General features: G+C 25.3%; 3 protein-coding genes and 1 long non-coding RNA gene across 5 annotated transcripts; all 4 read left to right on the forward strand.

The window, feature by feature from the left end:
- The first annotated feature begins 12,818 nt into the window (after positions 1 to 12,818).
- Positions 12,819 to 14,807, forward strand: LOC122510330 (protein psiN-like). Its single transcript, XM_043624893.1, has 8 exons — positions 12,819 to 12,935; positions 13,341 to 13,430; positions 13,517 to 13,609; positions 13,716 to 13,811; positions 14,025 to 14,123; positions 14,279 to 14,359; positions 14,438 to 14,521; positions 14,670 to 14,807. The coding sequence occupies exons 2-8, from the start codon at positions 13,341 to 13,343 to the stop codon at positions 14,757 to 14,759; spliced, it is 633 nt and encodes a 210-aa protein (XP_043480828.1). The 5' UTR covers positions 12,819 to 12,935; the 3' UTR covers positions 14,760 to 14,807.
- Positions 14,808 to 15,104: 297 nt separating this feature from the next.
- On the forward strand, positions 15,105 to 16,656 carry LOC122510336 (protein psiQ-like). Its single transcript, XM_043624903.1, has 7 exons — positions 15,105 to 15,139; positions 15,403 to 15,486; positions 15,677 to 15,772; positions 15,918 to 16,016; positions 16,124 to 16,204; positions 16,306 to 16,389; positions 16,559 to 16,656. The coding sequence occupies exons 2-7, from the start codon at positions 15,403 to 15,405 to the stop codon at positions 16,631 to 16,633; spliced, it is 519 nt and encodes a 172-aa protein (XP_043480838.1). The 5' UTR covers positions 15,105 to 15,139; the 3' UTR covers positions 16,634 to 16,656.
- A 757-nt stretch (positions 16,657 to 17,413) lies between these two features.
- Positions 17,414 to 108,202, forward strand: LOC122510312 (protein delta homolog 2-like). 2 transcript variants are annotated; one of them, XM_043624867.1, is made up of 9 exons: positions 17,414 to 17,486; positions 17,583 to 17,666; positions 18,048 to 18,137; positions 19,830 to 19,922; positions 20,197 to 20,289; positions 79,728 to 79,820; positions 80,168 to 80,263; positions 80,399 to 80,482; positions 108,165 to 108,202. In XM_043624867.1, exons 2-9 carry the CDS (start codon positions 17,583 to 17,585, stop codon positions 108,183 to 108,185), a joined length of 654 nt encoding a protein of 217 aa, XP_043480802.1. In that variant the 5' UTR covers positions 17,414 to 17,486; the 3' UTR covers positions 108,186 to 108,202. The 2 variants fall into 2 exon arrangements, with proteins under 2 accessions (XP_043480802.1, XP_043480792.1); XM_043624857.1 differs by lacking the exon at positions 108,165 to 108,202 and adding an exon at positions 80,873 to 81,353.
- LOC122510345 lies at positions 34,464 to 36,232 on the forward strand. The gene is made up of 5 exons (XR_006302432.1): positions 34,464 to 34,562; positions 34,884 to 34,980; positions 35,303 to 35,404; positions 35,743 to 35,839; positions 36,112 to 36,232. It is a non-coding gene; the product is annotated as an uncharacterized LOC122510345 (long non-coding RNA).
- Positions 108,203 to 144,179: the final 35,977 nt, after the last annotated feature.

Genomic DNA, 144,179 nt, shown 5'->3' on the forward strand with positions numbered 1-144,179 from the left:
AAATAGCCTTTTTGTGTATTTTTATTCTTTTGGAATAAAAAAAATTGAGTTTTAATTCCTTTATTAAATTTTTTTGATCATCAACATCTATTGTCAAATTGATTCTCAAAATTCAATTTTTTATTCACAACTGTATAAAATATTTTCCTCCAACTGGTTGATGGGAAAAAATCCAACCAATTTGTTGGAAAAAATTCTAGCTATGAAAAAGTATTCAATATTGTCGAATTGAGAAGGGAAAATAATTAAAAAAAAATACCAGTTCGTAAAATCTGAAGTGAATAAGAGGTTGTGAACTATTATTAGATGGGGAAAAGAGGTTTTGGTTGATGCGATAAAAAGGCAAGTAGATCTTGCGAGGGTCTGGATTTTGAGACGAAATCCTCCAGGAATAGCTACGATGAATGACGTTATCTACCATTTAACTGACGCAAAATCAGATATACTATATTATGTACAGATTGTGTGAAAGCAATTGCTTACAATATTCAAGTTACAAGGAATAAATATTCAATAAGATTTTACTTTATTCAAGTAATCGGAATTACTTGATTAATTATCGAGTCGATTGAATTTATTTCAAGTCATTTGAATTTGTTTCAAGTCCTTTGAATTTGTTTCAAGTCCTTTGAATTTGTTTCAAGTCTTTTGAATTTTTTCAAATTCAATTAAATTTATTCCAAGTAAACTGAATTTATTCCAAGTCTACTAATTTTTTCCAATTTAATTGAATTTTATAGGTCAATTTAATTTAAATATTTACTTGCATCGAATAATTTTTTATTCACGGAAAAAACGAACAAGCAATTGATACCGCCCCAAATAAAATGATTTAAAATTAAAATAGTTACTAATAATAATAATGAAAGTAATTAAAATTACAATAATAATAATTAAATTAATTAAAATTACAAAAATTATAATTTTGATACGAAGGAAATAATTATAATTCTTTAATATAATTCTTCCACCTCTAATATTTTAATTTCAGTTACTGCATAATTAAAGGGCATCTCAAAGTAGTTTCGATGATTAAAAAATGGAGTTTCAGTAAGAAAACTGCCACAACTTTGCCACGCCCTTAAGCAAGACCTTTTAAGTAAGATTTGAACTTTAATAATTAATAATCTTTAGAAGTTTCTTTACTTTAAGAAAATTTTATTAAAAAAATTATTACTAGAAAATTTAAATTAAAAAAAATTTTTTAACATCAATATTCCACAAATTATATATTTTAATTATAAATTATCTATTTTTGTGCGTATTATGTATTTCTTTGTGCGATTTTAATATTATTTGTTTTGTAAAAAAAACTTTCAGTGATGTTAACGAGCATTTCGAGATTTGGCATTTGGCTCTCGATGCAAAAAGGATTTAACTTGTTGGTAGTCATGTTATTCTCTCCTTGTTTTCCTGCAACTGTTTTTCTCCTTTTCATCTTCCGTTTTTATCCACTTGCATACCTTTTAACCAAAAGAGAAGGAGAGTGAGAGACCAGTTTCGTCTCGGCTGTTTCCTGTCACATTTTCCGCCGGAATAACTTCACTGGCGCGATAGTCGAACGCATTTCTCACGGGTCCACGCTTCAAGAGTGACAACTATACCCTCTCTAATTAAACCAATGGAGACCTTGACTATATAGTTTGATCGTTTGCAAATCTCCTTAGACCGAGCTTCACATTAATTCATTTCACTGAACATGAATAACGTGGTGTTTAAAATATAGACAAAATAATACGATGATATAGTAGAAAACAAATACAACAAAAATAATTTTAAAAAAGCAAAAACAATACAATAATAATAAATATTACGAAAAAATATTACGAAAATAATAAAATAGTTCAAAAATAAGACAATTGTACAAAAATATTGCAAAAATAATAAAATAGTGCAAAAGCAATACAATTAATTTAAAAATAATACAAAAATTTTACATAAATAATAAAATGGTGCAAAAATAATACAAAAATAATAAGATAGTGTACAAATAAAATAACTGTATAAAGATAATACGAAAATATAGCAAAAATAATAAAATAGTACAAAAACAATAGGTATAAAAATATTAAACATAATAAAATAGTGCAAAAATATAACAATCGTACAAATATAATACTACCTATAACATTCCGAAAACAATGCATAAATATTCCAATAAAAAATAAAATACATAAAAAACAATAGGTACAAATAATTCAAAAATATAACAAAAATTTTTCATAAATAATACAATGGTGCAAAAATAATACAATAATGTTATGAAAATAATGCAAAAATATTACAAAAATAAAATATAGCAAAAACAATACAAATAATTAAAAAAAAAATATTAAAATCTTCCATAAATAATAAAATAGTGTAAAAATAATACAATGGAGCAAAAATAATACAATAATGTTATAAAAATAATGCAAAATTATTACAAAAATAAAATGTAGAAAAAAATACAAATAATTAAAAAAAATATGAAAATTTTCCATAAATAATAAAATAGTGTGAAAATAATACAGTGGTACAAAAATAATACAAAAATTTTACATAAACAATAAAATATTTAAAAATAATACAATACTCCAAAAATAATACAAAAATACTACATAAGAAATAAAATAGTGTAGGTACCTACAAATAAAATAACTGTACAAAAATATTGCAAAAATAATAAAATATTGCAAAAACAATACAATTAATTTACAAATAATACAAAAATTTTACATAAATAATAAAATAGTGCAAAAATAATACAATAGTCCAAAAATAATACAAAAATATTACATAAATAATAAAATAGTGTACAAATAAAATAACTGTACAAAAATAATACAAAAATATTTCAAAAATAATAAAAAATAAAGCAAAAATATTAAAATAGTACAAAAATAATATAAAAATATTAAACATAATAAAATAGTGTAAAAATAAAACAATTGTACAAATATAATACAAAAAATTTTCCATAAATAATAAAATAGTGCAAAAATAATAAAATTCGTTGCAATAATTCAATTATTTTCAAAAATTTTTAAATAATTCTGCAAAAGAATTCAATTATCTTGATAAACAACAAAGTTTTCCACTTAAAATCAATTATTTTAATGATTTCAAGGAATTTTAATAAAATTCTTTTCCAAAATTCAATTATTTCGATAAATCTCAAAATTCATAATAAGAATTCAATTCTTTTGAAAACTAATAAAATACTTTCCGAAAATTAAATTATTTTCAAAATTTTTTAAAAATTAAATTACCTTTTTTAAAAATATATAGCGAAAATCTTCTCAATAATTAAATTAATGGCAGAAATTTCAACAATATTTTTAGAAAAATTTCAATTATTTAAACGAAATTTATTCAAAATTCTTCGCATAAATTCAATTATTGTATTCATAAATTATTATTTAAATTTCTCGGGAATTGAATTATTTTAAAAAATTTTAATAAAATTCATCAAAAAAGATCCTAAAGTTCTGAACGTTCAAATGAACGAAATTTATTTATTTCTTCTACAAATAAAATTTTTATTGCAATTATTTTGCGTTACTATCCAAAAAATTAATTACTGAGTTTTTAAACGTAAATATTTCAGTTTCTAAATTTGTTTGTGATTAGTAATTTATTAAAATACCTCCAATACAAAATTTTTCGTTCATTTGAACGTTCAAAACTTGGGGATCATCATCAAAAATTGTTATAAAATTCTTTAATATGATAAATTTTAGTAAAATTTTAATTAAATTTTTTAAAAGAAATTAATTATTTTCCAAAGTTGTTAATAAAATTTTTTGTAAAAATTAAATTCCAAGAAACATTCAATTATTGAATAAATTATTTATTTTTTTATTTAAATAATTGAATTATCGTAAAATTTTATCTTTTTTTTTCTTTAATTTTATTCATGTTTTTATAATAATATTCTTATAAGTTTGTTGAATTTCAAAAAAGTTTTAAATTTGAAATTTTTGAAAGTCTTTACTCCTATGGAAAAATTACAATGATTAAATATTTATTTAAAAAAGAAGTTGTTAATGTTTTCGAATAATTTTACAATTAAAGAAATTTGTAAATAAATGTATAATACAGAACATTTTTTTGTGTATCTAATTATTTTGTGAGTGAATTAGAATATTGTTTAGAGTCAGGGAAAAAAGGTCAAAGTTTTGTCTGGAAAGCAGGGAGTTATTTAAATTTGGTAAAATATAAATGTAGTTTTATTTTTTTTTTTTTTACCTGGAAAAACTGGAAAAGTCAGGGAATTTGAAATGAGCAAAAAGCGTGGCAAGCCTGATTTTTTCTTCGTAATAATAGAAATTACAGCACTTTTTCAAAATTTTTGCCAATTCACATATCTATATATACGTCTGAAAACTGATATCGCCAGACGGAAAGATCGTAAAAGATGAAAAATTGAATGGCTATTGAAGCAACTGGGATCATTTGATCGTTATAGAAAAACGAGTCGCGAGTCGATACATAACGTAGGTGGAAGTAGGTGTATATATATAGTTGTAGGAGGATATGAGTAAAAGTTGAAGAATGCGGGCATAAATTCGCGAGGGAATATATACATGGACACAGACACAGACACAAATGGGTTAAGGAACGAGCAACCCCCTTGTGACTCTCTCGTGACTCTACGCCATCCAACAGAGGGAGCATTGCGAATATGAAAGAGTATAAATTATACCCGGCCGGAACGAATCGCCGAAAAAGGTTTTGCTGACTCCCGCTCGAAAACGAAACGGATTTTAATATTATTCCAGTCGCGGGAAAATTAGTTTTCCTGCCACTTTTATTCCCCTGACGTATCACCCTCGTCCTTTTCGAAAAACTATTAAACCGACTTGTCGTTTGCCTCCTTTTTTTTCCCTCTGTTTTCCGACAAACAAGCGTTTCATTTATATCTTTTTTTTATTTATTTATTTTATTTATTTTTACGAAAAATTATTTATTATTATAATAATATTATATTATTACTTATAACTTCTCAATTAGTAATGTTAATAGTAGTAATAAATGTTTATTATATTGAAATTATATATATTCCCCCCCTTATATTTCTATAAGAGGGCCTCGATAAAAATTATTATTACAGGGTCCAACCTTGACAACATTTCTTTTCCCACAAATGTTTATAACTTTTTTAATTTCAAACCAATAATTTATTACAATCTGCAGCAAAAGTGATCCTATTTTTGTGGATCTTTTCAACAATATAGCTCAATTGCCTAGATTTATTTTTTAAAAATGTTACAAAAAAATTCAAAAGGTGGTCCAACCCTGACTATGTTCCCCTCTTAATAGTAATTGTAAATTCCATTCTAATATTTTTTATTGTTATATTTTTATTCATTATTTAATTGAATTAAATAAAAATCTCACAATATAATAAATAAATTTAAAAAATTATTTATCATTACAAGAAAAATTAAAAATTTCGAAAACTTTTATTCATTTTCTAAAAATTTAGTTTTTTGAAAGATTTTAATTTTGTTATTTAAAAATAATAGAATTTTTGAAAACAGTTATTGAACAGTTTTGAAATAATTGAAGTTTTATACAAGTCCATTTAAAACAATTAAAGTTTAAAAAAAAATTTATTGGAATTTTTGAAATAATTGAAGTTTTAGAGAATTATTGAAAAAATATTTTGTTTGAAATAATTGAAATTTCCTAAAATTCTTTTAAAAATAACAAAAATTTTAAATAATTTTGTTTTTTATATAATATAAATATTAAATAGTGATTTTGTATGTAGAAATTTTTTATTTGCAAATAATAACTCTGTCAGTATAAAAAAAATCTTTTTATATAAATAAAGAATTGTCTCAGTAAAAAGATATTTAAAAATAATTACCCAATTATTGATAATCTCTCAAGTAAAGATATTTAAATTTATAATTTAAAAAGAAAAAATTTCTGACTTTTTAATTACTTAACAAGGAAAATTCAATTTTCAATAGACAGTTTAATCAGAGAATTACAGGGCTGGTAGAATATTGAATAAATAAATAAAATTTTCATTTTGACAAAATGGAGTTACGTAAATATTTATGTAAGCTTTCAGAAAATTAAAATTATGGATTATTATCTTTTCCATATGAAAATAGTCGTTTTATTTTTGTTTTCTGATTAAACAAAATTTATTTAATTTGCTTCCAAGTAATCTATTTGGTTTAATTGAAAACTTCGATTTTTTTTAAATATCGTATAGTATAAATAACGAATTTTAAATATTTTATGAATTTTTTTTCGTATTATGATTGTATTATTTTTATAGTATTATTTATGCACTATTTTATTATTATCGTGTTATTTAATTATTTTTGCTGTATTTATATTTCTAAAAATCCACGCTTTCAATATTCAATTATAATCTAAAATTGTAATACATTTTTTAATTAATATTTATTAGAAAATTCTACGATAATTCAATTACTTAAATCCAAAAATAAATATTTTATTATACTGAATGTTTCTTAAAATTAAATTTTCATTAAGAATTTTTATCAACAAATTTTTAAATAATTGAATTCTCTTGTCAAATTTTAATAAAATTTTTAAGAATAATTTGATGAAAATTGTATTCAAAATAATTGAAATTATGCTAAGAATTTTATTAAAATTTTTAAAAATAATTGAATTACGGAGAAAACTTTTATTATTTATAAAGATAATTGAAATTTTCCCGAACACTTTTTAGCCTAGATTCAAACCATAGGGTGGAGACAAGTGTCATTCAGATAATGATTAATGATTAAGCAAAAAAAGACACCAATTTGTCAATTTTTTCACAACATCTCTCCATGAGGGATAAGAAACACGAAATAAAATTATTTTTTCCCATTTCATGTATTTATAAACGAGATGATGTTTACTTATACTGATATTACTGATATTGTAACAAACTCCGCACATGTTTGTTTTGTGTCGAGTAAACTTTTTTTTCCTAAAGATATAAATTAAGAATAAGGAAAAATCCACAAAAAATATCTTTTTGATTATGACCTGAATAGTACTGTCAGGGTTACCAAAAAAATTTAATTTTCTTTTTCCCTGATTTCCAGACAAAATTTTAACTTTTTCCCTGACCCTAAAAAATATTTTTGTTCACAATTCAACATTACGAATTTTTGTATTATTCGGAAATTCTTCAATTAAATATAAAGATATTAGAAAACGAAAACTGGAAATAATTTTCAATAAAAATTCAATTAAACTTTTTCACAAAAATTAATTCTACAGAATTGTTAGTTAAAAGTAGGAAAAATTAAAATTGCCAGAAATTTTAATTTAAAGCCTTTTCAAAATTCAATTATTTCTAAAATTCACGCAATAATGCTTTTAATATTCAATTATTATCTAAAATTTTAACAGAAATTCATTTTAAAATAGATTTTTTTAGGGAATTCTGCGGGAATTCAATTATTTAAATACAAAAATAAATAATTGAAATAAATAAATATTGAATACCTATAGTTGAATGTTTCTTACAATGGAAATTTTAAGAAGAATTTTATTAACAAGTGTTGAAAATAATTAATTTCTTTTAAAAAATTTAATTAGAATTTTACCAAAATTTATTGAATTAAAGAATTTTATCACAATTTTTGAAAATGATTGAAAATTTTTGCAGAATTTTATTAGAATTTTTAAAAATAATTGAATTCATGAGCAGAATTTAAATAATAATATTTATAAAAATAATTGCATTCATGAGAAGAATTTTATTAAATTTCGTTTAAATAATTAAAATTTTGACAAGAATTTTATTAAAATTTTTGAAAATAATTTATTTCTTGAGAAGAATTTCGTTACCTATTTATAAAAACAACTTAATTCTTGAAGAGAATTCTTTAAAAATTTTGAAAATATTTTAATTTATGCAAAGTGTTTTATTACTTTTCAAAAGGATTAAATTCTTGCGATTATTTCTGATATTTATCTAAATAATTGATATTTAAAAAAGAATTTTATCAAAATTTCTAAAAATTATTGAATTTTAGTGAATTTTATTAAATTTTTTAAAAATAATTTAATTCCTTTGGAAAATTTTTGAAAATAATTGAAATTTTGACAATTTTTTTATTACTTTTGAAAATAATTGAATTTTTGCAATAATAGTTTGTAACTTTTCCAAAATTAAATTTTTTTTTCGTGTTTTTAATTAAACATCTTCTATAAATCCATTTTTTAAAAATAATTTTTGAAAAATTTCTTTAAGAACTTTCAAATTCATTGGTTTTACAATTCAATTTTACAAAATTTCAAGTATTCGTAAATTCTTCAATTAAATATATATTAGAAAATAAAAACTAAATAATTTTAAAAATAATCCGCAATTAAACTTTCTCAAAAAAAAAATTCAATCCACAGAATTGTTAGTGAAAAAATGAAAAATTCACATTTTCAAAGATTTTAGTCTGAAACCTTTTCAAAATTCAATTATTTCTAAAAATTTAGATTTTAATGCTTTTTAATATTCAATTATTATCTAAAATTTTAACTAAAATTAATTTTTAAATAAATTTTAATCAGAAAATTCTATGAAAATTCAATTATTTAAATACAAAAAAAAATTAATTGAATAATTGAATGTTTCTTAAAATTGAATTCTCATAAATAATTAATCAGTAAATTTTTAAATAATTGAATTCTTTTGACGAATTTTAATTTAAAATATTTAAGAATTTTTTCCAGGAATTCGAATAAAATTGTATTAAAAATAATTGAAATTCTGAAATGAGTTTTATTATTTATGAAAATAATTGAATTCATAAAAAGAATTTTATTACTTTTGAAAATAATTGAATTCTTGTGATGAATGTTATTATTTATGAAAATTCTGCTTATGAATTCAATTATTTTTAAAAATTCTAATAAAATTCTGCAAAAGTTTTCAATCATTTTCAAAAATTGTGATAAAATTCTTTAATTCAATAAATTTTGGTAAAATTCTAATTAAATGTTTTAAAAGAAATTAATTATTTTCAAAACTTGTTAATTGAATTTTAGTGAAGAATTTTGTTATTTATGAAGATAATTGCTTTTAAAAACTTTTGAAATAATTAAATAATATTAAAAAAAATTCATTCTTTTCGGAAATAGAAAAAAATTGAAAGTTTTGTATTATAGTTTGTGGTAACTTTATAGTTGATATGAGGCAAACAAAAAAGACCGAAAAATTCAGAATTTTCTTATAAATTCTAAAAATTTTAATTTTCCCTGATTTCCCTGATCAATTCTACTTTCCCTGACTATTCCCTGAATTCCCTGATTTCCCTAATCTGTGGAAACTCTGTCTGTCTTCTTGGCACCCTTTTGAGTGGATACTGTTGTATCTAAATTTTTCTCTAAAAAAAAAAACTAGTCATTTTTTTTATTATTGTATTTACTTGTTTATTCATTAATGTACTTATTTGTGTATTTATTTATGTATTTATTTATGTATTTATTTATTTATGTATTTATTTATTTATTGCTACATTTATTTATGCACTCGTCTATTTATGCATTCACTTATTTAGGACTTGAAAATCAGTAATGATTTATAAGCATTAAATTCAGTCGGAAGTTAATATAATATTCAAAAGCAAGAATCAAAATTCCTAGAGTGTGAAGCTAATTAGGGATTAAGGAGAGTACTTGAGGGCTATATATATATATATATATATATATATATATATATATATATATATATATATATTTATTCATAAATAAACTTTTCAACAATGAATATCTCTTGGGGAGAAATAATAGACGGTTTTGTTAAATTTGCGTTTGGTAGACTTGTTTATTAGCTATCGTGAGAAATGCGGGTATTTAGTTTACGGGAACAAAGTCTGACAGCAAAATACCTACTTGTGGACGGTTCTTACAAGAGAAAAGGGGAATTTAAACATACACGTAAACATATGAAGGGGGTTGTGTACCCCCAAAGACAATGAGATGGAGTGATGCTGTGAGTGCAATTTTAGATTGAGGTCACTGGTTTTCATCAGTGGGTTTGATGTCGGATTCGGTTATGTATGCGCGAATGCCTCAGTTAATCCATTGCTTTGTGCGTGCAACGGCTTCTCTCTTCCATTCTCCTCAAAAGCCATCTCTATATACACGCACCCAGCGATAATCAATTAATCAGAATCCAAGTGCCTTTGCCACGCTGGAATCTGAAAATCTTTTTATTTCTCAATCTTTTTTCTTTTTCTTTCCAATTCTTTTTTTTTTTTTTGTATTTTGATTAGATTTTCGAATTAATTTATTCGGTTCGTACTTCGTATACTTTATTTAGATACTCGTTCTCTTAATTTCTCTCTCTCGCTTTCTTCTCCTTCTGCATAAAGCTGGATTCGAGGTTCTAAATACAGTAAATTTCTTTACTCTATTCGCTTTTAATTAACTAAAATTCTTCTTTAAATCGATTATTTTTTGTAATTTTCGAAAAAGTTCTTTAACAAATTTCAAATTCATTTGTTTACATTTTACAATATTCAATTTTACGAAATTTCAATTATTCGTAAATTCTTCAATTGAATAAATATTAGAAAATAAAATCTTGAAATAATATTAAAAAAATTCAATTAAAGTTTTCAAAAAAATTAATTTCAAAATTCAATTATTTTCAAAAATTCACGCTACATTGATTTAATATTTAATTATCTAAAATTTTAACAGAAATTAATTTTTTAATCAATTTTTATTAGAAAATTCTATTAGAATTCAATTATTAAAATACAAAAATAAATAATTTATTGAACAATTTAATGTTTCTCAAAATTGAATTTTCATAAAGAATTATTTTATCAACAAATTTTTAAATAATTGAATTCTATCGACGAATTTTAATAAAATTTTTAAGAATTTTTTTAAGGAATTCGACTAAAATTGTTTTAAAAATAATTGAAATTCTACCAAGAATTTTATTAAAATTTTAGAAAATAATTGAATTTCAGAGAAAAATTTTATTATTTATAAAGATAATTGAAATTTTGACGAGAATTTTTGTAAATTTTTTAACATAATTCAAATTAATTAAATTTCTATGAAGAATTTTATTAAAATTATTTTGATAAAAATTGACTTGTCACAAAGAGTTTCATTAAAATTTTTAAAAATAATTTAATTTTTTGAAGAAATTTAATTTAAACTGTATTGAAAGTAATACTTTAATTCTAATAAATAAATTGTAGCAAAGGTTTTTAAAATAATTGAATTTCTTTGATAGATTTTAATAAAATTTACTCTTAAAAATAATTAAATTTCTTCAATAATTTGTAACTTTTCCAAAATTAAATTATTTTTTTCGTGTTTTTAACTAAACATTTTCTAAATATTCATTCTTTTTAAAAATTTTTGAAAAATTTTTTTTTTTAAAATTTCAAGTATTTGTAAATTTTTCAATTAAATATATATTAGAAAATAAAAACTAAATAATTTCAAAAAATAATCCGCAATTAAACTTTCTCAAAAAAAATTAATTTTACAGAATTGTTCGTTAAAAATATTAAAAATTTAAATTTTCAAAGATTTTAATCTGAAACCTTTTCAAAATTCAATTATTTCTACAAATTTACGTTTTAATGCTTTTTAATATTAAATTATTATCTAAAATTTTAACTGAAATTAATTTTTAAATAAATTTTTATCCGAAAATTCTATAAGAATTCAATTATTTAAATACAAAAAAAAAATAATTGACTAATTGAATGTTTCTTAAAATTGAATTCTCATAAAGAATTGTATCAATAAATTTTTAAATAACTGAATATTCTTTTGACGAATTTTAATTTAAAATGTTCAAGAATTTTTTTGGGGAATTCGATTAAAATTGTATTAAAAATAATTGAAATTCTGCAATGAGTTTTATTATTTATAAAAATAATTGAATGATTGCAGAGAAATTTATAAAAAAAATTTAAATAATGAAATTCCTGTGAAATTTTTATTATTTCTTTAAAATAATTAAAGGTTTGTGTAGAATTTTATTAAACTTTTGAAAATGATTGAATCCTTTTAGAAAATTTTGAAAATAATTGAAATTTTGCCAAGAATTTTATTAAAATTTTCGAAAATAATTGATTTTCGGAGAAGAATTTAATTATTTCTAAAGATAATGGAAATTTTGACTAGGATTTTTAAAAACTGTTGAACATAATTGAATTTCTGCGAAGAATTTTATTACTTTTGAAAATAAATTAAAAATTGGAAGGGAGAAATAACAATTTTAGAATTTTTCCAAAATTTTAACATCTCGAAAAGTACTGAATATTTTGATGTAATATTTGGGAAAAAAAATTTCTTTTTCTATATTAAAATTCTAGAATTGGAATTTGAATCAATTAAATTACAACAAATTAGTTTACTTATTCCAAAACATCAGAAATTTAACTTGTAGTCGCACTAATATACAATTAATATCTATAAAAACTGAATCTGGAAATTTATTTAAGAAATTTTCATAAACAATATAATATTATAAATACCTATAATTAAGGGAATATTGTTTCGGTAATTTTGCGAGAATTTTTTCCCATTGGAATTTTAGAGTAAAAAATGTCGTGGTTTTCAAAAAGGTTTTTGGAAAATACAATAATAAATTATGGCACACGCCTAAAAAAGTAAACAAGGACAAAAATTAAAAAACAAACGATTACAAATGAAAGAGTAAATATTGAATCATTTAGCATTCGAAGATACATAATTACAAAAAAAATACGAATGCGGAAAAAAATTAGGAAAAATATTTTATTTTTTTGATAGGACAATTATTCTTATCTAGACAGTAATAAAAGAAATGATTATTAAAAAAAAGAAGAAGAATGAAATTGAGCTAATTTCCTGTGTGACTATATAAATTGGGATGAATTTTTGATGGGCATCATTTTTGAGTTCGATTCTAAAGAAGATCAACGGACTTTAATAATTATTAAAAAAAGGTAAAATTTGCCAAAAAATTCTAAAAAAAAATTTCTAAAATATTAAAATATAAATATAAATAATATGGATTTTTATTTAAATTTCCCCAGAATTAATCACGAAACAATTGTCCCCCATTTTTTCATAGTTTTAATTTATTTAATGTATTTTTTTGTTAATAATTGTACACCTACATTATTATACATTTTATTGTATTTATTATTATTCTGTTATTATTATTTTTATTATTTTATTTTCAATATTTTTTTTTAATATTTTATTTCTGTATTATTATTATTTTATATTATTTATTTTATATTTTATTATTTTATTATTATATGTTTTAGTATATTATTACATACCTAAACGACTTATTTTTTTAATATTACTTATAAATTAATAAATACAAATTCTTTCTTTTTCAGATGAAAACTGAAATTTTTTTTGTAGTTTTTTGTGCTGGATTCTTTTTCTTGGACGTTAATGGTCAGCAATGTGTAAACGAAAATGGACAGGTGGGTTATTAATTATTAAAAAATATCAAACTGAAAAGTTTAAATGAAATATAACAAAAAAAAAAAAATTAATTTCAAATTTTTAGTGTCGTAACGATACTCAATGCTGTCAGAATTTAAGATGCAATCGGGAGAGATGTGAAAGAAGAGAAGCTGAATGTGTACGAGAGGGTCAAACAGTAAGTGCATAATAAATTCATTATTAAAAATTAAATAAATAGTAAAAATTAAATTTAAACAAACAAAATTAACTAAAAGTAACTAATTAATAAAAATTATTTCTAGTGTCGCAATGATAGAGAATGCTGTCAAAATCTTCAATGCAATAGGGATAGATGTGAAAGAAGAGACGGTGAAGATTGTCGCCAAGTGGGGCAAAGAGTAATAAAAATTGATTAATTAAATTTACTTGATAAATTAAATTATACGTTTCTAAAGAATATTTTTAAATTCGTTAATTTGATTTTTTTAATTATTCATTATTATCATTTTTATTCCGTTAAGGAGATTTTTAATTAAATTTTTATTAAAATCTATTAAATTTCTATTTCTATTAAATTATTTTGTGAATAAAATTCTTTTTTCTAATTTTAGTGTCAAGAGAGTCGCGATTGCTGTACAGGTCTTCAATGCAACGAAAGAGACAGAGTTTGCGAAAGACGCAGAGAAGATTGTGGAAGAGAAGGTCAACAAGTACGTAACTTTATTATTCTAATTATTTATTAAAAATTTACAACAAATATTATTCTATTTATTATTTTTTTTTAATTTTTAATTTTAATTTCCAATTAATTTAATTAAAATTTCTAATTAAGTTAACAATTTTTTTTTTAATTTCTATTTTCTAGTGTCGAGGAGACGGAGAATGTTGTGAAAATCTTCGATGTAATAGAGAAAGATGTACAGATTGTCAAGGAGAAGGAGACAGTGTAAGTTGACAAAAACAAACTTTAAACAAAATATTATGTTTGTAATAAAAATTAAAATTTATCCATTTTTTAATACAGTGCAGAAATAGAAATTGTTGCAATGGCTTAAGATGCCAAAATGATCGTTGCTCTCGTGAAAGATGCCGCGGAGTAGGTCAAAGGGTATGAATTTTTTAAAATACTAAATTATTCAGAAGAGTATATTTATATTTTCTACGAAAATTATTATTTTCATTTACACTTGAAATAAAAGAACTAAAATTATTTTCTCAAATGAAGCTGACGAACTAAATTTTTTTTCTCTTTTCAGTGCGAAGAGAACAGACAGTGTTGTGTTTTCTTAAGATGCGATCGTCGCCAAGGAACATGTAATTTTAGTCTTTTTGGAACAAATAACTAATTAATATTCCTTACTTAATTGAATTATTTGAAAATTTTTTGAATAAAATAAATTCAATAAAGACAAACGCATTTTATTATTCCTTCTGACAAAAACCTTCTAAAAATAAGAAAATCTAAATGTCAACAAATAAACAAAAATAGAAAAATAATTTTCAAAAAGAAAAATTTATTTACACATCTGGAGAGGAAAAAAATACTTAAAAAAATATTCCATTTAAAAACAGAACAGTCATTGCCTAAACAATAAAAAAAATATATAATTTGAAAATATAAAAAGAAATTATCAATATTGTTCGAGTATATAAGTTGAAAAAAAATTTTCACTCAATAACACAGTTTTCTTTCTAAAGAGAAAAACAGAAGTGCCGATAAGAAAAGGTAAAATTTGATTTCAATTATTTAAAAAATTTTAATAGAAAAAGTGATAATATTAATGCGAATAAAATAAAAATACTGATAAAAAATAAAATTAAAAATTAATAAAAACGAAAATTACTAAAATTAATTACAAAAAATTAATAAAAAGAATACAAGAAAATAAAACGAATAAAAAAACTCAATAAATATATAGAAAAAAAATACTGATAAAAAATAAAATAGAATGTTTTGAATTTAAATTAAATAAATTATTTTCCAATTAGATGAAATATTCTATTCTATTCTTTTGTGCTGGACTTTGCGTCTTAGCCGTTAATGGTCAACTATGTATGAACGTAAATAGAGAGGTGAGTTACTAATTTTTATAAATTATCAAAAAAATTTTTTCATTCTCTTAAATATTTTATTTAAATTTAATTTTTTACCTCTAGTAATAAAGAAAAATATTTTCTACCATAAAATGACGAACTATTTTCTACAATAATTTTTCTTTCTAAAACTATCGAATAAAAAAAAAATTTTATTTCTAATTTCAAGTGTCGCAACAGTGCAGAATGCTGTGTGAATCTTGTATGCAATAACGAAAAGTGTGTAAGAAGTGCCCCTCCAAATTGTCGGCAAATGGGAGAACAAGTAATTATAATTCATTAATTGAATAGTTAATTATTATAATAATATTATAATTTATCATAAAAAAAAAATTATAAAAAAATAAATGTAGTTATGGAATATTTTTCAAATATTTTTCAAAAGGGAAATTTTTTAATTTAATTTTTAGTGTTTAGAGAACCGTAATTGCTGTATGAATTTAAGATGCCACGAGAGAGACCGTGTTTGTGAGAGACGACGAGACGACTGTCGAAGAGAAAATCAAGAAGTACGTGAATAATAATTAATTATTATTATTATTATTATAAACAAAATTAATTAATTATCTAAACAATTAAACTTTTTTTTATGGTTAAAAAAAAATTTTATTTCCAGTGTGCCGCCGATGGAGAATGTTGCGATAGTCTTCGATGTAGTAGAGAAAGATGTACAGATTGTCAAGGAGAGGGAGACGATGTAAGTTTGATAGTTATAAAAACGAATATTAAATGAAAAAAAAAAATATTTACCAAACAGAATTAAATTATCAAAAAAAAAAATTAACTTTTCTTTTACAGTGCAGAAATAGAAATTGCTGTAGTGGTTTAAGATGCCAAAATGAACGTTGCAATCGTGAAAATTGTCGCAATATTGGACAAAGAGTGAGTAGTTCTGAAAATTAAAATATAATTCCTGATAACTAGTTTAAAAATAATAATAATAATTTACTACTTAAATTAATAATATTAATAATAATAATTGAATTAAAGAATAAAAATGATTTATCAAATTAAAAATAATAAACGAAAAAATATTTTTTACGTGTTTCAGTGTTCAGAGAACAGTCAATGCTGTTTCTTATTAAGATGCGATCGTCGCCAGGGTACATGTCAATTAAATATTTAATAAAATTTTAAATCAAACCTAATTTGAAAATAGTTACAAAAAGTAAATTGTAATTTTTGACTAATTTTCAAATAAATAATTACAATGAATTGTCAATTGTATGAATAAATGTTACAAAAAAGAAGAAAAATGTTTACTTATATTTTCACACTCCTTTCTTCTATAAATGTTAATTATATTTTAATTATAATAAGCCAATGAAAATTAAAAAGTAAAATTGATTTGATTATCTTATTTATTTTATTAATTATTTAGAAGAAAGCAGTACTTACAATTTATGAATTAATTATAATTAAAATAATATATAATTATTAATTAAAAAAATATTTTCTAAATTTATTTATAGAAAGTATCAGAAAATTAAAAATTTAAAAATGGTCAAAAATAAAAATTCATAACTTGGAAATTTTTTGACCAAAATTCTTTGTCTTGGTCAGAAATTAAAGAGGAATTCCTGAATTTTTAATAGCCTGCATTCTAACAAAAATAATTCTTAAAAATATCAATTTTTTTTTAATAAAGTCTTTAAAGAAAAAATAAATAAACACTAGTCAACAAATATAAATAAGGAGGAAAAGAATTTTTAAAAAATTAAGAGAAAAAATAAATATAATTTATTTTTCCATCTGAAGCCGCATTAAAAACAACAAAGAGGAAAAAAAATTGTAAAAATATTCGACATTAAAACAGAATAATTGTTTACTTAAATAGCAAGAAAACTGATAAAAAATAAATAAATAAACAATAATTATCATTTTTTATGAGTGTATAAATTGTGAGAAAATTTTTTTCCACCAACAAATTAAGTTTACGTTCTGAAGAAGATAGCCGAACTGAGTAATAATTTAGAAAGGTAATTTATTTAATTTTAATAAGAAATTTGAATAAATAAAAAATGTTTATTATTTTAATTCAGTAAAAAGTAAAAAATTAATTTTTCTTTCAATAGATGAAATTTTGTATTTTATTTTATTTTGCTGGACTGTTCGTCTTGGTGGTGAATGGTCAACAATGTGTTGTCGAAAATGGACAGGTAGGTTATTAAGTATTAACAATTTAATTTATAAATTTAGATAATTAATTTGAATAATTAATTTAATTACTTAACTATTCTTTTAACTATTTAATTGATTAATTTTTCAATATTGATTTATAAAATTATTGAAATAATTACTTTTTAAAATTAAAATTCTGTTTTTTAATTCAATTAAATAATTTCATTCTACTAATTAATATTTTAATTGATTAATCTTTTTATTCAGTTTATTAATTCAATATTATTAAATTGATAATATAACTATATAATTCATTTTTTTACTTTAAATATTTAATACAAGTATTCAATTAATAATTAATTAATTACTATCATTATGAATTATGTCAATTAATTTTTTGGCATTTTTCTAATTTTTAGTGTCGCAGCGATAGAGAATGTTGTCAAAATCTTGATTGCAATAGGGATCGTTGTGAAAAACGACCCGAGTGTCAACGCGAGACGCAACAAGTAAGTTAATTTATTTCTTAATTAATTATACAAATAACAATTTTTTTTTCTATATCCAAAATTAGTCAACATTTTAATTATTTAACGATATTTACAAATAAAATTGTTATTTGTAAACAATTTCTTCATTTTTTTGAAGCTTAATAAATACAGAGAACATTTTAATGTTTTAAAATTATTTATAAATTTATTTAAACTGTATTTGCTTGAAATAAAAATTATATTTAGTAGGGGAACATAGTCTAGGTCGGCCACCTTTTTGACTTTTGTTTATAACTTTTTTTTAAAAATGAATTTGGACAATTGAAGTATATGGTTGGAAAGTCCTGTTTAATAGGAACATTTTTTCTGTACAAAGTAAATTGACAGGTTTAAAAATGAAAAAGTTATAAAGATTTAAAAAAAAAAAAATTTGTAGTCCAGGTTGGCCATTACAGTCAAGGTCGGCCATGTTTAAAATTCAAAGGGCATTAATCGTTAAAAAATAAAATAACATGTTTGGAGTTACGGAAAATTGATTCTTTATTGTTTACAGTTTGTAACTTAATGAAATAACAAAATAATAACAATAAACAATATAAAAAAATAAATATAAATAAAAAAAAGTTTTGCACTAAAATATTAATAAAATTAAATAAAAATATTAATAAGATGATCAATTATATTATGAGTTATACAGAATTGCAGTTTTTGCAAATGAAGTAGCTCGTCCTCAACTTTGCGCATTTTAAACACATAGTGGCCGACCTTGACAGTAAGTAACATTACCGAATTGTTGTAAACAAAAAGAAATACGTTTCGGGATTCGATTTTTTACTTTGTTTTCCTTTCAACCATGAGTCCCACAAATTTTCTGCATACTTGCCTTGACGATTCAATTTGTTTTTTATCTTTTATTAATGGTTTTTCACATTATGCACAAAACTTTTTTTGAGCTTTTTTTGTACCGACGTCACAGAAAACACAATTTTCGATTTTCCGAAAATGTAATTGAACAAAAAGTTAGGTTTCACTAAGACAAGCTTCGACAAAAATGCGCGTAGGTGGCGCTAGTGAACTTGACAAAAAAACGCGAGTGGCCTACCTAGACAGTAGGCCAACCTTGACTACATTCCCCTACCAAGAAACTGTATTTCGTACAAATAAAATTTTATTTTAATCGCATGTAAAACTTTATTTGAATCAAATTTTCCTGAACCAAGTAAACTTTTATTCAAACCAAATAAAATTTATTTGCACCAAGTAAAATTTATGTGAACAAGTAAAATTTTACTTGAACCAAGTAAAATTTTTTTTGAACCAAGTAAAATTTCATTCGAATCAAATGAAATTTCATTCGAATCAAATGAAATTTATTTGAATCCAATGAAATTCATTTGAATCCAATGAAATTTATTTGAACCAAGTAAAATTTTGTGGAACCAAATGAAATTTATTTGAACCAAGTAAAATTTTATTCGAATCAAATGAAATTTATTTAAACCAAGTAAAATTTTATGGAACCAAATAAAATATATTTGAAACAAATAAATAATTTTCTATTCTCAGATAGAAGTACATCACTTTTCATATTGCAACGACAAAAAAAGATTACATATTTATTTAAACAAACCTAATTTTTCTATCGTTCAGAAACTTTCAAAATTAAAAAATTTTTAATTCAACTTTAAATTTCACCTTTTTACTTTCAAGTGTCGAAATGATGCAGAATGTTGTCCGAATTTACGATGCAATAGGGATCGATGTGAGAAAAGAGAACCTGAATGTGTAAGAGAGGGACAACAGGTAATAAAGTTTTTTTAATTAATTAATTATTGAAGCATAACTTTTTTCATCTTTTTTACCTTTTCATTATATTTTCAAAGTTTTCTCTAATTTTTGTCTCACAGTTCATTCAATATTTTCCATGAAAAAAAAGCAATTTAATATTGCAGTCATTGAAAAATTATAATTTTTAGAATTAAAAAAATTAAAATTAAAGTTTTAGAAGTTAGAATTTTAAGAACATAATTTTTTTTCAAGTTTTTTTTTTGTTTAAATTTCATTTTTAAATTTCCAGTGTCGCAATAATAGTGAATGCTGTCAGAATTTACAATGCAATAGAGATCGATGTGAAAGAAGAACTACTGAATGTGTACGAGAGGGACAACAGGTAATAAAAAGTTTTTTTTTTAAGTAATGAATCAATGAATTAATTAAACAAATATCAACGTCTTTTTTACATCACTTTCTTTCACTTATGAGAAGGTACCATTTTGACACAAAAAAAAATTTTTTTTGTAAAAAAAAATTTTTTTCTTATAAAAAAAAATTTTTTTTTTGAAAAGAAAAAATTTTTTTTTTGTAGAAAAAAAATTTTTTTTTTTGTAATTTTTTTTTTGTAATTTTTTTTTTGTCAAAAAATAAAAATAAATTATTTAAACTTTTTTATATTGTCTTAAAAAATCTTGAAATAATTGAAATGATTTCTTTTAAACTTTACAAATTTTCACTGAGAAATGAATATAATATGTGATTCAATGCAATAAGTTTAATTTAATAATTAAATAATTTTATTTTAAACATATTTTTTGGTAGGCTTCTTTTGAAAAAATTTGTTTCTCATTGTTGTATAGCTCTCGGCTTAGATGTTCTTTAAAAATGTTCCTTTTAATGAAATTTAAGGGCATCCGGAAAAAAATAATTGTTTCGTGATAGACGTTTCATTTAAAAGAAAAAAATATTTTGAGTCGGGATTTTTTGGTAAATATAGAGAAATGCTATGGGACCAGCGGTCCTCTCGGAATTTAGAAAAATTATAATTATTGAAAAAAATTGTTTAACCCTTTGAGGGGCGGTGGGACGTATATGTGGGACGTATACGTCCCACCTTTTAAAACCTCAATATTCTTGATTAAAATTAATATTTTTGAGTCAAATTTAGTGCGTTCTCTTCAGGAAGAATAGGGCTTTAAAAATATGTAACCTAGATCATATTAAAAAAATTCCTATTGTTTAAAAAAATCCATAAATTTTTGTTAAAAATCACGAATTTCTTAAACATTTTAAAATCGAATAAAAATTACACAAGCCTGCAAAAAAATAAAAATCGCCGTTGTCAGAGATCGAGAAGTGATTTCCCGCAGTATTTGATGCGCTGAATCCGAATCTGGCAACGAAAATCTCCCATCACGTCAGAATTTTGAGAAAAGTGGGGGAAAATTTCGAAAAATCATGTTTTTCGCTGTTTTTGAAAATTTCTACCGGGTAAATCCGACGTGTTAGAGACTTGTCATAGGAGTTAAATTAAAGCCTGTACCCTGTACTTTAAGACAAACAAACAAACAAACTAAATTAGCCGTCAAAAACAATTTTTGTAACAGTTGGCAAGCATAAAAAATTGACTCACATTGTCCGTGAATACAACTGTTTTAAAAAATGATTGGATTCGCTTAGAATATATCGCTTTGGGGTTTTCGGGGTCGTTGATTACAAATATGATGTAAAAATAAAAAATCTGTAGTTAGATTCATAATAAACGACCCCAAAAACCCCCGAGTAACAAGTTTTAAGTGAATTTGGTCAATTTTGAAAAATAAGTCCGCCATATTGGATCCGACATTTTGAATTTTTAAAATCTGACAACATATTCGTAATCAGCGACCCCAAAAACCCCTAAGTAACAACTTTTAAGCAAATCCAATCATTTTTCAAAATAGTTTAATTTACAGACAGTGTCAATCAATTTTTATGCTTGACAACTGTTTAAAAAAATCATTTTTTACGGCTAATTTAGAGCCTGTTTACACCGCGTCGCATAAATGTATTCCTCCGCACGCATAAACGTATATTCCTCCAGGAGAATAAACTCGCGTCTGCGCAAAGTGCTTCCCAGCTGTGTTGTGAAGAGTTTGAAACCGCTGGGAAGCACTTTGCGCAGACGCGAGTTTTTCTCCTGGAGGAATATACGTTTATGCGCGCGTAGGAATACATTTATGCGACGCGGTGTAAACAGGCTCTTAGTTTGTTGTCAGCAATATCGCTTTATTTTCTTAAAGTACAGCGTTCAGGCTTTAATTTGACTCCTATGACAAGTCTCTAGCACGTCGGATTGACCCGGTAGAAATGTTCGAAAACGGCAAAAAACATGATTTTTGGAAATTTACCCCCAATTTTCTCAAAATCCTGACGTGATGGGAGATTTTCGTTGCCAGATTCGGATTCAGCGCATCAAATACTGGCGGACCCAATATGGCGCACGATTTTTTAAAACTTGTTTAGTTTTACCTAAAATTTGTCACTCGGGAGTTTTAGGGAACTATAATTACGAAGATGACATCAGTTTTTATAAATTCAAAATGGCGGATCCAATATGGCGGAAATTTTTTTTTAAATTGTCTAGATTTATCAGAAACTTTTCACTCGGGGGTTTTTGGGATCGGTGATGATGAATCTGATCTTAGTTTTTAAAAATTCGAAATTGCGGATCCAATATGACAACTGACAAATGTAAAAATGTTTTAGATTGTCACGAAACTTGTTACTCAAAGGTTGTTGTAGTCTCTGATTACAAATCTTTAGTTTATTTTTAAATTTAGAATGTGGATTGATAATTAGCAAAGAAATTTTTAAAATTAATAAACTGGAATCTGTTTATTATAAAATTCCTGCCAATTTTACAACGAAAAATTATAATTAGTTGGCAACTCAGTTTTTACAAGTATCAATTGGATCATCGATTTCTAAAAAGCATTAATTCTTGAAAGTAAGTATGAATCAAAGCATTTTGAATTTAAAAAAAATATCACGAAATTTGTAATCAATGACCGGGGTTCACCCGAGAACCAACATTTAGGTCAATTGGATCAATTTTGTAATAAGTAATCCGCCATATTGGATCCGCCATTTTGAATGTTAATAAGTTTATCTCTTCTAATTTACTATTTACTATAGTATATCCCTTTCTATATATATATACTCATAAAGTTATACGCGCATGTGTCGATCTTCCCAGCTGTTATGTGTCATGGCGTCGGGTCAGTACATCAGAAAGCGTGTGTTATGCTCTGCGCGATTTTACGTTTTTGTTTGAGTTTAACATTCATATTTTTAACCAATAAATGCTTATCAATAATAGACAACCAAAATTAGGTTTAAACTCACACAGCACCGAAACTTTTCTAAAAATATATTAAAGATTTACTTGCAAATTTTTTATAGTTAATCGTAATGAATTATAGAACAACACGATTAAGAAACTTAATTAACAACAATAGAGAAAGTTTTTAATTGAAATTAATCGATTTCTTTTATAAGAGATATCTCCTTTTTTACTTTCCTTTGGATTAGAAAGGATGTGAAAATGGATAGAGGAAGACAGAAATGTATGAATAGAAAGAGATTGAAAAGTTCTATCTTCTTTAATTCACCACTTTGCATCCCCATTTTTTTATCTCTTTCTATATATTTTTTCTATATATTTCTATATCTGAAACTGTATATAAAGAGATTAGAAGGGATAAAAAGAGATACAGTAGAATTCCAATTATCCGGATTCCAATTATCCGGACATCCGATTAACCGGATTGTAGATTTAAAGAAAAACAGTTCTGCGGTTTTGAAATTTGCTTCTGATTTGGAATGTACAGATAGAAACCCGTCTAGAAAAGTTATGAAAACTTCTCAAAATAAAGAACTTGAGGCGTCAATGTTTAAATGGTTTTTGCAGCAGCGTTTTAAATAGCAGATTGAAATCTTATTACTCAAAATATATAAATCTTATGCTCATTTTGATTATCCGGATTTTCGCTTATCCGGATCGGGTCTGGTCCCAATTGATCCGGATAATTGGAATTCTACTGTATAAATATAAGGTTATAGAAAGAGATAAACAATTTGTATCTCTTTTAAGTATCCATTTTGCATATCTAAACTATTATATCTTTTAATCTTTTTTTATCCCCTTTTTTAATCTCTTTGTATTTCTTTACTTCCAGCAGGCCTACTTAAAATTTATATTTGTGTAATATAAATAATTGTGGCAACATTTGTATAAAAATTTTTAATTAAATGAAAATACAACTAGTATTTAATTTTTTTTTAAACAAAGAATTTATTAAATTAAACACAAGATTTTTGTTATTATAATTATTTTTGGTAAATGACATTACTCTGATGATGAAGAATCTTCAAGACATCTTTGATATTGATTATCCTCATCTGTTATAATAATTAAATTTATATATTAGCCAAGTTGTAAATATTAATAATTTTGAAAATGAAGGCAATATTGCATTGAATATTTGTAAAATGACAGTAAAATATAATAAAAAATGGGGGTATACTATTAGGGGAGTGTTGTTAGAGTTGGGCATAGTTTTGACTTTTTTACATAACTTCCCCTGTAGAACGAATTTCGCGATTTTGTGCATATTGTTGGAAAAATCAACTCAAATGCAATGTTTTTCATGCTCATTGTAAAAAAATTTGATCAAAAGGTTCACAGTTATAAGCAATTTAAAAAAAATGTTGTCAAAGTTGAGCATGGTTTCCAGAGTTGGGCCACTGTAGAAAATCAATGAAATATTTAGGCAAATGATTAAAAATGACATATCTACACATGATATTGTTTTAAAATTATTTGTCGGGATTTATATTTGTCGGAAAATTGCTTTCGGGAAAAACGTTTGTCGGAAATATAGTTGTCGGGAAAACAGCTGTCGGGAAACTGCAGTTGGGAAAACTACCGGTAATCTCAAATGATAGAATGACACTTGAAAATTAGGAAAGGAACCATGAAATTAAAATAAAACCCCATATTATGCATTTTCATATAACTTTAGATAATTTATTCCTCATGAACGAAATTCAAAATTTAAAAATATAAAAAGGTTATAAAAAGGTTATAAGATAGATAGACTTTAAAAAATTTTCAGAAAAAATTTTTTAAGTATGGAACAATCATTACTATAACTCAAAAGTATTTGCAAAATTTTGCAAATGAGATACGGTATATGTATATTATTTTTTTTCCTATCTTAAAATAAGAATTAAATTTTATATATTTTACTTGTAATCAATATTGAAAAATAATTGTCAGAATAAATCTTTAAACATCTACAACCAAATAGAATATAATCTCACAGTAAGCTTGCGGCAAGATTCAAATGTCTTACCCATAGGAAGTTTGCCATGTAAGTTTGCTACAATTTGGTTTAGTAAGCTTTTGGTAAGATTGCCACGAAAGCTTGTTATTTTGTTCTATCTGAACAATGTTATTTCTTTAGAAAAAGCGCGAGATATAACTATTAGAAATCTTTACTTACAGGTAAGTTTATTTAATTATTTAATTTTTCAATGTAAATTAATTTTAAGAACTATTTTAGACTGCTATTCGGCTATCTATACGTTGTTTTAAAGCAATTTACCTGCAAAACCCATTGCAAGCTGCTTCGTTTTCAATAAAATCGCTTCTTGTGGAGAATACATTCTTTCATTTGGAATATGTAAATCTATTTCCTTCCATGTTTCATACAATTTAGCAATCGGTTCTGTAAAACATTCATTCGTTTCTAAAATTTCATAAATTTTTGCTTCACTTGGAGGATGCATATTTTTCAGGCAAAATTCTTGAATTTTATAAAATAAATTTCGCGACAGTACTAAAATATCAAAAAGGCAATTGTAATGATTCAGTTCAGCCCAAATAATGCTTAGTTTTTCTTTCATCGTGCTTCGTAAACCTGTAAAATAATATTTTTAATATTACAAAAAGACATAAAATAGATTGAGAACATACTCAGTATTGAGATTTAAAAATTAAAAAACAAATGTTTTAACCCATAAATTTTAAAAATCTTTTTATTTCTTTTTGTACAGTTTTTTAAGATAAATTTTATGATCTATTAGTAAACATTTTAGTTTTATTTTATTCAGAGTTATTTATATTTTACAAATTAAAATTTTTTTAAAAAAACTCACTTTTTGTATTTTTTGTTTAACACTCTTAATGATTTTTGTAAAAATAACATAACCAACAAAAAATATTTAAAAATGCATTGATTATTATTTTTCACTTATAATTTACTATTATTTGTGAACGTTTTTTTAATAACTGTTGAAGAAAAAATATTATTTATGTACTACTCTCTATATATATGAATAGGTGAAAATTCACTTATAATATATCAAAAAAATGTTTGAAAATCAAGTTTTGAGCTTATCCAAGTCGGTTAGATTCGGTATTTCTTGAAAAAACGGTTTAGAAAATAAAACCGGTATTTCTTGAAAAACCAGTTTAAAAAATAAAACCGGTAACAAATAACAAAATATTTAAAAAAAAAAATTCCAGGACGTATTGGCTCGTTTACTCTTCTATGAAAAACTTATTATATTTGAAATGTTAATAGAATAATCTTGTCAACTTTAATTTATTGTAAATTATATATTAATAAGTACCAATGATAACACTTTATAAAAAAATGAAGAATAGATTGTTTTAAATAAGTTTAGTTTGTATTTCACTCTAACTGTTCAAAATTTGATAATTCCACGCAAATCTTTAAAGTTTAAATTAAATATGTTCCATTTTCAATATTCTTTATTATAAATTTACAGTAAAAACCAAAATTTTTTAATATATTAATAGAGGAGAGTGGGGCAAACTATCCAGGTGTCAATATCTCCGAAATGGCGAAATTGTCAAAAGTGTTATTTGAAACTTTGAAACAACCATATGTAGTTACCTTATTTTTTCAATTTGACATTTTTTACTTTTGTTTGAACGCTGGGAGCAAAAAATTTTTTTTTAGTTTTTTTAATACTTTTACAAATTTGTTCTTAACCTCTTTACGGTTTGGTTAGTCCCAAGTTAACTCGAGGTAAATTGACTGTACCAAAACGGTTAATCCCGTGTATACTAGGGGTAACTACATATTTTATAACTCGTCAACAATACATCGGAATTACATAATCTAAAGTGAAAATTAAAGATAATGCTATAAACTTTTCAAAAATATTTGTTAGTAATGTTAAAAAAATTTTTTTATTAAAGTTACGTACCTTTAATAGTATATTGTGCAACAAGTACAGAAAGAAACTGTTTTCCGACGAGTGCAAAGTTTGATGCTCCGAGCGAAGCGAGGGCAGTAATTTGCACGAAGTTGGAAAATCTTCTTTCGTACGTGTTGCACACAGTACTTTGTGCAACACCTGTTTACCGAAAAAAGTTCTTTTTATACATTTCTAATCAATAAATATAGTTTTATGTTGATTATAGCGTATATTATACTGTTTACAAAAATGTGTGCAGGAAAGTATACTTTCCTGCACACTTTATCAAAAGTGTGCGGGAAAGTACAATTTCCTGCACACTTTTAAATGTGCAGAAATTGACCACTTTCTGCTGCATTCATGTTAAAGGAAAGTAGCTCTTTTCCAGCAGGGGTTGCACAAATGATAATTAAACAAGCAAGTTTTTTAATAAGTGGATAATTTTGTTGATTAAACATAAAATTAAAAAAAAAAATTTCGCCATATTGGATCTGCCATTTTTAATTTTCGAAAATGGACACCGGATTTGTAATCCAAAAAATATTGAAGCATGTTGAGGTATAAAATTTTGTATGCAGGGTAAATTGAACCATTTTATTACCGATTTCTGCAATTTACTTATAAACCGTAGGAGGGTTAAGGGAATTCTGAGGAAATCGTGTAATATTTCCAAATATTAGGTCTTAGGTTTTGAAGGTACATACCTCAGGAATATTAACCACTCAAAACTTTGATGAATTTGCCAAGCGTTTTTAATTAGAATGTTTTTTTCATTAAAATATTTACTTTTAATGAAAAATAATTATCTTTCAATAAAAATTAGACCCTTTAATATTGCTTCCCTGAAAATTTCAAAAACATTTTTGTTTTGTTTAAAAAAAATTATTTATTGAATTAAAATTCAATCTTTTATTATTATTTGCATTATTACAACCATTGTTCACATGATTAAAGAAAGTTATTATTGCACATTATACAAATGCAATATTATAGATAAAAAAACCCAACTGGATGGTTTACCCCAGGGGGTGGGGCAAACCGGCCAGTTTAAAAAATTTTTTAAGTTAACACTGCAACTAAACAATAAAAAATAATGTATTGGTCTCTGGGAAAAATTTGCGCAATTAAATGATCTTTTAAACAAGCCATCGAAAAATAAAATCGGTTGATTCGTTTAGTCACAAGAGTCAAAAAACCGTTAGTATAAACGGTTTAGCAAACTCTTCCCTAATATTTTATGTTCTAAATTATAATTTCATTTCTGATTCAATACGCTCCGGGTCGTAAGTTCTGGAAAAAGAGGAGTGATATTAAGACGTATTTTTTTAATTGAAAGCTGAGATGTTGGAGTAAGTTTTCCATGTGATAAAGTTTTAATTAATGCAAGATTGACGAAGTAAAACAACAAAAAGTGAAAAATGAACCATTACGCCTCGATCTCCCATACTATGAATAGGTTGGTGGAAAATTTAAAAGATATTAAAGTTAAAAGGAAGAGAGTACACTGAGAGAAATGGATAGTCAGATTTTGATGTTAAATAGGTGATGTTACACGATACTATCATTATGCTACTGCCAACCATCACAGATGCTAAAAAAATATAGTTATGCTACCCCGTACTACCAAGATGCTACTCCTGGTGATATTGATGGTAACGGTGACTATCTGAATAGCTGTCCGTATTTGTAGCATTAAAGATCGTCACCCTAACCACAATTATGTTACCCACTACTATAAATTTCTCTCCGTGTATTTATTCTCATTATTCGTTCCCTTTTTATTTACCATTAGAGATTCTGCAGGGACATGTATCATTATACACCAATTTCTTGAAGAAATAATTCATTGAATTAGTTTTTTTCGCACATAATTGATCTACAATAAAGACGTTTTTTAATTATTAATTACATAATAATATAATTTTTGTATTATACAATAATTTTTAAAAATAAAAATACCCTGAGCTGCTGCACATAATTCATTCGCTTCATCAAATATTTCTTCGAAGGAATCGTTTCCCCAAGAATTATTCGTTTTTACTAAAAATTTTAATAAAGGAGTAACGAAATAATTAAAAATGAAATTACATATTATTTGAAAGTTTGAGGCGCATGAAAAGTGTCCAATTTTTATTTTCCGAATATTATTTTATCGAAATTTTTTTCAACTAATAAGAATTAATTATAATTTCTTATAATCAAAAAAATAATTGCCGGAAGCATAATGTTTTTGAATTACCGATAGTCAGAATGTTTATTAAAACGAAAAAATATTTTTTATAATCTTCAAATCACAGAATTATCAGTTCTAAAAATTATTATTTTTTATATTTATTATTTACATTAATATTTTTATTTTCGAATTGTCAATTTTGATCAATATTATTTTATAGATTTGTTAATAATTATAGGGAGACCGATGTGAGTTGTAACAAAGTCGATTTCTCGAAAGCTATGAGCTTTTTAAAATTTTGAAAAGCGTATATTTATTACATTCTTGATTCACTATTTTTGATGCAAATTTACTTGACCACCTTAGAAAAGTTTTTGAAATGTATTTAATATGTGTGCAAAAAATTGCTAAAAGTAAGTTCTCGGCCGAAATTTTGATACTTTATTATTCGACACATATATGTGGACATCCACATGAAAAGGGCCCATTTTGGCACAATTGGAGTTATCTATATGGGCGTATTCCTGGCAAAATTTGGAAAATTTTGAGTGGTCTTATAACTTTTTTGGTTGAAAATTCGCTGAGTTACGGAATTCCAAAGTTTAGAACGCCACAAACCTCATTTCGAGAAAAACGGAATTAAAGATTGCGATACCAACTATAATTGTTGTATCTCTGGTTCTTCTTGGAATTTATTCAGATAAGCATTGTTTCCAGTTCAGGGCACCTTGAAGACAAAAAACCAACAGGTTTTAAATTTTTAAAACCATCCCCCCTCTTAAGGAGGATGGTGACTGTTTTTTCGGGACAGGCGGCGAGAGGGGAATTCACATGCTTTTATATGGGATTAAAACTGCAAATACCAACTGTTTTAATATATATTTTATAAGTGAAATATGCAATACTTAATATATTAGACATAAAAAATAGTATTTTTAATAATTCCAATTCATTATTCTTAAAAAATATTTTAAAAAATAATTATTTAATAACGTAAAAAAAATTTTGTAAAAAAATTTTATGAGCATGGAGATCGTGACAACAGCGCATTCCATATGCATGCTAGAAACAGTGTTGGTAAAACTGTATAAGATTTCATTCGTATATGACTACATTGCGACGTTGCCACGTTTCTGTGTATTATGTTAGAGAGGTTAGAAAATCTGTAATTTTACGTCAGTTTTAATGTTATTTCTAAAAATCAGGACAGTCGGTTTACTCAATTATTTTTTTAAATTATTCCAAAAGTATTAAACTTTAAAAGAGTATGATTTTTATAAAAAGTTTAACTTTTTTACACAAGTTATTATCAAAATAGTGCACTTCACATAACACTCCCCATAAGAGCCCATATAAAAACATGCAATTTCAACAATTAAATTCTCAAAAACAGGACAGTAAAAAATTAAAAAAAAATTGTTCTATAATTTAGACATTCTTAACAAAGAGTTTTTCCAAAATTTCAAAAAATTCTTAACATCTTTAATTTGAATCACCATCCTCCTTAATTTTCATAAAATATGAAAAACCGACAATATGGGCCCTTTTCTAAAAAGGACAGTTTTTCTATTAAAAAACCATTTTTTTACAACATTAATGATTAGGTACAATTTTATTGTGTCATTTGAAGAAAAAGAATAGATATTACATTTATTGAAAATTTTTTGACAGTCTCTATTATGAAAAAATTGACGCAATGTCCAAATTTTCATTTCGAAAATTAAAAAAAAAGATTCTAACATCAATATCTCTGGTTCTTCTTGGAATTTATTCAGATAAGAATTATTGTTTACAGTCCAGGACACCTTAGAGATGAAAAATCAAGAGGTTTTACATTTTTCCACTTTTCATTCTTCTAAAGAAGTTAAATTATCGATAATTTAATGAAAACCGCATGATTATACTTGTCAAAACATGCAGATTGATAATAAAAAATAAAAAAGATTAAGAATTTGCTCAAAAATTACTCAATTGCGATTATCTTGAAAACTGGAACCGACAATATGGACCACTTCATGTGGACGTCCACATATTATGTTAATGGCTTTAAAAGTATTTAGAATTTTACAAATTTTCGAGTAAAACAATTTCATATTTTCCAAAGAAAAAAAATTATTCATAAAAACATTTTTCGAGTTGCTCTTTCATATACAAAAGTCAAAAATAATTTCAACTTATAGGTTTTTTGTTGTTATTGAGCTTATTATTGCTCATTTTTAGGGTTTCGTGGCCAAGAGCCAAAACCCTATAGCAAAACTTCGGTGTCCGTCCGTTGTTCTTACGTCTTAAGTTTTAAGTCTTAAGACAACATAACAACCGTTGTTATGTTAATGGTTGACATAACAACCGTTGCTCTGTTAATGGTTGCCATAATAATCGTTGTCATGGCAACTGTTACAATGGCAAAAAAAATTTCAATCTTAAGTACAAAAAAAATTTCTAAATAAATTATTATTTATTTTTTTTGGCATTTTAGGCCACGAAATCTTATGATGTTACTCTAATTACTCTAATTACTCCTTAATTATTTAAAAATTCACAGACGAAACTTTATTATTTTTAAATTTTTATAAAATATGTTATGCTATTATAAAGCTCAAATTTAACTAATTAAATTTACTTTACTAACTGAACTAAGCATTAAAAATTAATTTTTTCATTAAATTATAACATTAATTTGATTAAATTTAAATAATTTAAAAGAGTATCAAAAGCGTCTGATCCTACGCGCTGTGTCATTACTGCACGTTAGTTTCTGCGGAAAAAATAACATGTATTGAGATGTCGTTTTTCCCGCAACAACTAAAGCACATGCATTTCCAGGGTGTCTAACAAGGATTGAGAAAAAAATTCCCTGACTTTTCTTGACTTTTTCCCTGACTTTTTTCTAATTTTATTTTTGCTTTCTTAGGCCAAAAATATGGTAACTGACATATTTAACAATAAATTAGTATCTAATGATAGAGATAAATGGTAATAAAAATTTTTGAAGTTTTGTTAAATTAAAAAAATGTTTAATTATTAAAAAATTTTAATTTTTTTATAAATTTATAGAAAATTCCCTGACCTTGAATGGAATTCTCTAACATTCCCTGACTTTTCCCTGACCAAAAAAATTCCCTGACTTTTCCATGACTTACCTGACTTCCCTGACCGTTAGATTCTGCGGTAAGCAGAATTTTTTATAATTATTTATAATTTTATTTTATTCGAATAATTATTTTGCATAACTTTTTTGTTACCGAAATTATATTTTAAATAATTCTTTATTACTAGAATTTTTATTTTTTCTAATATTTTTTTTTGAATCGTTATTTGACAGAATCAAAATTGCACAAAATTTTCTGAAAAAAAGTTTTATAACAAATGATATTTCCATAAAATAAAAGTTAGAAATCTTAGAATTTAGAAAATTGTGTACATTATAAGAAAATATAATTAGGAACAATAAATATAAATATAATTATTAACAAATATATAAAATAATATTTATCAAAATTGACATTTCTAAAATGAAAATATTAATGTAAATAATAAATATAAAAAATGATAATTTTCAGAACTGATAATTCGGTGATTTGAAGATTATAAAAAATATTTTTTCGCGTTAATAAACATTCTGACTATCGGTAATTCACATATATAATGTTTCATAATTTTATTCTAGACTTTTCATGCGCCTCGAAAGAAAATTGATAACTATTTTGTAAATAAAGAAATATTGAAACATTAAAAAAAGAATACTAACCTCGAAACATTTTAATTATTTTCTTATAGATATTGATGATCCTTATTTTACTAATATATATTTATAATTATCAATAAATGAAAAGATTTAATTATTATTTAAATATTCTTTTATATTCAACACACTGTCAATTAAACAAATTAACCTTAAATGAAAAAGTGTTACTTGGCAAATGAACTTCGTACATTTAATTGTTATTAAAATCTGCTTTCTCTTTTCTTTACATTTTCTGACAAATTGATCTGACAAATTGGTCACAAATCTCATTAAGTGATATTAAAATAATTATAAATGACTTCTGCGAGGTCTTATTCTTTTCAAAATTTTATCGTCTTTTAAAATATAAACCAAAAAAAATTTGAGTTTTCATAAATTGTATGTTAAAAAATTTTTTTCATTCCTTCAGAAATAGGTGGACTGAGAATTTTGGCCGGTACTGTAAATAAATTAATAGTTTCAAATAAATTACTTATTATTGTTTCAATACGTAATTTATTCGATCCAAATATTTTTTTTATTAAATACTTTATTTATTAGCATTAAATAATGGATTAATTGCATTTAATAATTTACTTTACTTGAAGCCATAAAATTAATTGAGTGTAATAAATGAATTAATTGTTTCAAATAACTCATTATTTTGGGTTTAATAAGTTATTTATTTGATCCAAATATTTTTTATTTGCTTCTATTAAATAATATACATGAATTGAATTAAATAATTTAGTTTATTTAAAGCGATAAAATAAATTAATTGTGTCAAATAATGTTTATTTATATCAAATATCTAATTAATTGAATGAAATAAATTACTTTATTGTTTCAAATAACTCATTATTTGTATTAAATAAATTCATTTATTAGAGCTAATTAAATATTTAATTGACACAATTAAGATTTATTTGATTTAAATAAATGTTATTCAAATTATTTGAATCAAATAAATATTTATTAGATCCAAATAAAAATTATTTGCATCAAATATATATTTTTCAAATAATATTAATTAATTGAATCCAATATTTTTTTAGTGTATTATAACAATTTCAATAAACTGTAATTACTTAAAATAATTGTCAAATAATAATAATTAAATTTTAATTAATTAATTAATTTATTTAATTTTAATTTTTTTTTCATTTTTATTTATTTTTTTAATTAATTTTTGAAATTCATTAATTTTATTTTTTAAAATTATATTTAATTTTTATTAAATTTATTTAATAGGTAATTGTCAAAATAGATTATTTTCACGTTTTTCGGATTTCGATTGTTTTAACCTGACGACGCTTCACAACATTGTTTGTTATTATCTGTCAGTTGAATCATGCACGTGCATATTTTTTCTTCGAAATGATCAAAGTGAGTATTGTAACTAAATTAAATATTTAATGGCAATAATATCGCAATTTGGATTTGATTTCAACACGGTCGGCGAGGAACAAAAATTTCGAGATTGAAATTAATTATTTTGGTAAGAAATTCCGTCTTATTGATTTTTACTTTTCAATTTTCATTACAAATATTTTTATCTTTCATGATAATTTCTTTAAATTTATTTATTAAAAATTAATTGAAAATTTATTATAAATATTTAATTTAAATTATTTTTATGATAATTTAAAGGTAATTGTAAAATATTATTGAGTAATTGTTTTAATTATTAACAATTTGAGAAAGTAATTTTTTATTTATTTAATAATAATTAATTAGGTATTTTTTTAGTATTATTTAATAATTATAGTTAATTATTTAATTGTAATATTATTAGGAATTAAAAAGAATTTTTTTTTAGAACATTGAAGCAATCGAGGTTTTTCCTTTATTCGCAATTTGGCAATGGTTTCAACACGGTGAGGGACAATAAGATCGAGATTAAAATTATTATTTTGGTAAGAAATTTCTTTTTATTGATCTTTACTTTATTTTCATTACAAATATTTTTTTGTTTCTGATAATTTCTTTCAATTTATTTATTAAACATTAATTGAAAATTTATTATTAATATTTAATTTAATTTATTCTTATGATAATTTAAAGGTAATTGTAAAATATTATTGAGTAATTGTTTTAATTATTAAAAAATTGAGAAAGTAATTTTATATTTATTTAATAATAATTAATTAGGTATTTTTTTTAGTATTATTTAATAATTATAGTTACCTAATTATTTAATTTTAATATTATTAGGAATTAAAAATAATTTTTTTTTAGAATATTGAAGCATACGCGGATTTTCCTGTTATCGCAATTTGAAATTGATTTCAACACGGTCGGTGAGGAACAAAAATTTCGAGATTGAAATTAATTATTTTGGTAAGAAATTCCTTTTTATTGATATTTACTTTTTTATTTTCATTACAAATATTTTTATGTTTCTGATAATTTCTTTAAATTTATTTATTAAAAATTAATTGAAAATTTATTATCAATATTTAATTTAATTTATCTTTATGATAATTTAAATGTAATTGTAAAATATTATTGAGTAATTGTTTTAATTATTAAAAAATTGAGAAAGTAATTTTATATTTATTTAATAATAATTAATTAGGTATTTTTTTAGTATTATTTAATAATTATTATTTAATAATTATAGTTACCTATTTATTTAATTTTAATATTATTAGGAATTAAAAAGAATTTTTTTTTAGAACATTGAAGCAATCGAGGTTTTTCCTTTATTCGCAATTTGGCAATGGTTTCAACACGGTGAGGGACAATAAGATCGAAATTGAAATTATTATTTTGGTAAGAAATTTCTTTTATTGATCTTTAGTTTATTTTCATTACAAATATTTTTTTGTTTCATGATAATTTCTAGAAAATAATTTATTGATAATTTATTATTATTATTATTATTTATTTATTTTAATTTATAGAAAATTGTAAAATGTTATTAAGAAATTGTTTTAATTATTAACTAATTATATTAATTAAATATTTATTTTTTTAGTATTATTTAATAATTATAGTTAATTTTTATTATTTATACTATTGGGTAATAAATATAATTTTTTTAGAATATTGAAGCAATTACGGTTTTTCCTGTGTTAGCAGTGGTAAGGAGATAGTAACAGGTATACATCGTGAAAGTAAAATTAAATATCCCGGTAAGAATTACTCTTTTATTGATTTTCAGTATATAATATTAATAATCAATGACAAATATTTTTTAATTTAAATTTCTTTATATTTATTAAATGTAATATAATTTTTAAACTAATTATATAACACTATTTATATATTATAATTATTCGTTATATCACTACAATTTTAAAATTGATTCAAATAAACTATTTAATTATATAGTTATTATTTGATAAAATCATATTTAATGAGGTAAAAATATTAGATTTGGTGTAATTTTTTTTCAAACGCCATCATATCCCTGAAGTTGATGTCGAAAAATTTTCTGTTAGATTTTTCGAAATAAATATTTCACTAATATCAACCTTTTAATTACTCAGGAAGTTAGAAAAATTTGCAGATAACTTTTTATCCTAAAAACTTTACAAAAATTGTTTTATGGTTTTCAATTTCTCAATAAAAATATTTTGAATACAGACACACATGCTCATCTCTAAAAATTTTCCTAATAATAAAAAAAAATTGCCCGTATAGAAAATTACAATAGTGTCAAAATGGAAAATGTAAATCTTGTAAAAAAATCGTCAATTTTCGTGTTGATTCCGTGTTTGTCCTTGCTTCTTGTGACTATTAACTTTACTAGATTATTAAACAATATCTTAATATTTCAAAGGATAATAATCAATTATATGTAAAATTAGTTAATTAAACATTTAATTAACAAATTAATTAAGTAAAAATTAAATCAAATAATTTTTATTTTATAAAACAATGTAAGAGAGATTAATATTTAATTAATTAATTAATAATTGAAATTTCAAAATAGTATACTGTAAAAAAAGAGAGTTAAATTTTAACTCCCCCGGGGGGTCTATAAAAGTCGCACCCATTGGAGAGTTAATGCCAGGGGAATTAAATAAAGAGAGTTAAAATTTAACACCCAAATGCTAACTCCCCATGGAAAAAATAAGTCGCGCGGGTGTTGAATGAAGGGAGTTTGAAATTAACTCTCTTTTGGAGTTGATTTTTAACTCGAAAAATATAACTCCCAACTCCCGAGTCCGTTAACTCCCTAATTTTTTTACAGTGTATACACAAAAAACAATAGTTAAATAATGTATATCCAACTTATCGAAATCTGGAGCGTTATTTATTCAATTGTATATCTAAATTACTTTTATGATAGATAAGGTTAACATATTCAGTTAAATGCATTATCAAATAATTAGGCGCATTTAGTATTAATTAATAAAACTTGTACTCGACCACTAATTGTTATACGAAGCAGAGACACCCATCGCAATCGATGAGACTCACACTTCTATATCAATTTTGGTGTCGAGTACAAAGATGACGGTTTTTGATGGATTGAACAGAATTTGATAATTATCTTCTAAATGATTTAATTTAATGAAACTTGTACTCGACCACTAATTGTTATATGAAGCAGAGACACCCATCGCAAACGATGAGACTCACACTTCTATATCAATTTTGGTGTCGAGTACAAAGACGATTGTTCTTGATGGATTGATCAGAATTTGAAAATGACATTGGAGTCCTGGTTATACGGACAACTTCGGTGTGACCGTATTATTCAAATAGGTCCCCTTGACGAAAAAGTATTAATATACAGGTCAGTACGATGATTCTATTTCCCTGCGTTGAAATACAGAAGTCTGCTAATTTTTCTTTAAATCTTTTGAATTTATTTATATTGTGTGAAAATAATTATGTGCTTTATTAAATTACATTTTAAAACAAATAAAGTAATTAATCAATAGTGTTTGATAGTTTACTAAAAATGTTAATGTTAGGTTATAACAACGGAAAAAAGAATCCAGTATAAAGTACGTTTCTGACATTAAAGAGTCAAGCCCGACCCTACACTTCACCCCTCATCATGTTTCAGTTCCGTAACATGGCCTATAACCAATTTCCGTATAACCGTAAGACTCCAGTGTATCATCTAAAAAGATTTTAATGAAACTTGTACTCGACCAATAATCGTTATTTGAAGCAGAGACACCCATCGCAAACGATGAGACTCACACTTCTATATCAATTTCGGAGTCGAGTACAAAGATGACGGTTTTTGGTGTACTGAACAGAATTTGATAATTATCTTCTAAATGATTTTAATGAAACTTGTACTCGACCACTAATTGTTACATGAAGCAGAGACACCCATCGCAAACGATGAGACTCACACTTCTATATCAATTTTGGTGTCGAGTACAAAGATGACGGTTTTTGATGGATTGAACAGAATTTGATAATTATCTTCTAAATGATTTTAATAAAACTTGTACTCGACCACTAATTGTTCTATGAAGCAGAGACACCCATCGCAAACGATGAGACTCACACTTCTATATCAATTTTGGTGTCGAGTACAGAGATGACGGTTTTTGATGGATTGAACAGAATTTGATAATTATCTTCTAAATGATTTTAATGAAACTTGTACTCGACCACTAATTGTTCTATGAAGCAGAGACACCCATCGCAAACGATGAGACTCACACTTCTATATCAATTTTGGTGTCGAGTACAAAGATGACGGTTTTTGGTGTACTGAACAGAATTTGATAATTATCTTCTAAATGATTTTAATGAAACTTGTACTCGACCACTAATTGTTATATGAAGCAGAGACACCCATCGCAAACGATGAGACTCACACTTCTATATCAATTTTGGTGTCGAGTACAAAGATGACGGTTTTTGATGGATTGAACAGAATTTGATAATTATCTTCTAAATGATTTTAATAAAACTTGTACTCGACCACTAATTGTTATATGAAGCAGAGACACCCATCGCAAACGATGAGACTCACACTTCTATATCAATTTCGGAGTCGAGTACAAAGATGACGGTTTTTGGTGTACTGAACAGAATTTGATAATTATCTTCTAAATGATTTTAATGAAACTTGTACTCGACCACTAATTGTTATATGAAGCAGAGACACCCATCGCAAACGATGAGACTCACACTTCTATATCAATTTCGGAGTCGAGTACAAAGATGACGGTTTTTGGTGTACTGAACAGAATTTGATAATTATCTTCTAAATGATTTTAATGAAACTTGTACTCGACCACTAATTGTTCTATGAAGCAGAGACACCCATCGCAAACGATGAGACTCACACTTCTATATCAATTTCGGAGTCGAGTACAGAGATGACGGTTTTTGATGGATTGAACAGAATTTGATAATTATCTTCTAAATGATTTTAATGAAACTTGTACTCGACCACTAATTGTTCTATGAAGCAGAGACACCCATCGCAAACGATGAGACTCACACTTCTATATCAATTTTGGTGTCGAGTACAGAGATGACGGTTTTTGATGGATTGAACAGAATTTGATAATTATCTTCTAAATGATTTTAATGAAACTTGTACTCGACCACTAATTGTTCTATGAAGCAGAGACACCCATCGCAAACGATGAGACTCACACTTCTATATCAATTTTGGTGTCGAGTACAAAGATGACGGTTTTTGGTGTACTGAACAGAATTTGATAATTATCTTCTAAATGATTTTAATGAAACTTGTACTCGACCACTAATTGTTATATGAAGCAGAGACACCCATCGCAAACGATGAGACTCACACTTCTATATCAATTTTGGTGTCGAGTACAAAGATGACGGTTTTTGGTGTACTGAACAGAATTTGATAATTATCTTCTAAATGATTTTAATGAAACTTGTACTCGACCACTAATTGTTCTATGAAGCAGAGACACCCATCGCAAACGATGAGACTCACACTTCTATATCAATTTTGGTGTCGAGTACAAAGATGACGGTTTTTGGTGTACTGAACAGAATTTGATAATTATCTTCTAAATGATTTTAATGAAACTTGTACTCGACCACTAATTGTTATATGAAGCAGAGACACCCATCGCAAACGATGAGACTCACACTTCTATATCAATTTTGGTGTCGAGTACAAAGATGACGGTTTTTGATGGATTGAACAGAATTTGATAATTATCTTCTAAATGATTTTAATAAAACTTGTACTCGACCACTAATTGTTATATGAAGCAGAGACACCCATCGCAAACGATGAGACTCACACTTCTATATCAATTTCGGAGTCGAGTACAAAGATGACGGTTTTTGGTGTACTGAACAGAATTTGATAATTATCTTCTAAATGATTTTAATGAAACTTGTACTCGACCACTAATTGTTACATGAAGCAGAGACACCCATCGCAAACGATGAGACTCACACTTCTATATCAATTTCGGAGTCGAGTACAAAGATGACGGTTTTTGGTGTACTGAACAGAATTTGATAATTATCTTCTAAATGATTTTAATGAAACTTGTACTCGACCACTAATTGTTATATGAAGCAGAGACACCCATCGCAAACGATGAGACTCACACTTCTATATCAATTTTGGTGTCGAGTACAAAGATGACGGTTTTTGGTGTACTGAACAGAATTTGATAATTATCTTCTAAATGATTTTAATGAAACTTGTACTCGACCACTAATTGTTACATGAAGCAGAGACACCCATCGCAAACGATGAGACTCACACTTCTATATCAATTTCGGAGTCGAGTACAAAGATGACGGTTTTTGGTGTACTGAACAGAATTTGATAATTATCTTCTAAATGATTTTAATGAAACTTGTACTCGACCACTAATTGTTATATGAAGCAGAGACACCCATCGCAAACGATGAGACTCACACTTCTATATCAATTTTGGTGTCGAGTACAAAGATGACGGTTTTTGATGGATTGAACAGAATTTGATAATTATCTTCTAAATGATTTTAATAAAACTTGTACTCGACCACTAATTGTTATATGAAGCAGAGACACCCATCGCAAACGATGAGACTCACACTTCTATATCAATTTCGGAGTCGAGTACAAAGATGACGGTTTTTGGTGTACTGAACAGAATTTGATAATTATCTTCTAAATGATTTTAATGAAACTTGTACTCGACCACTAATTGTTATATGAAGCAGAGACACCCATCGCAAACGATGAGACTCACACTTCTATATCAATTTTGGTGTCGAGTACAAAGATGACGGTTTTTGGTGTACTGAACAGAATTTGATAATTATCTTCTAAATGATTTTAATGAAACTTGTACTCGACCACTAATTGTTATATGAAGCAGAGACACCCATCGCAAACGATGAGACTCACACTTCTATATCAATTTTGGTGTCGAGTACAAAGATGACGGTTTTTGATGGATTGAACAGAATTTGATAATTATCTTCTAAATGATTTTAATAAAACTTGTACTCGACCACTAATTGTTATATGAAGCAGAGACACCCATCGCAAACGATGAGACTCACACTTCTATATCAATTTTGGTGTCGAGTACAAAGATGACGGTTTTTGATGGATTGAACAGAATTTGATAATTATCTTCTAAATGATTTTAATGAAACTTGTACTCGACCACTAATTGTTCTATGAAGCAGAGACACCCATCGCAAACGATGAGACTCACACTTCTATATCAATTTTGGTGTCGAGTACAAAGATGACGGTTTTTGGTGTACTGAACAGAATTTGATAATTATCTTCTAAATGATTTTAATGAAACTTGTACTCGACCACTAATTGTTATATGAAGCAGAGACACCCATCGCAAACGATGAGACTCACACTTCTATATCAATTTTGGTGTCGAGTACAAAGATGACGGTTTTTGGTGTACTGAACAGAATTTGATAATTATCTTCTAAATGATTTTAATGAAACTTGTACTCGACCACTAATTGTTATATGAAGCAGAGACACCCATCGCAAACGATGAGACTCACACTTCTATATCAATTTTGGTGTCGAGTACAAAGATGACGGTTTTTGATGGATTGAACAGAATTTGATAATTATCTTCTAAATGATTTTAATAAAACTTGTACTCGACCACTAATTGTTATATGAAGCAGAGACACCCATCGCAAACGATGAGACTCACACTTCTATATCAATTTTGGTGTCGAGTACAAAGATGACGGTTTTTGGTGTACTGAACAGAATTTGATAATTATCTTCTAAATGATTTTAATGAAACTTGTACTCGACCACTAATTGTTACATGAAGCAGAGACACCCATCGCAAACGATGAGACTCACACTTCTATATCAATTTCGGAGTCGAGTACAAAGATGACGGTTTTTGGTGTACTGAACAGAATTTGATAATTATCTTCTAAATGATTTTAATGAAACTTGTACTCGACCACTAATTGTTATATGAAGCAGAGACACCCATCGCAAACGATGAGACTCACACTTCTATATCAATTTCGGAGTCGAGTACAGAGATGACGGTTTTTGATGGATTGAACAGAATTTGATAATTATCTTCTAAATGATTTTAATGAAACTTGTACTCGACCACTAATTGTTCTATGAAGCAGAGACACCCATCGCAAACGATGAGACTCACACTTCTATATCAATTTTGGTGTCGAGTACAGAGATGACGGTTTTTGATGGATTGAACAGAATTTGATAATTATCTTCTAAATGATTTTAATGAAACTTGTACTCGACCACTAATTGTTCTATGAAGCAGAGACACCCATCGCAAACGATGAGACTCACACTTCTATATCAATTTCGGAGTCGAGTACAAAGATGACGGTTTTTGGTGTACTGAACAGAATTTGATAATTATCTTCTAAATGATTTTAATAAAACTTGTACTCGACCACTAATTGTTCTATGAAGCAGAGACACCCATCGCAAACGATGAGACTCACACTTCTATATCAATTTCGGAGTCGAGTACAAAGATGACGGTTTTTGATGGATTGAACAGAATTTGATAATTATCTTCTAAATGATTTTAATGAAACTTGTACTCGACCACTAATTGTTCTATGAAGCAGAGACACCCATCGCAAACGATGAGACTCACACTTCTATATCAATTTCGGAGTCGAGTACAAAGATGACGGTTTTTGGTGTACTGAACAGAATTTGATAATTATCTTCTAAATGATTTTAATGAAACTTGTACTCGACCACTAATTGTTACATGAAGCAGAGACACCCATCGCAAACGATGAGACTCACACTTCTATATCAATTTTGGTGTCGAGTACAAAGATGACGGTTTTTGATGGATTGAACAGAATTTGATAATTATCTTCTAAATGATTTTAATGAAACTTGTACTCGACCACTAATTGTTCTATGAAGCAGAGACACCCATCGCAAACGATGAGACTCACACTTCTATATCAATTTTGGTGTCGAGTACAAAGATGACGGTTTTTGGTGGATTGAACAGAATTTGATAATTATCTACTAAATGATTTAATTTAATGAAACTTGTACTCGACCAAATTACTCTTTATACGTTATGACAACTATTCTTAGAATGATAAGACTTAATTATATTTGAAATAATTTTAATGACTTTTTTTACATAAAAAGTATAGAAAAATATTTTAACTTTCTGTATTTTTCACTTCAACTTTCTTTAAGCGTAAGGCTTTGTGTCCCTCCCAATCTTTGGCATTATGGGAAGCAAAGACAACCATCGCAAATGATGAAATGTTCGTTTTTTAAAATAAAAAAATGTGTTCTTACATTTGTTTTAAATTAAAAAAATATTTTGAGTTTATAATTATTTTGAAAAATTTATTATTTTTAAATAAATATATTATTTGTTTCAAAATTTTAATAAAAGTGCCTTGTATAATATAACAATATATTGTATATAATTTAATAGCAATATAATTTGTTTTAAAATTTCAATTATAATAGCGTGCTAAGTGAAATTGATACATTTTTTAAATGTGAATATGTAGTTTAATATTTTTAGTTTTACAGAAAATGCCGTTGTACTTGAATGGTTATAAATATAATAGAGATCACAGGTGTAAGAAGACAGAAATTTACAGGTTATAACTAAATTTATCTAAACATGCTAAAATCTTAAGTTTTAATTATATTTAATTTTGCTTCCTATCAAAGAAAGCGTCATAGTTATGTGGATTTTCGAATTTTTTAAAATTAATAATTTTTCAAATTTTTAATTGTAATATATTTTTTTGTCAAGAGAAACTAATGTTTAGAAGTATTTGTTTGCGTATGTATGTTACCGATTCTTGTAGACAAATTATCTCTTACATGTTTTGACGGATTTTGATGAAATTTAGTAGTTATATTACGGTCACGAATACCTAAAATCGGGCAGAAGAATTTTCAAGAATATCTAAAAATAAAATATTTTTATTATTTTTTTAATTTTTGAAAAAAATCGATTTTTGTTTTTTTTAAATAACTTTTTTCTTTATTAAAATTGTTATTGATTCTTGTCAAATTTATATTCCTGGCATAAAAACGAATCAATTCATGTATATAAATTATACATTTTATCTTAATTTATTGAGATAATTGTTCTTTAATATAAATATTATTTATTATTCTTTAATATAATTAAAAATGAAAAATATTTATTCATTCTTTAAATTTTTATAACTGAAGGTGCTGTTTTAGAACAACAGATCCTTTCTTTTGTAAAGGACAAGTTGAGATGGTAGACGGAAAATATGAACCAACTACACCTCACTGTTGTTTCTTATTAGACAACAGAGAAGTAAATGATTATGCAAAAAGAAAAATGATTGATTATTGTGCAGATATGAGCATGTCCTGTAAGGAAATTTTTGATAAGGTTTTGCGAGAGTAAGTTGCTTGAAGGATTAAGTACCTAAATAATTTTATAACTTAACAGTATCGATATTATAAATTAATTTTTTTATTATAACGTATAATATGAGCTCTTATTGCAGTTTTATATTATAACTGAAAAAAAATTTGTATTGTTATTTTTTAAATTAATTTAGTTTTTTCAAAAATTCTCGAGACAGAGGGTAATAGTAATATTAATAATAATCGTATTTCATTGCAGTAAGTTCAGAAACGGTCACAAAAATTAGAATAAGTTTCCCGAGTCGAAATTTAGACCCTACTTAGCTTCTGAAAATGTAGGGCTTATTCAGGTTTAGCAGTCGTAAAGTAGGGTCTGATGTCAATACAATTTTTAAAAACTAGACCCTCCTTTGACTCCCAAAACAGGCTGAAATTTGCCAATTTTCCATTTGGAGAAGCAAAGGAGGGTCTACTTCTAAGAAACCTATACCGTACTTTTATGCCTCATATACCCTACTTTCATACTCCTAGACACTACAATTAGAAAAAGAAAAAATTGAAGATTTGCTCAGATTCAATTGGAGCACTTGGGATGAGTAAAAGTGGAATTTTATGTGTAAACACATCAGTATTTATGAATTTGAAGTATTTTTTGCATTTGCAGTGTTTCAAGTAATGCATTAAAAAATAATTCAAAATTTTCTTTTAGAATGTAGGGTTTAGGAGTATGAAAGTAGGGTCTACGAAGTTTAAAAGTACGGTATAGGTTTCTTAGAAGTAGACCCTCCTTTGCTTCTCCAAATGGAAGATTGGCAAATTTCCGCCTATTTTGGGAGTCAAAGTAGGGTCTAATTGTATTGGAATTAGACCCTACTTTACTACTCCTAACACTCAATAGACCCTGGAAATTCAGGGTGAAAGTAGGGCTTAAATTTCGACTCGGGTTTCTTCTTTTGCTTATTTCTTTAAAAAAATGTTTGAACAATAATGTCATGATATAAAGCAACATTTTAAAGCAAAAAGTAAAACATGGATTTATATCAAATCCTTGACAAAAATTACCCTTAAATAGATTAATAACAATAATAAAAATATTTATTTTTTATAAAAATAAAATTTTAAAAAATTATTTCTTCAGATGCGATACTGAAGGAAAAAAAGTTACACTACAATGGCGTAATATTAAAAGAACTCTTCTCAGAAAAAGAAAACAGATGGGTTTTTCACACCCCAGTAGCTTAAAAGAAATGGGTGCTAAAATAATAGCATTACTATGTTTTGCTAATTTCTTTCAAGGAATTGTAGAATGTGAAGGTGAAACCGCAATGATTTTTTCCACGCCAAAATTAATTAATTATTTAAATGATTACGCAACAGAATTGTTTATGGATGGCACCTTCGATGTAAATACTGCATACTAAATTTTAATATACATACAGTAGAATCTCGGTTATCCGAGCCCCGACTATCCGAGACTCCGGATTATCTAAGGCACTAAACATACTCGGATAATACGGAATAACTCGGATAAAACGGATCGAGCGACTAAATCAGGAAAAAATTTTTACAGAACCACTAGGGGAGGAGCGGGGCCGATTTCGACAAAATGAAAGAAAACAATACTAAAATAACAACTGTATTTGTTTTTATTTATGAAATATTTGGTGTAGAATTTTATGTACTTTTTGAATTTATTTATACTTTTGAACAATTTTTCATAGTTTTCAATAAAAATGTGATTTTTTGCAGCGCGGCGATGCGTTCCAACGACTTTTGCTGCGGGGCGGGTTGTGCCGACGCTGGGGCAAATTGTGCCGCATAGAGTTTTACCTTGTTTATATTACAGCAAATAATATTTTATTTATTATAAACATTCGAATACACAGTAAATCAACACCAGAATAGATTAAAATAGTCTGCAACGTTTTAATCCAAATTTTTGAGTTACGAATTTTCAAAATTTTTCGTTTTTTGAATGTTTTCTTTGACCTACTTTTTAATATCAGATAACTCGAAAAATATTGTTTCTTTCTAATTTTTGACAAGAAAAGAATAGTTTTGATTTATTCTCTACTATTGAATAATATATTAACAAAAAATTTTTCCCATTTTATACTAAAAAAATTACAATTTTTTATAAACAAATAAAGTTTTTTTTAACTTAAGATATTTGATAAAAAAATTTTTTTGTTTAAAATGTATCTTAAAATACTAAGAAATTTTTACAAAATATTCTAGAGTGAATCTGATAAGTTTCATGGATTTGAAAAAATAGTTAATCTCCGTGTGCAGGTCGCTCGCACGCGGCATATTGTGCACCTAGGTCAAAAAGCAGATATTAAATGCTATTTTTTACCTTTTTTAATTTATTACATTTGATACAACTAATAACTATGTTTCACGTGGAATTTCCCATACAAAATGTATGTTCTCATTCTAAAAAATTGCCACTGACTGCGGCACAATTAGCCCTGAGCGAAAGGCACAATCAGCCCTATTGCACAGTTTTTCACTTTTTATCGAATATGAAAAAACCAATTGATTAAACTGTTAAGTATAATATACTATTTGATTCCCAATTAAATATGAATCATTTTAGTGAAAAAAGCGCATTGATAACTTCAACCATTTAAAAAATAAACCAAAAGTTGCACACCTGGAAATTTATACTTACATAGCGTCAAAGCACCAAAATACTAACAACTGTTTATTTCGCGTAGTAAATGAAGTTAAAATTGCTGACAAAGGTGCGCAGGCGTAAAATAATACATCTCTCATTTCAATTTTTAAAAATCTTTTTTTGTTTTCGAGATATAAGCAACGGCACAACCTACCCCTAGCACTTTCAACCCCGCTCTCCCCTATATGTGACTGTCCACGAGAAAACAGGGCTTAGCTCCCAAACGTGAATTTCACAGGGCGAGCGATTGAAGTACTACGATTGAAGTTAACTACGCTTGACATACCCATCTTTAAAACGATATATTGTCGAAAGTAGTTGATATTTTTAACTTTTGACTTTTGCATCTGAAAAAGCAACATAAAATCTGTCGATTACCATAAAAAACTCAAATTGATTTTTTCGACCTAAGCCGTGTTTTCTCGTGGACAGTCGACGATTGAAGTTAACTACGCTTGACATACCCAGCTTTAAAACGATATATTGTCGAAAATAATTGATATTTTTAACTTTTGACACTTTAAATACATGGAAAATAATTAAAAATTTTGAAATTTTTATTTGTTCCGTGTTATCCGAGTTTTCGATTATCCGAGGCACCTCTTCCCCACATTACCTCGGATAATCGAGATTCTACTGTAAAAGGAAACCGAACAAAATGTACAGAAATTGATTCCCGGTAAAATTGACTGATACTCGGATATATTATTGTTCTGAAAAAATGATCCTTGCATCAAAATGCAAAAAGAATTACTTTTAATGTTATCCTCCATAAAAGGTTGGGAACTCGTGCAGTATGATTTATACGAAAATGTATAATTAGAATGATATGAATGAATGGATTGATTAATGCATGTATGATTGGACTTATTGGTGGATGAAAGGTTTAATGGATGGATGGATTTATTTTCATTAGGAAAACCCACTTCTGTTAATTTTGTATTTTGTTGACGTAGAAGACACTATACTTTTTATTAATATTCCCCAAAAGTTTTTGGAAAAAAATTTTCCTATAATAAATTGTTGAATATTCCCTAATATCTTTTAGGAAAAATTTTTTCCAAAAATGTTTTTGAATATTCCCAAAAGTTTTAGAGAAATTTTTTTCCAGAAATTTGTTAAATATTTCCTAAACGCTTCGGAAAAATTTTTTCCTATAATTTGTTGAATTTTCCCCGAAAGTTTTGAGAAAATATTTTAATATTCTCTAAACTTTTGGAAAAAAATATTCCTAATAATTTGGGAATTTTTTTCTTCTTTGTGGATTTTACAATTAATGATGAATATTTACCAAGATTGAAGAAAATAATTGAAATTAAAACTGTGAAAATGAACTATTTAAGAATTTCTTACGGCCATAATCTTTTAATATATTACTTTTGAGACCCCAAATGACCATTCAAAGCTAAAAAAAATTGATTTTTTTAAAATCCTAGAGTGTCATAACCTTTTAAGCTTGGATTCTTTAACATTTATCCAACCATTTTTTCTTCCATTTATTCATCTATTAATCTATCAGTTCACCCAACTCTCTATCTTTTCAACCTTCTATCTAATCATGCTTTCATCAATCCATAAATTCAATTATACATGCATTCATCAATCCAATCATCCAATTCTTTCATTCATCTATCCATCCATTCGTCTATCTATTCATACATCCGTATATTCATTTATCAACCCATCCATACCATCATTCATTCACCGACTCATCTATCCATCTATCCATGCAACCGTAATAGCATTTAAAACTTCTTCTATCTATTATTATCATTCTTATTATACATTTTTTTATAAATATTTTCCGGGAATCAATTTCTGTACATTTTGTGCTGTGTCCTTTTATATAAGTTTATAAGCCTAATAATATAAATGGTATATTTCACATCGCACCAGGTTTGTCCAAATGTCTATAAAATTTGCCAGCTATATACAATATTAATGCGTGTCATGGATAAGGTATACATAATAATTTTTCTTTTCATTTCTTCATAATACACTCATCTTACACATTATTATATACATATAGGAGTCACAAATTATACTCTGAGAAAATAATTATTAACCTTTTTAATTAAAGATTGCATCAATATGTTGATTGCTTTCTTCTGTTATTTTGTAAGATTTTTTGTTTTATAATTTTTTACTACTTAATCAAATTATTGAGAAAGTCTCATTTTCCATAGTTGACAACTCATTACATATTTGGTAGAGGTGTGCAAAAAGCCCGAAACCCGACCGGGTAATTTCGGGCTTTTCACTTTTCGGGTCGGGTCGGGCTTAGTCAGTTCGGGTTCGGGTCGAGCTTGTTTACATACCCGAAATCTTTCGGGTACCCACACTAGAAAAAATTTGGTGTGACTTTTGTTGCGTGTTAAATTAACCAATGTTAAACGACATAGAATGTGGCGCCACCTATAACGGTTAAATTTGTTGCGTGTTATTTTAACACCAAATTCGGTGTTAAAATAACACTTTTTATTTTCTGTGCGACTACATTCGGGTTCTCGAAATTTTCGGGTACTCGACTACATTCCGGTTCTCGAAATCGCTTAAGCATGAGTTAGCCAAGATCAAATCAAGATTATTCATTTTTGTAGTGAACACAAAAATAGGATGCCAAACTTGATCGCATAGTTCTTTAAGAATTTAATTATAGTTAATGGTAACCCGAAATTTTCGGGTGACCCGATTGCATTCGGGTTCTCGAGAATTTTTCGGGTACCCGAATTTTTCGAGAACCCGAATGGATTCGGGTACCCGAAAATTTCGGGTACCCGATACATCGAGAAAGCTCGAGCCCGGCCCGACCCGACTCGAAAAAAGTTTGGCCCGACCCGACCCGACGTTTCGGGCTTTTTGCACACCTCTAATATTTGGATACAACAAACAATTAATTTTGGAATTAATTTAAATTTTAGCTTTCTAATTTTTAAAATTACAAAATAAAAATCAATCTATCAAATTTTATAAATTACTTTTCTTTATAAATAAAATTTAATACTCATTCTCTCTCCATGCTTAAGATTCCTGAATAATTTTTGTAGTAATTATATCGACGCCTCCAGTTCATATAATGCTTATTAAACAGTCAATCTACTAGTTCTTATTCATGATTTTCTACAATAGCATTCCTATCTAAAGTTTTGTGCATTAGGTAAACCTAATAACCTAATATTAACCTTTTATTGTTTAAATTGTAATGTGATAAAATTCTGACTCGAAGCAGTTTTTAACTGTTTTTCCTATATTTTAATAAGAAGAATATTGCACTGAAAGAGCAAGACTTATAATACACATAACTGTAGATAGGAATTTCATTGCAGAAAATAAAAAATGAGAACTATATTACATTAACTATCCAATATTATATACACGGAGAAAAAAATAAAGTTATACCAACCGGAGACCCCGGTTAAAACTACTTGACCGACACAGGCGTTAACATAACCTCTGATTCCCAAGTCAGCACAATTTGACAGCCAGGCAGTTTTGGCCTGGCTGCCTCAAGTAGTGTCAATGGCTGGATCGATATCAGTAGTAAATTGCCTGACGAAAACTAAAGACTCAACTGGAGAGCCAAGTCAAAACGGCCTGGCTCTCCGGTTATCATTACTTGACTTCATAAAATTAGCACGACGACTCGAAAGAAAGCAGTTAAACTTTTTTTTTCTCTCCGTGTATGAACCAAAAGCGTCGACATAATATCTATCCACTGGTACATTTACAAGGACTAGGTCATTTATCTGAATTATAAAATTAAATTAAAAATTTGACAGGGTGTAGGAACCATTTTTATATTAATGACTGGTAGAAAACATGGACTATACAACAAAATTTTTGAGTTTCTTTTTAACCTATGTCCAAATCTGAAAAGAAATATAAAAGACATTATGGCAGACTTTGAAGGAGCGCTAAAAAAGAGTGTGAAACAGAAATTTCTTAACGCAAAACAACATGGATGTTGGTTTCACTACGGAAAGGTGAATAATAAACAAATTTCGTACGAGTTGTGAATGATATTTTTTTTGTCAATTTTTTTTATTATGAAATATATGATTAAAACTTTATATACAATTCGTACGAAATTAATATGGATCCTTATCAGAATTCTGTACAAAACTTGTACGAATTGTATGGTCCAGTCCCTTGTCAGCGTTAAAACGGAAAACATTTAGCCACACTGAAAGATATTATTCGTGATTACTATGAGAATTCTGGCTAATACAACCATATTGTATTGTTGGTTTTGTTACTGTGATACGACATCACTATTTTAGCCATTCTATTTTTTGCCAAAAAAGATTCGATCAAATATCTTTTCGAGCAAATGTCCATTCGATCAAATGACTTTTCGATCAAATGTCTATTCGATCAAATGACTTATCGAGCAAATGTCTTTTCGAGCAATTGTCCATTCGATCAAATGACTTTATCGATCAAATGTCTTTTCGAGCAAATGTCTTTTCGAGCAATTGTCCATTCGATCAAATGGCTTATCGATCAAATGTCTTTTCGAGCAAATGTCCATTCGATCAAATGTCTTTTCGAACAAATGTCCATTCGATCAAATGTCTATTCGATCAAATGTCTATTCGATCAAATGACTTTTCGATCAAATGTCGATTCGATCGAATGTCGTTTCGATCAAATGCCTATTCGATCAAATGCCTATTCGATCAAATGTCTATTCGAGCAAATGTCCATTCGATCAAATGTCTATTCGATCAAATGAATTTTCGATCAAATGTCTTTTCGAGAAATTGTCCATTCGAGCAAATGTCTATTCGAGCAAATGTCCATTCGATCAAATGTCTATTCGAGCAAATGTCTATTCGAGCAAATGTCTATTCGAGCAAATGTCCATTCGATCAAATGTCTATTCGATCAAATGAATTTTCGATCAAATGTCTTTTCGAGCAATTGTCCATTCGATCAAATGTCTATTCGAGCAAATGTCCATTCGATCAAATGACTTTTCGATCAAATGTCGATTCGATCGAATGTCGTTTCGATCAAATGCCTATTCGATCAAATGTCTATTCGAGCAAATGTCCATTCGATCAAATGTCTATTCGATCAAATGAATTTTCGATCAAATGTCTTTTCGAGAAATTGTCCATTCGAGCAAATGTCTATTCGAGCAAATGTCCATTCGATCAAATGTCTATTCGAGCAAATGTCTATTCGAGCAAATGTCTATTCGAGCAAATGTCCATTCGATCAAATGTCTATTCGATCAAATGAATTTTCGATCAAATGTCTATTCGAGCAAATGTCTATTCGAGCAAATGTCCATTCGATCAAATGTCTATTCGATCAAATGAATTTTCGATCAAATGTCTTTTCGAGCAATTGTCCATTCGATCAAATGTCTATTCGATCAAATGAATTTTCGAGCAAATGTCTATTCGAGCAAATGTCCATTCGATCAAATGTCTATTCGAGCGAATGTCCATTCGATCAAATAACTTTTCGATCAAATGTCGATTCGATCGAATGTCGTTTCGATCAAATGCCTATTCGATCAAATGTCTATTCGAGCAAATGTCCATTCGATCAAATGTCTATTCGATCAAATGAATTTTCGATCAAATGTCTTTTCGAGAAATTGTCCATTCGAGCAAATGTCTATTCGAGCAAATGTCCATTCGATCAAATGACTTTTCGATCAAATGTCTGTTTGATCGAATGTCGTTTCGATCAAATGTCTTTTGGGAAGAATTACTGTGCCTCTAAAATAGATAAAATAAATGTTTCCTCTGAATAACTTTGTCAGACAAAGTAGTACTTGTGTTTTTCAAAATTGTGTTTATTGATATTATGATGCATTTGGCTGAAATAAAAGAACCTTATTTCCAAGTTAGTAAGAATTTCCTAACCAAACTTTTATTATTGGTAATGCCAAAGAATTTCTTTCAGTGCAGTGATGATTTAATGGAAATCATTCTAAAAGAACTTTCTTATTGGTTAAACATTTACCGTTTCCCGTTGATATGAGACTAATATTTGATATTATGATATTTTTTTATTATGGGACATTGATATTTGTACCAACCAAACAATATGACGGAGAAATTTCATTAAATTTATACAATTTTATATTTCGAGTTAATTAAATTAATTATTACCCATATAACCAGCGTACTAGTACTGTACCAGCCATGTACCTTCGCACTGTAGCAGGTACTGTACTGATATATCGTACAGATAATGGCGGAAAAGCATTGTAAATTGATAACCTAAAATCCCTAATATTTCGGCGTACTGGTATTGTACTTAGTGTTATACACGTACGGAGTACTTTGGCAATTTCATAATTCTATCCGTATGACATACTGTTACTACAATAGTATCGTATACTGGTATTTACATACCTTATTATTTCGTGTTATTGCAATATGAGTACGATACCAATACGCTGTACTAAAAAATAATTATTCGTACGCTTGGCTATCTGGGTATGTTTAATTTAATTTTTTAATTATTATGTTTGAATTAATTGTATAAATAAATTAGTAAACTTATTTTAAGGCATGCAAAAAAAAATGGAAGGAATTTGGCCTGAAAAAAGCTGATAAGAAAATTTTAAGCATGTCAATTAATATGGCTCTGCTTCCATCAAATAAGTTTGAAACTTGCGTTAAATTAATGAAAGATGAAGTGAAAAAATATGATGAAAAATACAAGGAAGGATTAGTTAAATATTTAAATTATATAAAGCGATTCTGGCTACCTAAAAAGGAACAAGTATCAGTTTTTAAATTGCCTCATCGCACAAATAATTTATGTGAATCTTTAAATAGCAGACTTAAAACAAAACTGGGAGGAAAACATCCAAGAGTTTGGAAATTCACAAGTATTAATTTAATTTAATTTAAGACATATGAATAAAATATATGTGTGTCGTCCACATAAAAAGAGACCACTTTGTCACTATTAAGCTTATCTATATGAGTATATATTGATTAAATTTTGAAAAGTTGAGCGGTCTTAGAATCCTCTAAATGTAAAATTTGTAAAATTATTGAGAATCAAAATTAAGAAAAATTTGATTAATAAAAACCTATTTTAGAGAAAAAAGAGTTTAAAATTCAAATCTACCATTAGTTTCCATGTAATTTAAAAATTAAAAATATGATAATTGGTGGTTTTAATTACGATGAAGTCATCGTAAACCCAAAATTTAACGTTAAAAACCTTCAAGTTTGATTTTCAATTATATATAAAAAAAATTCAAAACAACTGTTAGAAAAGTGGGATTATCTCCTAAAATAAAATCGACAAAGTGGTCCCTTTTCATACGGACGTTACTGTTGGAGTTTATTTCAAATATATTTAAATATTAGTTTACAAAGTTTGATAAAATATAAATATTACACGGATAACCGTCACATTTAATACTAAAATACAAGATATTGTTTCACGCCGTAGCGTCCTTTTCTCAGAGCGAAGCTCACATACCAATCCATTTAACCGGAACTCCATCTCTCTCTCCCAAATACTTCTCTCATCCACCCAACATTCAATGCGCTTCACACTTCCGGCATTTAAACTTAAACTTATATTCAATATTACACATATTTAAGCAGTCATTTTAAAATTTATAAAGTTGAATTACATACACTGAGAGAAGACCGAGACGTAATAGTTCCCGCTAGACGTCGCTATGAGCTACTCTGCTTGTCGTGTTTGAGTTGTTCCGAATCGGGTGCTGAGACTCCCCGATCCAGTCAAACATTGTTCTCGCATGTGAGAAAGCAACTGGTGGCAAAAACTGAAAGTTCTGCGTAATCTCGCTTCAGGACGTTCCACGTTTCGCATCGGGGCTTGAGACATCCCGATTCGAGGGTTCACATAAAAACATTCAAAAGTACAACTCAAGGCTCGCACGGGACGTATTAGTTCCCGGACTTCTCTCAGTGTATAAATATAAAAAAAATATTTTAGAATTCGACTTAAGGGCATGTGAGAGAAAAAGTAATTTCATAAATTACTTCTCATATAAAAATAAAATATTTTAGGTCGGGATTTTTTGGAAATTAATATAAATTATTTCTTGTTTATATTTGGTGGAATGATGCAGGAAGATTCACCAATTGATGTTCTCCTTTTTACAATAATTTGACGTGCAAATTATTTTATTACAGATTTGAAGTGAACTTTTTGTAGGGGTTTTTCCCACATGTCCTTAATATTCATAAACTCTTAAATTGATTTGACAATATTAAAAATGAATGCTTGTATTAAAAATAATTTTTTGCATAAATAAATCTATATTCCTCAGTTCTACTAAAACAATTAATGAAAGACGAAGAGATTCGTCTACAACAATTGAATGACGGTTTGTTAGTTGGAACACCCATGACCCCTGATGATATGAGACGTGATAAAATTATAGCAAAGGCTCAAGAAGAATTAGAGTGGGGAGGGTTTGAAATAAATTTTTATTATTTCTCAATTTTTCCAAAATTGAGGGAAAGACTAGTGAAACTTTAACCCATAGAAATTTATGTTTTTCTTTATGATTGTCAATTTATTTTCTAACATTATTGTAAATATAATGATGTGCTTTATTACAAAATGTTAAAGAAAACTGTATTACTTAAGAAATTTTTTATTAAAACAGTAAATTTTGTAGACATTAAAATTTAAACTTTCTTCTGCAACTTCAAATTCATGTTTCATCAGTAATTTTTTAAAATTTTTATTCATGGTCCTGAAGGTCATGAAAGTCTTTAAGATTAAAAAAAAATCAATTTTCACAACAAATAAAATATATAAAAAGTAATTTTTATTACCTATAATTGAGAGTCCCTATCAAAGAACCGGTTATAACTTTTTTAAGCTCAAAATCATTGCTCTGTAAGTTAATAATTAGAATGTTTTCAATCCCAATTCTTCGACAAACATTTTGACAATCAAAAATCCTTTTTTTATTTAGAGGTCGAGAATTTATAGCTTTATAAAGTTATAACCGGTTCTTTGATAGGGACCCTCAATTTCGAAATCTAATTAGTGACATTTTTCAAAACTTGTCAATAAAAAATACAGAAAAAATAACGTTTGACAACAGAGTAAATTTTAAAGGGTTAATATCTCACTAATCTGCTTCCTTAAAGAATTAATTGTAAAATTTTTAATTAATTGAACATAAATTAATATCTAGATATGTATCGACATTCTTGGAGACAGTAGAAGACGCATAGTGAAATATTGAAATAAAATTCATTGATATAATCTTTTTTTTCTAATTGAAAAAATTTATCATCTCGCCGCTGAAAAGAAGACACATTTGTTGATATACTATATATTTTTATACTGTTTAAAGTGTGTTTAACGTTTTTAAAATTAATTTTTCATTCTCTTATGTTCACATAATTTATGTATTTTAGCATTATTATTTATACTTGTTTCCTTAATAATATTCTTCGTTTGCTGATATTATTTTTCTAAAAAAAAAGTTTAAGTAAATAAAAGTGTTAAAGTGTTTTTAAGTGTTTTATTAAAGTGTACACATTAAATTATTTAATAAATAAACTATTATTTTTATTTATTTACACTGTAAAAAATTTAGGAAGTTAAAGGTCTCGAGAGTTTGGAGTGAAATTTTTCGAGTTAAAAATCAACTCCAAAAGAGAGTTAATTTTCTAACTCCCTTCATTAACACCCGCGCGAGTTATTTATTCCATGGGGAGTTAGCATTTGAGTGTGAAGTTTTAACTCTCTTTATTCAACTCCCCTGGCATTAACTCCCCAATGGGTGCGACTTTTATAGAATCCCCTGGGGAGTTAAAAATAAAATACGTTTTAAACATTGGTATCAAAACAGTTTTATTCAAGTGTCATTTTGAGGTTTTCTTGATTTAAAAAGATAATATACGAAATATAATTTTTACTATTACAACAAAAATGAACGATCCATGGTGTCCATTAACCATTTTGGTACTCTTGTACTTATCTATATGAGAATATTTTCGATTCAATTTTGAAGAATTTGAGCGATACGGATATTAAGACAAAATTCATCCCTTATACTGCACAAAAAGTAATTTTTACACAGAAAATTTTTACTCATTTTATGGCATCTCAAAATGAGTCTATATTAAATAACATATATCGTAATGCTACCTCTACCTGACTCATTTTTATGCGTATCAATTTAAGTCACATTTTTACTAAATTTTGAAAAAACATTTTTTTTATGTTAGGTATAACTATTTTAATCTATAAATTATTCACACAGTCCCGAAAATTTTTTTAAATTTGTCAGCAAACAAAATAATTATAACCAGATGAACATTGAATAGGAAATTGACACAATACTGCCTAAACAATGAGCGTCAATTATAATGTATAAAAATTGACTGAAATTTCCAACGTTTCTAGCAATGTCCTACAATTATCAGAAAATTCTCGGTTCTATATGAACAACAGCGATATATATTTATATAATGTACATTATAAATATTTATTTCATAGCTAATTCCAAAAATGTCAAAAATGGGACCAAAAGAGTTTTTTACAAAATTGAAGGAGAAAGACTATTTTCTTAAGCTCATTGATAAAGGAGTAGCGCTACTTAAATTTCTTGAACCTACAGAAAATGTTGATACTTTATATGTCACTAATTCTTTTAAGGTTTTCATGAATTTTTATTTTAATAATATTAAACTAAATTTTGTTTTCAAAATATAATTTAAAAATTTTGATCTTCTACTATTTTTTAAATATTATAATATAGTAACGAGTGCATTTTGTTTACTAATCATTTATTAATATTTCTATATTTAAGATTAAACAAGCTGATTTCGATTTAGACTGCATGGTATTTATCATCGAAGAAAATGGCGAAGTATGTTATTAATAATATGAAAACATTAAATTTATAAATCAAATTAAAAAATACTAAAATAGTAATACACACGAAAATGTAAATTGATTAAAAAAAAAAGATTTTAAATTACCTAGATAGATTTTAATAATTTTTCTAAACATGTTTTAAAAAATTTTTTTATTAAAAGAAATTTTTTTAAATATTTCATTAATTCAAATTATTTTGAAAGTAAACATAGCATCTTGAGTAGAAAACAAAGTGTGAATAAAAAGTATTTAATTATCAAGATTTACTAAATTCACTTTTATTGAAATTTTTAAATATTCTTCAATAACTTTTGCAATTTCTGAATACATATGTGAGCAGAAAAGAGAGATAAATTATTGCTACATGCATAGAAAGGGTTTACTGTGGCAGCAAACATTTTGCTGCCACAGCAAACCTTGTTCGTTGAAATAGGGACAGCGAAAAAGTTCGCTATGACAGCAAACTCGACTAAATTTTTACTAATGTTTGCTGTCACAGCTAACATGTTCGCTGCCACTGCAAACTTCTTAGCTGTGGTAGCTAATTTTCAGAGATTTTACAGCAAACATCTGTTTACTGCTGCAGCTAATTTCTTTTTTTCCGTGTATTAAAATTGAACGATAAAATTTATTTATACGTTGCCAATTTATTAAATAGAGGCCATAAATGTTGCTTCTTTTCATCTTTAACTATTGATCATATTACATTTTCTTCATGAAATAAAACAGTCTTATTATAACCGAACCCTCATAACTACTTATGATTAATAGACTCGAATTGCTTACATGGGAATAAGTTCTTTACCAGAAGATACAAAAACAAAAATTGTAGAAACTCTCAAAACAGAAAGTAAGATGAACAACGTAAAAACTATTATTGGACCATTCGATGATGAAATTTTCATGGCATTCAAAACTACATACATTGATTCATCCTACTCGTCAAATTGGCATCAATTTCGACAAGTATACATTTAAGTTACATATTTTAGAATAACATATACAGTTAACTCTCGATGAGATAAACTCCAAAGGAGTCCGAAGAATCTTTGAGTTATCAAATGTTATGTTAATAATGCTTATAGGGAATAAACGGGACCCAAAAATGACTTTAATTTACCCAAAAATTGGATTTATCACGCTTTGTCTTATCAAGAGTTGACTGTAATATAATTTATAAAGTTAAACCAAATATTTAGATGTTCTCTCTTTGTACCTTTAACCTTTAAATCAAAATCATTTATATCAAAACGACACATTACTTCTAGGTTAAAAAATAGGTCAAATTTAACCTTAATTTTGATTTATTGTATCGAACGATTACCCTCAGGTCAAAAATATGTCTAGGTTGATTATCTTTTGAAGAATAGTTTTTTTCCCTTAAGGGGATCATCTCGAACATTATGTTGTTTTCCCTCTAACCTATGCCTTTTGACCTAATTTTGGGATTATGTTTGCCCTCTGACCTATGCCTAATTTTTAGATTATGTTCGCTCTCTAACATTTGACCTTATTTTAGTTATGTTTTCCATCAACGACGGTGGTGTCAAAATGATTTTATATTATGGGAATAGATGGGTGATTTTTTATATACTATGATTTCTCAGCTTCTATTTATTAGACTTTTGAATATAATATATAGGAGAGTGTTGTTACAGTTGGGCATAGTTTTGACTTTTCTTAATAACTTTCCCTGTAGAACGAATTTCGCGATTTTGCGCATATTGCTGGAAAGAACAACTCAAATACAATGTTTTTGCTGAACATTATAAAAAAAATTTGACCAAACGATGCACAATTATAAGAAATTAAAAAAAAGTGTTGTCAGCATTGAACATGGTTGCCAGAGTTGAGCCACTGCAGAAAATCAGATCCATAAATTAAAAATTAGTTAAAAATTGACATATTACGAACAGGGGCTATGTTATCTTGGTAACTATAGGGTGCCTTAGAATTTGTCCTGTAGGTTAGAAATAGGTAAAAATTGACCTATATTTTGACCTGGAGTTAAATATACTATAGGGTGCCCTTAGTATTTGACCTGTAGGTTAAAAAAATTGGTCAAAATTGACCTATATACAAATATAATATAGTGGGCCCCAGAGCCGTTTCTAGGGGGGCCAAGGGGGCGCCTGCCCCGGGCGCTACGATTTTGGGGCACTGAATTTGTAAATACAATATGTTTTTAGCGTTTTTTCTGTGTGAGTATATGGGCAAATCCATAAAACTTTTGACTTTTAAGAAAAAAAATTTTTTTTATTAATTTGTATGAACATAGATGTCACTTTGCATACGTGTTCAAGAATGTTTTAGCACCACAAATTCGTAAGCGTGATTCATTTTTAACCCATGCCCCCAATGTTTAACACTTATTATTAACCCCTTCCGGAACTGAAATATTATAAAGTGAACAAAAAATGTGTAAGACCTTCCCATCATTTAAATCAGTTGAAACTTTTTACTCTGAGGTTTTTGGGGTCGCCGCTGAACAATCTGAAGTCGGTTTTTCAAAATTCCAAATGGCGGCTCCATTATGACGGATGACAAATTTAAATAGTTGGATTTTATTGAAACTCGTTACTCGGGGGTCTTTGGGGTCGCTGATTACGAATTTAATGTTTAAATTTAAATTTAAAATGAGTAATTGAACTTTTTGTTTTTAAGAATTCAACTTCTGAAATTTTAAGCATATTCTTAACTTAATAAAATTGATAGTTTTCAAAATCCTTGAGCGGCATACTTTTTTTTGAATATCTGTAAGGCAATGCTTCGATCACACTATACAAGGACTTGTTTAAAGTAAAATTGTAGTTGTGCCTTTCAAAAATGTATAAATTTAAATAAAATCACGATTTATATTAACATCTTTAAATTGTTTCTACAGGAATAAAAATATAGGCACACTAATGAAAAAGGTCTTAAAATGTTCGATTTTTTATTGTCTATTTAGAAACTTATTGAACTTTTATTTTTATTCTACGCCACACTAGGTATTTTCATAAGAAGACGTTGAATTAAATTTTCTTAAAAAGTGTCATCATTCAATCAAACCTTCATATATTTTCTTACAGTCGTAGCACACTAATGGGATAGTGAAAAAAGTTTGAAAACATACGTCTTTTAGCTATTTTCCTTGTAGCTGAATTAATATTTCACACACCGCAAAAATAAAAACGTTAAAAATGTATACTTTTCTGAGAGTTTCAAATGAAATTTAAGCGTTTTTTCAATTTTAAACTCACAAAATTAATTGACAAATTAATATTTTGTTCTAATAGTATACATAATAAATAATAAGTTTCAATCTAAAATAATACAGACTTTTAAGTGTTCGATTCGAGTATCATAAAAGTTAACAGTTTCGTGGATTTGCCCATATATTAACATTTTTGGGAAACCGGGTCGTAATGAATCATTTCAATTTATTCAAAAGTGATATGTCATATTAATTTCGGTCTCCGCTAAAAATAATCTACTTGGTGTACTGTAAGTTTGAACCAACTTTCATTGTTATTCATTTATTATTGTTGAAAATATGATAGAAAAAGTGATTTTGATGCTCGAAAGTAAATTTTTAAAGTCTTTATTTTTTTGTTATACCTTTTTAAAAAATAGTTGTAAAATATGTTTGAAAATCAAGTTTCGAGTTTAGAACATTTGATTTGGAACAATTGACAATTTTTGTCTAATACTTACGGTATTGATAAAAAATAACAAAATATTCAACAAATACCTCCGGGGCGTAATGGTTCACTTTTCCCGGGGCATATTGGCTACTCGTTTATTCTACTAAGAAAAACCTATTATTTTAAAAATTTTAATAAAATAATCCTGTCAAGTTTAATTTTTTGTAATTTATATATTAATAAGTACAAATTATAACATTTTATGAAAAAAAAATTAAAGAATAAATTTTTTTTCGCTCCAACTTTATAAAATTTGATTATTTCACGAAAATGTTTGAAGTTTAAATTAAATGTTCAATAAAAAACCAAAATTGTGAATATTATAATAATATTTCATGTTCTAAATTATAATTTCATTCCTGATTCAATGCGCCTCTGGTAGTGATCCATTACGCCCCGGTCCGAGGCAGAATGGCTCACCTTGCATTTCTTTAAAAATATTGTTCAAGAAAAAAAGTACCCGTGTAGAAATTTAATCATGGCTCAAATAGGGGCCAGATCTTTTGATCATTGTGTAGGCCATAACATGGCATTTTCTACACGGGTATGAGTGATATTTGGACGTATTTTTTTAATTAAAAGCTGAGATATTAGGGTAAGTTTTCCATGTTATCAAATTTTAATTAATGCAAGAATGACGAAGTTAAATGACAAAAAGTAAAAAGTGAGCCATTACGCCCCGGTCTCCCCTATATACAAAACTTTCCTCTGACTTTGAAAAAATTGCGTGAGAGGGGGGGGGGGGCAGACAAAAGTTTTGCCCCGGGCGCCAACTTTCCTAGACACGGCTCTGGTGGGCCCTTAGAATTAAACCTGTAGGTTAACAATAAGTCAAAATTGACCTATTTTTTTACCTGCAGTTGTCTTAAATATACTATAGGGAGCCCTTAAAAAATTGCATGTTATTTATAGACACTCACGGAAATATGGATACGGGAAAAAAATAAAATGGACCGCGATGAAATATTATGCATTACTATGGCGTTGCCATTATTTGAGCCAAGAAATTTTCAAACAGTGTACGATGAAATTAAAAAACGAAGCACGGATGAAACAAAATTAAATTTCCTAGAAGAAGTTTACACAACTTTTTATCCGATCAGAAAAGTAATTTATATTGAAAATTGCGACGAGAGAAGGTTCAATACTATAACAAAATGTGCTGAAAAACAGTTAATAATTTTGAAAAAGTCCAAGACACCTAAAAACATCCTTAGTAAGAGTTTGAATTTCATAAAGTTTTTACTGCCATAGTTAGGTTAAATAAGATATTTAAAAATGAGGGACATATACCTAAAATTTAAAAAAAAGGTTTCAGTAATTTAAATATTTATTATTTAAATATAAAGATATTTTTAATATCTTACTGTACTAAGAGAAATTCCTGGTTCATACATCCAGATTTTCGTGGTGGAAATAACGTCTTTGACTACGATTTAAGTTGTTCGAACATGATTGAACATAATCGTCTTGACGATAAAACCTGATTAATATAAATTTTATTTCTGGTTATAGTAACCAGGATCACGGTTGACACTGAAATTATGGATGTGAATCTAAAGCTATAACAAGCAACAATATGTTATCTATGATTAAGAGGTTAAAATTATATATTTTTTCATTTTCTTATTTTAGAATTTATTTTCACAATATTTATAAATAATGTAGTCCATCCATTGTTTTCATAAAAATAATTTTAAAAATCATCAAAAATATATAGGTTATATAAAATCATTAATCGCGTTAATGTAATTAATTGACAACAATACTGTCACTGAAACAATTAAAAAAATTTGCATCAACAACATATATTTCACTTTTACTTTACACAGTTTTGTTAATAAGAAGAAAGATAAAAAAAAATAAAATACTTTGAAATAAAAACTTGACGAGTGCATTCTACGTTGTGTTAAAAGTCATACAACTAGCATTGTTGTATTTGGCAATTTTAGTTAATATAACTAAATTCCTGGTTACTGGAACTAGAAAACATGTTAGAGATAATTTTAAGTTGGTCCAGCAACTGCATTTCATTAACCACTTTTTTCTGGTTGTATGAACCTGGGTCCATTTTTCTCAGTGTACCCATACATACTCTCTAAAACTGAATCAATGAAATTTGACTGAGAATCAGTGACTCTATTCTCGCGATTTGAATCAGTGAAATTTCACTGAAGATCAGTTAAAAATGATTGAAATTTCTGTCATTTTTGACTGATTGGCCAGTCAAAAATTAACTGAAATATTCAATATATGTGACATAAATTTTCAGTATTTTTTTCATTGGCGAATCAGTGAAAAATGACTGAAACTTCAGTTATTTTTAACTGATTTTTAGAGAAATTCTACTGATTCAAATCGCGAGAATAGAGTCACTTATTGTCAGTCAAATTTCAATGATTTTCAGTGGAATTTCACTGATTCAGATTTAGAAAGTATATAAAGAAAAAACCTTCTTTTTCTATATAGATAGTCAGATATTAATATATTCCCTGCAAGCTTACACAAAAGTTTAAATAATATTACAGGTAGTTTTAGAAAATTAAAATCACCTAAGGAAAAAATAAAACGAACAAACGAAATTACAAATAACATAATGGAAATTTGTCACAAAGGAGATACCAATAATCTAGGCATTCCAGAGCAGTTAAATCGATTCAGAAATGAATTGCAATCCTTTATATACACATTAAGACGTAAGAATTTTATACAATGATACATACCAATATATATTAATATATATAACTGGGTCATTTAATGCGAAAAAGCAAATGGCTAAGTCCACTCGCAGTTTGAACCGATTTCAAAGTTTGTGTGCTCAAATTTTAGAAAATATTGTGCAGAATCGAATCCCGTGTGGTACTTTTTAAAATTTTCAAAATGGCGACCGACACAGGTACTTTTCTGTACTAGGTTGTACATAACTGAAAGTATGGTACAAATTAAAAATTTCAAAATGGCGGATTTAAAATGGAGGATAAAAATTTAAAATTTGTTGGATTTAATCAAGTAAAGCTATTCAGGGGTTTTTGGGGTAGCTGAATCCAACTTTACTATAAAAATTAAGAAATTCAAAATGGCGGATCTAAAATGGTGGATGGGAATTGAATAATTTTACTGGCTTTATTTTATTCAAAATGGAAAATCAAACATGGTAGATGTGAATTAAAAATGGTGACTGGATTCATTTGATTCCTTTTATTTGGAGGTTTTTTGGGTAACTGAGTTCGAATTTATGGGCAAAATTAAAAAATTCAAAATGGCGAATCCGAAATGGTGGATTGGAATTAAACATTTTGACTGAATTCAGTTGTTTCTTGTTATTCGGGGTATTTTAAAGTAGCTGAATCTGAATTTATGGTCAAAATTGGGAAATTAAATATGTCAGATAAAAGTTTACGTCTTTGACTGCATTTACTTGAATTTTGCTTCTTTATGGTTTTTTGAGTACAGAAAATAATACTATTAATAGATTTAAAAAGCAAAGTAAAATTAAAGTAATCGAAATCCCTGAATAGCTTGACTTGACTAAATCCAACAAATTTTAAATTTTTATCCTCCATTTTGAATTTTTTAATTTGTACCATACTTTCAGTTATGTACAACCTATTACAGAAAAGTACTAGGTTTTCATGGATTTTAATAAAAAATAGTTAGAGTATTAGTTGTTTAAATAGAGAAATTTATTACATTCTCTCAGAATTTTACCTGTGTCGGTCGCCATTTTGAAAATTTTAAAAAGTACTACACGGGATTCGATTCTGCATAAAATTTGCTAAAATTTGAGCACTCAAACTTTGAAATCGGTTCAAACTACGAGTTAGCCATTTACCTTTTTGCATAGAATGACCCAACAATATTTATAAATATTATAACAATTGCTTTTTAGCAACAAAACACATTGAGTTAATTTCATCAAAAATCTCTATCACGTTAAATGGAATGGCAACATTATCAAAAGAGACAGGTAAAGATTTATAAAAGTGGCTTTGTATACAAATTACATAACAAGTTTTTTCGGGGACGAGTATTTGTTAAACTGTTACTACTTTAAACAGAGAGGGGTAGGAATTTTTTTATATTATATAATATATAATATATTTTGATAATATATATCAAATTGATCGCATGCGCTGGTAAAGTAGGGGGTGTGTTTTTTCCAAAGGAGCAAGAAAAAACGGTAATCAGAACAAAAATTTTTAATTAAATACATTTTAATAAAGTATGTTACTTAAGGGTTTTCGGGGTGATTAATTATGAATTTTAAGTCAGCTTACCAAATTGTAAAATGACGGATCCAATATGTCGGACATGAAAATTTGAAATCTAGTATATTTCAATAATGCATGATACCTAAGGGTTTTTAGGGTCACTTATATCGAATATGAAGTCATATTTTAAAAATTCAATATAACAAACATGATTTTTTTGAATTAAATATATTTTATACAAAACAAGAATGTAATCGTCGGTTGTTTTACGCAGTAGTTTTACGGTCCTAGTATCAACATCTATCCCAACTATAAATATATGTCCTCATACAATAAATCCTAATCCTCCAATTGAAATTATAGCATATATTATACCTAACCTTCCAAAGCAAAGCTTGAAGCAAAGCAATGCTTTATGTCTCGGACGAGAAACTTGCACTTTGCGTCCTCGGTGCTCAATGTACTATTTCTTTACAATTTTTTCTGCACCCCTAGACAAAAATGCACCTCCTGCTTTAAGGCACATACGATCAGCTTGGCATAAGACTCGTTTGAAAAAGTATTATTTACCTCTTCGTTTCTGCCAGCAGCCAAGATTGTAATACGTCTGGATTTAGATATACAATTTTTTTAAAATGTCAAAAAAACTATATTTATAGGGAGGTTTTAATTACTTTTCTCGGACTAATACGAAATTTGTCCGAAACAGTGAGGTCAGATTTTTGTCACCGAAATTAATCCGGACAAATCTGAACTCTATTCGGTTTGTGAACAACTAGTAAGTAAATCCGGAGTTGGTCCAATAATGTCCGAAATTAATCAGTTAATTTTGACTAGTGAATCCAAAATTTATCCGAAACAGTGCGATTTATTGGCAGGTTTTTGTCATCCGGAATTAGTCCAGAACAGTCAGAAATTAGACCGGGCAATTTAGTAAATGTTAATAAAAATATTCGATATTTTTTACGTACAGATTTCAGATTATTTCTTATTTGTTTCAAATTATGCCTTTTAGTTGCATACAGCTTTCGAATTGTTTCGTACTTGTCATTTTACGGATTAAGTTTTTAAAATAGATTAAACTCGGGTTGTTGCGGACTGATTCCGCATTCTTTACATATTGACTTCGTATAATTCAGTACTTATTTTATAATAATTCTTCACCGGTCATAAATTCTGATTGTTGCAGACTAATTACTGACTGAATTCGTAGACATTCAGTATTACTTCTGAATGTTACTCCTCGTTCTGATTGATATCAGACTAATGCGGATCATTTTCGTACAATTTTCGGAATAATCCGTACTGACCTTCACCGTAATTATTACCTATCACAGATAATGTGAAAAATGTTATTAATACAATTATATTATTTATATTTAGGAGACTTTACAGATGAAGAAAATGACGTGATGGATGACAATATCGGTAAATAACAATATATTAGATATACAGAAAAAATTACATGTCAGTTTAGAACCCTTCTGTAAATTAAACACAAATTCATTAAGGGCATGTTTCGAGAAGAAAATACAATCAAATACAAATTGTCATTGAAAAAAATGAATGTTTAAATAGAATAATAATAATAATAATAATAATATTTTAAAGATAATTTTTCTATTAATTGGACTAGAGATCAATGCTTCAATAAATAAAATATTATTTTTCTTATATTTTGTCAAGATTTATTTAATATTTTTTAAGAAAACCAGTGGGAATATTAATACATGTATCAATTGAAGTTGGTTGGTTCCACATGCCCTTAAAGACTGTTATAAGAAATAGAAAAATGCGTTTAATGAGCTATATATGATTCTAACACTATTCATTGTTAATAAAATATATACAAAAACTAAACTTTTTATCTTTCAGAAGATCATAACCTACAGAATAATACAGAATTCAATGAAGAAAATGAAAAAGAGTCTGGTATATTATTAATATATTATTTACAAATTGAAAATTCCCAAGTAGCACAACTTCTTGTATAATTATAACTTAATTCAAATAAGTTTAGCAATATCACACTGCAATATTCAAGCGAAATTAAAAATTTCTATCTTACAAAAATCTTACGTTGGAAAACTAAGTCAATTGTGTTGCAATTTTTGGAAAATATTAAACAGCAAGTAATAGTCTCAGTGCGCATCTCATACACAATCTGCACATAGGTGAAACTTTTCTACACCAATTCCTGCCCAATATGTTTCATATTTCTTTTGATCCCATTTTTCTATGGTTCTTTAACCAATCACGGCTATCTCTCTCTTTTTTTTGCTTTGCCGTATAATATTTTCAAAAAATTGCAACATAATATTTGAATAATTATTTTGCTACATATATTTTATCTTCTTGTTGCTTAATATACTATTCCGCCCGCTTCCCCCACTACCGAACGGAATGTGTTACTTTGCGCCCGCCTTAAGTGCCCGAAATGATAAACTTTCCGTGCAGGTAGGACAAAAAGATATTTCCTATTACACAGAAAATTGAAAATCAAAGAAGACACCTTTTCACTTTATTGACTCGCATTTGGAAAAAAATAAACTAATAATTCAGATTAAAATTTATAATTATCTCTTATTAATACTAGAACAAAAACCAACTTTGATTTTTTCATTTTGCAAACTTTAATTAAAAATAAGAGACTGTTTCTATTTCCCCCGAAAAACTGAAAATTCGGGGTAAATAAGAACAGAATAATTTCGTCAATATTTCTTATAATAGAAAGAGAGAAAATTTTTTCTATCAAACTACAACACTATTTTTAACATTATATATAAAAATGAGAGAGAATATGAGAGAATAAGACAGAACAAACCTTTATTTGTATAATGTGTTTCAACTTTTGGCATGGTTTATTTTTAAAATGTAATGCATTATTATTAATTACTTTTAATTATTTTATAACTAACACCATTTGTTATATAATAATTCTTTGTATCTTTTAATATTTCCATACTTAAAATTGATTTTTTCTTAAATTTTTTAAGAAATAATCAACTGTTTCTATTTACTCATAAATTTTAGCAAAGTTAAAAAATTTAGTGGTAAATACACACTAAAAAAAATTCTTACTTTCAGCCTATTTTAGAGGCTAAATTTAAGGTGTAAACGGAGTCAGACTTTTTTTTCCTGTTTAGAAATAGTTGATTATAACGATTTAATAATATCCACATTTTCTACTACACCATAAAATTGTTCTACGGAAGTGAAATAATAACTAAATACACAAAAAAGCCGAAAGTATTCCAATTTAAAAGAAAAAACTTATGTTATTGGTGAAACTTAGCAAATCTGTTTCTATTTTCCCTTAACTGAGTCTATGAACATTTAAATAAAATTATTAAAGTATTAATCATAAAATAACGGGTTTCTAGTTAGACCTGACAACTTGATTTTATCCCACTCTCTCCATTTTAGGTCTTTCTTATTACTAAGTAAATTGAACAAGAAGTAAATATACTGAAAAAAGTATTTGAAAAAATTATAATTTATTGTAGTGTCTTTTTATATTATATATAAATTTTTATTTTAAAAATGTAGAAATTCCAAATTCTTCGAGTATAAATGATGTAAATTTTGGAAATGAAGTGAACACCAGTTTGACAATTACAAATTCAGCTGCTGTGGATGAGTTAAATTCATTAATTGGAGTTTCTAATGGTTTTGTAGGTATGGTATTAGATATTTAATATGAAATAATTTTAGCCGGCTGAAGCTAGCAGTCGTACTCAGCACCAATCTTTAGGTGTCAACCACTAATTAATGAAATTATAAATAAAAACTTACTTAATTAGCTATTTAATGGTTATTGATTCTCAAATAACAATACTCGACGATTTTTTGAATCATTAAGTATTACTAAATTTAATGATGAGGCATATTAGTGGTTGTTGCCTAAAGATTGGTGCTGGGTACGACTGCTAGCTTAAGCCGACTAATAACTTTAGTAAAAATTATATTACAAAATGGGATATTTAAAAAACTATTTGTACTAGGAAAAATGTAAAATAACTATGCGCTAAAAAGATTATTTTCTAATAACATAAATGACCTTAATACTTACACTAAGAAAACTGGAGAGTCAAATTCAGAGGTTCAAAAAGTGTATATTTTCTTTGCTTATGAAGAGAGTTGAATAGTCCTTCTAAAATAAATTTTAAATTGATAATGGAAATCTACTTGTATATTCTCTCCTATTATATCTGAGGGTTAAAAGTTGCGCAGAAAATGTGTACGATCTGATGCGCGCGAAATTATTTTTCTGACATTTTATGTATTTAATTTAGGGGTTAGATTGCCATATTTATTCATTTCGCGCCGGATAAGGAAGGGATTTCTCAAGATGGTTAATTTGTCCCTCTGTTATAAACTCATTTTCCCTCCAAGAGAAATGGCACGAATATCTGTCAATGGTGTATTTAAACATTTAGATTGTTATCCAATAGCTAACTCTCTCAAATATGAACGATTCGTCCCTCCAGATGTTTAGTCCAATACTCCAGTTTTCTCAGTGTAGGGAAAGAAATTATAGAAATATAGAAATAAAATTTTTAAAAACAGTAAACGGAGTCAGACTTTTTTTTCCTGTGTAGAAATAGTTGATTATAACGATTTAATAATATCCACATTTTCTACTACACCATAAAATTGTTCTACGGAAGTGAAATAATAACTAAATACACAAAAAAGCCGAAAGTATTCCAATTTAAAAGAAAAAACTTATGTTATTGGTGAAACTTAGCAAATCTGTTTCTATTTTCCCTTAACTGAGTCTATAAACATTTAAATGAAATTATTAAAGTACTAATCATAAAATAACGGGCTTCTAGTTACACCTAATTTGAGAAAAATAAAATTTATTGTAGTGTCTTTTTATATTATATATAAATTTTTATTTTAAAATTGTAGAAATTCCAAATTCTTCGAGTGTAAATAATGTACATTTAGAAAATGAAGTGAACACCAGTTTGCCAATTACAAATTCATCTGCAGTGACCGAATTAAATTCATTAACTGGAGTTTTTGATGATTTGTTAGGTATGGTATTAGATATTTAATATGAAATAATTTCAGTAAAAATTATATTACAAAATGGGATATTTAAAAAACTATTTGTACTAGGAAAAATATAAAATAACTATGCGCTAAAAAGATTATTTTCTATTAACATAAATGACCTTAATACTTAGGGAAAGAAATTATAGAAATATAGAAACAAAATATTTCAAAACAGTAAATCTCTTAATTAGAAGTAGTTTGAAGGTTTATTTTTATAACGGTACTATCCTCTTAATTTAATATACATTGTTTTTATAAGTAATCACATAATAACTTAATTTCTTTATAGATGATATCGATTATAGCAGTCTAAAAGATATAGGTAAATAAAAATTTATGTATTACTGATAAAAATAGTAATTAATTTTACTTCACATTTTTTTAAAAATATTTAATATATAAATATAAATTTTATAAAATAATTAAATATTTATGATGAAAATATTTTAAAAAAGGTGCTGATGTTGAACAAATTCATAAAGAGGAATTTGATGTCGCTGTTATAAACGAAAGTAAATTTTAGTTAAAATATATACAATATTTTTTTGTTTATATAATATATGGAAGAGTAGCCCTAAGTCTGTAACTTTGTTTTTTTGATCCAATATCAGAAATCAAAGCACACTTTTGCCTTCAAGCTGAAACACTGCTACATTTGTTATCGATTAAATGCACTCACATGAGCAAATTTGGAGGCTTCTGTTTTCTGTGTCTCGACACGAATTACTAAGTAAACTTTTTGTTGTGTCAAGGCACCATACGAATTACTAAGCGTTCTTTGTGTCATATAAAAGCACGACACGAATTTTTCGTGAAAGTCCCTGGTATTTAACAATATGTTTCATGCTGCAAGAAAAACATTTCCGAAACATAGCAGGCATATCGACGTAGAACCACTCTTCCCTATATAAAATTATAACATTTATATAATACATATATATAAACATTTTATTAAAATTTTACCGCACAAGAGTAAACAAATTATAATTATTAATTATAAATAATTTTGAAAATTAACACATGATTGGAAAATTTTAAGTAGAGATTCGTTAATTTAAACATACACTAGATAACTACATAAACTGTCAAATATCCTACAAGAATCACAATCGTTTACTCTTGATGCAAAAAATGTATATTTTCTAAATTATTTTTTTTGAATATAAAATAAAAATTATTAATAATTTTCTATATATTTAATATTTAGTTGCTGTTAAAAATCAGAATCATAAAGAGACGCAAACTGAATTCTATCCTGTGTATGAAAGTAAATATCTTAAAAATATACATTACGTCTTATTTACATATTTAGAAAAAGTCTCGTGTGCAACTAGTCAGACACTTGCCACTAGTGTGTTGCTGCGCTCGCACAGCAATCCTCACACTCGTTGTAAATCACATGAGTCTCTCACTCGTTACACAATGAAATATTAATTCAATTTTAAATATTTAAATAATAATATTACAGATGTAATTTTGAAATTCCATAAGGAGACGCAAACAATGGCAAAGCGGAAACACAAGAATAACAAAAGGGTCAATCATTTTAAGAAAATGAAAGAAGATTTAGAAAAATTGAAAGCAGTAAATGAGAAATGAAGAAAAAATGAAAATTATTAATTGTTTATTAATATTTTTATTATTATTTTAGGTTTCATTTAATTTGTTTATATATCTATTGGTTTACATTGTTTATTTCTCCTTATAATGAATATGAATGAATAGTGTTAGTAAAGAAATGTATGTTTTATTCATTTAAATTAAATGCAATAATTAATTAATGGTTGCATGATGTGTAATTAAACAAAATATATTTATAAAACAGATTAGCTCCTGAAGTATTTTTATCAATCTCACAAGTATCTATTTTTAATATCATTTGGACTTTCAATTATTAAATAAAAGACATGAAAAATATGGTTAGATTAGAAATAAAAAATTGAAATAAAATAAATATTTAATTACTTAATTAAATAACTTAAATATTACATTCAATAATAAGTTTTTTTTAGAGATTTAATTTGATTAATAAATAATTTGTTATATACAAAATTAAAAATTATTTTAAATTATCAATAACAGACATGTTCAATTAATTTGTATTTATAAACATTCATTAACTTTAAAAAAAAAATTTCAAGCTTTTGTAATAAAAATCAATATGTTAGCGAAGAGCGTTGTAAGTAAATCTTATAAACTCAACAAGTATTTGATGCTGATGATTATCTGAAGTTTTGAGAAACAAAAAGTCTGTACTGTATTAGAAATAATTTTTGAAGCTCGGCTGGTCTGTACGACTCAACAATCGGCTTAGTACTAAGCCAGTGGTAATCGTTGGCAATTTACTGGAATTTACCATCGGATTGCCGCATTATTCTGAGTCACCTTCTTCTCTAATGGTTTTGAACGTAAATCGATTTTTCAAAATGTTTGAAACGTAATGATTTTTGTCCATTTGATTGAAGTGTCGTAGAATTAAACGAAAAGACTTTTTGAAAATTCGATGATAAATATAACTCGGCAGATAGGAATTACACCCGTTTGGACGACGAAGAAGAGATAAATGGTTCCGGTATGACCGGATTAGTACGTCGTAAAATCATGGGGCGCTCTGTTGTTAAACATTTTGGAGATAATTTTGATATATTCTTACTAAGAAAGAAAAACAATAGTATTATTTGATATTTTCATATGAACATTTAAAATAAAATGTATCAATTTAGGGAAAATGTGTCAGTTTGTGAATTATTATTTCAGTATTTAAGAAAATACATATTATGAATTTATCATTGTACAATATTTAAAAAATAGAAATTAGTATATTTATTTTAAAAATTTGAGTTTTTGAATATGAAAGTATACAGAATGTTACAGTTATTTTCATCTTCTCTTATAGAAATTACTAATCGTTGTATTTTTCTTTGGAATATTCGTTAATTTTATACGAAAAGTATGGCGGACTTTCTCGATCACTTCCGAGTTGAACCGAAGTTGACTTGCATAACCTTCGTGCTTCGCGCGAGCTGTCAAAAGTATAATATTCTATTATACTATAATATTCTATTTGATTCCATTTATGTATATTACTTGGACACCTCTTGACAAAAAAATATCTACATCGACTCAGTAATTGACCCATATGAAATTATACTATTTATGTAGGTATTCATATTTCAGGAGATTTTGATTATAAAGATATTTGAGGTAAACTGTTTTCCACAAGTTTTGTAAAATTTTGCTAGTTCATATATTTAAAGAAATGGATAAAGAAATTAATTTAGGGGAGATTGGAACAAACCGGTCCGGTCTCAATATTTCCGAAATGGCAAAATTGTCAAAAGTGTTGTTTACAAATTTTAAACAACCATGTTTAGTATACCTTATTTTTTTAATTTGCCAGTTTTAGCTTGCGTTTGTGCGACGAAGGAAGCAAAAGTTGTAAAATTGTTTACAAACATTAATGTAATGTTTACATTACAAAAGTTGTAATGTTTCCAAATATTAGGTCTTAGATTTTGAAGGTACACACCTCAGGAATCCCCAGGTAGAAATTCGTCAAGTATTACTTGTTTTCTTCCAGTATCTGTAGAGTCGAGAGCGAGTTTTACTTGCCAAGACAATCTGGCCAGTCCTGAATGAGTGACTGGCCAGTTTTACTGGATAAAAACAATTCCCCTTTGTGAACAGTACTTTTGTCAAGTCACTGTCCAAAAAATCTGATCACATTAGTGATAAGAATTTTGATAAGAACTGATAAGAACTGAACACTGATTTGAAGAATTATTTAAGATTCCACCTAGAAAAACTGGTCCACCACTGATCAGAAAAACTTGTCGATTTCTATTAAAGGAATTATTCTAGATTTTTCCAAATCTCTAGCCAGAACATCTTGACACTATTAAAAAAAGAAGCTGCGGACACAGAAACTGACCAGTTACTAAGGAAAAAACAAAGCACCAGTCCCATAAAATTACACTCTTAGTCAATCATTTATAATTAGATATTAAAAATAATTTTTATGTTCCATGCGGTCAAAAACAGAAAAGTCTAAAGTAACTTTATATAAAAGTTATGATCGTTTCACTTTCTCATTACCAAAGTTTACATTTCTCTAAATTTTGACAAGATAAGCCGTCAAGTCGCTGACAAGTGACTAAACAGTTTATCGGTCATGATTTCTGATCTTTACTTCTGACAAGTCACTGGCCAGAAATTCTGGTCACAATCGGAATAGAACTTCAGTTCTTAAACTTGTAGTTATGATAAGTTACTATCTAGTCACCGTGGCTGCGTGGTAATGCACATGCGTTGTGTTTCCAGGGTCTAGGGTTCGATCCCCCATGTTTGCGAATTTTTCATTCTTAGATTGAAGTGTTATTGGTAGAAAAAATGTTCATTAGTCTTAAATATTTGAATAATCACAAAAATATAAATAAATATGTAATTATAAACAAAATAAAAAGAGCCAGGAAAAATTATATTTTATTCTAGATTTTAAGCAGAACACTGTCCACTTACTTGCTAGTCACTGGCCAGATAATCTAACCAGTGACTGATAAAGCAGCGCGTTACGTTTCCAATTAATCACTTGCCACATTTTCTGGTCAATTACTAGCCAGAATCTAGAAAAACTTCCCAGTGACTGGTCATTATAGAGTTGAAATTTCTACCTGGGTATTTACCACCAAAAACTTTGATGATTTTGCAAAGCGTTTCTTTTTGACAAACATTTGTGGACGTCCGCATGAAAAGGAACCACTTTGTCGGTTCTAGATTCCGAGATATTCGCAATTTACTAATTTTGAAGAAAAATATCGAATTTTTTTTATCCTTTTTTCTTAATCTACAGGGTCTAACACGTCGATTCATTGCAGTTTTCATTAATTTATTGACACTCTAAGTATTTTCTTTTGTTGGTAGAAAAAAAATGAAAAGGGACCACTTTGTAGGAAATCCATTATTTTGACATTGTTAAAAAATAAGGGGGGGGGGGAGAAATTCGAACCCTATTTATTTTCAATCTTAAGGGTGTACTAGACTTAAAACAACTTTTATCTGAATAACTTCCCAAAAGAGCCGGAGAAATTCGCATTACAATTTTTAATTTCGTGTTTTTGGAAATGAAATTTTTTATTTTTTCAAAGATTTTTTATAATAAAGTCGCTTAAAAAAATTTTTAGGCTACTTTTCTTTTCTTTGCTTGAAATAACTCTAAAAAATAACTCCAAATCTTTAAATTCGTTAAATATTCCACTTTATTAATTAATAACCGTATTTTTAGAAAAAGGACCACTTTGTCGGAGATCCATTATTTTGTCATTGTTAAAAAATGAGAGGGGAGGAATCCCAAACCTATTGATTTTTAATCTCAAGGGTGTACTTAAATCAACTCTTATCTGAATAACTTCCCAGAAGAACCAAAGATATTCATATTACAATCTTTGATTTCGTTTTTCTCGAAATGACGTATTTGATACTCCAATCTTTAAAACTCTGTAACTCATAGAATTTTTCACCAAAAAGGTTGTAAGACAACTCAAAATTTTCCAAATTTTGTCAGGAATTCGCCCATATAGATAAGTCCAATAGTGCCAAAGTGGTCCCTTTTCATGCGGACGTCCACATTTATTCTCAAAATGGGCCTGTGGGGCAAACCGGACCGTTTTCGGTGGGGCAAACCGGCCAAAGGATATTTCCATTGAATTAAAGTTTCATAAAAATTATTTTTAAATAAAATATTGCTTTCATTAAAATATTTACTTACAATGAAAAATAATTGTCTTCCAATGAGAATTGGACTCTTTAATATCATTTTTGTCCTACATGCGCGATAAACTCGACTTTCCGTGCATGCATAGCGGGCGGAAAGTAAGCTTTTGCCGCCCGACTACCAACAGCGGGCGGAAAAACTACTTTTCCGCCCGCTTACCAACAGCGGGCGGAAAAACCACTTTTCCGCCCGCCTCCATGGCCTTAGCGGGCGGAAAAACTACTTTTCCGCCCGCTGCTTTAGCAGTATTAAATAAATACTACTAATTATTATATTATCACTTTCTATTACTTCAAATCAAAACGGAGTCAATTTTTAAGTAAAATTTTATTGTTAAATTTATCAAAAATATTCGAACTCGCCTTAGGCTTAATAAAAATGTTTCATACACATTTAATATAATAATTAGTGCATATTCATTTTTGAATTTACGGATGCGTCTTGTTTATCGTGCATTTGGACAAAAAATATCGTGTGCAACTCGGGTGGAAATGTCAATTCTGACCTCGTACGATTGCCGCCCTCGCTTCGCTCGTGCGGCAAATTTCGAACTCGGTCAGGAATTGACAACTTTCCGCCCTTGCCACACAATATACTATTATCTGATAATGACAAACATTTTTATTTTTTTATTAAAAAAATTATTTATTTAATTAAAATTTAATCCCGTATTATTATTTTCATTACTACAACCATTATTTACATGATTCTTTATGTTTTTTTATTATTGTAGATTATGTAAATGCAATATTATAAACAAAAAACCAAACGATCCGGTTTACCCCAGGGGGTGGGGCAAACCGGACCTTTTGAAAAAATTTTTTAAGTTAACACAGCAACTAAACATCTAACCAACATTTTCTCTGGGAAAAAGTTGCGCAATTAAATGATCTTTCAAACAAACCATCAAAAAATGAAATCGATTGATTCGTTTAGTCACAAGAGTAAAAAAAACCGTTAGGGAGTCCGGTTTGCCCCACTCTGCCCTAATAAAAAATAACTCAATTTAGAGATATAAAAGTAATTTTTTGTCCTACAAGCGCGACAAACTCGACTTTCCGTGCATGCATAGCGGGCGGAAAGTAAGCTTTTGCTGCCCGACTACCAACAGCGGGCGGAAAAACTACTTTTTCGCCCGCTGCTTTAGCAGTATTAAATAAATACTACTAATTATTATATTAACACTTTCTATTACTTCAAATTAAAACGGAGTCAATTTTTAAGTATGCGCGTTTATCGCGCATTTAGACAAAAAATATCGTGTGCAACTCGGGCGGAAATGTCAATTCTGACCTCGTACGATTGCCGCCGCGTCTGATGCGGATTGAACCCGGAAACGGCCGAAGGGCCTCGAGGGTGTCAATCGCCGGATTTGCAAGCAGACGCGACACTTGTTGCCTAGACTCGTTTCAATTAACAGTGCCGTAATTGTGTCGAACATTGTGTTCCTTAAAATTAAATTAAATAGTGAAATAAGCCTGTTTTTTACTTCTACATAAATATTTCTGCAGTACTGGCGTTAAAAATTGTACCAAGACTGCTCCAGTGCTGGTTTGTCAGTGTTGTCTTCACAATATACTGATTCTGTACTGGCATAGTACTGACATACCAGTCTTAAAGTGCATTACTGGCGTTGGACAGAAATTTGACTGAAGCCAGTATTAAAACAGCACATGTAGGCCAACTGCATGCTGGCTCGCCAATACTGGCGTAATACTGCACCTGTTGTGAATACTGGCATTTGACAGAAATTTTTACTTGGGAATTCGGAATGTTAAAGTAGAATAAAAACATTCCGTCATTTGCTTTTTTAAAAAATTTACTCCTACATTTCGAAAAAAAGATCTTCTCTTCAGTAAATTTTTCAAAAAAATTATATTGTAAATTAATCGAAGCAATAAAAATGGGGGCGAAGCATGGCAGTTTTTTTATGTTCTGACCTATTCGATTTGTGTCAAAATAAAATATTAAATAAAAAAAGTGCATTATTTCCCTCTTACTTCCCTATTTATAAAATAAGAATTATAAAATTATTATATAAATTGAATCAAAATTATATGTTTAATTCAAACATAATTTTTGGTTGAATGTAAAACAAAGATAATTATATTTGATTCAAATATATTAATTTCTCAGTGGAAATTTGTAAAGTTCAAAGAGCTCATTTCAATTATTTAAAAAATAAGTTAGAAAATTTTTTTAGACAATATAGAAAAAGTAAAAAAAATTCCAGGAAAAATTTCTTATACAAAAAAAAATTTTTCTTTAAAAAAAAAAAAATTTTTTTTTATAAAAAAAAATTTTTTTTTTATAAAAAAATTTTTTTTTTTTAAAAAAAAAATTTTTTTTGTGTCAAAATGGTACCTTCTCTCACTTATTACCTTCTCATCATATTTTAGACACTTTCTCTAAATTTTAGCTCATGTAATATTTGCCATAAAAAAGAAGTATCTGTCGTAATTTAATATTAATTAATTACAGTCATTGAAAAATTATAATTGTTTAAATTTTTCAGAAGTTAGAACTTTAGGTACGTAATTTTCTGTTCAAGTTTAAATTTCATTTTTTAATTTCCAGTGTCGCAATGATGGGGAATGCTGTCAGAGTTTACGATGCAATAGGGAACGATGTGAAAGAGGAGATACTGACTGTGTTCGAGAAGGACAAGGAGTAATTATTTTTTTTATTAATTAATTAATTAACTAAAGAAATATTAACATTTTTGAACATCATTGCCATTTTTTATCATATTTTAGACAAATCCTCAAAATTCAGTTGAATTTATTAAACACTTTCCTAGAGAAGTGACTGAAAATTTAATTTTGTCAGCAAGTGTTTTAATAATAATTATAAAATGTTATTATTAAAAATAATAGTAAAAATAACAGTAATAATAATAATAAAGTTAATAAATTAAATTATTAACAATAAATTTGTATTACTATTAATTATTAATAATTAATAAAGTGCATAATAAACAATTTTTAATTAATTTAAACACTTTTTTCCACTTCTAGTGTCGCAATGATAGAGAATGCTGTCAAAATCTTCAATGCACTAGGGAAAGATGCGAACGAAGAGACACTGGAAATTGTCAACGTAATGGAGAAGATGTAAGTCAAAAAAAAAAAAATTAATTTCGAAAATTACTTTGAATCTAATTTAATTAATTTTTAGGTAATTAAAATTTCATTACACAAAGAAAATAATTTGCAAAAAAAGAGTAATATTTAACAATTCTCTTTCAGTGCCGAAATAGAGCTTGTTGTCAAGGTTTGACATGCACTAATGATCGTTGTACTCAAGATGGTTGTCGTTCATGGGGACAAAGTGTAAGTATTTTTTTTTTTTGAAATTATAATTTTGCTCAACAATTATGTTCCTAAAATTTCAAACGTTCAAAGCATTTTTTCCAACATTTTTCAAATTTTAATTTTACTAATTTTATTAACTGAATTTAATTCTATAGACTTAAATTAATTTCATTTCATTAACTTAGATTAATTAAATTTTACAAACTTAAATTAATTTCATTTTATTATAAAATTATTTAGGAAAAGAATAATTTACTCCAAAGAATGATCGCCCTCGTTTTCTTTAAAAACAAAATAATTTTTAAAATAAAATAAAATTAATAGAAAAAATAAGCAAATAATTTTTAAAAATTAAAATTTAAACAATTAAATTAATAATAAGTTAAATAAAATTATTTCTTTTTTCAGTGTAGAGAAAATAGAGAGTGCTGTATTTTCTTAAGATGCGGCACTCAAAGTAGAACTTGTACTCCAGGCTTTTAGGTTCAATTTCAATTAATTTCCACATCTCGGGAAAAAAAATTGAAAACCTTTGTCAGCGATGAAAAAAAATCCAACGAAAAAATCTTTACATGTTTTTTTCTTTTGGAAACAATTTTTTCTCCTTTTATTTCACCTTCAAGATAATTTTTAGTTTTCATCCTACAGTCGACCCCCGATAAACAGAATCTTAAGGGACGAAAAACTTTTTTTAAATTATCCAGATTTTTGTTTATCAAATCTTTTGAGAGTCGAAATTTTTCTAGGAACACGAATCAAATTTCAATCGAGTATTTATTTACTTTCTATTATTTAAATTATGTTTACAATACATTGTAATAATTTAATAAATTATTATAATGTATTATTGCCAAATAAATAAATATAAAAATATTACCAAATATTATCAAATTTAGAGACAATTGCCAATTTGACCAATTTTTAGTTAGTAAAATTGCCAAATAAATAATTAAATTATAATTATAACAAATTATGTTAATTAAAATATAATTATAATAAATTATATGATATTCAATTTATAATTCATCAAGATTCTAATTATCGAGAGCTGACTGTATTAAAATTCTGTCTAGTAAAAATTCGAAAAAAATAATTGTCAATACTATTATAAAAAATAATTAACAGTTATCAATATTCTACTGTCTTTTTTATAATTTACATTTCCATTCTCAATTTTCAAAGCGGGAAAAATTTTCCTTTTCGCAATTTTCATTTACAATTAAATTTTTTTTAAGAAAATTCTTCGCAGTAAATCCATTATTTTCATAAATATTAAAATTCTTTTCACTGATTTAATTATTTTCATAAATAATAAAACTCATCAAAGAATTTCAATTATTTTTAATTTTAAAAAAAATTCAATTACTTACCTATTTATACAATTTTAATTGAATTCCGCAAAAGAATTAAAAAATTAAATTCTGTTGAATTTTTTAATATGTATTTAATATTAATTAAAAAATTTTAACGCAATTCTTCGAAAGAATTAAATTTTCCTGATAAATATCAAAATTCTTCCTGGAAATTCAATATTACTTTCAGGAATTTTAATAAAATTCATTGCAAAATACAATTATTTTCATAAATAATAGTATTCTTCACAACAATTCAATTATTCTTAAAAGTAATAAAATTCTTCTCAGAAATGAAGTTATTTTCAAAAATTAAAAAAAATTATTGTCAAGATTGTCAATTATCTTTATAAATTTTTAAGAAAATTCATGACAAAATTCAATTATTTTCAAAAACTTTCCTAAATTCAATGATTTTGAATGTCTAGGTACTATTATAATAAAATTTCCCAAAAGAATTCAATTATTTAAAAAAAAAAAATAATAAAATACTACACAAACATTTAATTATTTTCTAAAATAATAAAAATTTCACAGAAATTCAATTATTTAAAATAGAATTTGCATAAATTTTTTCTATGAAAATCAATTTTATTGTTTAAACATTGTTTGTAAAATTCTTCACATTAAATCAATTATTTTCATAAATATTAAAATTCTTTTCAGGAATTTAATTATTTTTATAAATAATAAAACTCATCACAGAATTTTAGTTATATTTAATACAATTTTAATTGAATTCCTCAAAAAAATTAAATTATTCTGAAAAATTCTATTAAAATTCATCGAAAAAAATTCAATTATTTAAAAATTTGTTGATAAAATTCTTTATAAAAATTCAATATTTAATTTAATTTAGTTAAAATTTTAGATAATAATTAATAATTGAATAATTGAATATTAGAAGCATTATAGTGTGGATATTTGGAAATAATTGAATTTTGAAAAGGTTTCAAATTAAAATCCATGGAATTCTGAATTTTTCATTTTTTTTATTAAAAATTCTGTTAATTATTTTAATTTTATTATTTAATTCAAAATATATTTGGTTTAAATAAAATTTTTCTCTTAGTGCAAAAATTTGTCTTGAAGCAAAAAAATTCTGAATCTTGTTTCTTTGTTTCTTTTTTTTTTTTTTTTTGATTTGTGGAAGTAATTTTGTTTCTTCACCTTTGGCTTTGGTGATTCTCGTGTATAGGGAGACATACTTGGTATAATCGTAAGTAGTGTGTATATATATATGCGAAGGGAGAGAACAAGAGAGCACGTGCCAGCCGTTTATGGGCAGAGGAGTCGGACGTTGTCTTGTGTCTGATGGCACTCTTCACTACTTACTTACTCGTCCTAAGTAAGAGTGCTTCTTGCTTATCTCGGAACTTGAGAATCACCTGAAGTCGTTTGCTCTCGTTTCCACCTTGGCGTGACTGGAATAGCGTATTCTTAGAAAACCTCAGACAATGTCATCCAGAGCCTATAACATCCTCAAGATCATTAAGTATTTAAATCAATGAATCCCCTTTGCAAATTTTCTTCATTTAATCTTCATTTTATTTTCTTCCTTCGACTTTATATTCTTAATTTACTATCTTTCAATTTTTCCTTTTTTATTTTGTTCCCTTATTTTTATTACTAGATTCTACCAATCATGATTTAAAATTTAATTAGTGATAAAAGCCAGTTTGTTTCATATACCATTTGATTGATTTAATTAAATATTTTTTTCATCAGGGTTGCCACAAAAATTTAATTTTCTTTTTCCCTGATTCTTTTTCCCTGAAGGAAAAATTCAAACAAAATTTTTCCTTTTTCCCTGATTTTCCCTGATTCTTTTTCCCTGAAGGAAAAATTCAAACAAAATTTTTCCTTTTTCCCTGATTTTCCCTGATTCCTTTTCCCTGAAGGAAAAATTCAAACAAAATTTTTCCTTTTTCCCTGATTTTCCCTGATTCTTTTTCCTTGAGTCTAAAAATATTCTGCCACACTACAAAAATGATAAGATACACAAAAAAATGTTCTAATACTTTTATTTGCGAACTTCTTTAATTGTAAAATAATTCAAAAACATCAATAACTTGTTCTTTAAATAAATATTTAATAATTATTATTTTTCCATAGGAATTGACATTTTCAAAAATTTCAAAGTAAAACCTTTTGAAATTCAATGATTTATAAAAATTGGTTTCATAATTTCATAATTTCAATTCAATTATTATTATTGTCTCCAATTTTTAACTAAAATCCTTCTTTGAATCAATTATTTTTAATAATTTTTGACAAAGTTCCTTTGAGAATTAATAAAATCATTTGTTTATAATTCCATTTTAGTTCGGAATTTCGATTATTCGGAAATTTTTCAATTGAATATAAATTAGAAAATAAAAACTTGAAATAGTTTCAAAAAAAAAAAAAATTAGTTCAACAGATTTTTTTAATTAAAAGTATGAAAAATTCAAATTTCCAAAGATTTTAATTTGAAACCTTTTCAAAATTCAATTATTTCGAAAAATTTCAATTATTTGTAACTTCTCAAAAATTCAATTATTTTCTAAAACTTCAACTGAAATTAATTTTTAAATCAATTTTTATCAAAAAATTCTACGAAGAATTCAATTATTTAAATAAAAAAGTAAATAATTTATTGAACAATTGAATATTCCTTAAAATTGAATTCGTATAAAGAATTTTATCAACAAAATTTCAAATAGAATTTTTTCGACGATTTTAATAGAATTTTATAAGAATAATTGAATTCTTTTGAGAAATTCAATTAGAATTGTATTAAAAATAATTGAAATTCTGTGATGAGTTTTATTATTTATGAAAATAATTATATTTCTGAAAAGAATTTTAATATTTATGAAAATCAATGATTTAATGGGAAGAATTTTACAATGTTTAAACAATTGATTTTTTCGACAAAATTTTTGCAAATTCTATTTTAAATAATTCAATTCCTGTGAAATTTTTTTAATTTTAGAAAATAATTAATTGTTTGTGCAGTATTTTATTTAATTTTTTTTAAATAATTGAATTCTTTTTGGAATCATTGAATCTTTTGGAATCATTGAATCTTTTGGAATCATTGAATTATGAAAAATTTTTGAAAATAATTGAAATTTCGACATGAATTTTATTAAAAAGTTGACGATATTTTTTTTTTAATTTTTTAAAATAATTGAATGTCTGTGAAGAATTTTATTATTTATGAAAATATTTTAATTATTGCTAAAAATTTTATAAAAAGATTACAAACAATTGATTTTTTTCGAAAAAATTTCTCTAAGTTCTATTTTAAATAATTGAATTCCTGTGTAATTTTTATTATTTTAGAAAATAATTAAATGTTTTTATAGTATTTTATAACATTTTTTTTTAAATAATTGAATTTTTTGAGAAATTTTATTAAAATAGTAGACATTCAAAGTCATTGAACTTAGGAAATTTTTTTTAAATAATTGAATTTTGTCAAGAATTTTCTTAAAAATTTATAAAGATAATTGAAATCTTGACAATAAATTTTTTGTTATTTTTTAAAATAATTAAATTATTGTGAAGAATTTTATAACTTTTGAAAATAATTGAATTCTTGTGGTGAATATTGTTATTTATGAAAATAAATGAATTTTGCCATGAATTTTATTTAAATTTTGAAAACTATTGAATTTCGGCGAAGAATTTTGCTATTTATAAAGATAATTGAAATCTTTACGATAATTTTTTTTTAATTTTTGAAAATAATTGAATTCTTGTGGTGAATATTGTTATTTATGATAATAAGTGATTTTTGCAATGAATTTTATTAAAATTTCTGAAAATAATTGAATTTCTAGGAAGAATTTGATATTTATCAGGAAAATTGAATTTTTTCGAAGAATTGCGTTAAAAATTTTTAAAATAATATTAAATACATATTTAAAAATCCAACTAATTTCAACAGAATTTAAATTAAAATCTTTCAAAAAAATTACTTTATTAAATAATTTATGAGTAATAATTTTATGATAGTACTTTAAGAATTACGTTATTTAAAAAGAAAAAATTATTGTCAGAAATAGAAAAATCCAAAAAATTGAAGGTTTTGTTTTAGAATTCGTGGTAATTTCATATAGTTTATGAGTCAAACAAAAAATACACCAAAATTCAAAATTTTCCTATGAATTCTAAACACTTAATTTTTTCCAGTACTTTTAATAAAATTCCCTGACTTTTTCCTGATTTCCCTGACCAATTCTACTTTTCTTGTCTTTTCCCTGAATTTTCTGACCTGTGGCAATCATGTTTATTCAAGTGAATATTTATTTGGTTAAATAAATCGTTTCTTCAGTATAATGGCAAGTAATCTATTATTAATTGAGCTTTTTTGTAATAACTCTGAAAAATGGAATTTCTTTTCCCTTTTTATCTTGCAATTTCAGTCACTATACAAGGATACTTTCGTTGTAATGATTATTTGGACATTCTTCTTGCATTTGGGAAAGATGAATTTTTTTCTTCTCAAACATCTCTTCTTTAGAGAGCCTTTTATAAAATTCTACGGAGTTTAACCGCTTCACTACTACCAACATCATTTAGTGGTGACCGTGTGCTGTTGCGAAATTGCGGTAATTTCGTTAGCTGCACATGCGATGTAATGAAATAAAAGAGCCACCCGAGAATGTATAAGCTGCAATAGAAACGTTTTAATAGCCTCCTGCCGGAAGAAGGCCAGTTTTTTCTTTTTTTTCTTCTTCCTTTTTTTATATATATATATATATATAATACACCTCTTGCACTAAAAGCTCATCTCGAATCGACTCTCTTAACCGTTTCTGCATGCTCATGAGTTTTCAGAACCTCTGCCAAGTGTTCTTCTTTTTTCTACAACTTTTTCTCCATCTTTTAATTGAAACCAAATTAGAAGCTCATTATATTTTTCACAAAACTTGTTAATTTCTTCTTTCAAGAATCATTAAATTGTGCTGAAGGTGCGCTAAAGAAACTTTAACATGCAATCGGGTGTAATTTTTCATTTCGATCGAGAACAAAGAGAAGAAAGAAACAAAAATTTTCTCCTTGTTTCTTTTTTTCTACTTTTTTCTTCTTTTTAAAGGCATTTAAACACTGTTAATTTTAAAGTATATCAAATAAATGCAATGAATTGATGAGACAATGGGGATCAAATCATCAATTAAAGATATATCAAAATTTTTTCATAAATATAATTTAATTCTTTTGGAAAACTTTATTGAAATAGTTAGATATTGAAAATAATTGAATTTCGACATATTTTTAAAATTAATTGAATTTTTACGAAAAATTTATTACAAATAATTGAATTATTTTTAAGAACTAAATTAAAACTTTTTGAAATAATTAAATACTTTAAAGAAATTTATAATTAAAAAGGTATTGAAAATAATTATTTTATTCTAATAAACAAATAATATCAAAAATTCTTTAAATGATTGAATTGAAAAATTTTATTAAAATTCTTTAAAAGAATTCTATCAATAATTGCATTTTTCGAGGAATTTATTTAAAATTGTATTACAAATAGGTTGAAATCCTGCGATGATTTTTATTAGTTATGAAAATAATTGAATTTTTGCTCAGAATTTTATTAATATTTTTAAAAATAATTTAATTCCTCAGAAGAATTTTATTATTTATAAAAAAGTAATTGAATTCTTGCGCAGAATTTTATAAAATTTTTTAAACAATTCATTTCTTTCGACTAATTTTATGCAAATTCTAATTTAAAGAATTGAATTCCTAAGAAATTTTTATTTTTCATGAAAATAATTGAATTCTATTTGGAAATTTTACTAAAATAGTAGATATTGAAAATCATTAAATTGCGAAAAGTTGTTAAAAATAATTAAATTTCACAAAGAACAGTAATAAAATTTTTTAGAATAATTGATTGTCTGTGTGGCATTTTAGTAAATTTTTTTAAATTCAATTCCTAAACTTCTTGCGAACGATTTTATTAGAATTTTTAAAAATAATTGAATTTCCAAGAAAAAATTTATTATTCATTAAAATAATTGAATTCTTGTAATGAATATTGTTATTTATAAAAATAATTGAATTTCGCAAAGAATTTTATTAAAATGCCTCAAAATAATTGAATTTTCGGGAATAATTATATTATTTATCTTTAATAATTGAATTCTTTCGAAGAATTATTTATGTATAAATACTTGAATTCTTGGGAAGAATTTTATTAAAAGAATAATTGAATTCTAAATAAAATTTTATTAAAATGCCTAAAAATAATTCAATTCTTTCGAATAATTTTATTAACATATTTGAAAATAATTGAATTCATGAAAATAATTCTAATATTTTTGTAAATAAGTGAATTCTTCCAAAGAATTTTAAAAAACATTTCTTAAAATAATTGATATTGATATTAAATAATTGAATTTTATTAAAATTTTTAAAAATAATTCAATTCCTGAGCAGAATTTTATTATATTTTATTTATGAAAATGATTGAATTATGTATTAAGAAAAAATTTTATTAAATTGTTTAAAAAGAATTGAATTTCTGTGAAAAATTTCGTTATTTATCGACATAATTGAATTCTTTCAAAGAATAATTTATGTAAATAATTGAATTCTTAGAAAGAATTTTATCAAAATCGAAAAGAATAATTGAATTTTAAAAAAATTTAATTAATATTGTATTTAAAATAATTGATTTCTTTTGAAAAATATTTTATTCAAATATTTGAAAATAATTCAATCCATGTGAAAAATTCTTATATTTTTGTAAATAATTGATTTTTTCGAGGAATCGAAATTAAATTTTTAAGAATAATTACATTTTTTGAGCAATTCCTGTAAAATTGTACCTATTAAAAATAATTGAAATCCTGCGATGAATTTTATTATTTATGAAAATAATTGAATTTTTCCATGAATTTTATTCAAATTTTTAAAAATTATTGAATTTCGGAGAAAAATTTTGCTATTTATAAAGATAATTGAAATCTTGACGATAATTTCTTTTTATTTTTTTGAAAATAATTGAATTTCCATGTGAAAATTGATTATTTTTGAAAATAATTGAATTTCCATGGAAAAATGAATTATTTTTGAAAATAATTGAATTCTTGTAATGAATATTGTTATTTAAATTCTTCGATGAGTTTTATTATTTATAAAAATAATTGAATTCTTGTTTAGAATTTTATCAAAAATCTGAAATAATTGAATTTTTCAAATTTTTTTTTGAAAATAATTGAATTTTAAATATTTTTTAAAAATAATTGAACCGTTTTAAAGAATTTGATTATAATTTTTTAGAATAGTTTTTTTATTTCTAGTAATTAGTGAATTTAAAGTAGTGGAAATTGTCAAAAAAAAAACAGAAATAGTAGCTTTTAGTGGCTGAAATCTAAAAAAAAGTACCCAAATAGTAGCATAACTTAAAAAAAGTAGTAAATAGTAGGTTTTAGTAGTCAAGTACGAAGTCTGAAATCAAGAAAAAGTCAGGAAAAAATAAAGTCAATATTATCAAATCTGATTATTTATTAATTTTGTCTATATTTACTTTATTTATTTACTTCTTCCATCTGTTCATTAATTTTTAATTTTTTATTTATGGAACCATTCAAAATTAAATTAATTAAATTATTTAATTTTCTTTTATTATCAGTACCTATATAGTACATATTTATTTCTCCATTGTACAAATTCCAAACTATAATTAATTATTTTCAATTGCGAGTAAAATAAATGAACGTTTCCTTTTTAATTATAACGAAACAAACGAAAAAAGGAAGAAATAATATTTTTTCCATAAAAGATTTTATCGTGAAGTGGAAGAATCTCACGTTTATCATTGTAAAGTACTTTCGGGACTGCACGATAATAATTATTTGTTTGCTGTAGAGGTGTGCTTTTAAATATAAATCATGTTAAGTATCAGCTGGAAATACATGTATATATACACAATATGAAAATTGCAATTAAAAGCAACCTGTGTTTCATGTTTTATATTCACGTTTCCCTGGGTGTGAACTCCACGACTAGTTGCACGAATTCGATGCAGATTTTTCTCTCCCACGATCCATTTTCTCTATATATTTCGATCTTTTATATTATATACAGTATATAATCTCAATATAAAGGCGTTTTCACCATGGTAAAGTATAACTTGTCAGCCAACAGCAGACTCTCGTTTTTCTTTTGATAAACGTTTTTTGATATTAGTCAATTTATTTTTTATACTTTTTGCAGAAAATTATTTTCCTCTCATGTGGTATTTCGATCTTAGATTTTTTTTTACTGTTTTTATTTATAATTCTTTTATTAAACTTAAAAAATTTAACGATTAAAAAATCTACGAAGAAATATTTAATGATAATTAAATATAATTATCGATTAAAAAATAATTGTCAATATTCGTCGATTAAAAAGTCGACAAAGATTTTTTAATGATAATTAAATATAATTATCGATTAAAAAATATTTGTCGATTTTTTAATCGTTTAATTTTCCCTAGAATTGAATTTAATTTTTCCCTATAGAAAAAATTAAAAATCTGACAAAAATTAAACGATTAAAAAATCTTTGTCGATTTTTTAATCGTTTAATTTTTGTCAGATTTTTAATTTTTTCTATATAGGGATAAAAGTAGGTACATAATGCTGGGGATTCATTTTTAAAGGTGGAGAGATAAAAAAAAAAGGTCTGCGCAGAGTAGACTATATATGGGTTAGAGACTCGGAAAGTTACTGCCATTGAAAAATTTATATCCGAAAACTATCTTTCAATAAATCTTGGCTTTTTTTCTATTTTTTCCGGGATCTTTTCTTTTTTTTTCTCTTTTTTGGTGCGCGTTTTTCCGTCTGCAAGTTTTCTCTCCATTCTTTTTTCTCTTCCCCCTTCTTTTTAAGATCTTTGGTTTCCTTAAGCCACATGAAATGGACTTTCCATCGAATTACATGTTCACTCGCACCACTGGATCATGATGCTATATATGAAAAAGAAAGTGCGCTGCGGTATTTTCACTCTCTGAATTTTCGATAGTGGACGTTCAAATTTTTTTTTTCTAAATATATTTCTCTTTTTGGGTCTCATTTCTATTTTTTTTTTTTTTTTGGAGGTAGAGGGATTTTTTTTTCTGCTGCTGCCGAAACGTGAAACGAACCTGTACGCGTGTCCCATGAAGGGTTTGAAATTTCAACTCACGTAGTGACCTGCCGCGAAAATAAATTCGGCCTGACGAACAGACGGTGGGAGAGAGGAGAGAGAGAGAGAGAGAGTGCCATGGCATAGCGTTTCAGACCACTCGTGCAGCCAATTTTCGATGGATGTAACTCGCTTTCATGAATCGAAATCTTCCAAACTTACTCTCTTTTTCACTCTCTTTCTCGTCAGAGGAATTAATGTCACTATTTCATAAAAGGGGTTTGGAGGGAGAAAAATTTAATGATACTCGAAAATTGCGTGATCTAGTTTTTAATTTTTAAATGAACGAAATCTTTTTTTCTCTGTAAATATTTTTCAAACCCGATTTTTTAAAGAAAAAGAAGAAATTAAAAAAAAAAACAAATACAATGAAAATTAATAACAAAATCGAAAATGTGCCGATTTTTTTATGATTCATAATAAATTAATATTAGAAATTAGAAAATTTAAAAAAAGAATGATGATTAACAAATAAAAAATATACCCATTTTTTTTATTATATACTTTTTTCTATAACAAATTTCGTTTGACTGATCTAAATTATGCAAATTTTTCTCTTGTTTATTTATAAAAATTAGGAATTCGAAATTATTTTCATCATTTAAATTCAATTATTATTACTATTTTCTTGAATTTTTAACTAAAATTCTTCTTTAAATCCATTATTTTTAACAATTTTTGAAATTATAGATATTAGAAAATAAAGACTTCAAATAATTTCAAAAACTTTTTCAAAAAAATTAATTCTACAGAATTTTTAGTTAAAAGTAGGAAAAATTAAAATTTTCAAAGATTTTAATTTAAAACCTTTTCAAAGTTCAATTATTTATTTCTAAAATTCACGCTATAATGCTTTTAATATTCAATTATTATCTAAAATTTTAACAGATATTCATTTTAAAATGAAATTTTTTTATGAAATTCTGCAAGAATTCAATTATTTAAATACAAAAATAAATAATTTATTGAATACGTAGTTGAATGTTTTTTACAATTGAAATTTTAAGAAGAATTTTATTAACAACTTTTAAAAATAATTAATTTCTTTTAAGAAATTTAATTTGAATTTTACTGAAATTTATTGAATTAAGGAATTTTATCACAATTTTTGAAAATGATTGAAAACTTTTGAAGAATTTTTTTAGAATTTTTAAAAATAATTGAATTCATGAGCAGAATTTAAATAATAATGTTTGTGAAAATAATTGCATTCATGCGAAGAATTTTATTAAATTTTGTTTAAATAATTAAAACTTTGACAAGAATTTTATTAAAATTTTTGAAAATAATTTACTTTTTGAGTAGAATTTTGCTATCTATTTATAAAAATAACTTAATTCTTGAAGAGAAATTTTCAAAAATCTTGAAAATATTTTAATTTATGTAAAGTTTTTTATTACTTTTCAAAAGAATTAAATTCTTGTGATAAATTTTTATATTTATCAAAATAATTGAATTTTGGAAAAGAATTTTTTTAAAATACCTTCGAATAATTGAATTATTGCAACAAATTTTATTATTTTATTGAATAATTGAATGTTTCTTAAAATTGAATTCTTTCTTCGAGTTTTAATAAAATTTTGAGGAATAATTGCAATTTTCGAGAAATTTATTTAAAATTGAATTAAAAATATTCGAAATTCTGCGATGAAAATAATTGAATTCCTAAAAGAAATTTTATCATTTATGAAAATAATTAAATGTTTTCTTAGAATTGTATCAAAAAAATTTTTTTTCAATAAATTTTGTGATAAATTTTATGAAACTAGTAAATATTGAAAATCATTGAATTGCGAAAAACTTTTGAAAATAATTTAAATTTTGCAAAGAATGTTATTGAAATTATTGAAAATAATTGAATATTTGGTAAAAAATTTTGGTATTTATAAAAATAATTGAATTTATGTCGATTTGTTAAAATTTTGAAAATATTTTAATTTATGCAAAGTTTTTTATTACTTTTCAACAGAATTAAATTCTTGCGATAAATTTTGATATTTATCAAAATAATTGAATTTTGAAAAAGAATTTCATTAAAATTCCTTCAAATAATTGAATTATTGCAACGAATTTTATTATTTTATTGAATAATTGAATGTTTCTTGAAATTCAATTCTTTCTTCGAGTTTAAATAAAATTTTGAGGAATAATTTCAATTTTCGAGGAATTTATTTAAAATTGAATTAAAAATATTCGAAATTCTGCGATGAAAATAAAATTGAATTCCTAAAAGAAATTTTATCATTTATGACAATTAATTAAATGTTTTCGTAGAATTGTATCAAAAATAATTTATAAATAATAATTTTTCGTCAAGTTTATAAAAGAATTAAATTATTTAAAGTAAATTCAAGTTGAATTCTGTAAAATTAAATAATTTTTATAGAAGTAGAAAGAATTTAAAATTAAATTAAATCTTTTCAATATTTTTAAAGGCTCCTAGACAACAAAATTCAGAATTTTTTTTATGAATTCCAGAAATTGAATATTTATCCACTTACTTTTGACAAAATTCCCTGACTTTTCCCTGACCTGTGAAAATCCTATAATTTATTTATGGAGAAAAAATTTTCTTCGATGAAAAAAATAATTTTTCATTTCAATCGAGAACAATAAAAGAAAAAAAAACAAGCAAAAAGGAAATATTATGAAAAAAATTATATTTCTCGAGTAGAAAATATAAATTTTTCATTTCGATCGAGAAAAAAAAAAAAGAAAAAAAACAAGCAAAGAGAAAATATAAGGAAAAAAAATTTTATATACGAAAAAAAGATTTCTTGAGTAGAAAATAAGAAAAATGTGAATGTAAGAAGTAAAAATATAACAGGGGAACTGAATTTTAAGAAGCGTTTATGACTTTTATGAAGAAGGAGGTAATAATATATAGAAATGCTTTATGATAAAGGGAAAAAATGAAAAAAAAATAAAAAAGAAAAGGTAAGAGAAAGTAAGAAACGTTAAGAGAAAATGGTATTTTTGAAAGATATGAGCCATAGGTTTTTTGGTTATATGTGTATATGAAACACAATATCTCGGTGCCTATTTATCAAACTTTTTTTTCCTGCCTTTATTTCCTAAGCTTAAAGTTCGCTTTGTTCTTCAAGACTTTAACCAGTGAAAATCCCTCGACGAAATTTTCGCCGAACATTAAGTAGGTACAGTCACACTTATCTTCCGCCTGCAGTGGCATTATTTTTCATTCTTGAGCGGTTGTAATAACTTTCTCACCGTCAACCTTCATTCCCCATGTCCTTGTCTCACTTATATTTGCCCTCTCTCTCTCTCTCTCTTTCTCTCCTCGCCGCTATTCTCGTTTCTGGCTTGCTTAATCTTTAGGAAAAGCGCGCGCGCGCCCGACGCTTTATAATGCTTTTGCCCTCTGGATAATAAATTAATAAATAAATGAGAACGAGAAAGGACACTTAGCGGACCACAAATCCCTAATGTCTCTCACGGTGACATTTCTGCAATTCTTGTGAAGCTGAATTTTGCAAACGCAAGAAGAGGAAAGACGAAAAAGAAGAAAATAAAGATAACAGATTTGCATTATTCATTTTTTACTTAAGATGAAGAAAATATTTTTTTCTCTCTTTGTTTCTGCTTTTTTTCTCTTCTTCCCCTTCCTCTCGAGATCGAAATGAAAAATTTTGTTTTCTACTCAAAAAGTATTTTTTCCAAAATATAAAATTTTCTTTTCTCTTTTCTTTACTCTTTAAAGAAAATATTCTTTTCCACAGTTTTCTCCAGTGGATCAACTTATTGATACCAAAGAGAAACAAACTTGATACCAAGCATTTGGATCAATTTTTAATTTAATCCACATTTTTGTCATCAATTAATTGCATTTTCAATAGATTGTCACAAAAATTTTAATTTTATTTTTCCCCACGATTTCCAGACCGAACTTTAACTTTTTTCTTGACCGTAAAGAATATTTTAATCCTAAAAGAAAATTACATACACAAAAAAATGTTTATAATACATTTATTTTTGAAAATATTTAATTGTAAAATTATTCGAAATATTAACAATTTTTTAAAATGAATATTTAATCATTAATATTATTTTTTACAGGAATTAAGATTTTAAAAAAATTTTAAATTCTTTGAAATTTAATAGTTTATAAGAATTGTTAATGTAACTTCTTCAAAATTATTTTCAAACTTTCAATTCAAACATTTTCTAGAATTTTTAACTAAAATTCTGCTCTAATTCAATTCTTTTTATTAATTTTGGAGAAAGTTCCTTAAAAATTCAATTATTTAAAAAACAAAATGTTCAATTAAAATATTTCTGAAATCCTCTTGTTTACAATTCAATTTCATTAAATTTCGATTAATTTTTTTTTGTATAAAAATTTGTTTATAAAAATTAAATACAAAAATTCAAATAATTCCAAAAAAATTTGAATAAAAATGTTGCAAAAAACAAACAAAATATAAAAATAGTTATTTATAAATTATTATTATATTATTATGTTAATAATTTCAATATTTATAATAATACCTAATAAGAATTATTATATTATAATTTAATTAATATCAATGCAAAACACGGTTTTTTAAAAAAGAAAAACAAAATTTTATTTATTTTAATATCTTGTTCTACGTAGAATTAAAGAATTAATTTTTAGAAAATACACATCGCTTTTGTTCTAATTAGTTAAAATTTTTACTCATTCAAATTTAGAGAATAAGTTTTGTAATAATATTAAAGCAAAAAAAAGTTTAGAAATTTATTAATTTTGCGTTACTATGTGAAATGTTTTCTATTTTCTAAAATAACATTTTTGATAACTTTTTATATTATTTTTTACATTTTTGTAACTTTTCATAATTATAAGTCTAAAATAATTTAATTTTTACATAGAATTCAATTAAATTTTTTGAAAAAAAATGTTATTGTTTTCAAGAATTTTATAGAAATTTTGTGAAAATAATTAAATTCTGTCGAAGAAATTCAATTCAATCAAAATGCATTGAAAATAATTGAATTCTTTCAAAGAAATTTTATTAAAATTATATTAAAAATAATTTAATTATTTTTTTTTTTTAAGAACTTTCTTAAATTTTTTGAAAAAATTTAATTATTTTGAAGAGTTTTAATAAATTTGAAAGTTTTTTAAGTTTTCAATTTGAAATTATTCAAAAATTGAAGTTAATATTTAAAAATAAAAATTGTTGTTATTTACATAATAATAATAATAATAATAATAATAATAATAATAATAAAATTAGTCCTGTTAAATTTATTTAAGATTATATCTTTAATTGTAAAATTATTCGAAAGCAAAAAAATTTTTTTTTAAAATATTTTAAGTATTTAATTATTATTATTTTTCCATAGGAATTAAGATTTTCAAAAAATTCAATTTCAAAATCTCTTTGAAATTAATCAACTTTAAAAATATTGTTATAAAACATGAAGACACTGATTGCTCCGAGTAGAAGACTCGGAGTGATCGATTTCTTCACGTTTTATAATAATTAAAGAGGATCGAGTGTTAAAATAATTATTTTATATTATAAAAGAATATTGTTACTGTAACTTCTACGAAATTATTTTCATATTCTTTAATTATCTAAAATTTAAACTAAAATTCATTTTCAAATCAATTTTTATTAGAAAATTCTACGAGAATTCAATTATTTAAATACAAAAGTAAATTATTTATTAAATAATTGAATGTTTCTTAAAATTCGATTCTTATAAAGAATTTTATTAACAAATTTTTAAATAATTGAATTCTTTTGACGAATTTTAATAAAAGTTTTTGGAATAGTTACATTTTTCAAGGAATTCGATTAAAATTGTATTAAAAATAATTGAAATTCTGCGATAAGTTTTATTATTTCTGAAAATAATTGAATTATTGAGAAACTTATAAAAAGTTTGTAAATATTTAAATTTCTGTGACATTTTTATTATTTATGAAAATAATTAAATGTTTGCGTACAATTTTATTAAAATTGTTTTTAAATAATTGAATTCTATTGAGTAATTTTATTAAAATAGTAGATATTAAAAATCATTGAAATGAGGAAATTTTTTGAAAATCATTGAATTTTGAAGAAGAATTTTTTTATTTATAAAGATAATAATTGGGATTTTTTCGAGATTTTTTTGTAAATTTTGAACATAATTGAATTTTGTGATAAGAATTTTATTACTTTTGAAAATAATTGAATATCTGTAATCATTTATAACTTTTTCAAAATTCAATTTTTTTTAGTGTTTTTAACTAAAATTCTTCTATAAATACATTATTTTTAATAATTAATTAAATTTGACAAATTTAACTAATTTTAGATGATTTTGAATTATTAAACTTTTTCAAAATTTAAGTTCATTAAAATTTCTAATTAAATTCATTCAGCAGGGAAATTTTATAAAATTTCAAATAGAAACCGTTCGAAGTTCATTTATATATGAAAATTGAAAACTCAACTAAAATAAATAAGACTAAAATAAATAATAAACTATAATAAATAAGACTAAAATAAATGAAGTAAATAACCAAAATTAATAAATAATAAACAAATAGAAGAAATAAATAAAAAAAAATAGATAAAATAAACTTAAAAATTCGATAAGAAAAAGTTGTCACACGTTATTTTTTTTTGTGAAGTAAAAAAACTAAAAATATATATTTTTGAGCCACGTCATTATTTTATTTGTAACTTTATGAGAAATTGGATTACCGTAGTAACAAGTACCCTAGGGCAGTCTGGACAGTTGCCTGCTCACTCATCCCTAGAGTCGCGAAGTGACGGCAATCCTGTTATACGCACGCAGACGAGGAGTCAACGCGTTTGACATTTTCAACGAGTTTGCAAGATAGCCAAGCATGTAGGAGAGACACCTTCCTTGTCTAAATTGAACTTGTGCTCGTTCACTTGGAAATTCATCTTTTTTAATGACGCTATATTGGTGTCCAGTTGAATGCCATTGTACTCTATATACCACAACTTTCAAACTTGTTATTTACAATCAACAATTTTTTATTTTCCACCCCAACTGGTGGTCTTACGTGAGCAAAATTGTTCTCTACATTCATGCTCGCATTCATGTTGAAAAAAAAATTGATAAAAATAAAGCGTTAAAAATTTATTTTTGAGAAAGAAATAAATGTTTTTTTTTACCTTTACTGCAAAAACATTTGTTGATATCATAGAAAACTCAACTCACCTGAAACAGAAATTATGAGAAAAAAATTTAGAATTAAAATTTAATATGAATTTATTTCTTATTTTAAATAGAAAAAAAATACCAATAAGCTAAGCACTCGATAATTAATTTTTAAAAGGTATCTTTAAGACAAAAAAATTTAGTAAAAAGTAGCTATCGAAAAATAAAATTTGCCGACTAAAGGAAACACATTTTAGTCGATTCATAAAAATTCGCGGTATTTCTTCTAAAGAATTTTAATAAAAATTTTATAAATAATTGAATGCAAAAAATTTTAATAACATTTTTAAGAATAATTGGAGTACTAAAAAAATTGATTTAAAATTGTATTAAAAATAATTGAAACCTGCAGCAAAGAATTTTATTATTTATGAAAATAATTAAATTTTAGCCTAAAGAATTTTTTTCAAATTTTTGAAAATTACATTTTTTTGACACCTTTTTATTAAAATTATGAAATATAATTATAAATTCTTTCAAGAAATTTTATTACAAATGTCTTGAAAATAACTGAACTTTTAATTTTTTCTAAACCAATTTTCTCGAAATTATTAAAAATAATTGATTTTTTCAGAGAATTTTATATAAAATTTAAATAATTGAATTATTTCTTCTAAAGAATGTTAATAAAAATTTTATAAATAATTGAATGCAATAAATTTTAATAACATTTTTAAGAATAATTGGACTACCTAAAAAATTTATTTAAAATTGTATTAAAAATAATTGAAACCCAGCAAAGAATTATATTATTTATGAAAATAATTTAATTTTAGCCTAAAGAATTTTTTTCAAATTTTTGAAAATTACATTTTTTTTGACACCTTTTTATTAAAACAAAATATGAAAATAATTAAATTCTTTCAAGAAATTTTATTGCAATTGTCTTCAAAATAACTGTATATTTAGAAACAAATTTGCTCGAAATTTTTAAAAATAATTCATTTGTTTTAGAGAATTTTATAAAAAATTTTGAATAATTGAATTTTTTTAAAGAATTTAATTAAAATAAATTAATTGCTTCGAAGAATGCTTACAATTTATGATAATAATTGAATTTTTAAAAACTATTATTGAAAATATTAAAAATTGAAGAAAAATATTTAAAAGATTTAAAAAAAATAATTGAATTATTAATTTAATTTTAATTGTAATAAAAATAATTTAATTCTTACGATGAATTTAATTATTTATGATAATATTTAAATTCTTTCTTGTAATTTAATAAAAATTTTAGTGAAAATATTTAAATTCTGATAAACCAATCTTAACAAAATTCTTGAATATAATTTATTTCTTTCGAAGAATTTTATTAAAATATTTTAAATAATTTAATTCTGTCGAGGAATTTTATTAAAATATTTTAAATAATATAATTCTACCGACAAATTTTATAAAAACTGTATTTTAAATCAATTAATCACTGAGAAATTTTTATTATTTTTGAAAATAATTGAATTTTTGCGAAAAATGTTATTAAATTTTTTTTAAATGATTGAATATTAATATTTTAATTGAAATTATAATTATAATAAAAATAATTTAATTCATACGATAAATTTAATTATTTATGATAATAATTAAATTCTTTCTTGTAATTTAATAAAAATTGCAGTGAAAATATTTAAAAATTCTGATAAACAAATTTTATCAAAATTCTTGAATATAAATTATTTCTTTCGAAAAATTTTATTTAAATATTTTAAATAATTTAATTCTGCCGACAAATTTTATGAAAATTGTATTTTAAATCAATTAATTACTGAAAAATTTTTTTATATATGAAAATAATTTAATTTTTGCGAAGAATTTTATTAAATTTTTTTTAAAAATAATTGAATATAAGTTTATGGAGTCAAAATTGAATAAAAATGTAATTTATTAAAAGTAGAATTTAATAAAATTTAAATGTAAAAAAATGTAATTTAATAAAAGTGGAATTTAATAAAATTTAAATTTAAAAAAAATGTAATTTAATAAAAATAGATAATTTAAAAACTACAGACTTTAATAGTTGACAAAATTATAATTTAATAAAAATGTAAGTTAATTAAACTATAATTTTATAGCAATAAACATTTTATAAAATTATATTTTAATATAATAAAATAAATAACAAGACAAAATAAATTGAATAAATAACAGGATTATACTGGATATATTTTAATAAATATATAATTAAAGAATACAAATTAAAAAAAATGCAATTATAGAAATCACAATTTATTAAGTTTGTAATCCAATAAAAATAAAATTCAATAAAAATGAAAATTAAAAAAAAGACAATTTCACAAAACAGTCAATAATTTTGAAAATTATCACACGTCGAATTAAATTCCATTTTAATAATGGGGCGAAAATTATTTTCTATCGAGTGGTTAATTATGTTATTAAATGCCATTGACAAGCGTGAATTATTATTTTCAGGGGTGGTAAATTATTATATGATAAAACAGTTTTTGACGGATATAAATTACATATATTGAAGCCAAACATAATTTACAGTGCCGGCATTGTATATATATATATATATATATAGTACTTAGCAGACTGTACAGCCAAGTATAATAAGGGGAAAGGAGGATACAGGTGCAATGTCGCGTCAACGATAAGGTACGATGCGAAAGTAAAGGGTTGTAAATGAATTATGCGGGTGAGACGGTGTGGCCGTTACGTAATTCTTTGTCAAAGAAACCCCGCAAAGTCACCCATAGAATTCACGGCTCCACGTCTCGCCTGCCATCTTATTTTATTTCCAGACAGCTTAACTTTTTAATTAAACTACAATTTACCTGTATTCGCACTGCTAGACAAAAAAAAAAAAAAATACGGGTGTAAAAATTACACACACGGAAAGAAAAGAAATAAATTAAAAATAAATAATAAAAGAATAATTAAAAAAAAATAATTGAATTTTTTTATTTTTACTTCTATCGTAATTAATTAATATTAATTACTTAATATTCATTAGGTAATATTAATTTCAATTCTATAAATTTTTCTACAATTAAATTATTTTCTCCACATTTTGTAGTTAGAATTCTTCAAAAATACAAATTATACTTTGAAATAATTTTTAAAAATCAAAAAAATTCAATTATTTCAATTAAATTTACCAAAATGTCCAAATAACTAGGAAATTTATTTCAATCTTTTTAAATTATTTAAATTATTTATTAATCTTCAAAAATTTTATTTACGATTGTCCAGAAGACTTATTTTTTACATACATTACAAATTAAATTGTTTAAATTTTGAATAATTTTCTATTAAATAAATTTTTAAATATTTATTCTTATTTATTTTTTTAAGAGGAATTAAAATTTTTAATAATTTCAATGTAAAACCATTATAAAATTTAACTATTTCTATAAATTACAAATGTAATTGTTCCAAAATTAAATCACTTGATTTTCTTTGAGAATTTTTAAATAAAATTATTCAAACTTTAATAATTTTTGCTTCCTCATGAGGAAGCTTTGCATTGGTGACGATTTTCAATTTTTCAAAACAAGGTTATATGGACTCATTTTCATCTAGAACATATGTATATTCAATTATGAGCAAATGTCCAGATGTATGTGTGTGTGTATGTATGTGTGTATGTGTGTGTGTATGTGTGTATGTGTGTGTGTGTGTATGTCACAAAAATTGTGTACAAATTATCTCAGACAAATTTTGATGGATTGTCCTGAAATTTTGCAGGTTTATTGCAGTCATTAATACCTGAAATCTGACACAAGGATTTTCAAAAATATGTACAAAATTTTTTTTTATACAATTTTTTTAAAATTCAGAAAATTTTTTTTTTTGTATTTTCTGAAATAATTTTTTTATTTGTTAATATTTTTATTAATTATTCTCAAAATTACATTCCTGGCAAGAAAACGAATCGATTGATGTATACAAAGTATATATTTTATCAAAATTTATAAAATTAATAAATATTTTTCTTTTTCACAAAAAATTCAAATTTGGTATTTTTTTCATAATTAATTTAATATTAATATTAATATTTTGAAATGATTATTCTATCATAAAATAGAAGCAATTGGCAAATGAAAGTGTAAATTTCACCAAATATTTATACAACAACTTATAAATGATTTATATAATTTTATTTTTAACCAATCTTCTGGACGAACCCTTTTGTACATAATTTTTCAAAAGTTTGCAAAACCGCAATTTTTATATATTGAGGAAGCTTAATGGTCATAAAATGAACAACTTGTTTAGGAAAGTAATAAATTAATAATTTTTTGAAAATTAATATTTAAATATTATTCCAGTTTCACAAGAATTAATATTTTCAAAGATTTCTATTAAAAAATATTGCAATAAAATTTAATTATTTTTAAAAATTCATACTATAACGCTTCTAATATTCAATTATTATCTAAAACTTTCTTTTATTTTTAAATAAATTATCTACAACTGAAATTTAAATTTAAATTCCTTATTAAAAAGTTCTACGTAAATTCAATTATTATTTGAATATAAAACTAAATAATTGATTCAATAATAATTGAATATTTCTTAAAATTAAATTCTTATAAAGAATTTTACGAAAAATTTGAAAATAATTGAATTTTTTTTGAAGAATTTTATTAAAAAATGTTAAATAATTAATTTCTTTCAAAAAATTTGAAAATAATTGAATTTTTTCGAAGAATTTTATTAAAATATGTTAAATAATTAATTTCTTTCAAAAAATTTCATGAAAGCTTTATTTTAAATAATTAAAATCTTATGAAAATTTGATTACTTGCAAAAATAATTAAATTTTTGGGATATTATTAAAAGTTTTTTAATTAATTGAATTTTTTTGAAGAATTGTTTCTTTGAAACTTTAAAATAATTTGACTCTGCCGAGAAAGTTAATTACAATTACATTAACAATAATTGAATTCTTATAAACAAGTTTGATTAAAATTATTAAAAATAATTTAATTATTTTCGGAAAATTTTTTAAAAACTTTTAAATAATTGAATTATTTCAAGAACTTTTATCGAAATAGGGAATATTGAAAATAATTGAATTTTTAGAAACAAATTTATTTTAAAATTATTAACAATAATTGAATTACTAATTGAATTAATAATAATTTCTCTCTCGAGAAATTTAATTACAATTGATAATATAAACAAAGTTTAAAATTTTTTAAATTATTATTTATTTGATTTATTATTTTAATTATTATTTAAATTTAAATTATTATTTTCGTATAATTTTATAAATACTTTTAAATAGTTGAATTATTTTAAGAACTTTTATTAAAATAAAGGACATTGGAAATTAATGAATTCCTGCAAAAAATTCTTATAATTTGTGAAAAAAAAATTGAAATTTTTAAAAGAATTTTTCATTAAAAACTTAAAAAATAATTAAATTCTTTGGAAGAATTTTATGAAGACTTAAAAGAAGTATAGTTATATTGATATAAGAAACTGCTTTTATTTTTTATTAAATTTTTATTTAAAAGGATAAAATTGAACCCAACAAAATTCATAATAAAGTAAAATTTACACTCAATTTCAAAAGTGTTATATATTTAGAAATAAATAATGTACATTAAATATATAAACTTGAAAGTTATTCGTCTTGAGAATTCCCTCCATTATATATACACAATACACACTCGGTTATAATGCTTCTTGAGCCAGCAAGAAAAGCATTTTATTATTTAACAAGCGCGCATCCACTACTATACATCCTGGTTAAATATAACCATATAGCTATATTTTCATATATTTATTGCTTACCAAAGAATGTCTAATTGGTTACCTTTCAGTGTCATGCTCGTAAAGTTTTAACGAGGTTAACTATGGTTTACATTAGGATGTGTATATATAATAATAAAAAGAATCGAAAACCAAAAGAAAAAAAAAACTAAATAAAAATAAATAAAAAATACTCGATGTACAATATTATGTATAGTTTGCACGCTATTTGAAATTCGTGGTATAAATTACTATACAAAATCGCGCTCAAGTGAATACAAATAAGATACACTTGTTATCCTTAAATTACCACAAGAAGATAATTGTTCCCCTGAAAGATACTAACAAGTCAATTATTTATGATTGCGAGGAGATGCTGAATCACATAATATCTGCGTTTTTCTCTCATCATCATTTTACGAGCCTAATGGTCTTTTTTAATAAATAATATTGTTATATTATTTTATTCTATAATAATTATTATTATATTATTCTAATTGATTATTATTTATTATAATAATTATTTATTATAATAATTATTAATTATAATTATAAATAAAAATTTTAATTATTAGAATAAATTTTTAACAATATCGAATCGTAGATGATGGCTGATTATATTTTCTCCCGCTTTTTACATTTTACTTTCACTTACACCTTTTTACACATTTTTATTTAATAATAAATTATATTTCTAATTATTATAATTATTTCCAGTTATTTACAAATATAAATTTTAATTATCACATCTTTTCCCACAGTGAAAATAACCCAAAACTATTTTCACCCCAGCAGTTTTCTTCATTTTTACCTTCAAATATTAAAAGTTAAATTTTATACATTTTATACATTCCCTGAATTATGTAATTCCCGTCTAGAAACGTGACACTGTTATAAAAATTCATTATATTGTTTTTTTTCTCTCTCTCTCTCTATGGGTTTTTATTAAAAGCAAAAGGAAGAAAAAAACACATTTTTGAAACATTCTTTCGTGAATTTCGATTTTCGCAGAGTCTAAATATTTGGATCGCAGAGCACGTACGTGGAATATACACGAAAAAGAACTAGAGTTTCCACCGCGGGCCGTCAACATGGCGAGAAGTTAAAAAAAAAGAGAGAGAGAAAGAGAGAAAGAGAGAGAGAGAGAGAGAGAGAGAGAGAGAGAGAGAGAGAGAGAGAGAGAGAGAGAGAGAGAGAGAGAGAGAGAGAGAGAGAGAGAGAGAGAGAGAGAGAGAGAGAGAGAGAGATGGTGATAGAACGAAAGAACGAAACCTGTTTAGAGAACGTTTGATCATTCCGAACGCGTGGGTTGTGCATTCGACTTGCTTTTACTCTTCCTTGTACAGTTTGTTTGGCAAAATCTCTTTTATTCCATTTAATTCGGTGGAAAACAACAACAATAACAAGAAAATAATAATCGTCACACGCACCATTTGTCAAAACATGACAATAAAAGGAAATTATTTTTACTGAATCGAATTTTGAAAGAAGTTATTTTATTCTAACATTTAAAGTTGGACTAAAAATTTGGAGTTGAAAATTGAAAATTTTTATAATATAATATAAATAATAATAACAATTTTTGTACAACTATTCAGGAGCAAAAATGATAAAATAATGATAGAAAATGAAAATAATAAAAAATAAAAAAATAATTCATAAATTAAATTATCTAAACAATTAATTGTTATTTTTTTCATAAATTTTACTTAGTATTAGAAATTTCTAGTGCTTTTTTAAATTGTTCAATTTTTCGGGAATTACGATAAACAAATTTTCTCTTTTAAAAAGACCAAAAAATGTTTATAACTTACTTATTTTCCATCACATTTTTATTATTAAATTACTTGAAAAAATTTAATAATTTTCATAGATAATAAAATTCATCGCAAGAATTTAATTATTTTTATTATAATACAATTTTAAATAAATTATTCTAAGTAATTCAATTATATTTTATAAATCTTCATAAAATTCTTCGAAGGAATCTAAATATTTATAAAATTTAAAATTTTTTATGAAAAATTCTTCAAAAAAAAATTCAATTTTTTTCATCAATTATAAATATTCTTCGCAGGAATTCATGTATTTTTAATGACCTATATATTTAAATAAAAGTTCTTGAAATAATTCAATTATTTAAAAGTTTTTAAAAAATTCTCCGAAAATAATTAAATTATTTTATAGTTTTTAAAAAATTTTACGATAAAATTAATTATTTTTAATAATTTTAAAATTTCCAGAAAATAATTCAATTATTGTATAATTTTTAAAAAATTCTACGAAAAAATCAATTATTTTTAGTAATTTTAAATAAATTTGATTATAAGAATTCAATTATTTTTAATGTAATATATTATAATTAAATTTCTTAATTAATTTCAGAAATTTTAATAATATTCTTCGCCAAAATTCAATTTTTTTTTGCAAATAATAAAATTTTCATAGGATTTTATTTATTTAAAATATTAAAATACAATTTCCATGATACATTTCGAAAGTAATCAATTATCTAAAATATTTTAATAAAACTCTTCAAAAAAATTCAATTGTTTTTTTAAATTTTGATAAAATTGTAACTTAATTCTCGAGAGAGTTAAATTATTTTCAAAATTTTTAAAAAACAATTCTTCAGAAAAAAATTCAATTATTTTTGTAAATAATAACATTTTTATAGGATCTTCATTATTTAAAATCCGATTTTTTTAATTGTTTAGTAAGAAATCAATTATTTAAAATATTTTAATAAAATTCTTTGAAAAAATTCAAATATGTTTAAAATGTTTGAAGAAATTGTATTTAAATTTCTCGAGAGAGTTAAATTATTGTCAAAATTTTTAAAAAACAATGCTTAAAAAAAAATTGAAAAATTTTACTAATATTCTTCGCAAAAATTCAATTATTTTAATAAATGTGACGCTCCACGAGAAAAGGTACCTTATTTACTCTTGTCATAAGGTCCCTTTTCTCGTGGAGCGTCAATTAAAATTTTTGATAAAATTATAATTAAATATCTCGAGAGAGTTCAATTATTTTCAAAATTTTTAAGAAATAATTCTCAAAAAAAAATTCAATTATTTTCAGAAATTTCAATTACATTCTTCGCAAAAATTCAATTATTTTTGTAAATAATAAAATTTTCATAGGATTTTAATTATTTAACCTACAATTTTCATTAAATTTTTCTAAAGGAATTCAATTATTTAGAATATTTTTATCAAATTTTTCGAAAAAATTGAATTATTTTCAAAACTTTTGATAAAATTCTTTACAAAAAATTCAATTTTGAGAAATATTAAATTATTATTCTAGGTATTAATTATTTATTTTTATGTTTAAATAATTAAATTCTCGTAGAACTTTCTAATAAGAATTAATTTAAATATCAATTTCAGTTTGAGATAATTTATTTCAAATAAAATAAATTTTTAGATAATAATTTGATTATTATAAGCGCTATAGTAAGAATTTTTCAAAATAATAATTAAATTTCACAATATTTTTAATAAAAATCTTTGAAAATATTAATTGTTATGAAACTAGCATGATATTTAAATATTTATTATCGAAAAATTATTAATTTATTACTCTCGTTAAAAATTATTAAAGTTTGAATAGTTTCATTTAAAAATTCACAAAAAATGAAAGTAATTGAACTTCAGAAGAATATTACATTTGTAATTTTATCTTTTTCGTTTTTTTTTTATTGATTCGATTTTGATTTTGATTTTCACTTTGACTTTTATTTTGACTTCCGCTTTGACTATAAAAGTCAAAATCAAAAAAGGTTATTTGATTCTAACTTAAAAGTAGACTAAAAATTTGTAGATAAAAATTAAAAATTTACATTTATAATATAATAAACAACAATAATAATAAATATTAATAACAATTCTAAATTTCTATTCTATTTTTTTATGGTTTTAGTTTTATTTTTTATTTCATTAAATTAAATAGAAATCTTAAATTTTAATAAATATATATACTAAAAACATTGTTTCAATGTAATTACATACCAAGTGAAAAATTTTGTTTTTAACTCTGTCATTTTCACAGCGATTTTAACTTTGACTTTCATTTTCACTCTGATTTTTACTTTGAATTACATTTTCACTTTGGGTTTCACTTTCACTTTCATTTTCATTTTCACTTTAAAAGTCAACGTCAAAGTCAAAATCCAAGTGAAAGTTAAAATTAATACAAAATTTACATTTAAACTCAAAGTCTCTAAAATTTCTTTCACTTTCAAATTCCAGAGATTAAAAAAAAAAACGTGAGCGGAAAAAAACACACATTTGGGAAAATTCTATCTCCATCTCTCTAAACTTGTAACATTAAAGTGCTAACGATAATAACTCTACGAGGGAGATTGAAAAGCTTCAACGAAAACACGACATTTTATGTGTATATATATATAGTTTTATTTCACCGCCTCTCTAGAAATGTGTGTGTATATTTTAACTTTAGCGTTTAATTGTAGCGCCCGCTGTGTTAATGAATTCGTGAAATTTTCAACACAACCGATACCTTCCACGTGTTATTAAAACATTTACACCCAGAAAATATATATACTGCTAACGGATTGAATTCACGTGCCGCAATTTATATAATTTATTATTTTTTTCCAGTGGACTAAAAGCTTTTTTCAAAAAAAAAAAAAAAAAAAAAAAAGAAGTGTTACGATATTTATTAGAAATAAAAGATCGAAAACGAATAACAGGAAAAATGGACCATGAAAAAAGATTAAAAATTAAATACTCTGAAGTAGTTCAAAAAATGATTTTCACTTTTTGATTTTTTTAAATTATAAATAAATGAACTCATTTGTTCTCATTTTTTTTTTATTTTCTACTCGATGATTATTATTTTGAATTATTGAAATAATTTTGATAGAGTATTTATTAAGTTGAATTATTATTTAATAATATTATTGAGTATTAAATGTTTTTAAATCGATAATTAAATATTTGTTTAAAAATTAAAAAAATAAATTCAGTAAAATCACAATCCTTTTTTACTTTTACACTCTAATTTTTTTTTTTTTTTTTGTAAGATCGCGTGACTCCAACAGTTCTAACAAGGTTGCTAATAGAAAAATTTTTTTTTTCGTTTAACAAAAAAAATAAAGTAGAAGTATTTTAATTTCAACTCAAAGAACACTTTTCGAATTCTACTAAAATTGGATGTAAATTTCGAAATTTCTCCAAATCTCTTACCAAAAGTCTTAAGTGATTTTGTTTTCTAAAAAAATGAAACAAAATTCAAAAGTATATTATACCCAGAAAACTAAAACGAATGTGATTATTTCCCTCTCGGTCAGGGACGAATTCTCTCCTAATCTTGAAACGCATGCGACTTTCATAATTTTTTTTTTCTTCATTGTAAAAAAACTCCCCATTCAAAAAAAAAAAAAAAAAAAAAAAAGTCTCTGCACAGCTTCAGATTAAATGAGGCGAACAAGGACTCCAAGCTTCGCTTCCATATAGAGGAACTACAAGTAGAAAAATATTCGCCTTCTGCCCAGGTAGATTTTCAACATAATAAATGTGGTCATTTAATAACGCGGACAACTGCACAGACACACGCATTAAAGAAATGTTGCTATATGGTTAATGGCAAAAGAGAAAAAAGCAAAAAATCAAATAAAAAGAAGAAGCAAAAAAAGAAAGAAAAAAGAGTATAGAAATTCTCTGGATGCGGAAAGATGAGAAAGAGATGGAAAAATGAAAAAGTACGAGGGACCAAGTCTAGAAGTTAAAAAGTAGGAAAGAGCTTGAAAAAGGAGTTGCAGGGATTTGTCATCATCTGACCTTATTATGGTTCCAAGTAATAAAGTTTTTTTCTACTTTGCTCTTCAGTCGTAATAACTGTTATAAGCAATCATCGTCGAGCTTTAGTGGCGTGGATATTATAAAATAAAAGGAATTATTAAATTTAATCTCCCTCTTGGAAAATTGATAACAATGAATGTATTCATGTCATGGTATTTTTCGTTCCTTTCCTTTTTAAATCAGTGAACAAAAAATGCATTTTTGTCAAATTTTCACTCATCAGTAATTAAAGAGTAAATTTTTTTTTTCTGATTGATAACAATTTCTACAATCAATCAGAATAAAATTTATTTCTAACGTCCAAAAATTTTACTTGAATCAACCAAAAGTATTACTGTACAGTTGAGTACACAAAGAAAGAAAAAATAAATATTAAAAGAATAATAAAAAAAAATTATAATTGATTTTTTAAATTTTTGTTTCTATCGTAATTCATAATTAATTTCAATTCTATAAATTTTTCTAAAATTCAATTAATCTCTAAATTTTGTAGTTATAATTCTTCAAAAATACGATTATAATTTATATTTCAAAATAATTTTTAAAAATAAAAAAAATTAAATTATTTCAATTAAATTTACAAAAATTTCCAAATAAATAAATTTATTTCAATCTTTTTAAATTATTTACAGTGATTTTAATAGTATCTTTAAAAAATTTTATTTACGATTATCCAAATTACTTTTTTTCAATTACAAATTAAATTGTTTAAATTTTGAATAATTTTCTATTAAATAAATTTTTAAATACTTATTCTTATTCATTTTTTAAAAGGAATTAAAATTTTAAATCATTTAAATGTAAAACCATTTTGAAATTTAACTATTTCTATAAATTACAAATGTAATTCTTCCAAAATTAAATTACTTGATTTTCTTTGAGAATTTTTAAATAAAATTATTCAAACTTTAATAATTTTTTAGAAAAGTAATAAATTAATAATTTTTTGAAAACTAATAGGTATTTAAATATTAATCCATTTTCACAAGAATTAATATTTTCAAACATTTCTATTAAAAAAAATAGTGTAAAATTAAATTATTTTAAAAAATTCATACTATAACACTTCTAATATTCAATTATTATCTATAAAACTTTATTTTATTTTTAAATAAATTATGTACGACTGAAATTTAATTTTAAATTAATTCTTATTTGAAAGTTCTACGATAATTTAATTGAATATTTCTTAAAATTGAATTCTTGTAAAGAATTTTATCAAAAAGTTGAGATTAATTGAAATTTTTCGAAGAATTTTATTGAAATATTAAAAAAAAATTAATTTCTTTTAATAAGTTTCATAAAAATTATAATTTAAATACAATTAAAGACCTATGAAAATTTCATTATTTACAAAAATAATTGAATTTTTGCGAAGAATAATATTTAAATTTTTGCAAATAATTGAATTATTTACGGAGAAATTTTTAAAAGCTTTTAAATAATTCAATTGTTTCAAGAACTTTTACTAAAATAGAGGACATTGAATATAATTGAATTCTTACAAACAAATTTGTTTAAAATAATTAATAATAATTTATTCTTTTCGGAGAATTTTATAAAAACTAAAATAATTGAATTATTTCGAGAAATTTTATTAAAATAGAAGACATTGAAAATAAATTGAATTTTTTTGAAGAATTTTTCAGTCAAAATCTTAAAAATAATTATAGATTCTTTCGTAAAATTTTATTAAGTTTTAAAAGAAATAATTGAGAGTTATTTCGATTAATTTAATTAAAATTGTATTCTAATAAAAATAATTAAATTCTTGCTATGAATTTTATTATTTATGAAAATTATTAAATTCTTTCGAGTTTTTTTAATAAAAAATGGTATTGAATATAATTAAATTCTTATAAACCTATTTTATCAAAATTCTTTAAAATAATTTATTTCTTTTGATAAATTTTATAAAAATTTTATTATTTTTACAAATAATTGAATTTTTGACAAAGAATTTTATCAATATTTTTAAAAATATTTTAATTTTTTTTTCTAAAACTTTATTTTATTTTTAAATAAATGATCTAAACTGAAATTGAATTTTAAATCAATTCTTACTCGAAACTTCTATACGAGTATTCAATTATTTAAATATAAAAATAAACAACTAATAGAGTAATTGAATATTTTTAAAAATTCAAAAAAAATTTATCAAAAATCTTAAAAATAATTGAATTTTTTTGAAGAATGTTAATAAAATTTTTAAATAATTGATTTCTTTCGAAAATATTTCATGAAAATGTTCATGAAATTTTCAACTATTCTTTATTATAACTATTTTTATTTTTAATAATTAATTAATTAATTAATTAATTAATTAATTTTAATTTTTTTTTTTATTTTTATTTTTAATTTTCAACTATTCTTTATTATAACTATTCTTTTTGTATAATTATCTTGTAAATACTAAATAACATTTAACTTGATTGTGATACCTATTTATGGTCCTTATGGATCGTGGGAAAATGTATCAATAAATAAATAAATAAATGAAAATTGTAGTTTAAATAATTAAAATCATATGGAATATTATTATTATTATTCGCAAAAATAATTGAATTTTTCCGAAGAATATTATTATAACTTTAGAAATTAATAGAATTACATTCTTATGATTATAGTAAGAAATGTAATTCAATACTATTTTTAATACAATTTTAATTAAATTTTCTAGAAATAATTATTATATTTAAAAAATTTTTGATGACATTCTTCAAAGGATTTTAATTTTTTTTTCAAATTTTTTTATAAAAACTTTGCAAGAATTTAGTGATTTTAAAATTGCTTGTGAAATTTAATTTTATTTATCATATTTTAGAAAAGATTATAACCAAAATCTGAAGTAAATTTTTTTTTGACTAGTTTAAAGATTTCTGAAGATAATTAAGAAAAGTTTGAAGATTTGTCGTTTTAATCATCTGGCAGCACTGGTTCAATAGTTTTAATATAAAACCCAAATGGCTTTTTTACCCCACTCTACTATATTTTAGAAAAGAATTGAAAAAATGGCTTTTACAGTCACATATCTAAAAAAAAGTATATCCAAATAGTTAGTAAATTGGATAAAAATAGCAAAAAGATTGTAGTAGGTGAGTAGAAAGCCTGTTTGTAGAATAGTATTACTATTATAGAATTATAGTTAATTAGCAAAACGATTTATTATTTTGAAATAATAAGCAGGTTGTTACGTTACAAGTAGAATACATAACGCAGGTGAAATACATTTACTGCACAGATATTCAGTGCAGAAGTGTAGAAAGCAAGTCCGTTAGTAACCATAGCATGCAAAGCACAATGCTGCATTAACTGCTCCTCTTTCCGGAGAATATGCATCCAAGCACCCTTTGCAATCCAATGAGAGAAATACATCCACTTAGAGCTGGAAGCCGTTACCATTGTATTGTTACTGGTGCGATAGTCTAGTGTGTAACACCGTATTGTCGCGGAAGCCGCGTACATAGTTAACCGTGTGACAATTTCAGCTGTTGAGTTAACCCAGCGTTTCTGAGAAACGCCTTCTCTCATGCCACCTGCTCGAGGAACACGCTATCGATCATTTCAAATTGCAATACTAGTAGCAGTACCACAGCACCTACTCTACTATTTCCTCAAATCATTTACAATTAGAGTTACTTTGAATAATTTTGAATAGATTTGAATAGTCATGAGAGTATATCATATATATATATTCCATGCTACCATGAATCCGTAATTTGCTATTTAATGTTCAAATTCTGTTAAATCTGTATGTACTGATTTCCTTTTTAGTCTTATTTGGTTTTGAGTTTTATTATTGTACCAATCAACTGAATTTTAGCAAAATTCATTGTTATTCCTGATTTATTACTGATTAAACTCCTAATCCAATAATTTTAATGCCAATAAGCACTATTGACATTATTTTTTCCTAAAAGAGGGAATAAAACTATTCTTGAAAAAATCTTCTGAATTTGTATTTTTACATTTCTAAAAATAAAACAATAGTTTGGTTGCCCAAAAGCAAAAAGTTCTTTATTAGCGTCGATGCTAACTTTAGAAATCTTTATTTACCAAATACATTTAATTAAATTTCTCCAAATTATTTGAATAAAAATAGAGCTGCCACATGGCAGGAAAGTCAGGGAATTCAGGGAAAGTAGAATAATTGGTCAGAGAAAGCAGTGAAAAAGCAGAGATTTTTATTATAAAAGCACAGGAAAAAATTAAATTTTTAAAATTCATAAGACACTTCTGTATTTTTTTTGTCTCCTTTGTTTGCCTTTATAAACTAAAAAACCACCATAACTTTTTGAGAAGTTACAAATGATTGCAGAAATTCAATTATTTTTTCAAAATTAATAAAATTCATGGCAGAAATTCAAATTATGTTCAAACATTTATAAAAATTCTTATCAAAATTTATATTATCTTTAAAAATAATAAAATTCTTCTCCGAAATTCAATTATTTTCAAAAAATTTCCTCAATTCATTGATTTTCAATATTCACTATTTTAATAAAAACTTCTAAAAGAATTCAATTATTTAAAAAGAATATTAATAAAATTCTACGCAAATATTTAATTATTTTCATAAATTTTCACAAATTATAATAAAAATTTTACAGTAATTCAATTATTTAGAAAATTTTTATAAATCTGTACGCAATAATTCCATTATTTTCAAAAATAATAAAAAATGTTACATAGATTCTCAGATTTTTTTCGTAAATAAATGAAATTCATCGCAGGATTTCAATTATTTTTAATACACTTTTAATCTAATTTCTCAAAAAATGTCATTATTCTTAAAAATTTTATTAAAATTCATCGAAACATTTCAATTATTTATTTTTGTATTTAAATAATTTAATTGTCGTAGAAGTTTCTAATAAAAATTGATTTAAAAATTAATTTTAGTCAAAAACATTTCAAAAATTGAATTTGGAGAAAATTTAGAAATGATGACAGAAATTCAATTTATTTTTTTTTAAAGTAATAAAATTCTTTATAGAATTCAATTATCTTCACAAATTTTTAAAATTCTCGTAAAAATTCCAATTATTTCCAAACGTTTTCAATAAAATTCTACATACTCCGAAGTTCAATTATTTTCAACAATTTTCCTCAGTTTAATGATTTTCAATTAAAAATCTTTGAATTGAATTGATTTCATTTTAATAAATTTTTTTAAAATAATTCAATTATTTAAAACAAATTTTAATTAAATTCTACTCAAACATTCAATTATTTTCATAAATAAAAATATTTACACTGAAATTCAGTTAATTAAAAATTAAAATCAATTATTTTTAAAAATTTTATTAAAATTCGTTACAAAAATTCAATTATTTTTATAACTAATAAAAGTCATTTCAGGATTTCAATTATTTTTAATACTATTTCAAATTAATACCTCAACAGAATTAAATTATTATTCTTAAAAATTCTATTAAAATTTTTCGAAAAAATTCAAATATCTTGATAAATATAATTATTTTTCCAAGAAATTCAAATATTTTTAAAGAATTTTGATACAATTCGTTGCAAAATTTAATTATTTTCATAAATAAGAATATTTATCACGCGAATTTCGTTATTTTCAAAATTTTTTTTTAATTCTGGTCAAGATTTTAATTATCTTTATAAATAGCCAAATTCTTCACTGAAATTCAATTATTTTTTATAAATTTTCCTAATTCCATGATTATCAATATCTACTATTTTATTAAAATTTCTCATAAAAGAATTCAATTATTAAAAAAAAAATTTTGATAAAATTCAACATTCAATTATTTTCTGAAATAATAGAAATTTCACAAGAATTCAATTATTTCAAATTATTTTCACGGATTTAATTATTTTCAGAAACTTTAATGAAATTTTTCCTAACTATTTAATTATTTTCAAAATATTTTAAGAAAATCTGTCATAAAAAATAAAATTGTTTTTAGTTATTCAATTATTCTCATAAATAATAAAACTCATTGCAGCATTTCAATTGTTTTTAATACAATTTTAATCGAACTCCTCGAAAAATGTAATTGTTCTTGAAAATTTTATTAAAATTCTTTGAAAGAATTGAATTATTTTAAAAATTTGTTGATAAAATTCTTTATGAGAACTCAATTCTGAGAAACATTCTATTATTTAATAAATTATTTAATTTTGTATTTAAATAATTGAATTCTCGTAAAATTTTCTAATAAAAATTAATTTAAAAATGAATTTTAGTTAAAATTTTAGATAATAATTGAATTTTGAAAATGCTTCAAATTAAAATTTTTGAAAATGTGTATTTTTCATACTTTTAACTAACAATTCCTTAGAATTAATTTTTCGAAAAAGTTTATTTGAACTTTTTAATTTCAAATATATATTTAAATGAAGAATTTTCGAATAATCGAAATTTTGTAAAATTCAATTGTAAACAAATGTATTAAAAAATTCTAAAATATAATTTTTTTTCAAAAATTATTAAAAATAATTGATTTAAACAAAATTTTTAGTTTAAAATTTTAGAAAATAATAATTGAATTGGGGAAAATAATTTTTGAAAAAGTTACAGTTACAATATTCTTATAATAAAAAAAAATAATAATTTTATCACTGGGTAATTCCTAATTATTATAAAACATGAAGAAATCGATCACTCCGAGTCGAAGACTTGGAGTGATCGATATCTTCATGTTTTATAATAATAAAATATTCTTGTGTTCTTGAATTTCAAAAAAGGTTTGAGTTTGAAATTTTTTAAAATGTTATTCTTATGGAAAAATAATTAATTAATAATAAATAAATAATTAATAATAAATTAATAGATTAATAAATAAAATAATAAATAATTAATTAATGATTAAATTTTTTTTTTAAAAAAGAAAAAAATTTATTTTTAAATAGATAAAATTTTTCGTATAAAAAAAAAGTTTTCCACATATTTGTATATATATATATATATATATATATATATATATATAGGAAAAATAATGGAATATTTTCTCTATCTTTATAGGTGGAAAAATTCAGCTAATTGAGAAATGTCAGTTGACAGTTGATATTTAGTGGACAGAAGGGTAAAAAGTTAAAAGGCCGCATATAACTGTGAAAAAGAAGTGATATTGAGTTGTTTATAATTCTGATAAATGAGAGAAAAAATCACCGTTCCTGTCAGAGACACGTTTCATTTGGATCACCTCTGATTGAAAGCCGCACATTGATCGTGCTTTGTACACATCAATTTGCGGGGGATCTGAAATTATTCTGGCAAAAGCCTATCACTTGTCGATGGATTTTTAAACAAATTTCGAATCAAATCCATCGCTCTCTCTCTCTCTCTCTCTCTCTCTCTCTCTCTCTCTCTCTCTCTCTCTCTCTCTCTCTCTCTCTTTAAAGTAATTTCTCAATGTCCAAATGAATTATTATTCACTTGACCTCTAAAGAAGGAAATTTATGTAATAAACTACCAAATACTTTTACAAACTGAACTAGTTCAACTAATTACTATTTTCAATTTCCACCAGGTATAAATATTGGCATTAAAATGAAAAGATGGTGAAATTTTTCACTTTATAGTTCTATATTTGAATAAGATTCGCATTTTTCTAAAAACATGTCACATTTTCAGTTTGGTATCTAGAAGGAAAATTTTACTCCTGACACTTGTGAAGGGTGACATATATAAAAGAGATGAGTTTAAAGTTACCTACCACTGCATCAGCCACTGAATATTCCTTGTGCAGTATTTGTGTACTAAACGAACTGACTCACAGTAGACTTCGTTGGAGCTGTTCAAGGGAGGTGCCAAAAAGATAAAAAGACATGCGAGGAGAGAACACGAGGCAAATAAGAACCTCTTAGAAAACGGAGAGTGAGAGAGAGAGACAGAGAGAGTTGGATGATTGTGATGGTGGTAGTGTCAGACGAGACTTGCCGGTTCACCGTCCCTCTATTTATCGGTCTAGACCGTCTAGACGCGACACGGCGCAAAATACAAAACACTTGGTGAGCCAGAAGGCTTTACATCTCGTGAAATTTCTGCGACATAACCTATAAATAAGCATTGAAACATGGCCGTATCATGAGAACGAGCGTAAAAATATATGGTATATAAACCCAAAAATTGTCTCATCTTTTTCCGATGATTCTCAAGCTCGTTCTCAAGGATGCGGAGAAAATCCCTCCAAAAAAAGAAAAAAATTTCTTCCGTTTGTAATTTTTGAAATTGAGCTATTGTTCTGCTATTTACTGATTAAGATTTTTATGAGTGATCGATAAGTAGTGTCCTTATGATCGCAAGGAGCAAAAATTTATCTATTTTATCTCATTTTTAGACATCTTACTGCAAAAAGAGGTGTTTTATTTTAAGACGTTTTTAGTGTCTTAGACACCAAAAAGACTTAAAAAAAAGTCTTAAATTAAGACGTTTTTGTCTAAGAGTTTTTTTTTTTAGTCTAAGACACTAGAAACGTCTGACAATAAGACACCTCTTTTTGCAGTGCTCAGTTATTTTTATAACCCAATTGCTATTTTATGGATTTTTAGCGATTATTGTAAGCTAAATCATAAAATTCTTTATCACTTTACTAGAATAATATATAATAAAATCCTAGAAATAGAATAATTTTAGAGAATTTCACTAAAACAATTCTAGAATTTCTACATGAATAATTATTTAGCTACTTACTTAATTAATAATAATAATAATTAATAATAGAGTAGAGTGGGGTAAAAAGCCATGGGGTAAAAGGAGCCATTTGTATTTTATATATTAAAACTATTGAACTATTTTAACCGCAGCCATTAAAGAGAACAAAAATTATAATTTATCTTTAAAAAATGGTAAATTTATATTATTTAAATGTTTATAAATATTTTCATTATTTGATATATTCACAGGCTTCGCAAAATTTTCAAAAAATCTTCAAGTTTTTACAATATTTCTTCAAATTCTTCGAATATCGCGGATTGTTTTCATTTTCTTCAGATTTTAGATGTTGTATCTAGAATATTAGTTTTTATCTGCAATTTTTATTAAAGAGTTAAAACATTTCGATGACAGAATTGAAAACAGGTAAACTTAACATAAAATACAATTTCAAAAAAACTCTTTCAAATTATTTATTTGTTCTGTAAATAAAAGAAAAAGAAAAATACAAAAATTTATAACACAACATTTTGGCAAAATCGCAAAGTGTCGAGAGCAGTGCTCTCGTCAAATGTTTAATTATTTTCATAAACAATAAAATTTTTCTCTGAAATTCAACGATATAAAATAAAATTTTCATAAAATTTTTAGAAATAAATAAATTATTTTTCAAATTTGTTGAGAAAAAATTCTTCAAAAAAATCCAATTTATTTCAAATATTTTTAAAAAATTTTTTTCAGACGATTAAATTATTTTTGAAAATTTGAAGATATTTTTACGTCAAAAATTCAATTATCAAAATATTTTTAAAAAATTTCAATAAAATTCATCGCAAGAATTTAATTATTTTTATTATAATTCTTTTAATTAAATTAATCGAAATTATTCAATTATTTCTTTTAAATCTTCAAAAAAATTCTACGAAAGAATCTAATTATTTTTAAGATTTTGACTGAAAAATTCTTCGAAAAAATTCAATTTATTTTCACAAATTATAAGAATTCTTCTCAGGAATTGATTTATTTTCAATGCCCTCTATTTGAATAAAAATTCTTGAAATAATTCTATTATTTAAAAGTTTTTGAAAAATTCTTCGAAAATAATTCAATTATTTTAAAGTTTTTATAAAATTCTCCGAAAACAATTAATTATTTTAAATTTTTTAAAACAAATTTGTATATAAGAATTTAATTATTTTCAATGTCCTCTATTTTAATAAAAGTTTTTGAAATAATACAATTATTCAAAAGCTTTTAAAAAATTCTCCGAGAATAATGCAATTAATTTCCAAAGTTATAATAATATTCTTCGTAAAAATTCAATTATTTTTTGAAATAATAATATTTATAGAATTTTAATTATTTAAACTACAATTTTCATGAAATATTTTAAAAAGAAATCAATTATTTAAAAAATTTTATTAAAATTCTTCAAAAACATTCAATTATTTTCCAGATTTTTTATAAAATCATTAACAATCATTCAATTTTAAGAAATATTCAATTATTTTATTAATTATTTATTTTTATGTTTAAATAATTGAATTCTCGTCGAAGTTTCGAGTAAGAATTGATTTAAAATTGAATTTCAGTTTAGATAATTTATTTGAAATAACGTTTTAGAAAATAATTGAATATTAGAAGCGTTATAGTATGAAATTTTTAAAATAATTAAATTTTTTTATAGAAATCTTTGAAAACAATAATTGTTTGGAAACTAATAATAATATACTATATAGAAATAGAATTTTAAAGAATTTCTCTAAAACAATTATTATATATATAGATTCAAATATCAAAGTAATACAAATTTTGATTCATTCAAGCTTAAATTCTTGATAAAAAATTCCAAATTGTGTAGAAATAAATTATAAAAATATTTTTAATGAAAAATATTTCGTTCATTTGAACATTCAAAATTTATGAATCATTTTTATGTAACATTTTTTGTCCCCATGTGATATTTTATAAATTTCTTCATGAATTCTAGATAAAATTAGATAGAAATGTACATAATTATTTTTTTTTGTAGATATTAATTAGTTAATTCAATATTTTATAAATTCTTCCACAATTATTTAATAAATTAATTTTTTCGATTAATTTTAAATTTAATTTAAATTCCTTAGAATTTCGCGCCAAAACAGTTCATTAAATTGCCGTCTAGATGGCATGAAAATTCTCTCATAAACGAGACGAAGCAATCCATATATATAGCAAATTTATTTTTCTCCGTGCGAATATATAGCGAATGGAAAAAGTTAAAAATTAATTACTTCCTTTTTTTCGGCACTGGAATTAAATTATAAATAACCGATTTAATAAAAAGTGGAACTATAAATAGCCGATTTCGCAAGAATTTCAATTTTTCCTAAATCGGTTATTGATAATCGTATAGTACTGAAAATAAGGGAACAATTAATTTTAAACTTTTTATATTGCGCTAAATAAATAAACAAATTTTTATCGAGAGTACATAAACCATATAGATATCGACTTAGAAAAAGGGTGGAGGCAGATTCGTAGAAAGCAATATTAATAGCATGATATAAGGGTATAATCTCGGTTGGATTTTCCATCGAAATTCTCACCCTCCACGAACGGAGTCACGCTATTTATAACAATCAATAGAAAGCTTTGTTTGACGTGGCGTTAAGGGATTATTTTTCAAACGATACCCGTCGACATTACGCCTTCTAATCGTGTATAATCTCTACATTTGTTAAACGTTAAATATATTTCCCAAAAAAAAGAACTTAATTTTCTTTTTTTTTGGAAAATTTGTTCATCTCTTCATTCTTTTGTTTTTATTTTTTATATTTCGAAAATTATGATTTGTTTCCACAGTATGAGCTTACGTGAGTTAATATGCAAGGGAAAGAAAAACATGATTTAAAATTCAGAATCTTTTTTTAACCTCAGTTAAAAACGAGGTTAAAAGTGAGGGTTGAATATTTAAATTTTAGATTTTTGTGTCCTTTGAATAATGTGGATTATAATAAGTTTTGTTGTTTTTTTTTATTTTTTTTTGGAATTGAAAATAGTGGTTGAAGAGAATGAAATGATAATGGCAATTTGTTCCATATATCGAGTGGAGGATGTCAATAATTCGTTAGATAAATGTTATCTTATATTTTAAAAAACGATTCTACAAGAGTCAACCATTGTGGAAACATTCGCTCGATAAACGATGAACTTATAGACTGCTTTTCACCCATTAAGCAATCATCTCTTGAAACTTCATAAAAAAAACTTTCGCCTCTTTAGAAATGCTCTTGAAATTATATTTTTCCTGGACAATTTTTCTCACTTATTATCGCACACAAAAATTGCATTTAGTAATGGATTATTATTTTTATTTTTTACACTATTGGAAATTATTATTTGGAAAAAGTATTTCCAATAAATTGGTTATAAACTTATTCCCATCCGTTCTCTTTATGTCCTTTATTGTTGATTTTTACTCGGAAGCATATTTTCTCCTTCAGATATTTATTGACTATCAGTTTTCTAATTATTATATGTAATTACTATTCTTTTTATAATCTCTACTCCATTGCTCATTTTCACTTCTATTTACTACTTAATTTTTACTCCATTACTCATTATTATTTACAACTCTTATTATTTACAATATTCTTTTCTCCAACTGCAGGCTTCTCACTCCATAAATAATTAAAAAAAAATTATCAGAAAGTAGCTTCAATGCTGAAAAAAGTATCAAAGAAGTAATTTTTAAATTAAATTACATTCAAAGATAATATAATTTTTTTAATTAAATAATTAAAAAAAAATTATCAGAAAGTAGCTTTAAGGCTAAAAAAAGTATCAAAAAAGTAATTTTTAAATTAAATTACTACATAAAATAATTTTTTAAAAATAAATATTTAAATACTTATTTATTTTTCCAAGTTAATTAAAATATTTTAAATAATTTCAATGTAAAACTTTTTTGAAATTTAACTATTTCTAAAAATTTACACTTAAAACGCTACTAATATTCAATTATTATCTAAAATTTTAAATGAAATTTAATTTTAAATCAATTCTTATATAGAAAGTTCTATGAAAATTTAATTATTTAAAAAAAATTAAATAATTCTATATTTTTTAAAATTCAGTTCTATTAGGAACTTTATCAAACTTTTAAAAAAAAATTTGATTGTTACGAACATTTTTAATAAAATTTTCAAAAATAATTAAATTTTCTCGGAGGAATAATTTATAACTTATAAAAATAATTATTGAAAAGAATTTTATTAAAAAATTTTTTTAAATAATTGAATTCTTTCGGTAAATTTGATTGAAATAGTAGATATTGAAAATAATTGTAATTTGAAAAATTGAAAATTAAATAAATTTCTACAGAGAATTTAATGACAAAATTTTTTTCAAAATAATTGAATTTTTTACGAAAACTTTCATTATTATTTTTGAAAATAATTAAATTCTTTCAAGACATTTAAATAAAAAATGTATTAAAAATAACAATTAAATTCTAATAAACAAATTATATCAAAATTTTTGAAAATAATTTAATTGTTTCTAAGAATTTTAATAAAATTTTTAAGAATAATTGCATTTTTGAGAAATTTATTTTAAATTAAATTAAAAATAATTGAACAGCTGCGTTGAGTTTTATTAGTTATGAAAATAATTGAATTTTTGCAACGAATTTTATTATAATTTTTAAAAATAATTTAATTTTTTAGAAGAATTTTATTAGATTCATATAAAAATACTTGAATTCTTGCGATAAGATTTAATATATTTTTTTTAATTATTGAATTGTTGCGAAGAATTTTATAAAAATCTTTTTAAATAATTGAATTTTCGATAAGAAATTTATTAATATTTTTATAAGTATTTCAATTCTGTTGGAAAATTTTATAAAAATAGTAAACATTGAAAATAATTGAATTCTTTTGAAGAATTTTATTTCATTTTTTAAAAATAATTGAATTTTTGCGTAGAACTTTATGAAATTTATTTTAAGGGCATTTGAACCTCGATGACGTTACACTTTGTGCAAAGCATGTGTGACGTCATCAAGGTTCAAATGCCCTTAATAATTAATTAATTAATTAATTGCATTTCTGTGCAAATTTAATTATTAAATTTTATGAAAATAATTGAATGGTTGCAAATAATTGTATATTTATTTTATATAATTGAATACTTTTGATAAATTTCTTTAAATTTTTTGAAAATAATGTTTTTTTTAATAATTTTAATAAAAAATTTGGAAAATAATTGAATTAAACAAAGAATTTTTTCCATTTTTAAAATAATCTTGTCTGCTCATTCATAGTTATAATTGACAATTTGATTAATTCAATTTTATTAAAATGTATTAATACTATATAATTGAATTTCTGCAAAGAATTTTACTATTTATAAAAGTAATTGTATCCTTCCAAAGAATGTTATTATTTTTGAAAATAATTAAATGTTCGCGTTGATTTTTATTAAAATTTTTGAAAATAATTGAATTGTGGATAAAAATTTAATTATTTATAAAGATAATTGAAATTTTGAGGAGAATTTAAAAAATTTTTTAAACATAATTGAATTTCTGCGAAGAATTTTCTGGTTTATGGAAATAATTGAATTTTTAAATATAAAATTATAATTACGGTGATTAACTTCCCTTGATTATTTACGAAAAATTTAAATAAAATTCTTTAAAAGAAATTAATTATTTTTTATAGAATTTAAAGAAATTTCAATTATTTCAGAAATTTTTAATTCTTTGTTTATGAAAATTCAATTATCTTGAAACTGTGGAATTACAAAATTTCAAAAATCTTATTTTTCAGAATTTTCGAAAAAGCTTTGCGAAAATTCAATTTTATTAAATAATTTTAAGTGTGTATCTTTTTTTAAATTAACTAATAAAAATTTTAATTATTAATCTTCGCACTAAGAAACATGAATACATTAGAATGTGACTCTTTATAAAATTCAATTATTTATCAATTATTAAATTAAAATACTTTGAAAAATTCGATTTGTTAAAAAGTTTTTAATGAAATTCTTTAACAAATTTAATTATTTTCAGTTGAATTTCACAAAATTTTTATTAATTCGATAATTTTTTTAAATATATTTACATACTATATTTGAATCAGTGACTGATATTTTACTATAAAATTAAATATCTTTAACTAATTCAAATTTAGAGAAAAGTATAAATATCTATAAAAATGGAAATAAAAAGCGATTTTTCAAAAACAAATTAAAATAATAAAACTTTTTTTAATTTGGTGAAAAAATTCCCGGTTTAGCATAAAATTCCTGGCCTATTCCCGGCTATTTCCCGGTTTTCCCGGTTAGTAGACAACCTGAGTAGACCTAAGAAATAGAAGAAGAAAAGTAGAAAACTATATATTGAATAGAAAGAGGAAAGGAAAGAAGAGGAACAGGAAAATTATAGAAAGGAGAAGCAGAAAGGAATGATAAAAGCATTGTTAAAAGCTAAACTCAAACAACAACCAGTCGCAAACAATACTTAATTAAAACCCTACCAAACATCACAAAGTACCATTATAGAGAGAGTATATTATTTCATTTTTAATTCAACAGTTATGCTTCTTAGTAAACTTGAGTTTCATCATCAATTCAGAGAATACGAATTGAAGAGGTATAACTTATAACGTTGAGCAAACTTTCTGCGATCAGTTAATTGAGTAACAGAGAGTAAACAGGAGACAAAGAGAGTCTGCGCCTTCCCCGCGTTCTTATGTTGCTATTTTCGAAACGTTATAAAAGGAGCAGAGAGAGAGAGAGAGAGAGAGAGAAAAAGATCAAGATTCTCTTTGTCAAACACGTATTTCTTCGATATAGCAGATGCTGATCATGCACCGATCCACTTTACAATGAATGACTGCCTCGGTGTTCAATTCCAATGAATTGTACATGCATTCTCGCGTACGAAGCTTTTGCGTCATTCATTTAAATGTGCGATGTACAAAGTATCAAACTCTGACGATGAATGAATAGAAGACGAAATGAACGTGACCTGGTATGTTTGTTGGGCCTTGAAATGCTTTAGGCGCATCGCTGCCGGATACTGCGGCTCCGGTTATGCCTTCATTTAAACACTTTTGTATATGTAAACTTTTCAATCGTTCTTTCATTCATAAATTGCGACGATAAAAATTAAATCTGAATTTATTATGATAATTGTATAACAAAATTTGTCATTGGTCATCAATCATTAATCAGATGGAGTGTTGCACGTGATAAATAATTAAATTTTACATTTCTACCTCCAACACATTGTTTGTAAAATTTATTTATTTTATTTATTTTATTTATTTTATTTATTTTATTTATTTTATTTATTTTATTTATTTTATTTATTTTATTTATTTTATTTATTTTATTTATTTTATTTATTTTATTTATTTTATTTATTAATTTTTAATTAATTTAATTTTGATTTATTAATTTATTTAAAATTGAAATTTTATAAAATTTCCAATTAAAACCTTTTTGAAGTTCATCTAATTATGAAAATTGTAAACCTAACTCTTTTAAAATTCAATTAATTCCTGAAACATTTAAATAAAATTATTCATTCAGTAATTTCTAAGTAATAATTATATAAGGACCCTAAAGTTTTGAACGTTCATTTGAACGAAATTTTTTTTTCTTCATTTAACAAATTTTTCTCAATAATCCTGTTTAGAATAGTAAATAAAACAAATATCAATCAAAAAATTCCAAAAATATTAATATTAAGGGTGAAAAACCACCCTTAATCAAATAACCCATATATGCATAATAATAAATTGCACAATATCACTACTATGCGTTCGGATATTTTTCTAACAACAATTCCAAAAATTCTCTAAAAATATACCAATCAATTTCCAAGAAGTTAGAATGCTCGCTCGGACCCCCAAAACCCACCCCTAATTTAACATACTTAAAAATAATATATAAAAGCCCAAAAGCGAGAGAATGCGTTCGTCTTTCTTTCTGAAAATAATTTTAAAAATTCCCTAAAAATATACCAAGCAATTTCCAAAAGGTTAGAATGCTCGCTCGGACCCCCAAAACCCACCCCTAATTTAAAATACTTAAAAAAAATACATAAAAGTGCAAAAGCGAGAGAATGCGTTCGTCTCTCTTTCTGAAAATAATTCTAAAAATTCCCTAAAAATATACCAAGCAATTTCCAAAAGGTTAGAATGCTCGCTCGAACCCCCAAAACCCACCCCTAATTTAAAATACTTAAAAAAAATACATAAAAGTGCAAAAGCGAGAGAATGCGTTCGTCTTTCTTTCTGAAAATATTTTTTAAAATTCCCTAAAAATATACCAAGCAATTTCCAAAAGGTAAGAATGCTCGCTCGAACCCCCAAAACCCACCCCTAATTTAAAATACTTAAAAAAATACATAAAAGTGCAAAAGCGAGAGAATGCGTTCGTCTTTCTTTATGAAAATATTTTTAAAAATTCCCTAAAAATATACCAAGCAATTTCCAAAAGGTTAGAATGCTCGCTCGAACCCCCAAAAATCACCCCTAATTTAAAACAATTAAAAATAATATATAAAAGTCCAAAATCGAGAGAATGCGTTCGTCTTTCTTTCTGAAAATATTTTTTTAAATTCCCTAAAAATATACCAAGCAATTTCCAAAAGGTTAGAATGCTCGCTCGGACCCCCAAAACCCACCCCTAATTTAAAACAATTAAAAATAATATATAAAAGTCCAAAATCGAGAGAATGCGTTCGTCTTTCTTTCTGAAAATATTTTTTAAAATTCCCTAAAAATATACCAAGCAATTTCCAAAAGGTTAGAATGCTCGCTCGGACCCCCAAAACCCACCCCTAATTTAACATACTTAAAAATAATATATAAAAGCCCAAAAGCGAGAGAATGCGTTCGTCTTTCTTTCTGAAAATATTTTTTTAAATTCCCTAAAAATATACCAAGCAATTTCCAAAAGGTTAGAATGCTCGCTCGGACCCCCAAAACCCACCCCTAATTTAAAACAATTAAAAATAATATATAAAAGTCCAAAATCGAGAGAATGCGTTCGTCTTTCTTTCTGAAAATATTTTTTAAAATTCCCTAAAAATATACCAAGCAATTTCCAAAAGGTTAGAATGCTCGCTCGGACCCCCAAAACCCACCCCTAATTTAAAATACTTAGAAATAAAATATAAAAGTCCAAAATCGAGAGAATGCGTTCGTCTTTCTTTCTGAAAATATTTTTTAAAATTCCCTAAAAATATACCAAGCAATTTCCAAAAGGTTAGAATGCTCGCTCGAACCCCCAAAACTCACCCCTAATTTAAAATACTTAAAAATAATATATAAAAGTCCAAAAGCGAGAGAATGCGTTCGGCTTTTGATCTCAAAATATTTTTAAAAATTCCCTAAAAATGTACCAAGCAATTTCCAAAAGGTTAGAATGCTCGCTCGAACCCCCAAAACTCACCCCTAATTAAAAACAATTAAAAATAATATATAAAAGTCCAAAATCGAGAGAATGCGTTCGTCTTTCTTTCTGAAAATATTTTTTAAAATTCCCTAAAAATATACCAAGCAATTTCCAAAAGGTTAGAATGCTCGCTCGGACCCCCAAAACCCACCCCTAATTTAAAACAATTAAAAATAATATATAAAAGTCCAAAATCGAGCGAATGCGTTCGTCTTTCTTTCTGAAAATAATTTTAAAAATTCCCTAAAAATATACCAAGCAATTTCCAAAAGGTAAGAATGCTCGCTCGGACCCCCAAAACCCACCCCTAATTTAACATACTTAAAAATAATATATAAAAGCCCAAAAGCGAGAGAATGCGTTCGTCTTTCTTTCTGAAAATAATTTTAAAAATTCCCTAAAAATATACCAAGCAATTTCCAAAAGGTAAGAATGCTCGCTCGGACCCCCAAAACCCACCCCTAATTTAACATACTTAAAAATAATATATAAAAGCCCAAAAGCGAGAGAATGCGTTCGTCTCTCTTTCTGAAAATAATTCTAAAAATTCCCTAAAAATATACCAAGCAATTTCCAAAAGGTAAGAATGCTCGCTCGAACCCCCAAAACCCACCCCTAATTTAAAATACTTAAAAAAATACATAAAAGTGCAAAAGCGAGAGAATGCGTTCGTCTTTCTTTATGAAAATATTTTTAAAAATTCCCTAAAAATATACCAAGCAATTTCCAAAAGGTTAGAATGCTCGCTCGAACCCCCAAAAATCACCCCTAATTTAAAACAATTAAAAATAATATATAAAAGTCCAAAATCGAGAGAATGCGTTCGTCTTTCTTTCTGAAAATATTTTTTTAAATTCCCTAAAAATATACCAAGCAATTTCCAAAAGGTTAGAATGCTCGCTCGGACCCCCAAAACCCACCCCTAATTTAAAACAATTAAAAATAATATATAAAAGTCCAAAATCGAGAGAATGCGTTCGTCTTTCTTTCTGAAAATAATTTTAAAAATTCCCTAAAAATATACCAAGCAATTTCCAAAAGGTAAGAATGCTCGCTCGGACCCCCAAAACCCACCCCTAATTTAACATACTTAAAAATAATATATAAAAGCCCAAAAGCGAGAGAATGCGTTCGTCTTTCTTTCTGAAAATAATTTTAAAAATTCCCTAAAAATATACCAAGCAATTTCCAAAAGGTAAGAATGCTCGCTCGGACCCCCAAAACCCACCCCTAATTTAACATACTTAAAAATAATATATAAAAGCCCAAAAGCGAGAGAATGCGTTCGGCTTTTGATCTCAAAATATTTTTAAAAATTCCCTAAAAATGTACCAAGCAATTTCCAAAAGGTTAGAATGCTCGCTCGAACCCCCAAAACTCACCCCTAATTAAAAACAATTAAAAATAATATATAAAAGTCCAAAATCGAGAGAATGCGTTCGTCTTCCTTTCTGAAAATAATTTTAAAAATTCCCTAAAAATATACCAAGCAATTTCCAAAAGGTAAGAATGCTCGCTCAAACCCCCAAAACCCACCCCTAATTTAAAGTACTTAAAAAAATACATAAAAGTGCAAAAGCGAGAGAATGCGTTCGTCTTTCTTTCTGAAAATAATTTTAAAAATTCCCTAAAAATATACCAAGCAATTTCCAAAAGGTAAGAATGCTCGCTCGGACCCCCAAAACCCACCCCTAATTTAACATACTTAAAAATAATATATAAAAGCCCAAAAGCGAGAGAATGCGTTCGTCTTTCTTTCTGAAAATAATTTTAAAAATTCCCTAAAAATATACCAAGCAATTTCCAAAAGGTTAGAATGCTCGCTCGAACCCCCAAAACTCACCCCTAATTAAAAACAATTAAAAATAATATATAAAAGTCCAAAATCGAGAGAATGCGTTCGTCTTCCTTTCTGAAAATAATTTTAAAAATTCCCTAAAAATATACCAAGCAATTTCCAAAAGGTAAGAATGCTCGCTCAAACCCCCAAAACCCACCCCTAATTTAAAGTACTTAAAAAAATACATAAAAGTGCAAAAGCGAGAGAATGCGTTCGTCTTTCTTTCTGAAAATAATTTTAAAAATTCCCTAAAAATATACCAAGCAATTTCCAAAAGGTTAGAATGCTCGCTCGAACCCCCAAAACCCACCCCTAATTTAAAATACTTAAAAAAAATACATAAAAGTGCAAAAGCGAGAGAATGCGTTCGTCTTTCTTTCTGAAAATAATTTTAAAAATTCCCTAAAAATATACCAAGCAATTTCCAAAAGGTAAGAATGCTCGCTCAAACCCCCAAAACCCACCCCTAATTTAAAATACTTAAAAAAAATACATAAAAGTGCAAAAGCGAGAGAATGCGTTCGTCTTTCTTTCTGAAAATAATTTTAAAAATTCCCTAAAAATATACCAAGCAATTTTCAAAAGGTAAGAATGCTCGCTCGGACCCCCAAAACCCACCCCTAATTTAACATACTTAAAAATAATATATAAAAGCCCAAAAGCGAGAGAATGCGTTCATCTTTCTTTCTGAAAATAATTTTAAAAATTCCCTAAAAATATACCAAGCAATTTCCAAAAGGTTAGAATGCTCGCCCGAACCCCCAAAACCCACCCCTAATTTAAAATACTTAAAAATATTGTGTAATTGTCCAAAATTGAGAGAATGCGTTCGTCTTTCTTTCTGAAAATATTTCTAAAAATTCCCTAAAAATATACCAAGCTATTTCCAAATGGTTAGAATGCTCGCTCGAACCCCCAAAACTCACCCCTAATTTAAAATACTTAAAAATAATATATAAAAGTCCACAATCGAGAGAATGCGTTCGTCTTTCTTTCTGAAAATATTTCTAAAAATTCCCTAAAAATATACCAAGCAATTTCCAAAAGGTTAGAATTGTTATTTTTGAAAGTTTATTCTTGAAATCTAATTTTAAATAAATATTTCAAAATTAATTAAATTTTAAATAATTTGCGTTTACAGTTATCATAAGTACAGATGATTTTTAAAAGATTTTAATTTGAAATTTTGTAAAATTTCATTTATGAATGAATTTAATTAGAAATTGTCTTAAAGAACGTGGATTTTTGAGAAATTTTAATTACCTATTCCAACTCTTCTGAAATTAATTAAATTTTTTAATATATATTTTTAATTGATTATTAATAATAATGGATTTATAGAAGAATTTTAATAAAAAACACTGATAGAAATTGAATTTTAAAGTAATTACAAATGATTGCAGAAATTCATTTATTTTTAAAAGTAATGAAATTCTTCTGAGAAATTCAATTATTTCCAAAAATTGTATTAAAATTCATGGCAAAATTTTAATTATTTTCAAAAACTTCTATTAATTCAATGGTTTTTAACAAATCTACTACTTTAATAAAATTTTCTAAAAGAATTTAATTATTTAGAAAAAATTTTAATAAACATTTAACATTTCATTATTTTCATAAATAATAAAACTCATCGCAGACTTTGAATTATTTTTAATACAATTTTAACAGAATTCGTCGAGAAATGAAATTATTCTTAAAAATTTGATTAAAATTCCTCAAAGAAATTCAATTATTTTAAAAACCTTTATGCTACAATTCATTTATTACAATTTAAGTATTTTTTTCTATATAAAGTTTTAATTAAATTGATTCAAAAAATTTAATTATTTTCAAAAATTTTAATTAAATTCTTTGTAATAATTAAATTTTTTTTCAAAATAATTTTAATAAAATTCTTCATAGAAATTTTAATAATTGAAAAAAATTTGTGAAAATTAAATTCTTTTTAATGTCTAGGGGAATGTAGTCAAGGTTGGTCTACTTTCTAGGTAGGCCATCGCGATTTTTTGGACAAGTTCACTAGCGCCACCTACGCGCATGCTTGTCGAAGCTTGTCTTAGTAAAACCTAACTTTTTGTTCAATTACATTTTCGGAGAATCGAAAATTGTGTTTTCTGTGACGTCGGTACAAAAAAAGCTCAAAAAAAGTTTTGTGCATAATGTGAAAAACCATTAATAAAAGATAAAAAACAAATTGAATCGTCAAGGCAAGTATGCAGAAAATTTGTGGGACTCATGGTTGAAAGGAAAACAAAGTAAAAAATCGAATGCCGAAACGTATTTCTTTATGGTTACAACAATTCGGTAATGTTACTTACTGTCAAGGTCGGCCACTATGTGTTTAAAATGCGCAAAGATGACGACGAGCTACTTCATTTGCAAAAACTGCAATTCTGTATAACTCATAATATAATTGATCATCTTATTAATATTTTTATTTAATTTTATTAATATTATAGTGCAAAATTTTTTTTATTTATATTTATTTTTTTATATTGTTTATTTGTATTATTTTGTTATTTCATTAAGTTACAAACTGTAAACAATAAAGAATCAATTTTCCGTAACTCCAAACATGTTATTTTATTTTTTAAAGATTAATGCCCTTTGAATTTTAAACATGGCCGACCTTGACTGTAATGGCCAACCTGGACTACAAATTTTTTTTTTTTAAATCTTTATAACTTTTTCATTTTTAAACCTGTCAATTTACTTTGTACAGAAAAAATGTTCCTATTAAACAGGACTTTCCAACCATATACTTCAATTGTCCAAATTCTTTTTTAAAAAAAAGTTATAAACAAAAGTCAAAAAGGTGGCCGACCTAGACTATGTTCCCCTACTATTTCAATAAAATTTTATAAAAGAATTCAATTATTTGAAAAGACATTTTAATAAAATTCATTTGAAGAATCCAATTATTTTCAAAAATTAATAAGATTCTCCGCAGAAATTTATTTTGTGTTCAACAATTTACAAAAATTCTCGTCAAAATTTCAATAATCTTTATAAATTTTTCTCTAAAATTTAATTATTTTCTAAAATTTTATTAAAATTCTTTTCAAAATTTCAATTATTTTCGAAAACTCTTATAAAATTCCTTGTGTACTTCACAATGTTTTAAATTTAAATTTTTTATAAAAATTGTTTTCAGCATTTGTATAGTAGGGTAGAGTGGGGTAAAAAAGCCATGGTGTAAAAAAGCCATTTGAGTTTTATTTAAAAACTATTAAGCCGATTTATCAGCTGTTTAGAATATAAATACTATTAGGTAATACGCAACTTTTGAATCTAGTTTGAATGTTGTACCTAGATTAATATTGTTTTTATTGTAATTTTAATTTTTTGTTGCTTTTTTGAAAACATTTTGGTGAACTTTTCAAGCATATTACAATCTGATTAAGTGAACGAATAATAAAAATAAATGTTTGTACATAAGGAGAAAAGTATACCGAAAACGTATACAATGTTAATTTTTGGAAATTGAACTGAATTAACAATTTATTTTTGCTTTTTTAATAACTGGTCTTGGGTGTAAAAAAGCCAGGGCAAAAAATCCATTGAATATTTTGTGAAATTCACTTGTTTTCTATTTAAACTAACCTTCTTATTTTACAAAATTTCTCGTGTTTATTTAATAAAATTAATTAAATACGACGAAAAAGTAGTTCAAAGTGCATTAAAAAAATAAACAATGAATAAACGGTTGCAACGAAATATGTTATCTGTGGTGAAACTTAAAGAGAACTTCTAAAAAAGGTACGAAAAATTGGCAGTGCAAATCGAAAACAGGTAAACTCAATATAATTTTCAATTTTGCTTGCTAAAAACTCTTTCATAATTATTAAAATATTTTTCAAATAAGACTATTTGTCATATAAATAAAGGAAAACTATAAAAATACCTAAATTGATAACATGTTTTGCTAAAATCGTAGGGTGGCTTTTTCACCCCACCAGGTGGTGCAAAAAAGCCACTTGCAGTGCTTCCGTAAAACTCTTATAACTTAGTCCTTTCATGAGATAAAAAATATTTCCGTCAAGAATTTTCAAGCTTAATAACTAAACTTTCAATAACAATTGGAAATTTGAGAAAAAAAATTTAAATACAGATTTTACAGCATCAAAAGTAAAAATGTGGCTTTTTTACCCCACTCTACCCTAATCAAATATTTTCAAAATTTTATAAAAACTTAATTAGTTTTTTAAATTCCTAATTTTTTTTAAATAATTATTTTCAAATATTTTAATGAATTTTCTGACAATTATTTAAATTTTTTTAATCATATAATACAGATTTAAAAATTCTTCAATAATTGTTTTAAAATATTTTTAAAAATATAAAAATTTAAGAAGATATAAACATTTTATTAAAGCGAGTTGGTACTGAGACAATTCAGCGACTTTAAAAACGCGAAGCTGAGCCAAGCTGTGCCGAACGTACTCAAGTTATATTGTGTCCTGTTTCGAGTATATTCGTCAAAGCTCGACTTCTGTCGGCTTCAAAGCCTCGACACTTTCACATATACCGCGAAGTGAAAGGAGAATCGTCAGCGCTTTCAACAATCAACGTGTGCCGCATGGTGGGGGAAGGCTACATTCTCTCGATTCCTTCACGCGGGACTTTCTTGAGCATCGTGCCTCTCGAAGACTCGACAAAATCAAGTCTCCCCACTCCGCTCTGTAACCAGCTGTTCTGGCAGACAACGGAGGCAAACGGCTCCCACTCTCGCGGTAGAATTTCTCCTTCCAACATGCTTACTGCTTACTCCCACAATCATATGCCAGACTTTCGCTCTTGTCCGTGAGCCTCTTTTTCGCTTTTCTTTAAGCACTAGCAGAGATGCTATTCGGCGAAGGAAATCGTGTTTACTTATTCCAAACTTATTTCTTTTTGAAAAAAATAATACTTTGTAATAAACATTGTAATTGTCTAATATTAATCATGATAGTTTTTTTCATTTCTTTCAATAAAAAATTTAAGTTTTGTTAAAAAGTAGGTATTGTAACAAAAAAATTGAAATTATGAAGATTGTTCTATATTTTCATTAAAATTGTGAATTAAAAAATGAGTCGCCGGAAAGTAAAACCACACAAAAAATTTCCACAGACGTTTCAGTTGGCCTCTGATGGTTGAGGTTGACAAATCGATTATCAGAAAAAATAATTTTTGAAATCGCTTCCTTATTGGAAATTGGATTCCACATAATTTTTCTTCCATAAAAAAATTGATAACTTACCATTTTCAAGAAAAATGAAAAAAATGGATTTTTTCAAAACACATTTTTAATTGAATTTTTGACTTCAACTCGCTGTAAAACATAAAGTTATGAATATTTTCTTTTTATATTTTCAGGGAGTATAGTTTAAACTATCTTTAAAATAACAAACTTTGGAAGAAAGTAAAATATTTTATTTAAAAAAAGTTATTAATTTTTATCATACACATTGTCAAAATTATTACTTACAATGTTCGAGAGCTTCGTTTATCTGAAAAATTTTTAGTGGTCGAAAACTTCCAGTGAAGAAAATGTTCATTAAGGTGTAATAAATATTTTTGCCTAGTAGTTTCACTCTAGAATTAACCGTTTTGTAAATATTATTAAAAGACTGTTTTCTGACCAACGCGAGCGGCTATACATAAACAACCTAGATTCCTGACTCGCGCGCGTTTGTCAGAAAATAGATAAGCAGTTTAAACTATACTCGTTATAAATATCAAAAGAAAATATTCATAACTTTATGTTTTAGATCAAGTTGAAGTAAAAAATTCAATTAAAAATGTGTTTTCAAAAAATCCATTTTATTCATTTTTCTTGAAAATGGTAAGTTATCAATTTCTTTAAAGAAGAAAAATGATGCCCAATACAACTTCCAATACACGGAGAAAATTTGTTCCTTACATTTTACCGAATTTTTCAATAAAGTTGGGATAAAGTAGCATAATCGTAATTTTTAATAATTTTTATATTATTTTTTTGGTAACAATATTTAAAATCTAATGTTTATTATGTTTATTATGTTCTTTATTCCTTAAGAACTAGTACTGTAAAAGTTTTAAAAAAATTGAAAATGAACGTTTAATGTAAATTAAATAAATACCTCCTTGATGGGCACTAACGTTTCAGGAATAGTTCGGTAAAACTTTCTTGACTTGCCGAAAGTGTTAATTTTCAGGAATAGTTCGATAAAACTTCCTTGACTTGCCTAAAGTTTTAGTTTTCTGGATTAAAATACTTTATTTCAAGTGTCCCGCAGTCAAATGTAAGACTTTCACACTAATAGTTGATTTTTCCAACTTATTTAGACTTAATTAATAATCATTTTATTATTATTTAAATTAAAATTCAATTAATTCATTATTTTAAAATTTAAACACTTATTAATTGCCAAATATGTAATAAATGCTTTTAAATCATGTAAAAAGAAAATATAAAATGGCAATAACATACTTATTTTTTTAACATATAATTTATTCATTTTAATTAAATATGAATAATAGTAAGTAAGTAAGCAAGCAATCAAGAAAGCAAGTAAGTAAGCAAGTAAACATAAGTAAGTAAGCAAAAAGGAAATAAATAAGTAAGCAATTAAACATATAAGTAAGTATGTAAGTAAGTAAATAAGTAGGTAAGCAAGTAAGCAAAAAGGAAATAACTTGCTTGCTTACTAGCTTACTTTCTTATTTGCATACTTACTTGCTTATTTCTTTCTTGCTTACTTTGCTTACTTGCTTACCTACTTATTTGCTTACTTCCTAATTTCCTTCTTGCTTACTTGCTTGTTTCCTTTCTGCTTACTTACTTCCTTATATGCTTACTTGCTTACTTTCTTATTTCCTTCTTGATTACTTTGCTTACTTGCTTATTTCCTCCTTTCTTACTTTGCTTACTTGCTTATTTCCTTCTTCATTACTTACTTTCTTATTTGCTTACTTTCTTACTTGCTTATTTCCTTCTTGCTGACTTGCTTATTTCCTTTTCGCTTTCTAATACCTCACAATTATTATTTAATACTTGCACTTTTAATATGCATATTTTTAATTTTAAACACAAAAATTTGAGAATAATAAGGATTTTCATAAATTATTGTTTTATTCCATTAAATACAAATTTAAACATTTTTCTTTATAATAAAAAAAGCATAATTTAAAAATATTTCATAAATTGACCTTGAATATAGTTAGAAATGATTCATTAATATAAATAATTTTTAATTTTGTACAACGATAGTTTATTAATTTGAATCTTTCTCACAAGCGGTGAGACTTTATCTTACGTTTTACCGAACTATTCAATACATTGCAACTCGTCAGTTTTACCGAAGACTTTATCTTACGTTTTACCGAACTATTCAATAAATATGAATGTAGCGAGCACTTGGCTTACGTTTTACCGAACTGTAAGTGAAGCGCTAATACATGTATCGTGAGCTTTATGATTTTTACATTATTTTTCAATGCAATTTCTTTTACAGTCTAGTTCTTGAAAAATTACTGTTTTGACACTTCATCCCAGTTTTACCGAACTAAATTCAGTAAAATTTCAGGAATAAATTTTCTCCGTGTAAGGAAGTGAATTCAAAAATTATTTTTTATCATAATCGACTTGTCAACCTTCAGAGACCAACTCAAACGCCTGTGGAAATTTTATATGTGGTTTTACTTTCCGGCAGCTCAAATTAAGCTCAGGAAAACGGAAAATATTCCAATCTCGTGTTTTTCTATTCATAAATAATACAAATTAATTTTTCGTAATTAAATTATAACATTAAAGAGAGAAGAAAAATTTTGTACAATGGATAGTAAAAAATTATTTTGAAAAAAAGAAAAAAGTTTCTGTTATTTGTTCTCTTTAATGAAGAGAAATTATAATAATTTTTTAAAAGTAAAGGAAAAGAAAAAAATTTCATATTAAAAACATTAATTTTATTATTTAATTTAAAAAAGTATACTGTTTTATTAAGATGTAATAGATTTTTTAAAGTTTTTAAAGAAAAATTTTTTTAAACAACATAGACAAAAAAAGACTATTGCATTCTAAATCGGCCTTAAATATTTAATGAAATTTATACCTAATATTATTAAAACTTATTTTTTAATTTCTACTACAAATTTTATGTATCACAAATTAATGCATAAATATTTATAAATTGTAAATTTAAATTGATAATTATATGCCCTCTATGAATACAAACTAAGAATTAAAACTAATTTTAATATACTTGTTTATAGGGTGGAGTACAGAGACATAATTTCTTCAAAAGATTTAGAAATACGTTGATTATTGAAAGCGTAGAAGATTTTCTTTTCGTTCTTAACCATAGACATATTAGAATAGACTGCGCAAGAGGATTCAAATTCAGCTTGTGATATAGAAAGAGACATCAATGCGTTCGACCGAGACGGATAGAGCAGAAGAACCGATTGTCAGACTCTTTCTAGCGCACGGCATGCTTTGGAGTGAGGGAGAAAAAAGAGAGTTCTTACGCTCTATCCGTCTCTTTTCATACCACCGGCTTGCTCCTCTCATGGGAATCATGAAACTCGCGCAGTCTATTCTTATATGTCTATGTTCTTAACCTTCTTAACTTCTGGGGAGTGTGGCGGGGCTTCAGAGTCGACAACAGTCGAGCGACGCCGAATATTACCGAAGTAGAACCTAGTACGAAATACTATCTCTGTCGACACTCGACGGCCGCCTCCTTTCCTCGTCTCTCATTCTCTGCTATCTCAGTTCAGTTCCCTGCCTCATTTTTAATTCATTATTACAAATTTTATGTATTTTTTGTGTATTACATATACAATTAAACTTACACAAACATAAATATAAGGAATCAGAAATTCGGGAACGAATTATAATCATTAAAAATTAGTATCTAAAATTCGGTTAAAAATATTTTTTTTTACAGTTACAATTATTCATCCCAAATAATGCCCCGTCGATCTAAGACTTGAGAGCAATAAAAAGCGTTTCATTCATTCCATGCAAGACACCTTTCCTTCGGTGTATATGCGCAAGTGCAGACAAAGAGAGAGACTACAGAGCCGAGCTTTGCCGAAAAAACCCGATGGTTGCTTGTTCTTAACTACAATTTTTGACTTTCCTATCCGCTTTTCTCGACAAAATTCATCTCACATTATAGACTACAAAATCAAAATTTACTGCAATTATTTGACATACACATTTAAATTTTCAAAGATATACAAGTGAAAATATTGATAATATAATTAAATTTTAAAAAAATTTCACTGAAAAAAATGACAACGTCAATTTTGACATACAAGTACATGGTTAGGATGTATAGCTGAAACAGCAATACTGTATTGCTATTCCCATTAAAATACAGTATTGGTGTTCTCCACATACATATTACTGCCTCTCACATACATATGGCCGTTCTACGCTGCGTATGGCTGAAACAGCAATACTATATGGCAGTCCCATATCCACCAAAAAAATATGTGATTTTAATATAATGAGAAATTTTAGAAAATAGTATATTTTTAAGGAATCTCAATTTTAGACAATTACACAATATTTTTAAGTATTTTAAAATAGGTGTGGGTTTTGGGGGTTCGAGCGAGCATTCTAACCTTTGGAAATTGCTTGGTACATTTTTAGGGAATTTTTAAAAATATTTTGAGATCAAAAGCCGAACGCATCCTCTCGCTTTTGGACTTTTATATATTATTTTTAAGTATTTTAAATTAAGGGTGGGTTTTGGGGGTTCGAGCGAGCATTCTAACCTTTTGGAAATTGCTTGGTATATTTTTAGGGAATTTTTAGAAATATTTTCAGAATGAAAGACGAACGCATTCTCTCGCTTTTGGACTTTTATATTTTATTTTTAAGTATTTTAAATTAGGGGTGGGTTTTGGGGGTTCGAGCGAGCATTCTAACCTTTTGGAAATTGCTTGGTATATTTTTAGGGAATTTTTAGAAATATTTTCAGAATGAAAGACGAACGCATTCTCTCGCTTTTGGACTTTTATATTTTATTTTTAAGTATTTTAAATTAGGGGTGGGTTTTGGGGGTTCGAGCGAGCATTCTAACCTTTTGGAAATAGCTTGGTATATTTTTAGGGAATTTTTAGAAATATTTTCAGAAAGAAAGACGAACGCATTCTCTCGATTTTGGACTTTTATATATTATTTTTAATTGTTTTTAATTAGGGGTGAGTTTTGGGGGTTCGAGCGAGCATTCTAACCTTTTGGAAATTGCTTGGTACATTTTTAGGGAATTTTTAAAAATATTTTGAGATCAAAAGCCGAACGCATTCTCTCGCTTTTGGACTTTTATATATTATTTTTAAGTATTTTAAATTAGGGGTGAGTTTTGGGGGTTCGAGCGAGCATTCTAACCTTTTGGAAATTGCTTGGTATATTTTTAGGGAATTTTAAAAAATATTTTCAGAAAGAAAGACGAACGCATTCTCTCGATTTTGGACTTTTATATTTTATTTCTAAGTATTTTAAATTAGGGGTGGGTTTTGGGGGTCCGAGCGAGCATTCTAACCTTTTGGAAATTGCTTGGTATATTTTTAGGGAATTTTAAAAAATATTTTCAGAAAGAAAGACGAACGCATTCTCTCGATTTTGGACTTTTATATATTATTTTTAATTGTTTTAAATTAGGGGTGGGTTTTGGGGGTCCGAGCGAGCATTCTAACCTTTTGGAAATTGCTTGGTATATTTTTAGGGAATTTAAAAAAATATTTTCAGAAAGAAAGACGAACGCATTCTCTCGCTTTTGCACTTTTATGTATTTTTTTAAGTATTTTAAATTAGGGGTGGGTTTTGGGGGTTCGAGCGAGCATTCTTACCTTTTGGAAATTGCTTGGTATATTTTTAGGGAATTTTAAAAAATATTTTCAGAAAGAAAGACGAACGCATTCTCTCGCTTTTGCACTTTTATGTATTTTTTTAAGTATTTTAAATTAGGGGTGGGTTTTGGGGGTTCGAGCGAGCATTCTTACCTTTTGGAAATTGCTTGGTATATTTTTAGGGAATTTTAAAAAATATTTTCAGAAAGAAAGACGAACGCATTCTCTCGCTTTTGCACTTTTATGTATTTTTTTTAAGTATTTTAAATTAGGGGTGGGTTTTGGGGGTTCGAGCGAGCATTCTAACCTTTTGGAAATTGCTTGGTATATTTTTAGGGAATTTTTAGAATTATTTTCAGAAAGAGAGACGAACGCATTCTCTCGCTTTTGCACTTTTATGTATTTTTTTTAAGTATTTTAAATTAGGGGTGGGTTTTGGGGGTCCGAGCGAGCATTCTAACCTTTTGGAAATTGCTTGGTATATTTTTAGGGAATTTTTAAAATTATTTTCAGAAAGAAAGACGAACGCATTCTCTCGCTTTTGGGCTTTTATATATTATTTTTAAGTATGTTAAATTAGGGGTGGGTTTTGGGGGTCCGAGCGAGCATTCTAACTTCTTGGAAATTGATTGGTATATTTTTAGAGAATTTTTGGAATTGTTGTTAGAAAAATATCCGAACGCATAGTAGTGATATTGTGCAATTTATTATTATGCATATATGGGTTATTTGATTAAGGGTGGTTTTTCACCCTTAATATTAATATTTTTGGAATTTTTTGATTGATATTTGTTTTATTTACTATTCTAAACAGGATTATTGAGAAAAATTTGTTAAATGAAGAAAAAAAAATTTCGTTCAAATGAACGTTCAAAACTTTAGGGTCCTATTATATAATAGTTCTTCAAGAATTAAAATAATTAAAAAGAGATTCCTCGCCATACCTGGTGGCGACTTTGGTCCCATCTTGACAAAGGTCCAACCCTGACTAAGTTGTTCTAATCCTAATGGTGCGATTATAAAAAATTATTTCGTTGACAATTATAAAATTATTTTTATTTACAAAATTATTTCCCCATATATAAAATTATTTATTTCTAATTATTCTTGATTGCTAGAGCTGAAAACTTCTATAATACATCAAAACTGAATATAAGTATGAACAAACCGCATGACAATTACTGAATTTCCAGGTTCGCCACAACTTGGAGATTAAAAAATTTTTTCCAACACCAAATTGTATTAGGAAATAGAAACTCAAATATTGTAGTATCGCTTCATCTTCATTAAATAAGAAAAGTTTTGAAGCCCCGGGAGTTTCGGAACTTTGGAAAATTTATTAAATAATTCTAGACAGATTTTTTTCTCCTTATTAAGTTCGATAATAAATTTGGTTGCTGGCTTTGGGTTTTGTTCTTTTTTTTCCTGTAAAACTGGAAACATTTTTGTTGAAGGAGAAATTTAGTAGAAAATTTTAATTTTCAATTTTCGGTCACGCACACAGTGAAAAAGGGAAAAAGCAATAAAAGAAGGAAATTGGCATCTTTTGAAAGGACGCGCGCGCGCGCGCTCATTTTTGCCATCTGTCTTTGCGCGCATTTTCACACCCCTTTCTGAACAGAAAGCGGAAAAAAGCGTAGGTGTGCATGAGTTCCTGACTTGAAATCTCGAGACGAGAAGATTACTTCTCATTGTAAGGCAGAGAGTGCAGTTTCATGCCAGAAAAGCTCTTTGAAGGGACCAAATTTTAAGATCACGTTCTCTTCTATCGTAAACGGAGGGGATGAGTCGTCGTCTCACTCTCTCACTCTAATATATAAGTCTTTCAGGGTCATTCGGGTCATTGCCATTGCAGACGTCTCGCCAGCTAATTCATTTAAATCAGTGAGAAAATTTTCGACCTAAACAGAAATTCCAGAGTGTATGATAAAACCGCATGTATATGCGTGTATCATGTAACGCCTCGAGTATAAATTTTGTCAATTTCTCTCTTTGTTATGCTTGTTATGAAGCTACCGGGTCACATTGCTTTATTGAAGTGTTATGTGACCAGTACGAGTGGCATTCAAAGATGTCGAGTCTCTCTCTGTCTCTCATCATTCCTTTGTTCACTCAATCTTCTCTGGGATTCTCGACAAGCGCGGTATCCTTTCCGTTTCGCAGTTTCCGGTCGAGCGTTGAATACCGAAAGCCACATATTGTAAATTTTGTTCAATCACATCTCATTAATAAAATTATTTCAAAAATCATTTCCTTTTTTCTTCTTTCTGAAAATCTACAAGTTTGGAAGGAAAATATTTTTTTTTCAACAGGGTTTTGCCACAAAAATTTAATTTTGATTCCCTGACTTTTTACTGATTTCCAGACTATAAATTTGGACTTTTTCCCTGACCCTGAAGAATATTTTGATTCACTCCAAAAATTATTAGATACTCCAAAAAATGTTCTATTATACATTATAATTTACGAATTTCTTTAATTGTAAAATTATTCGATTTCATCAGTAACTTCTTTTTTAAATAAATATTTAATCATTAAAATTTTTCTATACACTGAAAAAAAATGTATTTGATTCAAATAACCGATTAATTGAATATTATCAATTAAATATTTAATTGAATCCAATAATATTCATTGGAGTAAATTAAATGGTATTTGCTTCCAATTCTGAAATTATTGGTTCAAATACCATTTAATTGACTCCAAAAGATTTTTTGATTCAAATTTTGATTTAAAATTTTAAGTGTAATTCAGTTTTTAATCGATTTTAATTAGATAATTTTTCGAGAATTCAATTATTTAAATACAAAAATAAATAATTGAATATTTCTTAAAATTCCACAGAGAAATTTCATTAAAAAATTGAAAATTTTATTGAATTTTTTTTTAAATAATTGTATTTCTGTGAAAAATTTTATTTTTGAAAAGAATTAAATTCTTGGGAAGAATTTTATTAAAATTGCTTTAATAATTGTATTCCTAGGAAGAATATTTTAAATTAATTGAATTCTGGAGAAAAATTTTATTATTTATGAAAATAATTAATTTCTTGCAAAGAATTTAAATAATTGAATTCCCATAAAAAATGTATTATTTGTGAAAATAATTGAATTCTCAAGAAGAATTGTATTGGAAATAATTGAATTGTATAGGAAATCTTTATTGCAATTTAAATTATTTTATTAACTAAATCTTGTAAAGAATTTCATCAAAATTCTTTTAAATAATAGAATTTTTAAAAGAATTTTATTTAAATTTTTCGAAATGGAAAAAAATTGAATTTCTGAGAACTATTTTTTTCAATTCTCTGAATATATTTGAATTCTTTTGAGGAACTTCATTAAAAAATTAAAAATAATTGAATTGGTGGGAAGAAAATATATATAAAAATTGGTAAGTAATTGAATTCCTGTAAAATTTTTATTAAAATTTTGTTTAAATAATTGAATTCTTTTGGAAAATTTTATTAAAATAGTAGACATTAAAAATAATTGAAATGAGGAAAATTTTTGAAAACAATTGAAATTTTGCCAAGAATTTTATTAAATTTTCTGAAAATATAATTGAATTACGGAGAAGAATTTTATTATTTATAATAATAATTGAAATTTTGACGAGAATTTTTAAAAATTTTTGAACGCATAATTGAATTTATGCGAAGATGTTTATCACTTTTGAAAATAATTGA

The sequence above is a fragment of the Leptopilina heterotoma genome, unplaced genomic scaffold (genome assembly GCF_015476425.1).
Source record: "Leptopilina heterotoma isolate Lh14 unplaced genomic scaffold, ASM1547642v1 Lhet_120, whole genome shotgun sequence".
Classification (NCBI taxonomy): domain Eukaryota; kingdom Metazoa; phylum Arthropoda; class Insecta; order Hymenoptera; family Figitidae; genus Leptopilina; species Leptopilina heterotoma.

What these genes read in the sequence shown, in the direction of transcription:
- LOC122510312 (XM_043624857.1), top strand. Translation starts at nt 17,583, where the DNA reads ATGAAATTTTGTATTTTATTTTATTTTGCTGGACTGTTCGTCTTGGTG. An exon ending in GTGTACGAGAGGGACAACAG is followed by an intron (nt 20,290 to 79,727) that starts GTAATAAAAAGT and finishes TTTAATTTCCAG; the next exon opens with TGTCGCAATGATGGGGAATG. An exon ending in GTCGTTCATGGGGACAAAGT is followed by an intron (nt 80,483 to 80,872) that starts GTAAGTATTTTT and finishes TTCTTTTTTCAG; the next exon opens with TGTAGAGAAAATAGAGAGTG.
- LOC122510330 (XM_043624893.1), top strand. Translation starts at nt 13,341, where the DNA reads ATGAAAACTGAAATTTTTTTTGTAGTTTTTTGTGCTGGATTCTTTTTC. An exon ending in GTGTAAACGAAAATGGACAG is followed by an intron (nt 13,431 to 13,516) that starts GTGGGTTATTAA and finishes TCAAATTTTTAG; the next exon opens with TGTCGTAACGATACTCAATG. An exon ending in GCCGCGGAGTAGGTCAAAGG is followed by an intron (nt 14,522 to 14,669) that starts GTATGAATTTTT and finishes TTCTCTTTTCAG; the next exon opens with TGCGAAGAGAACAGACAGTG.
- LOC122510336 (XM_043624903.1), top strand. Translation starts at nt 15,403, where the DNA reads ATGAAATATTCTATTCTATTCTTTTGTGCTGGACTTTGCGTCTTAGCC. An exon ending in GTATGAACGTAAATAGAGAG is followed by an intron (nt 15,487 to 15,676) that starts GTGAGTTACTAA and finishes TCTAATTTCAAG; the next exon opens with TGTCGCAACAGTGCAGAATG. An exon ending in GTCGCAATATTGGACAAAGA is followed by an intron (nt 16,390 to 16,558) that starts GTGAGTAGTTCT and finishes TACGTGTTTCAG; the next exon opens with TGTTCAGAGAACAGTCAATG.